This window comes from Convolutriloba macropyga, chromosome 9 (genome assembly GCF_964194025.1).
Source record: "Convolutriloba macropyga chromosome 9, txConMacr16.3, whole genome shotgun sequence".
NCBI classification, from domain to species: Eukaryota; Metazoa; Xenacoelomorpha; order Acoela; family Convolutidae; genus Convolutriloba; species Convolutriloba macropyga.
This window is the reverse complement of record NC_134476.1, coordinates 48,678,872-48,823,050: the sequence shown is the minus strand read 5'-3', so window position 1 is coordinate 48,823,050 and position 144,179 is coordinate 48,678,872. Positions and strand designations below refer to the sequence as shown.

The 144,179-nt window shown below is 36.4% G+C and overlaps 2 protein-coding genes across 5 annotated transcripts; both read left to right on the top strand.

The window, feature by feature from the left end:
* Positions 1 to 39,160: 39,160 nt before the first annotated feature.
* LOC142345816 (uncharacterized) lies at positions 39,161 to 123,210 on the top strand. 4 transcript variants are annotated; one of them, XM_075398192.1, is made up of 4 exons: positions 39,161 to 39,765; positions 40,154 to 40,903; positions 50,430 to 50,610; positions 121,856 to 123,210. In XM_075398192.1, the coding sequence occupies exons 2-3, from the start codon at positions 40,378 to 40,380 to the stop codon at positions 50,510 to 50,512; spliced, it is 609 nt and encodes a 202-aa protein (XP_075254307.1). In that variant the 5' UTR covers positions 39,161 to 39,765; positions 40,154 to 40,377; the 3' UTR covers positions 50,513 to 50,610; positions 121,856 to 123,210. The 4 variants fall into 4 exon arrangements, with proteins under 4 accessions (XP_075254307.1, XP_075254309.1, XP_075254308.1 ...); XM_075398194.1 differs by lacking the exon at positions 121,856 to 123,210 and adding an exon at positions 93,220 to 93,942; XM_075398193.1 differs by lacking the exon at positions 121,856 to 123,210 and adding an exon at positions 51,197 to 51,405.
* A 1,892-nt stretch (positions 123,211 to 125,102) lies between these two features.
* Positions 125,103 to 126,636, top strand: LOC142345432 (large ribosomal subunit protein uL30-like). Its single transcript, XM_075397479.1, has one exon. It carries the CDS (start codon positions 125,866 to 125,868, stop codon positions 126,601 to 126,603), a length of 738 nt encoding a protein of 245 aa, XP_075253594.1. The 5' UTR covers positions 125,103 to 125,865; the 3' UTR covers positions 126,604 to 126,636.
* The last annotated feature ends 17,543 nt before the right edge of the window (positions 126,637 to 144,179 follow it).

The following is a 144,179-nucleotide window of genomic DNA, read 5'->3' as shown; positions in this document are numbered from 1 at the left end:
GAGACTAGTTAGGCATAAGGCACAAAGAAAGCTGCTCAGCCACTTTATATCCTGTTTTTGAGGACGAAAAGGTAAAGGAGTCCGACGAATAATCTCTCGAGCAACAAAATGGCATCGAAAAAAACCGCAGGACTAATATTGTTGCTACAAACTGTATTTGAGAGCAATTGAACATAAATTATAGCAGCCTTCGCGCAAATACAGTTTGTGCCCGTACCTTACCTCCAGAGTAGATCAGACCTGGAACAGAGTAAATTCAGGGAAACTCTCAGAGCTGGATCAGAGTCTGATCCGGTCACTTTTTGCGCTTGACAGAGTAGCTCCAGAGTAGAAGTATGTGGTTACCCTTGACAGAAGAGCTCTCAGAGTAGCCCTATTCTGGGTTATTCTTGACAGAGCTTGGCCCAGAGCAGGCCTAATCTGGGACAACTCTTGACAGAGCTGGCTCAGGGCAGGCCTACTCTGGGACAACTCTTGGCAGAGCTGGGCCCAGAGCAGGCCTACTCTGGGACAACTCTTGACAGAGCTGGTTTGAGATGTTTGCTCTTATAAGAGGCAAAAAAAGCAACATTCTGATCAGAGTCACATCTAGAATCTGATGGATTTGGTCAGAACCAAAGGGGTCCAGCTGAAAGAAAATGCCGGTCCACTTTTTAGGAAAATTTGATTAACCTGACAATTATTATGGAAAGTTGTCTAAATTCATCCATTGAGTCAGAAACATGCACTAACGGTATACTGAATGTTTTTTTTTCACAGCGGTTGGTTTTTTTATTCGCAATATTTTTATAGCTGTCTTTTCTTTAGATAAGTTTAATACTTAAAACATCAGTTTTTATGAAAAGAATATATTATATTATAGCAATATATTTACTTTTATTCTGTGATCAAATCTGTCAAGACTGACACTAGAGTAGACTTACTCTGTGATAAACTCTGTCGAGACAGACTACAGATTAGACCTACTCTGGGTTTTACACTGTCAAGACAAAATCCAGAATAGACCTACTCTGTTTTCTACTCTGTTAAGACAAGACCCAGAGTTGAGAAGTCTCGTACTCTAGGGGAGCTCTGTTTCAGCTGTGATAGCGCATTTAACGCTGGAATTACCCTGCTCCAGCTCTGATCTACTCTGGAGGTTCGGTACGGGTGCCCAAGACTCGGGAGCAGGCGCCGTCGTGTCAGTCCCTCGAGTTGCTAAGATTATGTTCTAATATATACAAAGAAGTTGCTGATATCTCTTGGAATCACTTGTTTTCCAGCTGTTTTTTTTACGTTAAAAATGCGTCGCATAGGTTGCTGAGAGTCCACCTTGAAAGCGACAACCAATAAAAATAGACGTAACCAAACACGGGAAACCAATTCCAAATAAGCACACAGAAACTGAGAGAATATAAGTTGATCCATAAAGTAGAAAATTTTGCATATCATGCTGGGCATTGTCAACTGAAAGGCAGAATGCCAGTATTACAAGCACCACAAATTTATCACTTCTGAATGAGTGGGTGGTGTTGTCCGGAATAGTCTGGATAGCACACTCCACTGGTCGTCCACTGACTAGGAATTCCAACAGGTAGTAGTTGTAACTGCATAATCGTGATTTAATACTCCCTTTTTCGAAGTTCTCCGGGGCTTGCATTTAATAGTTTCTCTCCCCCTTTTTGACTGATTTCGAAAACTAAATTTTGAGTAAAAAAATTCTAAACTCAAACTCATATACAACTGATTTAAAAGAATCACGCCTACAATTGAGACAAATGACGTCACGCTTTCATATCTAATTGATGAGCAATTAACAAAAAATAATTTAATGTTGTGATGTTCTAAGCTTTTAATGTGAACAAATGGTCGCAACGCAAATGATGCTGAGGGCTGAGATCTTGTCAATATCATAACAAGCCCCAGCAATTGTGAAGCTTCTATCATGCAAGATCTGACATATTTTTACAAAACTGTCATGCTGATAGCCTTTAAGCCCGGGTCGAGACGTTTTCCCAAAAATTATGTAGCAAATGCGCTGAAATGCGCCGATTTTTCAAAAATTTCAGATCTATTACCTTACATAATAATGCGCTGAAGTGCGCTGAAATGTGCTGAAGCTTTGCAAGAAATGCGCTCAAAACCATTGCATTTCCAAAAACTTCGCGTTGACTGAGACTCGAACCCTGCTCTACGGTTCCGTACCCATGACTTTATCAACTACTCCACTGATTGCTTAAAGTTTTCCCAATTAACTTGGTTTCAACGTTAATTGTAAATGTAAGATCATATTAAATGGTTCAAAATTCATGAAGTTGAAATCCACTGTATTTATTCGAGAAGTGCGGTGAAATTTGAATGCATTTCATACAAAATTTCAGCGAATTTCAGCATATTATTATGTAAGATACTTGCGCTCAAAAATTTTTGAAAAATCACCGCATTTCAGCGCTTTTCAGCGCATTTCTTACTTAGTTTAAGCACATTCAGTGCATTTTTTCAAAATAATGCGCTGAAACGGTGCTGCTATCTCTACCGGGGAAAGGATGCAACTTCTTATGAGATCTTGTCGTGTTTCATTATATTGGAAGTAGAAATATTTCCATTATCCAAAAAAAATTTCTGAGATGATAGATTATTTCTAATTTGTGTCTGTTCTATGGGGGGAAGGAAGGGAATCATAGATTGTCTCCCCAATTGTTACCCTGTGACATCAGCTTGAGCAGAGACTCGTCTGCGATGTGTTGATCATGCTTATTCTCCTCTTCCATGAAATCTATGTGATCACTATTATCGCTACTGTCTTTTTTCTTCCCACCTTTTCCACCTTTTTCCGATGGTTGTTTTCTTTTCCGCCGCTTCATGTTCCCTAGAGGTTATCAATTCTCCATTTTTAATAAATCATCTGCTAAAAGTATCATTGTTTAAAAATAGAGATTTACGAGCCGAGAATTATCAATTTTTAAATTAGATTTCCTAAAAAAATTGATTTGACTAAGACTGCTAATTTTTAATGAACTAAATTTTTAAAGATGTCAACCCTAAATATCCATAACAATGAAAAAGATGCGGCAATCTGTCAGCTGAAAGTGTAAGAAATTTGGTGCGAAAACATAACCGACTACCCGGATCACTCATCATACAACTTTCTCTGATTTCGTACTAGGTCATATATGATTTCTTGATAGTCATACAAAATTAAAGTTTACTCTCAAAAGACTTCAGTCGTTGTGAGTTCAATACTGTGAGTTTCTGACGCTGAAAAAAAATCCATCAAAGATAAAACGTGTGGAATTTTTTTCTTTGTTATCATAATAGGTCATATATGATTTCTCCGATTTTTTAGTACTCATACAAGAATCATAGAAAAATTTTAAATAGTGCATCGAATTTTAAAAACGTGGTGAGTTTCAGAAGCAGCAAAGTTAAACATAGTTGGAAATTCAATTGGTAAAAAAGCAAAAACATTTTCTGCGAGTTCTTACGAGGTTCATATACGATTTTTTGATTTAATATTAGGATCATATATTTTTCTTTGATTTTTTGCTAGGAGCATGTACGTTTTAGCATGAATTCCTACATTTCATGAAAGGATCAAGTATCGATTCTTTGCAGGGGTCTTATATGGAGACTTCGATTTCCATCTAGGATCATATATGACATCTTTGGTTTCATAGTAGGATTGTACTAAGAAGTTGAGAGTATGGAAATCATGAAATCATAAATGATCTTTGTATGAAATCAAAGAAACTTCAACCCGGGAATCGTAGGACTAACTGCTCTGAAACGGCAGGCTACGAGACTGGCTATATTTGTATCTAACGTGAGCACAATGAAGCTAGCCTCAGAGTGGGAGGATAAGCAATTTTGAGGGGTAGTAGGCTAAGAACGGGGGGAAAGGTGGTTAACAAGTGCGTAGGTTATAAATCAACCTCAACAAACATTTCTCAGCAAAACCGTTGAACTGCTCTCTTAGGGCCTAAAAAGAGCTACTCAGAGCACTAATGACATCGGGTTTTACCAAAAGCTACGAAGAGTCAATTTTCTCATTCTAGCATATTTTGAGTTCGCAGAAAGAGACTCATAACGTTTTTGGGGACTCATTCAAACTGCTTCGAGAGCTTGGAAAGAACGTTGCTCTTACTTTACCTCTTTCAGCCAATTGAGGTTTCAACTATTTTTAAGAAGCAGTAACTCATTCAATTGTACATTTTCGAAAAAAAAATTCTATAATTCAAAAATTGCCCCAAAATTGCTAAAGAATAAAGTTTTAAACAGTTTTATTTACAACAGTTTTAGAGAATTCTTATCCCGTTGATCAAACTAATAGCATCTGCAGTAAGATCATTATTCTCAAATACGTGTTTTAATCAATCCAATTAAATAGACATTTTTCAAAATAAATTCTTGCCATATTGCGTAGTTAATGCACAAAAACAAAAAAGACTACGCACCACTTTAAGGTTTTGAGTCGAAGCAGATTGTGATCACATCAATTTAATCTCCTCACCATGCGTAATTTAATAACAAAGAAAAATTTCGAGTGTTCCTACTCAATTAAACCTCTTCTCAAAAAGATAATTTAAGCAAACTTTTAAGCAAAACAATAATCGCATCTTGCGGGCATTTTGCGTTCAGATTAATACCAAATCCTTTTTGACTTTTTGGAATTTAATTCGATGTTGTATTCATGGTCTTTATAACCATTGCAGTGGTAAATGGATTCTTTCCATAAAAATCTTTTAAAAAAATAACTGCAGTGCCACTAAGGTGTCTAAACTAGGGAAACTAATTTGCGGTTATCTAATTTAGGCGAAATGTATAGAAAACGATGACAATAACAACAAACTCAAGTTTGCCTAAACCGGATCTCTCTTTACTCTATATTGCTTATGTTGTAAAATTTGTTTTTCTTAATGTTTTCATTAATTAATTGTTGTGAAACAATTTTTGCTTTTACGTTTTGATCAAAATGTTGAAACGATGTAACAATCAGTGTCAGTAATTAGTGCGTCAATTAACGACAATATATATGAATTAAACAACATATTTAGTAGCTTTGAGGTAATAAGTTGAGATTGATGGATGTACTATCCCGATATAGGTAGAGGTAAAGATTTAATCGGAAAAACTCAAATTATCAAAAATGCAGCTTGGACAGATCTTGTGGATACATCAAGCCATCAAATTTTTATATGGAGACTCTTGTCTACTAGCTTTCTCTCTGTAATTTTTGCTACAAATCTTGGACGATGCTGACACCAATAGAGTAACTACAGATATATTCACCGTTATTTATATTAAAGATAAACAAATTATTCAAGCAGTCTAAGTAGTAGTTAGAGAACAACTTTGACGTGTACGATTTGATTAGTGTGTCGGGCAAAGTTTCAACGATGCAAAGTCAAGTTGAAACTGAGCCCTGCACTGATCGATGAGGCATTCAAAGTTGTTCTCTATCAGTTTTAGACCAGATATTCAAATGCACTAAATTGAAAATTCTCTCATAACCGTTTTTATAAATCTCGAAACTTCGAAACTCTTTGTCTAAAAGCCCTTAATTCTTAGAAAAACACATGAATTTTTGGATAACTGGTTTGAAAAACAGATTTAAACCCACAACGGCATTAAATGCATACTTCAAGACTCTAATTCTAGTTGGTTTATTGGTTTTGCTCTTTTGCACTTCAAAAAGACTACGTTAAATGGACTGAATAAATTGATTGGGGCAACACAAAAAAATAATCTTAGCTTTTTCAATTGAACTTTTCTGTCAACTTTGATTTGAAAGTTTTACTCCAAACAATGCTTATTGAAGCTTTCGTCCCTAATTTATACTCATCTAGTCCCCTATTGATTCTTCCAAGAGGGAACATTGGATGCACACCGCCCCAAAAAATCATTACCTCAAGTTGACTCTATGACTCCAACAAATTAAAAAACGACCTCTCATAAAGGACGAGTACTGATTGCCAACCGTACTTACAAAGAAAATGGAGAACAAATAGGACCATTTTGATGTAAACAATGGAAAATTCAGTCTCAATTATGATCTTCTTAATTTGATCATACATCAGAAAATTTTAAAAAAATTGCAATGGGAACTCAAAAGCTTTGTAATGTAGTTTAACAGCGTTGACAAGAAACACAAATTCTTAGACTGGTTATCAAAAACTTGACTGCATGTGCTCCTTAAATAATTTGTCATTATTTTGGATATAAAACGTATAAGTACTCCATTTTACAGCAGAGTTACACAAAAAATTACAGCGAACTGAACATGGTTTGTGTGCAAAAATGACCATGCATAACGAAAAAACATATTGACAAACAAAAATATGTCAACATCCTACTTTTCGGCGTACAATTTCGATTTTTGACTCAAAAAGAGTACAACTTGTGATCAAAATGTGAAAAAAAACTTCCGCGACAATGTTTCCCTACACTGGTTGTCCAACTTAGCTGATAAATTGAGAACAAACGCAAAGGTGACTTAACAGATAATACTTCTAAAGTTGACCTACACCATCTTTTTTTCACTTGAAAAAAAAAGTCGACTCAAAATTTTTCTCTCGTACGTTTAGCGCAATTGCAAACTTAATCATAATTGAACAAACGTAATAACACGTCAGATTTTGAGCAAAAATTCTTTTTCTCTTGAAAGATGGATGTAGTTTGTCAATTGTACATTGCATTACTTGGTAATAAGAGATCATTGCATATTATCTTATTTTCAGAAAGGCATGACCATTAGTGTACGGCATCAATGTTGTAAAGTTTCTTCTCGAATCAAAAAAAAACATTTAAACTTGAGCTCGTAAGTCTTAAAAGTAGGGAGTGCTAAAATAAATTTAAAGTTCATTAATGGGCTTTACGCAGTAGACTTACATTGTTTCTCTCAAATTTTTTTAATGCTTCATTTTTTCTACTACACTTTTAGTGGGGTAAACTATATGCTCAACTGTTTTCTTGTTCAGCCATATTTGGCGGCAGATCGATTTATTTATTGTTGAAAGATGTAAATGGCATCACTAGCAAGCTCGTCAAGCCTAAAGTATATATTTAAATCGTTTCTAAAGGAAGGAGTTATTGGGGTCTAAAATATGAGTTTCAATGCAACTTTATGTACACTTATGGTCATCTTTGTTCAACTTCCGTAGTTTTCTGCTCAATTACTTTACCAGTTAAAACAGTTCATAGTTTCATTTGAACTTAGAACTATCGTTAGATATTTAGATATTTAGATTTTTTTAGATGAGAACACCAGTAATTGATAATTTTTGTTTTTAGGGCAATTTTTTATGTATAGCATTTTTGAAGTCATGCAATGTTGGTACGTATTTAAGTTTTGACAATCTTCTGTTTTATCCAACTGTTTTTCGCTTGCGCTTTTTTTTGACAAGAAGAAAAATTCTGAATTAGTCCACTGTATGGCTAATGGTTTTTGCAGGCTTTCTCAAAAAATATTAGAATTCAAACAAAATTGCCCCCAAGTTTTTGTTTTTCTATGAAGTTGTAAGTTCTTCTCATTAAAAAGAAATCCGAGCTGGCTCCTGTGTGCATAAATTCAACTGTTTAGGTCTGTTGTTAGCAAATAATATGCACCCACTAAGCTGGGGGGTGCCGAGTTATGAAAAAGACTCCCACGTTTACAATAATTGCTTCTCTTCGAGAGCAATTAAAAACATTGATGCTCTGTCTTTTTTAAAACTCTGTTTCTGCTTAGATATGGCACACACTGTTTTTGCCTATGCATAGACTTGCAATACATTGAATATTTGGTTTACTACATGCCGTACGGAATGGTAGAGGTACTTTATGAAGTGGGGATTAATGTCAGACTTGACTATACAGTTGCTTTGTGACTAAAGTTTAACTTTTTTGTCTGTTTTGAGACTGCTTAAGAATAAAAGTTGCACTCATTTTAATAAAAGTCAGTTATTACAGGAATCACAAGGAAGTCCAGCAACAAATATCGGAACCTTCAATAAAAGCGCGCATTACAAGGAAAAGTCATACATAGGATCACGGGAACTGTAAATTTTCTTTTGGACTTTTTTCAACCTGGTGAACTATTACCAGTCTCACATAGTTACCACCTAAACAATATGCCAGAATTAAAATTAATATGGGGAGTTTTTCGATAAATCAAATTCGCAGGAATCCATGTTATTTTATCCAAGTTTTTATTCTCAAACTTTACTGTCGGGGAGGGAAATTTGAGCAAAAACGATGACAATCCTTTCAATATCGTTCCTTGTTACACAATGAAGTCTATATGATCAAATCATACCAATCATTGTTTTACGTACGCGCCAGGAAATTTTCGCCATGTTTACTTACTTTACTTTCTTGAAACTCTTCCTTCTTGAAGACAGTCAAGATAAATGAGAGAGATATTTTGGATTACGATTGAGGTCAATTAGTCGAGTACAATTTTGCTCTACTTGCGTCACGAATTGCAACACCCATTCAGAATGAAAAAAAGTCTGCGGTCAAATGTTTTCACGATCAGAGATGTGAAAAAATGAAAGAGCATGTGATTTTTGATTTTGGACATATATGTCTCCTTTGCTCTCGTTATCTCATTTCGTAATTTTAATGTATATAATACACAATTTTAATGATAAATTGGATATCATCAACAGTTTCATTATTAGAAATTTGATCGAGAACGAATTAACGCAATAAATTTTTCAAAACTACTACTCATGTATATAAAATTGATTGAGTTAAATTAAAACGTGAATATATTTATTGAACTTTTATTTTTGATCACTGGTGTAAACAGACGAAGGGCATTCATATGGACACTGAATGTACGTTACAGACTCACTTTTGAACCAGAAACAAATGATTCTCAAAACAAAATTATTACAATCAGAAACAATTTTTTAAAGATTGTGTCCAGTACCTAATGTACCCTAAAAAATATCTTGATAAATTGACTTACGTTTGTTTTTCAATGTGTTTCTATTAGAGAAAAAAGTCTCCTGATAATGATTTTTCTTGAAGCCGTCCTGAAAATGACAACATAAAATGTCTTGTTATTGTTTTTTATTGTTTTGGTCACCTTTTTCAGATTATTGGTTTCTGATGGAGCCTATACTTATGTTATAGGTGAAAAAACAATATGCTACAATTTGTGATCAACAACCCGCCTTTAGCTTAAAAAGTGAACAACAGTTTGTGACGGTCAACATTTTTACGAGATAGATATAAAGTTTTCTCAAAAACAAAGACTGAAAATTTAAATCGGTTGATCATAAAGTTGTCCACTTAAACGTTAAACAGAAATTTTCAAGCAACCAAAAGTTTTTTAAAGTGCCAGTTTTTTTTAGAAAAAATAAAGACAATAGAATTCGGAACTGCCTAATTTTTTGTCTCTGGAATTATTTTCGATTATCAAAGTTCGTAAGTTTTTGCATGATTTGGGACAGCTATATTTTTGTATGAATTTAACACACTTATAGCTTAATTTTATTGAGATATTAAGCAAAAAGAAAAATAGCTGTCTAAAAACCTTAGGTTTATTGCGAATCAACTTAAACTTATATAAATGAGCAAATTAAAAAAAACATCTAAGTCAAGGTGTAAATTTTAACATAACTTTTATCCGATTTTACGGAAAAAAATATTTTGGACTCGTAACATTTCATCCGAAACAAACGAAATTGATTAATTAATGTTGGTTTTTTGCCATCCAGCGCAATTATTACCATATAGTGAATGTGAGAACTATCCTCCGTATTAAGTTAGAAAATCAGAGTTCAACTTCATTTTTTACAGATACCAAACAAATTCCTTTGTTGTTGACAAATTGGAATTTCATCCAAAAAAGTTGGGATATGATCCGGGTGTACCCGGACCTTGCTCAAAGTGAGTTTAAGCGCTGCACCATTTCATTTCAATTGTAACCAGTACTGAACCAGACAAATAGCAGTATGAATACTTTTGCCAGTCTGCCCAGAGTCGATTAAGAAATATCCCAGTCTGCCTTTCTTCTTCACATTCTCATTTACATTCTTGGTCAACACGACACAGAATGTTTCACATTTCTCTCATCAATCAGACTGTACATACAAAGGACATAGCAAGTTTTGAAAATTTCCAATAATTGACATCATGCTTAAAACTTTTAATATGGCGATACCCTCAAAAGCTATTCTAGCTCAAACTATACCATATATTGGTGCATTTACATCTTTGCAGTGGAGTCTGAGGCGGAGGTCGGAGGTCGGACGTCGGAGGCGGAGGTCGGAGGTCGGAGGTCGGAGGCGGAGGTCGGAGGCGGAGGTCGATGTGGCGGCGGTCGGAGGTCGGAGGTCGGAGGCGGAAGCGGAGGTCGGAGGTCGGAGGCGGAGGTCGGAGGCGGAGGTCGGAGGCGGAGGTCGGAGGCGGAGGTTGGAGGTCGGAGGCGGAGGTCAGAGGCGGAGGTCGGAGGCGGAGGTCGGAGGCGGAGGTCGGAGGTCGATGTGCGAGTCAGAAAGTTGTGGTGTAGTAGTGCTTGTGGCGGCTGTCGGAGGCAGAGGTCGGAGTCGGAGGTTGGAGGCGGAGGCGGAGGCGGAGGCGGAAGCGGATGTCGATGTGCGAGTCAGAATTAATAATATCAAAATAAGTTGTGGTGTAGTAGTAGAAGTAGTAGGCAAGCATCGGGCTTCGCCCGTGGGGTGCCAATCCCAGTGTTTATCAGTCTGTTTCCGTTTACCTTTTTCTAGTGTCTGAATAGTAGTGTTCTAGTGTCTGAATAGTAGTCTGAATCTAGTGTTCTAATGGTCTTCATATGTTGTGTATTTCAGATCTGATTGTTGCTTTGTGTTTCTTCTCTTGTGTACCTTCTTTTGTTTACCTTTCTCTTGTTTACCTTTCTATTGTTTACCTTTCTGTTGTTTACCATGGCCACCGATGATGTTGTGTTTGAGTTTCAACTGGAGCAATCGATAATTATAGGACGATGGAAAAGTGTGATCCATCATACATGGAAGTTGTGCAAGACTCAACACAAGCTGCGGAAGGTTAGCCGGAGGTCGACAGTGAAGAGTAGCAAAACTGAGAATCAAAACTATTTAATTAACTCCTTATATCCTTTAACTCCTTATTTTCCAATATTTATTTATATATACTATCTCCTTATTTATTTATCCAATATATTCATGAATTAACTTTTCTCTTGAAGATATTTTGTACATCGTAAAAGCATGATTTGCAGAGAGGCATTATTTATGCAGAGAAGCATAACTAGCAGAGCGCATTTTGCAGAGAGGCATTATTTGCAGAGAGGCATTATTTGCAGAGAGGCATAACTAGCAGAGCGCATTTTGCAGAGAGGCATTTAATTGCAGCGCGCTAGAATGAGATCAAAGAGTGGAGGCGTCCTTCAAATAACGATTAGCGTGGGTGTTACGCATTCTGAGTAGCTTAAACGCAGACTTAATTACATGTATGCACATATTGAAAACAGGATGTTAATTAACATGCGCATGAATAAAAGTCATCATGTACATATCAACTGCATAAATGATTGCTGAAAGTTACCCTTTTCATGGCATAAATTGCCATGATCTTGATACTGTCATCATAAAAATAAAGCATGTTTTTTTCCTGATTCAACGCTGAATTTTAAATGATCCCGACTCCGGGTAACTTCTCAAAAGTCCTCCCATTCCAGGCCACTCTTGCGTCGCAGTTTTGGCCAGGGGGTTTATTCCTCAGAAGCCCTCCCATTGCAGCACACTCTTACATAATTTTGCCCCCATAAAGCTACCCCCCCCCCCAACTACTACACCACCCCCTCCTCCCCCCACTCTTACAACAAAAAAGAAGGACATTTGATCTGGGCACTAACTTGGGTTGGACACAGACATAAGTCGAAAATGCCAAACTACGCCGCTGAATTTGCTTTGAGGATTTCGACTTCAATCCTGCGCGATTGGTTTTGATAGCTGCGATGAAGCATGCAATTGCTATAGAGATTGTGACTTGAGAAAATACAAAGTATGTTGGATAGCAATAGTCGAGGTAGGTTAGACTGACAAAAACTTTACTTACAGTCACGGTGGAAAATTTGTTGAGCCGATCGGTTTCAAAGTCGAGAACCTCCATATTTCTTTCCGGAGTACTCACCAAATAAGCTTCTTATCGCATAATTTCATTAAACAGAAATTGATGAAGTACGTAACAACAACCCGAGTACCGGGCTGCTTCTCATCAGAGCAGAGTGAAGTAAAAGTACGAAAGATTAAAAGCCTGGAAGATTCAGATTTGTACCAGTCGACGCTGTTGGGATCAAATTTTGAGAGCCGACTAATTATAATTTTTTCTCGAAGTAAACAACTTGAGGCTAAAATTGGAACTATCAAAAGTGCATGGAATGCAACGGATGTAGAGATAATGTCTGACACTCGGTTTACTACCATGCGGCAAAATTATACTATCGAAGGCACATCAATGTTAAAATAAACACCACAAGTCGCGAAAATTGCTTCCGATTGGTATTTACATTTATTCGGTATGTTTTTTTGCCGGAATATTGAAATTAGGTTGGTCTCATGGCTGCTCATTGAGCTACTCCCTGTTATAGTACTAGTTCTCACTGAAAGAGCAAGACCATTCCTCGCTCTCTGATTCCCAATTAAAAACGCAGTAAAATTATTGGCCCTGTAATAGTTATTTATCGCCACCAGTTCATCATTTTATTGGACTTAACAGCAATATTTAATTTATTGATTTCAATGCTTATGGGTGTCCCCCCACGCCGTTAACTTATGCCCCCAGGTACACAATATGTGCCATTACATAAAAGTCAAGTCACTATTTTTCAACTGAAACGACTCGCGCATCAAAATTTTCACATTTTTAAGGTCATTTCTTTTTTTTTTGAATAGATCCATTAAATCATTATTTCATTTATATATTAACTCGGCAGGCATGCAAAGATCTCACCAGAAAACGTCTGCAAAGCCTTCACAAACGTGGTCCAACAAAAGCTGACTTTCATAACAAAAGATACGCCAAAATCGCAGAAATTGACTGCCATCCATGATCAATCATCCTAAAAACAGCAACAAGTACAGACCCTTTTTCGCTGCCGATTCGCGAAGGCGGTGTCAACATCCTTCTTCCGAATAATCGAGTTTATGTGTACCAAAGATGCATCAAGGTTTCTACGCCTTCTTTTCGGAGAAAGCCGAAAAAAAGGAAGCGAAGAACCGGATCATTTACTAAGTACCATAAGATGCAAAAAAATCAAATACAATATACCAAAAACTTACAGGTCAAACAAAATTTCACAGAATTAGCCACAGAAAAAGCTGGTTAAGTCCTCTCCCTCTAAAGAGGGACAACTCTGAACTAACCAAATCAGAATATGGTTATGAAATTTCCCTGAGATATGGTTTGGAACCCACCAAATTTCCATCAACCTGTGCATGTGAAGAACCATTCACATTTGCTCTCTCTTTATATTGCCCAAAGTATGGATACACTCACCTTTGGCACAGCGACATCCGCGTTTTCGCGACCAATCTGCTCGATGCGATATGTAGGGGTGCATCCATGTTTTCAGACTTTCTAAGGGGAATCCTTCGCAACTCAAAGACGATGCAAGACTAGCCATCAGAGGAAATGGCATTTGGGAAAACGTAATGCAAATCAAATAAATGAAATATGACAGGCAAATCAGAGATGGCCACCAGCCTATCTATAGGAGGCCACCGTAATCAATTAATTTCCCCTTCACTTTAAGAACAGCTCCCTATGTTCTTCAAGTGCATTGCAGGGAAGTTGAAAGAAAGAAAAGACTCCTCCATAAATCACATAAATAAGGACCATGATAAGCTTTGCTCTTTTGCGAAGCTCAATTGTATGCATCCGTGGATCTCGCACGCCTTCCTTCAATCAATCCCTCGATAAATATCGTGTGTATCTATCATTTTCATACATGCTGTTTTATATAATGTGCATTTGATGCTATTTAGATGTTGACTACTGTCGCAATTTAAAGGTGTTTATAGGAGTTGACTTCCCCACCCCCTGATTTGACCAATACCCCATAAGGGGAGAGGAAGTTTTTCAATTTAATTTTTTCACTAAGTCATTGTACAGCTACATGTTAAAGGACTTCTTCAGATTAAATGTTTAATTACCTTCTAGTACAAAAATTGATAGAGGAGTGAAGCAATATTGCAGATGTGTATCTTATTTATGAAATTCCAGTTTCCTACCTGTTCTTTTTCCACCGAATGTACTATTTGTTTTCTTGAGGCAAGGTGTTTGTATTTAAAAATTTTGCTTCTGAGTTTCAATTTACTTTTCCTGGTAAATGTAATTTTTGCTATAGATGAAATCGGTTACATCAAAGATTCCTCCAACATAGGAGAACTATAGTTAAAATTTCTAATTAAATTAATGCCAGAATTATTGTAACTTAATATCTTGAGACAAAGTTATGAGGTGGTTCAGTTTTTTCTGCTAGTCAGTTTTTGTCCATAACAGTTTCTTAAAAATTGTTTCCCCGTCATAATGATGAGAAGGCTAACTCCTTACGATAATAACATCTTTGGTCAAATCTTTGAGTTATCTAGTTCCAATTTGAGAAAGAATGTTTGCCTACAGATTTAGTAATGTTGATTTTCTTATCATATTTTATATTCCTTATCGTATTTTATTCATTATCAGGATAAAATTTTTTTGATTTTTTTTTATCGTTTACGTTCTCTTTTATATTTTACTTGATACTTACGAATCGTTAAGCTAATCTACGAAAAATGAAATCAGTGTTCAGTTTATGGGGGTTTGCGGCCAAATTTTTGGTGATTTAATGGATTTGATCAGGAGCTTTCTACGCTTTGAGTCTTCACGAGTTCTTTACAATATTTTTTGTTTATATAATTTCTTCTTTCCCGTTTGGTTTTTTTAGGGCGAGTCATTATTTGGGTGACCTAAATAAGTGTTTTCACAAATCAGATGTGGTGAGAATGCCACCCTTAATCAATTAGGTTTCTGCGTCATTGGAGCAACAAATCCCTCTGTTCTGTTTCCAAAGCGATCAAACGCATTGCAAGGAAGATGAAAGAGACGAGACTCCTACGCTGAAATGACATAAATAAGGACCAAGCTTTGCTCTTTTGCGAAGCTAATTGTATGCATCCGTGGATCAGGCACGCCTTCCTTCAATTAGTCCCTCGATAAATCTCGTGGGTACGAAACTGTGAGTTAGAGTACCCAAAATTTTGGTGCTAAACTAAAATGCTTTTCCACTATTTATAGAATACATAAATCTTTACTGATGTTAATGACTACCGCTATTCAAATCACTTTGTTGAATATGTAGACTACATAAAATTGATTAGCCACCAAACTAACGACCTTACTACATCAACAGTCAAAAGGGCTTTGTTTCTGACAAAATAAAACAAATCGCGCTCTTAACTCAAAATGCTGTTGACAAATGTGCCTTTCTATAATTTACCCACAAAAACTTGCGACTAAAGGCCCGTGAAATTTTAAAGTTAGACAACTCATGACCCATGCCTACGATATTGATTTAGATGGCTTTGAAACTCCACTTATCGCAATTTTAGAATAATTGCATTCCCAACCCGTTTAGATCATTACCTTTAAATTAATTCGGTGCAGTTTTTAAATTGTCAGAAACTAAGATGGCCCTCTAACGCCAAAATAACATTAGGACTCTATAGCGGAGCCAAAAATCAAATTTTCCGCGAGCTCGAGCATCTTTTCCGAGGTTTCACCGGTGTCGCAGCAATCACCGTTAACCAAAAATCGAACTTTCTACAACTTCAGCTCCGAGACGCCGCGTTACATTATTTTCAAACGATGCCCGAAGAAACCAGAAATGATCTTGAAGTAAACCTCACAGCACTCAGAGACCACTTGGCGAATCAAGACCTTCAACATCTCTATGTTCTTAATTAAGAACAGCTACAATTTGACCCAAAAAAGCCCCAAAAACTGCCTGGTGAATTCACAAAACAAGGCTCAGCGTGCTTACCAAAAGCCGAATCTACCAGCAGTTGCGGCGTTACCGCTTCCACGAGACGGAGGAGCAGGTGACAGAGCAGAGCAAGTTTTGACGGCGAAAGAGCCGAAAGAGCTGCTAGACTTTAAGCTGCGGAGGACAACAAAAATGAAGAGAATTTTTTTAAAGCCATGCTTGGCTGGCTTAGATCAAAACTAATGAAACAAACCCCAGCCAAGCCAGTGATCGATCTTTGTACCCCTTCTAGACAACAGATGACAATCAGAGAAAGGACGACAACCCTGAAGATTGATTCAACGAAATCAACAATGCAGTGTCTGAGAATCTACTAAATACACTCTCTAAATTGAACCAAACGCAAGATTCGCCTAACAAAAAACTTCAAACAATTGATGACCGCATTACGGCAGCACAAATAGAAGTTACAACACAAAGGGAAGCAACGTACTCCCCAACCAGTCATTTAAAAGAGATGGTCAACTCACTGCAGCCCCATACGTGCCTAAAAGTAGCTACACGAGTCAAAAATATTGCAACCTAAGCAAGGAAAACAAATTTAGAGGCCGACACTTTTTGACAAAAACCACTGACCGCAACTCCCGACCACCAACGCTCAATGATTTTGCCCTCGAAACTTTACACAGTCGCAAGTCCGCATGCCCACCAGCACATATATGCCTGTGACGAGATCTACCTGTACCTCCTGTTAAGCATGTGGTTACCCAAACCACCGATCAAGTCATTGTCCTCAGAAACGCAGAAAAAATAATAGAAGATCATCTTTTCCATTTAAACGCCAATCTAAAAACGAATATAGCAATTCTTAATGCCCAAAAGTCGCAAACAGTCTCCCAAATCTATAGAGCTGTTTAGTAAATTATTTAATCTTTTCAATGTAAACCTAAATATGAGATCATCCCTTCTCCCCTATGTCAAAATTAAATTAAATAATGGAAGAAGCCGTCAAGCACTAAATGACACAGGCGCTTTTGCCAACGTCATAAGAAACAGATCACTTCAAAATATCACTGAAACCTACAACACAGCAGTCACATTGAAGCAACCACATTGTATTTCAGTCAAAATGGTTAGGAGACAATTAGTCAGAATATAGAAACAGGCCCAAAGTAAATTTAAACTGGCCCACCGATAGTTTGTTGAAGACTTCCTGGTCATTTACTCAACACACTCGGTCATCCTCGGCAACCCCTTCTTTGTCATGCATAATGTTTTAATTAGCCCAAACCAAGTCTTACTCAATTTCCCGATCAAACAGTTCAGATTAATGAAATCAAGCCAAAAAACGAAAAACAACGAGCCGTCCGACAAAAAACGATTTTCATTTACACAAAAAAAGCACTCAATACAGCTCAATGGGCAACTTCTCTAGGAATACTTTCTACAAGAAAATACTGATCAGTTTGAGATCAAAAGTGCAGTAATCACTCCTAATGAAATTCTCAAAAAAGACACAGAAATTGCATTATTTTCTTCGCTAATTACTGTATGAAAGAATAATGCATTGTACGTCTCTGCAAAAAATGTGACTGAACATCCTATCACAATTCATAATCAAACAGAGGCAGATTTTCTTTTCTTTCATCCAAGCAAGCCGACCAATTAATACAAATTGGCCCAGAACTGATAGCGTTAGGAAACTCAAAAAACAAATACTATTATCTTGCGGAATTGAAACAGCTTATCAACGACTTCACCCAACAGAAACCAGGTCAAACTATCAGACCTTTACCAGATTACAGTAAAATTGGTTTCTCGACTCCAGAAACTTGTCAGGACCCAAGCAATTTGCCATTAATACATTTCAAGATAATTTTAGTTTTCCAGAAGCTCGATGAGGTTGATCCAAGATGTAATGCGGAAGATTGGCAATTCTTACTCAGCAAACTCAGCTAAAAAATTCTTTCTTGAAAACTGGGGCAAATAATTTAATGCAAGAATTTACTGGCTGAGTACTGTGACATTTTTGTCAAACACCGCTTTGACGTTGGATGTAAAACGGAACAGAAAATCAAGCTAAATCTAGATTATTAAATACCAGTATATGTACGAGGACCACCAACTTCAATCCATTTGCACGATGAGCTGCATATTGAGACAACGTTGATTTACTACTTTTGACTTATAACAACATTGCCCCAATCTAAATACAGTAGCCAATTATTCGCTCATATATATAAAAAGTCAGGCAAATTGAGAATCCTAACAGATTTGTAACCGCAGCACGAACTTTCCGAAGGGGTACCACTGCACGAACTTTCCGATTTCAAACATGGCAGATACAATTAGCCACTTTGCGGGGAAAACTTTGTCACAAAGATTGATTGTTCACAAGCCTATCATTGCGTACAGATGGCAGATGACACTACTAAACAACTTTTAACCTTCAAGTTTGCATGATGAACATATCCGTACAAATGTTTAGCTCAAGGACCTAGTAAAACTGTTACCACCTTTATGTCATTTATTCGCCACTATCTAGACCCTTACTTGGCAGCTGGTACGTGCACTCAATTCATAGACGATATTGAAAGCGAAGTTACAGAATTTAGTCAGCTACTTCCCAGTCTCAGGAAATTTTTCGAATGCATCCGAAAATGTGAACTGAAATTGTCTCCAAAAATGTTCAAAATCGCTTCACAGTCAATCAAATTCCTGGGCAGTATTATTACAGACCAGGTAATATCCACACAAACAAAGAAAATACAAAGATTTCTGAAGAAGATTACGTTGCCTAAATGGACAAAGCAAGTTAAAAGAATAATTCGCTTCACCCAATTTTTCAAAAAAATGTTTACCAAATCTTTTTTTCCTAAACTCATCTCATTTTACAAATTGTTTGTGAAGTATATATTGAATCTGAAGTAAAATCACCTGATGTTTCGATTACGAAAGTCAATCAATTGAACAATGTCTCCGAGTCAGAAATGAGCGAGGTTAGTATCCCTTCATATCTAAAGGAACTTGACTTTTACGACGCATATATTGAAAGAGGAGATGAAACGGAGATGAAATAAACAGCCTCTTCAAATTGAAACGTGCAGAAATCAATGGAAAACAATATGCGAACACAGCGGATGTTTCGAGCGATTTAACTGACACATAAAAAATACTGCATTTGGTGAATGAGCAAACTAAAGATGAGGACGTTATACAAGCAATCGAGTGGAAACGTACTGACTTAGGACGCAGCTTGAAGTAGGCATCTAGAAGATTGAAGAAATACGTGAAACAGTTCGACTCGTTTGGATGTTGAAAATAATACACTATACAGACCAGTTAAAAAGTTATTCTTAACCAGTACTTTCTGCCAAAGCTTTTTCTGAAAAAGGTAATCAATAGACTACAAATTTCATTAACAGGAAGACATTTAGGAATACTTCGAACAATTCAGGAATTCAGAAAACGGTTGTTTTATCCTGGTTTTACAGAACATTTCATCGAATTCATCAAAAACTCTATCAAATGTTTACAGCTCAAGCAAACAATGAACAAGCAATTGCAATCCCTATTCAGGCCTTTGTCTTCACGACAGTCATTCGCAGAAATGGTGCAATTTGACTTTGTTGTACAAAAAGGTCCTATTTACAATTTTGTTCTTAGTGGAATTGACAAGTTTACGATGTACTTGATCGCAGTGCCACTGACAGATGGTAATTTCGACACAGATGCCAGAGAGCTTGTGAAGATTTCCTTCCAGCGCAGTCTTTTTGCCTGGTACATTTTTGAGTGATTTAAGAACAAATTTCACCTCAAAACAAATATTTGAAATGACTAATTTACTCGAAGTTGAACTCAAACATGCCACGCTGAAACACCCACAGACAATTGGAGTAGTAGAACGCTCACATGCAGCATTTAAACGAATCTTAAACTTCAATTCCAATGAACAGTGGAACGATTGGCACAAGTATGTACCGCTTGCAACCTTTATACACAACACATCTTGTCACTCTTCAATCAACTGATGTCCAACAACGTTATTTTAGTGACGTGAACCAGTTAAACCTTTTAATTTCCACTTTTTCAAAAGAGCAATGCGAGCATTTAAAGTCAATTCAGATTTTTTTTCACAGCTACAAGATAAAATTCGTCAAAAGCTGGTAAAAACAAGAAAGACTTTTGGATTCCTAACAGCGGTATATAATTATAATGATCAAAAAGCTGAAGCACAGCCACTCAAACTGCATTTTCTTTTACTGCTACCAAACACTTGGTTAACACGGCAAAACGACTCTACCCAAAAAGCTGTACAAACACGGCTACCGCTCTTTAGATTGGAAAGGCTCGTGACAAATTCAAACTATATTATTCGAAAAACAGGTACAATTCATACTCAATGTGTACACCTAATTAGATTAATATCAATAAATTTAAACAGTTTAGAAATAATCAATTCAGATAATTTAGAAGCCGACCCATCACGGAGAACAATAAAGAAACGAATCCGACTTGTTTGATGAATTAATCCCATATTTACTCGAACAGGAACTAAATGCTGCATTTTCTCACAACAATTAGGAGCACCAGCTCAAATACAACTCTCAGCAGCCAATGCAGTACCGAGAGTTACGATTGCACTACCACCACCCCAGTCGAACCATCTGCACCAGCCTTACAACAAAGGCCAATAATTCACTCTCCAGTCAATTTTGCACCTTCCCGTCCATTTTCTTCAAACGTTTAGGCCGATCACGTGACTGAGAAACCTCAGACAACGCAGTACCTCATACCATCAATCCCACCATTTGAGCCTGAAACCGAGCAACCACCAGAAACTATCCCGAACCTTCTGATGAGCAACCAAGTACAAGTACTGTCTCTCATGATAGATCGGTCAACTTTGCTCAAAAAAGGACAGTTAGAACATACGAAACATGGCAACCAGCAGCTGGCTACGAATAATCCCTTAGGGTGCCAAATTTTTCTTCGCTTTTGAATACGGTGCCCATCGCCTTCGCTGCCCACAATCTTAACAAGGGAAGAAAAAGCGAAATATTATTTGAGAATCGTCACAAAGAGCACAAAATGATCCAACACCATCAACAGAAACAAAACTTGACCAAGTACAGGCTAGCATCCACAACACAGGCAGGTCGGGAGGCAGCCTCAGCATCCGTTACATCGGTCCACCTCGACATGTATGCATATGAGGAATTCGGTAATTTCGATGTCATCCGCTCCTTTTTCTACTCAAAATTCACAGAGCCACTAAAGTTTTTGGTTACGTTGTATACGGACCAACAGAACACTAGAATGTGTCTCTCAACATTGCATTCTCGAATCGTTGCCGGATAGCTGTCATCATTGGTTAACGACAACCTGTAGTCTTTAATTAGTAATAAGCGAAACAGATATCCCAAGGCATGAACGCGCAACTCTTTCGCAACATTTCCTGCACTCTTTCTGAATAATATCAAAATCAAATAGCTTTGTATCCTGACACAACCGCACAAAAGGTGTTGCCTCTTTGATCAGTTATTGCTTCGGTAAACTCTACAGCCAGCACAACTTGGTTGTACAATCAGATCTCCAGGTTGAGCAATATGATAAAAGTACTCCGAGCAGGCCTTCCGCTTACTCCCTGCAGACCCAGAAGCCACAGAACTGACACTCTGCTTTACAAAGCCTATTTACAAGGGATAAGTTGACTGACGACACAATTCCACACCCGAGTTAACATCATTTGTAATGATCCACATTTGACGACCACCAATGACTTTGGCAGTCGATTCGCCGCCAACCCACTCAATGTGGCCAAGACTACACCAATCTCCACATATAGCAATGCTTGCAGCAGCAATGATCTGCAAGTTTGTATGTTTAGTGAAGATGACACAAAAGCCAGCCGCAATCTCGAAGGATACTGTCTCTGAACCAGGATACCAGAAGTCACCCCCATTGTTGCGCAAGACTCAAGTTGCTTAAAATTTTGAAATCAGGTTCTTTTTCTCACAATTCCCTTATTTGTAAAAAGCTTGCAGCTTAGGACCCCATCGATAAGTACGATCAGCTGCTGTACCACGCAGGAACACAGTTTGGAATTGGAATCCGAAATTCAGAATTGGGAACCGAAAAGTACCAATCAGTTTTTTCAGGCAAATAAATGAAACCCAAACACTTAAGCTCTCTTTTCTTTTTCAAATGAATAACATCGACAATTCTGATTTTAACGATCCGATCTTAGAGTAACTTAGAATTTTTTACGTTCCGCAAATAAAAATAACAAATACAACACTCTAAATCTAGTAAACATACAGAACACAAGGTGAGAAGAAATTGTTAGAGTGAATAATGGGATAATACACCAACACTAAAATCAAACCCACATTTTTTACTTTCCGCAAATAAAAATAACAAATACAACACTATAAATTTAGTAAACATACAGAACACAAGGTGAGAAGAAATTGTTAGAGTGAATAATGGGATAATACACCAACACTAAAATCAAACCCACATTAACAGTTTGATTTAAACTAAAGCTCAAAACAGGCGACGCCGAGCATTTAACATGAATAACGAAAAAAGGCAAATTGAGAACATTACGGCCGCTTAAACAAGTGCTAAACAAACATGAAAAAAAAGAGGCATGCCCTAAAGTTCAGACATAAAAACTGAAAATAATAAAATACATCATCTTCAAACTTGTTTATATGAACTGCACACGAGCTGTTAAGCTGCACTTTAAACTGTCTGCATCGATGACCTCTAATAACTAAAGTCTTCTTATCTTCTGAAGACGAAGATATCAATCAGCAAGGTCCTAATAACGCGTCCATGAAGTGGACACTACCGCAACCAGGAGACAGCAAGCGAAAAGTGTAACTGCATTTAGGAACAACACTATGTAAGATTTATCATAACTTCCCTTTTGAGACTCTAACTATATCTGGTTCTTCTAAAGTGATCCTTGTTCCGCAAATTCTCGGCCACTCTTTTGACCAAACGTGGCATGATAAAATGTACGAGCCATTCCTGCAACAGAAAATCACTTGATTAGCAAAACTTACATGAAACACATTTTCTGACCATCTGAAATACTCGACAAACCTCAGTACATCACGTAATGACGAGCAAACTTGTTTGATGAATTAATCCCATATTTACTCGAACAGGAACTAAATGCTGCATTTTCTCACAACAATTAGGAGCACCAGCTCAAATACAACTCTCAGCAGCCAATGCAGTACCGAGAGTTACGATTGCACTACCACCACCCCAGTCGAACCATCTGCACCAGCCTTACAACAAAGGCCAATAATTCACTCTCCAGTCAATTTTGCACCTTCCCGTCCAATTTCTTCAAACATTTAGGCCGATCACGTGACTGAGAAACCTCAGACAAAGCAGTACCTCATACCATCAAGCCCACCATTTGAGCCTGAAACCGAGCAACCACCAGAAACTATCCCGAACCTTCTGACGAGCAACCAAGTACAAGTACTGTCTCTCACGATAGATCGGTCAACTTTGCTCAAAAAAGGACAGTTAGAACATACGAAACATGGCAACCAGCAGCTCGCTACGAGTAATCCCTTAGGGTGCCAATTTTTTCTTCGCTTTTGATTACGGTGCCCATCGCCTTCGCTGCCCACAATCTTAACAAGGGAAGAAAAAGCGAAATATTATTTGAGAATCGTCACAAAGAGCACAAAATGATCCAACACCATCAACAGAAACAAAACTTGACCAAGTACAGGCTAGCATCCACAACACAGGCAGGTCAGGAGGCAGCCTCAGCATCCGTTACATCGGTCCACCTCGGTGTGTATGCATATGAGGAATTCGGTAATTTCGATGTTATCCGCTCCTTTTTCTACTCAAAATTCACAGAGCCACTAAAGTTTTTGTTTACGTTGTATACGGACCAACAGAACACGAGAATGTGTCTCTTAACATTGCATTCTCGAATCATTGTCGGATAGCTGTCATCATTGGTTAACGAGAACCTGTAGTCTTTATTTAGTAATAAGCGAAACAGATATCCCAAGGCATGAACGCGCAACTCTTTCGCAACATTTCCTGCACTCTTTCTGAATAATATCAAAATCAAATAGCTTTGTATCCTGACACAACCGCACACAAGGTGTTGCCTCTTTGATCAGTTATTGCTTCGGTAAACTCTACAGCCAGCACAACTTGGCTGTACAATCAGATCTCCAGGTTGAGCAATATGATAAAAGTACTCCGAGCAGGCCTTCCGCTTACTCCCTGCAGACCCAGAAGCCACAGAACTGACACTCTGCTTTACAAAGCCCTTTTTTTAAGGGGTAAGTTGACTGACGACACAATTCCACACCCGAGTTAACATCATTTGTAATGATCAGCATTTGCTGACCACCAATGACTTTGGCAGTCGATTCGCCGCCAACCCACTCAATGTGGCCAAGACTACACCAATCTCCAGATATAGCAATGCTTGCAGCAGCAATGATCTGCAAGTTTGGTATGTTTAGTGAAGATGACACAAGGACCAGCCGCAATCTCGAAGGATACTGTCTCTGAACCAGGATACCAGAAGTCACCCCCATTGTTGCGCAAGACTCAAGTTGCTTAAAATTCTGAGATCAGGTTCTTTTTCTCACAATTCCCTTATTTGTAAAAAACTTGCAGCTTAGGACCCCATCGATAAGTACGATCAGCTGCTTTACCACGCAGGAACACAGTTCGGAATTGGGATCCGAAATTCAGAATTGGGAACCGAAAAGTACCAATCAGTTTTTTCAGGCAAGTAATCGAAACCCAAACACTTAAGCTCTCTTTTCTGTTTCGAATGAATAACATCGACAATTCTGATTTTAACGATCCGATCTTAGAGTAACTTAGAATTTTTTACTTTCCGCAAATAAAAATAACAAATACAACACTCTAAAATTAGTAAACATACAGAACACAAGGTGAGAAGAAATTGTTAGAGTGAATAATGGGATAATACACCAACACTAAAACCAAACCCACATTTTTTTGTTTCCGCAAATAAAAATAACGAATACAACACTCTAAAATTAGTAAACATACAGAACACAAGGTGAGAAGAAATTGTTAGAGTGAATAATGGGATAATACACCAACACTAAAATCAAACCCACATTAACAGTTTGATTTAAACTAAAGCTCCAAACAGGCGACGCCGAGCATCTAACATGAATAACGAAAAAAGGCAAAATGAGAACATTACGGCCGCTTAAACACGTGCTAAACAAACATGAAAAGAAAAAGGAGGCTTGCCATAAAGTTCAGACATAAAAACTGAAAATAATAAAATACATCATCTTCAAACTTGTTTATATGAACTGCACACGAGCTGTTAAGCTGCACTTTAAACTGTCTGCATCGATGACCTCTAATAACTAAAGTCTTCTTATCCTCTGAAGACGAAGATATCAATCAGCAAGGTCCTAATAACGCGTCCATGAAGTGGACACTACCGCAACCAGGAGACAGCAAGCGAAAAGTGTAACTGCATTTAGGAACAACACTATGTAAGATTTATCATAACTTCCCTTTTGAGACTCTAACTATATCTGGTTCTTCTAAAGTGATCCTTGTTCCGCAAATTCTCGGCCACTCTTTTGACCAAACGTGGCATGATAAAATGTACGAGCCATTCCTGCAACAGAAAATCACTTGATTAGCAAAACTTACATGAAACACATTTTCTGACCATCTGAAATACTCGAAAAACCTCAGTACATCTTTGTAATGACGAGCAAACTAAGATTTTTTCTTCACATTCCGTGAACAAAAACGTTTATGATCATAAACAGATTTTCACTCTATTCATCAATTCTTAGAATCACCAAAATCCTCTTAAATAAACAATTCCAAATACGTAAAGATGACATAATACCAACAGAAAAACATCCTGCGCCCATCAATCAAATTTATTTGAGCAAACCAAATAAATCAACTATTCACAATCTTACATTTTCATATAACCAGACAACGATTTTCAGCCTCAGAAATAAGGCCGAAAATTATTTTAATCTTTGCTTTCTTTTTAAAAATATTTGTAAACCATTTTCCTCAGAAAACCACGCTCTTAAAAGAGGAATTTTATTTCACAAAGGGTCCCAAATTTTAGTTGCGGAAAAACATATTAACGTTCAGTTTCTTGTGCCATTCCCGAAGAACAATTTTACTATGAAAAACAAGTAGAAGAAATGTTAGCAAAATTAGCCGAAATTAGCTAGTCTTTTTGCAACCCTTCAATATCTCGCAAAAGCCATTTAATTTCAACTGAATGCTGGCCAAAACACAAAACGAAACATTTGCAGCGCAGCAGGATGTCAAACACGTGCACAATGAAACAGCAAAACTTCTATGGTTCGATGAAGAAAATGAAAACAAACAATATTCAAAAGGAGTCCAAAATCGTAAAAATTGCGGTGCACCGATGGTAGCAGCCGCTACTGTTTCAGTAAAAGCGCTGTTCGGATCGCTTGGAATATCTATATGAGGATCAAGTGAGTGCGGATTTCTTGGAGTTTTCAGTAATTGCCAAATCACAGGATGGAACAACGCAGAAAACATTGAAAAAATTAGTAAGTATGCAAACTGATTATGTCTTTGAAATTAAACAAGCCAGCAACAATTTTTTTGAATTTCCAATGAAAAAGCCGAAGGGAAATGCAAGAATACCAAAATAAAAATTGGAAAATTATCCAGCAGCAATTTGAAATCATTCAAAACAATTTGCATGATTTAAGGGACTGTACCCAATTGCTCTTCTCGAACCAACAATTTGATTTTAATTTCAACCCAGCAGCCTCATTGCTGAACATTTTGTATGCACACGTCAAAAGCGATTGTGCAGTTCTATACGCCTATAGCAAAAGTTTGCTCGATTTAATTCAGATACTACTTGGCAAATGACCCCCAATGTCTTTGGTCCCACGCAAATCACAAATAGTGAACCTCAGTTCAGTACACGACGGTCAAAAAAACTCAAATGACACAAGGTTTTTAGCGACAACAATGAAAGACCTGATGTCCTATTTTAATGCCAAGAGAAAATTTAACTGTAAAACAAGGACTTCTAACTTAAGCTATTCCATTAGCGTCAAGAACAAGGGCGTATACAGTATACAGCGCTCATCTATTACCATTTGCACATCAGGATCCCTCTAAATCTTTAGAATAGGTCATCGAAAGCCCATACATAGCAATTTCAACAACAACAACTTTACAACAAAAATACTTGGATAACTGAATTGAATCATCAACATATAGAGTCTGCCAGGAGACAGTGAAATCACATTTAGCTCAATCTTCATGCCTTCTGACTCTCTACTATCAGTATATAATTGTAGCATTAGCAGTTCGCGAGACAAGAAAGATCCTTGTACCTATACCAGAAAAAGCGGCCAACCTTGGTTTTGGAATATGATTAATCATAAGCGCATGACAGTTCAAATTGAGACAACATATAGTCACTGGACGAGAACGCACGTCAAACATGAACGGGAATGGAGGTAAAATATGTCTTAGAACTCTCAACTGTGGAGAACAACTTAAGTATACACAATAAAATACGTTCAGATTTGTCAAGTTGTTCATTAATACCAGCAGTCCAAATTAATGTTAAACTGTCAATTTTCATGAAATCAACCAATACGAAAATACCGTTCAAACAGGTTGTGTCAGTAACAAAAGGGCATTGCCCAATGATCTGATCCAGTCAATGGATCATAATTTCAAACAAAAAAACATTTATGAATGAATCGACTACCGATTTAGAAACATCAGGGAGAATTATTACCATTTGCGAGAGACTTTTTACAAGTGAAAAGAGCAACTTATGATCTAGCTAAATGGGTACGAGAAAAAAAGAAGCAAGAAAGAGATCAACAACAATCAGTTGCAGCATCTCGAGAAACTATTCATTCCTACAGCAACATGAACAGCTTTGAGAAGTTCACTTAATTTGCATGACGGGGAGCATGATAAAAATTGAAAACGCACAAACAGGTATAAAGTCTTCTATGCTCTCACCAAAATATTTCAACATCAACCCAATCAACAGCAACAACCTTTTATCCCAGCAACAAACTCAACTTAAGAGTGGCTCGTATATCACATCTTAACCTGTGCAATCTTTCAAAATTTACAAGTAAATTTTTCTTAAAAGTGGGCAGTGTAACTTCCCAAAGTACGTTTCATATAGTAATGAATTTGTCCTTTGCCTTTTTTACTGACTCCTTTCATATATTTATAATTCTTTTATAATCTCAAGGATGGCTTAAATTTCTGTTATCACGACTTTAATCAAAAAAATGGGCCAGCAGTGTACTGCTAAAAAACTACAGAATTGCGCCACTCAGGTTGAAGTAATCTTTCACGAAAGTCACCTTTTTTATTCCTACAGTGACAGAAAACAAACAGCTTTAAAAAATTCACTTAACTTGCATGACGTGGAACATGATAAATATTGAAAATGGACAAACAAGTGTATAGACTACTACGATCTTACCAAATTTTTTCCACATCAACCCAATCAAAAGCAACAACCTTTTATACAAGCAACCAGCTCAACTTAAGAGTGGCTCCTTATTCACATCTTAATCTGTGTAATCTTTCAAAATGTTTGTGTAAATTTCTCTTAACCGTGGGCATTGTAACGTCCTAAAGTATGTTTCATATAGTAATGGATTTATCTTTTGCCTTTTTACTGACTTTTTCGTAAATTGCTAATTTTTTTATAATCTCAAAGCTATATATGGACTTCGTTCGTCTGCCATATTAAGATGAGAAAAAGCTTATTTAATTTGCTAATTTCCTGTAGATTATCTCAAGCATATTGCTATAAACCACTTAGTTATCTTTTGTTATTTGATTTAACCGTAACGCGGGAATTTGTGATAGTCTAACTGGTATTCACATTTACATTGTGCACTTTTATATGCTCACTTCAATTGTACGGCAGGTGAGAGCACGCGCTAGAAGTTCGTTTTATGTGTCCGTTTTATGATTACTCAAATGTAAACAAGGCCCCGGGTCTTAAAAAGTATTAATCAGAACAACAAAATCAGAATTATAAAGCTAAAGATCAGCAGTCAGAAAATTTAGTCTCAGATTGAAACCTTTTTTCAACTAGAACACCTTATAGCTGTCAGCCCTGTTCCGAAGCAAAAAATAAAAACGGCTCAGCTCCTATCAATAATAACTATGAAAAGAATAATTTACGTGACAAAAAACTATGACACTATGTAGTATTTTAATTCAGCGAAAAACCTTACTTCAGCTAATTCAGTACAATAAAACAGCTAGACAAAAGCCACATCACAGTTGGCGTTGCATTTGTTATTATCAAACACTAACTTGTCTCATCTCTATGAAGGTTAGTTGTTCCGATCTGACTTTTACTGAGAAGAACTAAATGCCCAACTTGTTTTTTTTGTCAATTCTGACCGATTGATACATTCATCGTAGATTTTTAATTGGGATTGGTAGAAAGCTCGTCAGACGTAGAGTGTAGAATTGAAACGATTTTTTTCAATTTATTTTTTCCAGGATTTATAGAGGTTTAATTTTTCTTGTTAACCTTTCATTAAAAATTCAGTGGTTTTGTTGGCATTTTTGGTCTTGTTCAGTTTTTGTTATTTTTTTCTAATTAAGTTAGAGTGTTTTAAAAGTGTCATCAGTTTTTCAAAGTTTTTTCTTTCAAGTCAAAAAATAGGGAATGTAATAGTGCTCTGTCTCTTTTTTTCTAAGCTACATTTGCACATTTTTCCGTGAATTTGAGTTCCCAGGCCTAAACCTCGACTTATGAAAAGACTATAAAAGACTATTAGGGGGGCCAATATTGACTATAATTACAGGGTCGAGCTTCCTATCTAATGTCGAGCTAATTTTTTTCATGGGCCTAGCTTAAGTCTTTTCATAACAAAGAAAGTCCAGCTATGGTCTTTTCATGGGTCCACCCTTAGTCTTTTTATAAGTCTATTTTTTAATCAAAATTCGATTTTTTTTCTGCTTATGTACGTACGGAAACAGAGCCAGAGCAAGACAAAATAGCTTTCCACAAGAGCAGTCCAACTTAAGAAACAGTTGGAAAACTGCCGAAAGCCTTAACATTTTCAGCAAATCCTAAGACAAAGAGATATGGCAGCTCCAGTATGTTACCACATTACTTAATTCAATTAAACCAGCTAGCTTAAAAGTATTGGTGCTAGTCCATTAGCCATAACCAAATTTCGGCGTTATTCAGTTTGTTTTCCCTTCCAAATTAATGAACTATTTTAAAAAAAAATAATGCAGGTTTTTGAGGGATTTGTGGTTCTTCTGAATATTAAAAAAAGAAGTGGTATACACGCTGACTACGTTATATTCAATTTTGCATGGAAAATTTTAATGGCAAAAAAGCAGACTTACGGAAAGACCAATGATGGACCCATGAAAAGACTTTAACTCGACTTTGTTGGCAAACATTGTGTCGAGCCTAAGTGCAGCCCAAATTTTAAGTCGAGGCATAGTTTTTTGTAAAAATTAGAGTCCGGCTAAAGTCTTATGCAAAAAATTCGAGTCGAGTTAAAATCCAGAATGTTTTAAAGCCCAGCTAAACTCTTTTCATAGCTCAAACGAATCGAGTATGGTCTTTTCATAGTGCATTTGGGTCGATCATTGTCCTTTCATAAGTCTGTGCCTATAACTGGGTTTTAATAACGACAAAAGCAGGTAAATGCACTTAATTTTCATTGGAGACCCTCAGTTGACCTTAGTACTCTCTGAAGTGATAATTTTTGCAGAAATTACCGGTTGTATCTGAAATTAATGTAGAAACGTCTTCTATTCAGCTCTTCGAGCCCAAGTTTAGGCAGTTTTCCCTTTTTTGTCATCTTGTTTGATTGTTTATGTATCCGTTTTATGATTACTCAAATGTAAACAGGGCCCCGGAGTCTTAAAAAGTATTAATCAGAACAACAAAATCAGAATTATAAAGCTAAAGATCAGCAGTCAGAAAATTTAGTCTCAGATTGAAACCTTTTTTCAACTAGAACACCTTATAGCTGTCAGCCCTGTTCCGAAGCAAAAATAAAAACGGCTCAGCTCCTATCAATAATAACTATGAAAAGAATAATTTACGTGACAAAAAACTATGACACTATGTAGTAATTTAATTCAGCGAGAAACCTTACTTCAGCTAATTCAGTACAATAAAACAGCTAGACAAAAGCCACATCACAGTTGGCGTTGCATTTGTTATTATCAAACACTAACTTGTCTCATCTCAATGAAAGTTGGTTGTTCCGATCTGACTTTTACTGGGAAGAACTAAATGCCGAACTTGTTTTTTTTTTGTCATTTCTGACCGATTGATATATTCATCGTAGATTTTTAATTGGGATTGGTAGCAAGCTCGTCAGACGTAGAGTATAGAATTGAAACGATTTTTTTTTTCAATTCGTTTTTTCGAGGATTTATCGAGGTTTAAATCTTTTAAGTTAACATTTCATTAAAATTTCAGTGGTTTTGTTGGCTTTTATGGTTGTGTTCAATTTTTGTTTTTTTTCCAATTATGTTAGAGTGTTTTAAGGCTGTCATCAGTTTTTCAAAGTTTTTGCTTTCAAGTCAAAGAATCAGGAATGTAATAGTGCTCTGTCTCTTTTTTTTCTAAGCTACGATTGCACATTTTTCCGTGAATTTGAGTTCCCAGGCCTAGACCTCGACTTATGAAAAGACTATAATAGACTAGTAGGGGGGCCAATATTGACTATAATTACATGGTCGAGCTTCCTAACTAATGTCGAGCTAATTTTTTTTTCATGGGCCGTGCTTAAGTCTTTTCATAACAAAGAAAGTCCAGCTATGGTCTTTTCATGGGTCCACCATTAGTCTTTTTATATGGCTATTTTTTATCAAAATCCAATATTTTTTTATTTTTTTTCTGCTTCTGTACGTACAGAAACAGAACCAGAACAAGACAAAGTAGCTTTCCACAAGAGCAGTCTAACTTAAGAAACAGTTGGAAAACTGCCAAAAGCCTTAATATTTTCAGCAAATCTTAAGATAAAGAGATATGGCAGCTCGAGTATATTACCACATTACTTAATTCAATTAAACCAGCTACCTTAAATGCATTGGTTCTAGTCCATTAGCCATAACCAAATTTTGGCGTTATTCAGATTGTTTTCCCTTCCAAATTAATGAACTAACACGATCTATCAAATGTTTTCAATGCTTTTGCGAACATCTAATTTTTCTTCCTGTACAATTATTTTTTCCCTGCCTCGCAAGCTTTCTGTTTTTATCACGAACTCTTGTAATTGGACTGTTTTCTGATTTTGCGTTCTGAATTTAGAATTGAAAAAAAAACTTGGAAATGAACACCTGTTCTCAAAATTACTCACGATCTTGCATTTCCTTTTTTCCGTTTTATCTGTGAACGTTTCTTTTGTTTAACTTCTCATGTTCACTTGGTATGCTAGCCAGGTCAAAGAGTAATTATTTTCCTACTGAACTTGTTCTATTGTGTTTTGGGTTCTGTCCAATTGTTTGCAATTCAAAGTACTGAAATGGTCCTTGTAAGCCAACTTTTTAGATCTTTTCACCTTTCGAATTTTTGTTGTCAGTTTGAATTAATAGTGGAGTAAATGATTTTAGGTTAGCTGTATTAGGAAAGAGCAATAAAGCAAAAGAATTAAGTCTTAATTTTTTTTGAACTGCTTTTGAAGTGCAATGAGAAAATAATGTTTGAACAGATTTTTGATTTTTGCAAAAAAAATTAATATAATTTTTGCTGTGCTTTCTCCTGATTTTCCCCATCATTTTTTTCAAATTGTCTAACTTGTGTTTTTGATGCATAGTTATTTTAAGTTTAACAAAATGCAGTTAAAGGTTGATGTTCGTTTTCTTAAAATACCAGTCATTTTAACACTTCTGTGTTTTCTGTATTGTCTATATGGCTCTCTTATGGCTTGCAATTGAAATAATTCAGTTGTTTTAATGAATTTGAAATGCTTACTAGTTTGTCAAAATGTTTTTTATAACATATCTGACTTTGTAGTTCTTCCCAAATTTTTTACGTTATTTTTGTTCTGTCCAATAGTCTCTTTATTGGCAGTTCATTTTGATTTAGAGTTTACTTCTTTCCAAAAAATACGTGTCTTTTTGAATTTCGCCCCATTTTGTTTTCTTTTTTTTCTGTTTACCTACTAATATTCAGTTGGTATGCTGGCCAGATCAAGGAGTAGTTATTTTTCCTGCTGATTTTGTATTGTGTTTTGGGTTCTGACCGGTTTACAATTCAAAGTAATCAAATGGTACTGGTAAGCCGTCTATTTAGATCCTTTCACTTCTCGACTTTTTATTGTCAGACTGAACTAAAATAGGAGTAAGAGGAGCAAAACTAAATAGCTTTGCACCAGAGCAGTTCAACTAGCAACTTAAGAAATAGTTTAAGATAAAGAGATATGGCAGCTCGAGTATAGCACCACATTACTTGATTCAATTAAACCAGCTAGCTTAAATGTATTGATCCTAGTCCATTAGCCATAACAAAATTTTGGCGTTATTCAGTTGGTTTTCCCTTCCAAATTATTGAACTATTTTTTTAAAAAATAATGCAGGTTTTTGAGGTATTTTTAGTTCTTCTGAATATTAAAAAAATAAAGTGGTACACACGCTGACTAGGTTATAATCAATTTTGCACGGAAAATTTTAATGGCAAAAAAGCAGACTTACGGAAAGACCAATGATGGACCCATGAAAAGACTTTAACTCGACTTTGTTGGCAAACATTGTGTCAGCTTAAGTCCAGCCCAAATTTTAAGTCGAGGCAATGTTTTTTTTCTGTAAAATTTTGGGTCCAGCCAATGTCTTTTGCAAAAACTTTGAGTCGAGCTAAAGTACAGAAAGTTTAGAAGTCCAGCTAAACTCTTTTCATAGCTCAAATGAGTCGAGTATGGTCTTTTCATAGCTCATTTGGGTCGATCATTGTCCTTTCATAAGTCTGTACCTGAACCTGGGTTTTAATAACGGAATAAGCAGGTAAATGCACTTAATTTTCATTGGAGACCCTCAGTTGACCTTAGTAGACTCTGAAGTGAAATTTTTGCTGAAAATACCGGTTGTGTCTGAAATTAAGGTAGAAACGTCTTCTATTCAGCTCTTCGAGCCCAAGATTAGGCAGTTTTTCCTTTTTTGTCATATTGTTTGATTGTTTAGATGGAATGGGCCTTGTTTTGACGCTGGGCAAAGTTCATAGAGGCACTGTCCGTAGGTTAATTTTTTGCCTTTTTTACGGTCTTTTTCGTATTGTCAATTTAAATAAAAAAATTGTAGAAAGATTTTATCCATTATAAAAATTTGCAGCACGATTTTTTTTATTTTCTGTTGTTTTGTCATGATTTGTATTCCAAAGCTTTTTTGTGCATTGTTTGCTTGAATTTAATAGCACGTTTGGAGTTTTCTGTCATCGGTTTCATGAACTTCATCAATATTTTGGTAACTGACTAATCTTTGGTTATTTCCTATAACGACAACATAGCTTCTTTTTGTCTCCTATGCACAAACACGTTTCTTTAGTTTTTCAAGTTAATTGATAAGTAGTTATTATCTAGACAGAGTATGTATTTGAGGACACAAGTAAAGGAATTTTGAAGAAATTGGAATGATTTTGTCCCCACCTTTTTTATTTATTGTCGTTTTTATACAATCTGCGCTCCCGTAGTCAATTGTTGTTTCAAGCCAGAGGTTGCCTTCATGTAAAGCTTCTAAAATTTACATTTTTGATTAATGCATTGAAACTAACACGATCTATCAAATGTTTTCAATGCTTTTGCGAACATCTAATTGTTCTTCCTGTACAATTATTTTTTCCCTGCCTCAGCAAGTTTTCTGTTTTTATCACGAACTCGTGTAATAGAAGTGTTTTCTGTTTTTGCGTTCTGACTTTAGAATTGAAAAAAAAACTTGGAAATGAACACCTGTTCTCAAAATTACTCACGATCTTGCATTTCCTATTTTCCGTTATATCTGTGAACGTTTTTGTCTGTTTACCATCTTATGTTCACTTGGTATGCGGGCCAAGTCAAAGAGTAATTATTTTTCCTACTGATTTCGTTCGATGGTGTCTTGGGTTCTGTCCCGTTGTTTACAATTCAATGTACTGAAATGGTACTGGTAAGCCCTCTGTTTAGATCCTTTCACTTCTCGAATTTTTGTTGTCAAGTTGAATTAAAATTGGAGTAAGTGATTTTAGTTTCGCTGTTTTAGTGAATGGAGCAAAAAAAGCAAGTGATTTAAGGCTTGCTTTTTTGAACTGCTTTTGAAGTTGATTGAGAAAATTGTTTTTGAACAGAATTTTGCTCTTGAACAAAAACTTAACTGAATTTTTGCTGTTCCTTCTGATTTTCCCCACCATTGTTTTCAAATTGTCTAACATGTGTTTCTATAATGCATAGTTTTTTTAAGTTTACCAAAGAGCAGTTAATTGTTGATGTTCGTTTTCTTAAAATACCAGTCAATTTAATAGTTTTGCATTTTCTGTATTATCTATTTGGCTCTCTTATGGCTTCTAATTGAAACAATTCAATGATTTCAATGAATTCGAAATGCTTACTAATTTGTCGAAATGTTTTACAAAAAATATCTGATTTTTTTTCTTCCTAGATTTTTTAGGTTGTTTTTGTTCTGTTCATTAGTCTCATTATTGGCAGTTCATGTCGATTTAGAAACTACTTTTTTCACAAAAGTTTACGTTTCTTTCTGAGTTCCGCCCAATTTTTGTTGCCTTTTTGTATTGTCAGTTTGTCTGGTTTATGACTAATTTTCTCTGCTCTATAAAGATTTTTAATGGACGCTTTCTAATAATTATGTTTGATGGTTTCTGTTTCTAATTTTTGGTTGGTACCAATTATTACTTGATTAAAATTACTGTTTTATTGAGTTCATTTATTGTTTTTCATTTTACGTACCAATGTTCACTCTAGTGAATTAAATAAGATAAATTTCTATTCTTTAATAACCCTTTTTTGTGTGAACGTGTTCTTTTTAAGATTCTGTAGAAATGTTGATTACAAAGTATTAACTATTTTGATATTTTTGAGGTAGTTTGTTTCATTACAAGTTATGTTGATCACTCAAATGAAATTTATGGTGAACCATTTGGTACATTTTGCCTGAAAACCATTTGGTACGTTTTACCAAATAGTTAGACCATTTGATGGACCATTGGGTACATTTAGACCATAAGATGGACCATTTGGTTCATTTTACCTGAAAACCACATAGCGTTTGTTGGTACATGTGAAAGGAACCTTGCAGTGTCGAATATGACAACTATCGATCGATCTGACGCTCAAGCCACATCTGTACTCAAACTGTACTCGAACGATGTATGTTTGATCCAATCGAAAAGCAGTTCTCGGATCATTTAACAACCAGTCAACATGGATTTGTGAAAAAACGATCCGTTGTGTCGAACAAGCTCTGTTTCTTGAACGACGTTCAAGTTGCGTTCGAAAGAAACCCACATTCGGTGTATTCCTTATACACCGACTTCTCAAATGCATTCGATAAGGTCCCGTATGCTGAATTGTTGATCAACGTAAGGAGAATTGGAGTGGGCGGGTGTGTATTTAGTCTTCTCAAGGACTATTTATGTAGCCGTAAACACTTCGTAAGATGTGATGGTGTCAGGTCGGATCCTCTACAAGTATCAAGTGGTGTTCCGCAGGGGTCCATTTTTGGGCCCCTTACTCTTCTGCATCTTCATAAATGATTTGCCAACTTCCTTGATATCCAGCACCCCATATCTGTATGCGGATGACGCAAAGTTCTTGTTTATTGACAAAAGTAACCGCGAAACTCAAAAAGAAGTTGACAGAATCTCACTTTGGGAATCCAGGAACAGAATGTCACTTGCTGAAAAATGTTGCTATATATTTTTAAGGGACAGTCCCTCAGCCTTACGATGAATAACACTGCATTAGAGCAATCCACAAAGGTGACTGAGTTGGGAGTGCATCTTACAGGTACCCTGAAAGCGGCAAAGCACCTCGAGTCTAGGCTTGCGAAAACTAATCGAAATTTTGGTTTTCTGAAGAGAAATTTATCGAAGAATATGGAAACGAGAGTGAAAATTTGTGCTTTCAAATCCCTAATTCTAACCTTGATTAATTTTGCTTCAAGCACGTGGCACCCATCGCGTGGAGGTATGAGACTAATGGAATGCTTTCAAAAACGTGCGTTGAATTGGATAACGGGTTATAGGAATGCGTCGTAATTTGAAAACATGGTATCCCTAAGATTACTTCAGCTTCCTATGTTCAAGCAACTCAATGATTTACTTCTATTGTCTAAACTGTACCATGATAAAGAAAACGCACTTCCATTGATAGAAACCTATGAACACCAATATGGTAGAGTTAAAAGCAGATTTTTCAAAATTCCAAAACTGAGAACCGAGAAATTCAGAGAGAACTTTTACTTTCGAACTGCCAAAATTGTCATCAATCTGCCTGAAGAGATAGACTTTTCCCAGCCTTTGGGACTCAAAAAACGTACTCTGTCATTCATGTGGGACCGTCTGATGTTGAACTTCAACGAAAGAATAGAGTGTACATGGACCATTTTCTGTGATTGCTCCGATTGCAGAAAACAGTTGAATCAAGACCAAAAACTTCTCTGGGAGCAATCCCCTCGGCTTGCTGCAGAAATTTCACAACAACAACAACCATTCTTTTATCGCCCGATTCCAGAAGATGGCAATTTAGGCCTTTGCTTCGTTTAGATTACATGGCGTAAATGCGTACTACTCCAAAATTGAAGGTCTCTAATCCTTATCATGATTTCCTTGCAATCCAGATTTAATTAAACCTTATCGAAGTTGGGCATGTAATTTGTGGTTACTAGACATTTTACCCGATGCCGTTTTGCTCGATGCCATTTCAACCAAAGCCTTTCTACCCAACCCTTCATAAAACTGGGATTATACAATTCGCTGGTGCTTCCAGTCTTGTTATACGTAATCAACTGTACCACCCCCTCAAAATCTGATTTAGTCAATCTTGAAAAACTCCAGCTGAAAGCAGTTAGTTGGATAACAGGACGAAACGAGCCCTATGAGAATCAACTGAGGCTTTTGAACATCTTGCCATTACCAATGTACATGCAGATGAACGATCTCCTCACTCAAAGCTTACTCAAGAAGGAAGAGACGATTTTGAAATACATGAAATAAACAAAGTTCGGGTGAGATCCACAGAGTTTTACACTCTCAGAAAAAGTAAGGCTCGAAAAGGCGCGAAACGAATTCGTTTTCAAAAATTGCAGACTAGCAAACCGAATCGACAATGAAATAAATTTTATGGAACCACGCGGACTGAAAAACCGAATACTAAACTTGATGTTGAATATTGTTATAAATCGTTCAACACTCAAAATATCTGCACGTGGCAACTGTGTTGCGATTGCCACCGATGTAGAAATTTACGGACAATTCTCTAAAAGCAAGACTCAAGGGTGAGAACGACCCCTTGACAAGCAGTCATAAATTCGCAACAGCAACAACAAATTTACCCAATGCCAACTTACCCAATGCTCTTTGATGTTTTCGTTCAATTTTCCGATATTCGGTTGTGAGTTTACTATCAAGTTACACGAGCCTTTTAATTATATTGCCATTTATAGCCGCATGTTCGGGTGTGATAGTTGTATATCAAGTCCAACGGGCTATTTAATTATATAGTCGGCTTAATAGTCGTTCTGGTAAATTTAACAAGAGAGTAAGTTAAAGTTGGCATTGGGTAAAATGGCAGGTTGGGTTTGATGGCATTGGGTAAAATGGAATTGATTTTGTAAATTGTCTTGACACCGTAAAACTCCTTTTGATCATTTACAGCTATATTTTGTTAAGGATAGACAACTAATGTGATTTCAAAGACTCTAATAAATAATCGACAGCGGGCGTTATATATAGTATTCTGTGTTCTATTGTAAAGAATTTAATCCTAATAGTTCTATGTAATACAATTAAGGAAAGGAGGCTTTTTTGAAAGAGAATTTTCAGAATGATGAGGACGAAACCATGAAGTGAACAAATATAATGAAACGATAATTGACATTTAGTGTGGCATGCGTGAAGTTTGCTTATATACTCATTTCTCTGTGTCAAAATATTTTGCTGTTTTTTACGGCATGGCCTAACCAACAAAATGTTTCATCTTTACAAAATCATTTCATAAGTTTTGGCGCCATTTGACAGCTCAAATTGATTTCAGATTTCTTCATCAGAATAGCATTTCATCAGGTAGCAATTGGAATGTCAGTTTATTTTATGGGTGGTTTTTAGTTAATTAGTCATGGTTTCTCTCAAGCGAATTGTTTTTCTCATAAAGTGAGAGTGGATGGTATTCATGGAAACATTCGTACTTAAGCCCAATCAGTTCTCATAATAATTGACTTGGAAGAATGGAAAGACTGCATGCTCTGTGCTGTCAATTTAGCCCTCACCCGGGCACAGTATGAAGTGGGGTTTCCAATGAACGAGAAAATCAGCAATCACCCGGACTGGATTCAATACTTCTCCGAGATACGTTCAAACCGTCGAAAGATTCCTTTCTAAAAAGGCACTTGAACGAGACTAATCCCGAATTGTCTTTCGGATGTCATTGATATAAACGAGGCCCTCAAATTTCAACCTTGGCCGGTTTGTCTGCAGTTTGCCGTGGCGTTTCCAATTGAAATATATCTTGAGTTGACAATGGACAATGATGAAATAGGAGCAAATTGCCGACTGCGAAGTGATGACGAGGAATCAAACGGTAAGTTTTAATTTGCAAAATTTTCTTTCGCAACATGACGGCCTTCTAGCACCAAGCTATTCGTTACATAACTGTTACATAACTTGCATGTTATTTGAGATGGAATTTTAGTTTCGTAGCTCCTTTGTACGAATGCTGGAATTGATTTTAAAGATAATAATAAAAACGAATAGGAAGTAGGGCCTTTTCAAAAATAAATGAGTTGCCTCTCCGTTTTTTGAACGTGCAATTATTTTGATCCTGTTGGTCTGTTGACGCCAAAATTGTTAAATTTGTCATTAAGTCGAAGTATCTATGTAAGGATATATTTCATTCATTTCATTTACATTTATAGGGTAACATTCTCCTGTAACTGTCCAAAAAAGTCTACGTATACAGTTTTTCTTAGGTTTGCAAATCAAAGAGGATAATGAAAACCTGGTGTTCGGAGTGGACGAAGGAGTGTTTGGAAGCCAGTGTGACGTAATTTCCAATCTCAACATCCTTAACCTCGCTTTGTGTTCGTAGATACACTAAATGTTGCAACGACTGCCAAAGTGCTCTCTTCCTGCAAATTTCTGGAAACTGAAGTCTGCAAATTTTATCCAAATGTAGGCTTGGCATCGCTACTCAATGCGCCTTGAGCAGGTTTCGCAATCAAAAACAATGCTACAAAATCAGCTCGAAATGCTGCGCGCAATTTTTGACATGGGATTTCCGAACGTATTACTGCTCACAAAATTAGATAATCAGAATTCATTTGATTCTTTGTTTGCGCTCGATTGGGCCGAAGATGTACTCGAAGTAGTCATGTTAGTATTCTCAAATGAAGATCGAAATCGTTTATTTATGTCTGATCATCTCGGTATTGATGTCAACAATGACAATGAAGATATTCAGAGACATAAATACAGTGCATGGCTTAATTCCGACCCCAACCAGCAAGGATTTCTGCATAACGTGATCGCATCATCCTATTATATTAATATCGAAATGGTTGAGTGGGTGGTACAGCTCCTAGGAGCGCTGGGCCAAATACTGCAAACTGATATGCGGTTACTATTGGAAGGGAGCACAGCGATGATTTGTGTTGTAGGCTGTGTTAACAAATTGTGTGCCTTCGAAACGATTTCGAAAAGTGGGAAGGAAGAGCAAAAAGGTTAGTATATTAATTGATACTTGATTATATTGGTTGTCAACAGGTGAATCGAAACTTAAAGCAATCTCGCATCTGAATGTGTTCATGAAGAAAAAAAGTGAAAAATTCTTTTTATTAGCCGCGAAGCGATAGCGGCTATTATTGGGGACATCGTGGTTTTTTACGACTCGAAGAGGAGTATTGGTTTTCTCTCGGTCTTTTTTTTTACAGGAAGTAGATTTGTTCACGCGGCATTTTGACCTAAAAGCGAAAGTGAGAAAAGCTGTCTTGGTGAACAGATTTTCGCTAAGCGAGAAAAATTTTTTGATCATGCGCTGCGTTTAGTGAATGACTTTTTGACTTTGAAAAGTAGTTTTTGACTGAATGGCACATATAGATAACCGTTTTTAGACGTTTTTCGTCTAAGTGGCCCAATGTTTTTGCTTTTAATTTGGTTTCTTGTAGAAATAAATTGTTTTCGATACTATATGGAAATGTAAACCTCGGAAATTGATGCCACAGTGTTTTGCAGAGCCTGAAAATGCGTTTCAAGTTGAAAATTGGCACATATTTCTTGATTTTTTTTGTTAATATTTTGCTTTTTTTCTATTAATTTCTTCATTTTTGGATCTTTTAACCGTCTTTTTGTCAAAAATCAGTTAATATGGCAACTTCTCTTTGATAATTCATATACTCAACACCTCTTTCTACCTCGATGTATTTTCGTTTTTATAAAAATGTACATATGCTAATCCGATTTTGGTAGTTTTTTTCCGATTTTCGTCAGTTTTTTGTTTGTATATTGGTTGTAAATGCTAGAAATAGTCTTTTTGTGCAAGATGAGGGACTTAAATTTCGTTTCAAAAAAATTCAATCATTTTTTGGCGTTAAGTTTTTGAAAAACAGGTGCAACTTTTTCATAATTGCAGTCTTAAAAACTTTTGACCATTTTTTTGCAAAATGTTTCAATGTTTCGTATTTATAGATTCTGCTTTTTCCTTTTTTTGTTCTCTTCAGGAGAATAGATCTTTGTATCGGATGACTAGTTATATTTTCTATTTCATGAAAGCTGAACAATGAAATGTATTCGTTTTTCTTGAATTTTTGAAATTGATATTTAACTTTCAAAAATCATTAATGTCATTTTGTTGAGGTGTTCCTTACGTTTTGCACTTATTCTTCACATTATAGTTAGTATCATTCTAGCTTTGTTCTGGTACTTACATTTATATTCGGTAAATTGATTTTTTCAGTTGTTAAAAATGAATGATTTCCGCGTTTTCTTAGATTTTCGTCATTTCTTGCAATTGATTTCATTCAACATAAGGCAGTACTGACAGTTTGATGTTCAGCCTTTTCCATAATTTCCACTTATGACTATTTACTCTAATTTCTTGTCTTGGTTTTAATTAAAACGATTTTTTGCCTTTGAATATTCTTCTGCTGCTTGATGTCTTTTCTATGATCAATTTAATTTCTGACTTAGTATGAAATCTTGTTGTCCAGCATATGTACAACAAGGAACAAGTTTCTGTTGGTTTTGTCGTAAATGCAGTGATTAGAAGTGTAATTATAGGTGTTTTCTGATTCTGAAATTGGAGCTTTCTTTTTTGAAAATATTTAACTCAGTTTCTTTGATATATCTGCTGTTTGCTTTCGCGGTTTTCAGATTGGAATCATGAGTTATTTGAGGGCAATTGATAACCTTGTCAGGTTTTTCAGACTATCAGTTTTTTGACCATTTTAATTATTTCGGATTTTTTAACGTTAACAAACGTTTTCAATAATATAAAATTTTGCTGCATTTTGTTTCTCTTGGTGACAGTTTTTAGACAAGTTAAACCAATTTTTAGAACAGACCTGGAGGTAGTGAGCTAATGGTTTAATACAAAAAGTAGTGGCTTCTGCTGCAATTACGGTTCTGTTAGTGAAGTTTTGACGCTTCGAGTCGCTTCCGGAATTCTTCCGGCTATGTTTTACAATTCAAAGAATCTGAATTGTATTGATGCGGTCTTTTTTTTAAGATCTGTTCACGCTTTTTTCGGCTTTTTCAGGTCAGTGAGAAGTCAAAATGGAGTGGTGATTTTGGTCACACTAATAGTAAAGGGAGCCAAAAATCAAGAGTAAAAATTAAAGTAAAGGGAGTAGGTTTCAGGTGTGACTGTTTTAAAAAAACTTGTGAGAAATTGGTATTTTGGCGGCTTTTGAGATGGATTTTTTTAGGTGCGTTAATGTTTTCAGTCTCCAGTGCTTTTAACACGGCACACATGTGTTCCAATTCTGCCTATTTGCCTTTGCTTGAATTCATTAAGGGGCAGCTAAAACTCTTTATGACTTTGCCACTATTTGTTGTCATAAATTATTAGTGAATTTTAGATTTGCCACTTGAAAATTATCTGTTGTCTTATCCTTAGTATCATTAATGACAGGTCTGATTGGTTGCTAACAAGGCATAAAAGAACCTAAATAATGGCTCGACTTAATAGCTAATTATTTTCATGACTTTGACACTGCTTTTTCTCAAAAATTTTGCGTGAATTTTTGAGTCCTGCAAATTTTTATTGTACTTTTCCTCTTATCTTTTAATCTCAATGGAGATAGGCATGTGATGTTGCTAATAGTGGTCTAGTTTATCGATTCAAGACTTTTTTGATGCTAGTGCTTTCTATGACTTTGACACTAATTAATTTTAATAATATTCATCGAGGTTTTTTGAATTTTGCCAGTTTTTCTTATCAACTTTGTCGTCCTAACTTAGTCTCATTATTGATAGGTCTCATTGGTTGCTAAAAAGATTCAACTGAAGCAAATTATTTCACTTCATAGCTTTTGCCATTTGTAACTTATACGCTTGTTCGTTTTGCTAGTTTTTGTTGTACTTATTGCTGTCTTATCACTTAATCTCATTGATGACAGGTCTCAACAGTGGTCATTGAGGACTCAATGAATTGATGTAATTGTATCCTTCAGTAGGTGTTGCGTTATTTCTCGCTTATAATAAGTGTTTTCAAAAAGTATCAGCCAGTTTTCGCAATTTTTGGTTAAATTGTCTCATCGTTTGATATCATTAGTGAGAGGACTCATCGACATTTAATGACAGGTTGCTAATGAGATATAGCAGAATAAAGTTGGCAGTCTGAGTCCATAGCGGTTGCTTTTCGCTGTTGATCCTGTCTCTTCAAATATTAGAAAAATGATTTTTTAGTCTTGCTTTTTTGTTGTTCTTGTGTTGTTTTATTGCTTAGTCTCATTAGCAACAGCTCACATTTGCCTTTTAAAGTGGATTAAATGATTGTCAGGTTATAAATTAATGCAAATCTTCGAATTGTATTTCAGGACTTGTCCTGCTATGCTTTTTTAATTTGTCATCTCCATCGATGATTCTTACGACCTGATTTCTTGGAATTGTCTTTTTCAATGACTTCAGTGACTTCTACTGCTTTGCAGTTGAAATTTTTGTACGTGACGTCATTTCTGTAGTGTGTTATCATTTGCGTGACTTAGCTCACTCAACAAAATGATTTCTGAACTCACTTATGGAATTTTAAACTGTATGAACATTTACCAGTTAATAGTGTGCATCTAAGTAGCGCCAAACTGATATGCCCTATTTCTTAATTATTAATATTGAGTTTTTGATTTCGAATATCATTTTTTTACAATGCAAAGAGATTGATGTTTTTGGTGCGCTGTCTTTTTAAAGATCTGTTCACGAGTTTTTCGGCTTTTTCATGTCAGTGAGAAGTCAAATTGGATTTGTGATTTTGGTCACACTGTAATATCAAAGGGAGCGAAAAATCGAGTAGGTTTCAGGTGTCTGTTATTGAAAAAATTTTTAAAGTGTAGTGAGATATTGGTGTTTTTGCGGCTTTTGAGATGGATTTTTTTTCAGGTGCGTCAATGTTTTCAGAGTTTCCAGTGCTATTAAGACGGCACAAACGTGTTCTAATTCTGTCTTTGCTTGAATTCATTAGGGAGCAGCTAAAACTTTTCAGCACATTGCCACTAGTTTTATTTCATAAAATTAACTAACTAAAACTAACTTTGGAAAAAGGTCTTTCAGCTATTCAATTCCGCAGGAGGAACAGACTGCCATTTGAATTGAAGCTAATACCAGATGAGCTAATTTATAGGAAGAGACTGAAAACTTTTTATTCTGATTGTTTTATTTTGAAGCATTTTTGAGTATTTATGTATGGTGCCTAAACCTATAATACTAATAATGTACTTATTGCTGTCTTATCACTTAATCTTATTGATGACAGGTCTCAACAGTGGTCATTGAGGACTCAATGAATTGATGTAATTGTATCCTTCAGTAGCTGTTGCGTTCTTTCTCGTTTATATTAAGTGTTTTCAAAAAGTATCAGCCAGTTTTCGCAATTTTGGGATAAATTGTATCATCGTTTGATATCATTAGTGAGAGGACTCATCGACATTTAATGACAGGTTGCTAATGAGATATAGCAGAATAAAGTTGGCAGTCTGAGTTCATAGCGGTTGTTTTTTGATGTTGATCCTGTCTTTTCAAATATTAAAAATTGATTAATTTTAAAGTGGATTAAGTGATTGTCAGGTTATAAATTAATGCAATTCTTCGAATTGTATTTCAGGACTTGTCCTTCTATGCTTTTTTAATTCGTCTTCTCCATCGATGATTCTTACGACCTGATTTCTTGGAATTGTCTTTTTCAATGACTTCAGTGACTTCTACTGCTTTGCAGTTGAAATTTTTGTATGTGACGTCATTTCCGTAGTGTGATATCTTTTGCGTGACTTAGCTCACTCAAAAAATGACTTCCTAACTCACTTATGGAATTTTAAATTTTATGAACATTTACTAGTTAATAGTGTGCATCTAAGCTCTTTTAGGTTTTTTCCCTAAAGACCGTATGTGTCAAAAATTGAGTTTGAATATAACCAAAAAGTCTAGTGGTCTATTAAAGGACTGGTGGTCGATCTGTTTATCTTATTCCTTTAGTTGTTTCAATTCATGGAAGGCCACAAGCGACTATCGCCGCTATTTGATGAATTGCAACGTTTCGAGCTGCTATTGTTTGTACAAAGGTGAGCCGAAATATTCTTTATCATATCAAAACGGAACTGTTATTATTACGACATGAAGATGAGTAATGGTTTTCCTACTTCGATTATGTGAAGTTTTTTTTTTTACCGGAAGTACTATTTTTTCAAACGGCCTTTTGACCTAATAGCGAAAGAGTTAAATGCCGTGTAATATAGTTTTTTCTGAACGAGAGGAATTTTTTATCATAAGCTGCGTTGAGTGAATGACTTTTTGACTTCGGGCGCATCTGATAACGGTTTGTAGCTTTTTTCGTTCGTTTGGCTCATTTTTTTCTGGTAATTTAGTTGATGCTGCTTTAATATTTAGCCCTCTGAAATTAATACTGCAGTGTTTCTGAGAGGCTAGTAATACGTTTCAAGTGCAAAATGGGCTTTTAATTTTTGGATTCTTTTTCATTATTGTTCTTTTAAGCGGACTTTTTCTAAAAATCAGGTACATGGCAGCTTCCTTTTGATAAATTGTTCCTTGATTGCCTTTTTTAAAGTGAGGTGTTTTTGTCTTCTAAAATTGTATATATACTATCCAATTTTGCGTTATTGTCCAAGTTTTTTGTCTGTAATATTTATAATTTTGTTTTAAACCACTACGTCTTTTTGTTTTTATTTAAATCTGGTGAGGTAGTTAATAACTGTTTTAGACAAAAGATAATGGTTTTCGGCTGCCGTTACGGTTTTGTTTGTGATATTCCGACGCTTCAAGTCGCTCCCGGAAATCATCGGGTTGTCTTTTATTTCATCGTCAAGATTTTTGTTTCGACCATATGACGTCAATCATATTTTTTGTTCATTCGCGATATTGTTTTTGGTCTCTTGTGACTAAGGTAATTCTCCAAAGTCACTCGCCAACTCTTAAGCTGGCTTTTCTTTACTCTAATTCAAGGGAATAAGGTCAAGTGAGCGTGTGTCATTCTAATTATTGAAGATTATCTGAGAGCGAATAATAGAACCAGTAATAAGTTATTTTGATTCTCATTCAAAATTCTACATCAAAATAACGTTTGTTACTTTGTTGGCATATTTCTTGGGTTTGTTCCTTGTGAGTCACTTAAATTTTCAGCTATCAAACACTGTGTTAATGTCTTAATCAAGCCAGTAGAATTGTTAGCACATTGTGTATTTTCTATGAGTCCCCATCTTCTTCCGTTGGTTTTTACTTGTTGGCAGCTAACTATAAATGTGTTTGATGCTGTTTCGTCATGGTTGTATATACTATACATGTTCTCTCATATTTGCATTCAAGCGCAAAAGTATATCTATCTATCCAAAGTTATTGATTCCCTCGCAATTAACGAAATGTTCTTTTAATTTTGTCGTTTATCTTTTTCATGCAAATTTTCTGCTTGACACTTTTGATTTATCAAGTAAATTATATGAAGCTTGAGTTTAACGCGATCTAAGCTGCTCTCTTTCATCCTTTTGGCGGCAGTTCACCACTAAAATTCAACTTAAAGAGATTAGTTAAACCACACTGATTTCATTTATACTTTTGTACTATATAATTTCTGATAACATAACTTGAAGCAGGCTTAGTATTGCCTCCTTCCACTGAAGCAGGCTAGAATAGTATCGACCCCTCATAGAGCAGTAGGTGGGCATTAGTCGGTTGTGTTTGCTTTTTGTTCAATTCGGCGCACAAAGTTGCACCTACCTAAGCTCACCAAACCTACCCACGTTCCTAACTAAAATTGGTTTTTTAAATTGGTCGTTTCTAACTATTGATTGTTTCTAAGTAATTGGTTGTTTCTAATTATTAAGGTCCGGTTAGTTTAGTGCAATGTGTACTCGAAGCTAACCTGACGTTAATCAGAAATACCAAAGTAAAGGAACCCGAAGTTGATTGCCTAATGAAAACTATAGTGTTTTCTTTTTTTTACAATCCAAGATTTGGATTGTATTGGTGCTCTGTCATTTTTTAAGATGTTTTCACGCATTTTTATTGACTTTGATCTTTCAAAACGGGATAAACAGGTAAAGCCCAGTGGGCCAGTCAATAGAGGCCCAAAATTCAGCTTTAGTAGTCCTTCAAGCGATTAGAGTTGCAGCTGCTGGGAAAACCTAATTCAAGGTTAAAAGTTCATTTATAGGAGTTTTTGAGCCCCAAATGGTTCAAATTTTTCACGTTTTGGTCATTTTTGAGTTTTTAATTGCTCTCAAACGAAGTTTGTAGCAATTATATTAGTCCTGTCGGTCTTTTTTTTTATGCGATTTTTCGCTTGACCAATTTTTCGTCTGACGCTTTTGACTTTTCGTCCTCAAAAACGGGATAAACAGGTAGCGCCCAGCGGGCATTAAGTGCTCTTAGAGCCTTTCAGGTCTGTTTCAGCTCAAACTATTTTGGAGACTTATATTTATACTTATGGTGTGAAGGGCGGTTCTTAAAGGTTGAGACACCCCCCCCCTGTTGACCCCCCCCACCCCCACTTTTTGCCTCCACCCCCCCCCCACCGCGCTGTTGCCCCCCAACCCAGTGCTGCCCCCCAGCAGCCCCCGGTGCACCCCCCCCCCCCCCCCCCCCCCCCCGTGGCTAGCTACTGACTAAGCCAACCGCTCGCCGGTCGTTTGAGAGCAATTCGCCCGACGTTAGTCGGTTATGTTTTTTAATATTAGCCCTGAATTGACGTTTGTCGAAAATGATTAAGATCTTTTGCAAAATATATTTACTTGGCAGTTTTGTGAGCTACATATTTCGGTAATGCAAACGTAATCACGAAAAATTATACTAATTTTTGCAATTTTTTTCAAGTTTTGGAAATTTTTCTTTTTTTTAAGTTTTTCAACTTCAAGGTCCATAAAACCTCCACGAATGTTTGACAGTAAATCGCTGCATAGTTTATAATGGCAATCGAACGGTGTTCAACTTTTTGATTTCACGGATTTTTTTTTGAAAACTTTTTTTTTGAAAAATTTCTATTTTTTTAGTTTTTTTTCTAAAACATGTCATTTTTTGAGTTTTACAATCTCAGGGACCAGACAATCTCCTCTAGAGTCTGATAATAGGTTTTGCATGATTTTTTGTGGCAATAAAGTTGTTTTCACTATTTTAATGTCACGAATTTCAGCAATTTTTTGATAAATTTTACAATTTTTCAAGTTTTTTTAAAAAATCTTTGTCATGTTCACTATTTTTTGTCTCAGTGGTCAAGTAACCTCCTGTACAGTTTGTTAGTATGTTACGTCATAGTTGCTCTGGGTATTGGAATGGTGTTCAACTTCTTAATTTCACGATTTTTTTGCAATTTTTTTTTGATAATTTAAAATTTTTTCAATGTTTCTGAAACTTTTTGTCAGGTTTATCCATCTTTTTGAGCCAATGCAACTTTTTAGAGCTTGAAATTAAGTTAATGGATAGCCCCTGGAGACACTGGATTGCTTCTGAAGAAACTTTTAAATAAGAAATTTTAGCATCATTTCATTAAAATTTGCATTTGCCTTCAAATGTTCTGTAATTTGTCATTTTCTAAGTTTATCTATCGTTACGGGCAAATGAAACTTTTTTAGGTCTTGCAAATAGGGTGTTGAATAAATTCCAGAGAAAAAGAATGATGTCGAAGTTTTCAATATTGCGAAATTAAAAACTTTCTTTAAAGTTTCCCATTTTAAAATTTTTTTAGGTACTTGTATTTCACGATTTTTGCTATTTTTATTGGACAATAGAACTCTTGCAAGGCTTGTGCTTGGGTTAGTAGGTATATTTGATTGAATCAAATTTGGCCTTCACGGTAAAAGCCTCAAGAGTTTTAGCAATGATTATTTTTTGTTTAATTTGTTTTATTTTTGTTTCTCAACTTTTGAGATTGTTTCTTTTTGGCTGGCGTTGTTTAACTGATCTGCTGGTCAGGTACAGTAGTTTTAAGTTTTTCAATCAATTCTGTGGATTTTATATCAGGACTTGTCCTGCTACATTTCGATATTGCAAAAACGGGATAAACAGGAAACGACCGGAGAGCATAAGTTCTTTTGGAGACATAAGTTCATTGTGTGAAAGGCGGTTCTCAGAGTTTGACCCCTCCCCCGATTACTGTACCCTACCCTGCACATCATTTAACCCCCCCCCCCCACCCCATCGCCGTCGCCACCCCTTGCGCTCCCCTTCCCAGCCGAGCTGGCCTTGAATTGAGCTAAAGCTAGCCTCTCTAAACCGGAGCTTGCAACTGACGAAGCCTACCGCCATTCGTTTGCAATCCATCCGACATTAGTCGGTTGTTTTTTTTTATAACTGATGTGGATATTTATGTTCGACATCCTTTTCTTGGTGTTTGCGTTTCTAATTTTGCTTTTCCGTTTCTAAAATTTTAAAATTAAAATTGGAAAATAGACGGCTTGGGATGCTCAACTTTGTTAGGGATAAATAATAGATCGTTACTGATACTTAGAGAATACAAAATTATGGACGAAAATTCCCAGTTGTTTGGTGTTTTCTACAGTGCCGAGACAGCGGATTGCAAATATATAACTATTTCAGCTGTCGTTTCGAGAGTTGTGAAGTTGCTTCTGGACAGTGGATTTGACAGAGTCAGATTATGTGATCCCGAAACAGTTCTGTAATGTACTGGACCTAACCATAAGTGCGAATTATGTCAAATGTGTGACGCTAATTTTGGAAACAGAAGAGCGAAGGAATATATTTTTCAACTCGATCAAAGGTAGTTTATCGCAAATTTTGTGAATAAACCAGACAGATTAAAAATGTAGTCTTACTGAGATTCAGGTACTCTCGTCAATCTGATACATAGTGACTATTACGGTACACAATTTTCTAATTGTCTGTATGCGGATAACCCGTACCTGAGTCTCATGGTGTTTCGGTACTGAATCATAAAAAATCATGATTTTTACTATGACCAGAGTTTTGATCATGGCACTTTTTAGACATTCCATATGAAAATTCATAGTAAAATTCTGATTTTTTCTGACCATCATGAACTCCAATTCTGTGAATACTATGAATATTATGTATTTTTCGGCTGTGTTTGGACTCAACAGTATGAAAAATCAGTATCTACCGGAACTTGGCAAAAACTCAACCAGGAATGCTAAAAATGAATTCATCAATATTAAAAGTGAATATTAATTGCAGTACAAATGGTATTCAGTAAAAGTTCACTGGGTTCAAGTCAAAGTTCAATGGTTGTTATGGGTGACACTGCTTGTTTCACGGTTACCCTTCCCATTGTCATTTTCGTTCTCATACTGGTTTCGGCTACCTTCTCGTTCTCTTCCTTATTCTAGTTAAATTCTCCCTTTTTCCCATCACTCCTTTCGCTGTGGAGCTCCAATGTCAGTCATTCGCACTGCCAAGACCCGAGACCACGTCACCTGCAGTCATCCACCGTCTGGTCAATCTCCATCATCAACACACATTGATCGAAGATGCAATTTTGAACGAGTTGCTAATTTGAGTTAATATATCCGAAAGTAAAACTTAAAAGCAAGATAAAATTCTTAAAAAACCAACAAATTAGAAAATTATTGAAGATCAAAAATATAAAATGAAGCCATAGACTGATTAAAACTTTTGCAATATATATATATATATATATATATATATATATATATATATATATATAAAATTATATAATTATATAAAATAAATTTAAAATTACCTGGACCACCATTTATATTCCTCATTATTTTCTAAAAGTCAACTCCAGCAACTTGGCTCTCAAGCAGGCAGGTTTGTTCCAAAAGCAATATTTCGACGAGTCTAGTCCAGCAACTTGACTCAAAAATTTGTTCAAGAAAATTCCCAAAAACTTGGAAAATATACAGTGGCAACTAATAAATTGAGTAGTTCAAATTCGGGATCAAGTCCAGCAACTTGACTACAGGTATAAAGTTAACCGGCCCCTCATTAATATTCTAATTTCTTTCCTGAAGTCAAGTCCAATAACTTGACTCACCACTTTATTCAAAATGTTATTTGCAAAAATTTGAAAAATCTCCCGTGGCAACTAATAAAATGAAAAGTTCAATTCGATGTCAAGTCCAGCAACTTGACTATCTTGACAATAAGTATAAACTGACCTGGCCCCTCATTCATATTCTGAATCATTTCTTGAAAGTCAAGACCAGCAACTTGACTCATCACTTTAATAATTTAGTAATTTGACTATAAAATCACCTAGCCCATCATCTATATTTTCAATTGTTTTCTGAAACTGAAGTCATCAACTTGGCTCTTAAACAGTTTTTTTCCCAAAATATTATTTCGAGGACTCAAGTCCAGCAACTTGACTGACAAATTTGTTCGAAAAAATTCCCAAAAGTTGAAGAAAAAAGTCTAGTGGCAGCTAATGACTCGAGTAGTTCAAATTCGGTGTCAAGTCAAGCAACTTGACTATCTTGAATCTAAGTATAAAGTTCCCTGGCCCGTTATTATATTTTATTGTTTTATAAGTCAAGTCCAGCAATTATAATCATCAATTTATTCAAAAATATTTTTAGGAAAAACTTGAAATCTCCAGTGGCAACTAATAAAGTGATTAGTTCAATTTTAGTGTCAAGTCCAGCAACTTGACTATCTTGACTACAGGTATAAAGTTACCCGGCCACTCATTATTATTCCAATTTTTTTCTTGAAGTCAAGTCCAGTAACTTGACTCACCACTTTATTCAAATTATTATTTGCAAAAATTTGAAAAATCTCCACTGGCAACTAATAAAACTGAATAGTTCCAATTCGATGTCAAGCCCAGCAACTTGACTATCATGACTTCAGGTATGAACTGACCTGGCCCCTCATTTATATTCTGAAATATTTCCTAAAAGTCAAGATAAGCAACCTGACTCATCACTTATTCAAAATTTTATTCGCAAAAACTTGAAAAATCTCTTGTGGCAAGAAATATTATTAGCTGTTCAAGTTAGTTATCTCGTTCAGCAGCTTGACTATAAGTATAAAGTTACCAGGCCCCTTATTTTTTTTTCTTATTAATTTTCAATGAGTCAAGTCCACCAACTTGACTCAACAATTTATCGCAAACCTTAATCGCGAAAACTTGAAAAGTCTCCGGTGGCAAATAATAAATTGATTAGTTCAAATTCAGTGTCAATTTCAGCAACTCGACTATAGTTATAAAGTTATTTTGCCCGTTATTTTTATTCTAAACATTTTGATTGTTTTTTCCGATCGATTGCGTTCGCTCAAGCGTATGACTTACCCGGATCATCATTTTCTTCATTGGTTGTGCCTGGAGGAGATCCTTCTCGATTCTTTCGTTCAGAAAATATAATTTCGTTGCCACGGCTATTGAGGCTCGCTTTAGCCAGCTCGTACATCCCACTTCGGCCTTTTCTTGTACATCCCATGCAACTTGACTATAATTATAAAATTACCTGCCTCCTCATTTATATTCTAATAATTTACAAATGGTCGAGTCTAGTAACTTGACTCATCAATTTATTCAAAACAGTAATCGCAAAAACTTGAGAAATATCTGATGGCAACAATTCATATGAGTAGTTCAAATTCGATGTCCCGTCCAGCAACTTCACTATAAGTATAAAATGACCTGGCCTCTCAACTGTTTTCTGAAAGTCAAGTTCAACTTGGCTCTAAAACAGGTTAATTCCCAAAAACATTATTGTGGGGACTCAAGTCCAGCAACTTAACTAAAAAATTCGTTCAAAAATATTCCCAAAACTTGAAAAATCCTGTGGTAACTAATAAATTGAGTATTTCAATTTTGTTGTCAAGTACAGTAACTTGACTATCTTGACTGTAAGTACAAAGTTTCCTGGCCCGTCATTTATTTTCTTTTTTTCTAAAAGTCAAGTCCAGCAACTGGACTCATCAATTTGTTCAAAATATTATTAGCAAAATCTTCAGTGGCAACTAATAAAGTCAGTAGTTCAAATTTTGTGTCTATTCCAGCAACATGACTATAAGTATAAAGTTACCTACCCCCCTTTGTATTCTAATTTATTTAATTAAAATTCATTTCCAGTGACTTGATCCGAGTGATTCAAAATGTGGCCACCCGTTGCACCGTTTTCCGAAAATATTGGCAAATTCCCATTGTGTTCCCGCTTTTCTAACATTTCCTACCGGGAAATTCAAGTGGGAATTTTTTGGGATATTCAAGTTCAAGTAAGTATAGACAAGTTCTCGATTTTTCCCGACGGAAAAAGTGGACACAATTTTACCATTGAGATATCTGGCTAAACTAAAATTCCCTACTGGGAAATTTGAGGAATTTGTAAGTATCTCACCGAGATCGCTGGGAGTTGGGCAATTTCCTAATAGGATCTCTGGGATTTAATATGTTTCCTACCGGGATGGACAGGGTTTAGGCATTTTCCCCGCGGAATTTACAGAATTTCTAAAAGTTTCTCAGTGGATTGACAGGATTTGGTCAGTTTTCTAAACTAGATCTTAGAAAATTTCCCAGTGGGATTGAGGGATTTAGGTATTTTTAAGTGGGATTGTCGCAATTTGATCTCATGTCTGAGACATGCTCAAAATGTTTTAAACAAGCCAAACGTCAAAAAAATAAAAGGGGCTTTAGGTTCTATGATACATTACTCACAGAACCAAGAGTAATCTGTTAGAAACTTTTGTTTCTTAAAGATCTTTTATTTTTTTTTCTAATATAAGTGCTAAATACTTTTGCACATGCCTGGTTATTACTGCATAATATGTCATGTAAACATGCATTGCTCAGGCACAACATAATCACACTTCTGCATTGAACACTTAGCAAAATAAACTAGAAAAACTGAAATTGTCCCCACAAACAAAATCCTCCCGAGGAAACTTCGAAAATTGAAAACCAAAAAAACTTTTCAATTGGAGACGGACCCAGATGCCGGGAAAAGAAATTACAACGCCACTATAACTAGCTAAAAAATTGCTAAAGAATTGCTGCGGTAGACATGTACAATTAGAATTTGCAAGCGTTAAGACAAAAACTGCCAGAAAAGATACTCGTTTGCTCAGATTTCACTTCGAAAATAATGTATAACCTGTTTTGTTTCTATTAGCTGCACTCAGAAAACTCTCAATTAGAGTTTGATGTCGCGTCAATACGCCTTAAAACTTTCAAAATTCGAGCAAGATACGCTATTGAGAATAGGGAAATGCATCTTTTACCAAAAAAATCGCTTAGCTATTGCAGCTTGACCAAAAAACCACATGACCAAAAAAACTCCACTCAGCTATTGCAGCATTTAAGCACTGGAAATAGAAACCTTTTGGACCCAAAATTGGATTAACGGCACTGGGCTTCAGCCGTAGAATGTTCCCGGTTTTCGGGAGTTCTTACAGGCCATCCTTGTCTATTGAAAGGATAATTCCAAACTGCTTTTGTTTTGGCCTGTTCACCAACAATTACACAATGAGTGCAGCCATAGCGACGATTAAATTGAGTTTGGTTCTTCAAGGGAGCTTGCATAACAGCATAAACAACAACGTACTTCAGCTTTAGCTGGATGCAATTTTCGATGCCATCCATGGACATTTTTCCGCCGAAGTTTTCAAAAAATGGTATCTGATATCAAATTGTGCATAATATCGCCACAATCTGGTGTTGTCTGTCCACCAAATAATGTTACCAGCAGATTTCGATAGCATACCCTGTGTCGAGCTGGTGGATTAAGAAGCATAAGCCAAACGGGATATAAAGAGAGTTGATGACGCCATCAACACTTAGCACGAAATAGAGAACTATCTGATCTTTTAATTGAGGCAAGGCAACATCGTCTTGCATTTTCCAATAGGGATGGTCACTCAAGTCTTTATTCATCAATAGCAAGCGATTATGCTGTGATTTTACACAAAGATTGTTTAAAGTTCCACTAACTGACGCTTCCGAATTGATCACACTGGAGCAGCGCTGTTCCATTATTTCATTGCATAAGAAGTGGGATGGTTATTATCTGGCGGCAACGTATTTCACAGCAATATCCAATAGTTGAATTGTTGAAAAATTTTCGATCAAGCAGGGGGACCCACAGCATATTCTATGGAAGAGTACTTGATTCTGAGTCAATGCGGGGCACGGTTTCTTCGAAATCTGAAGGGCAGTTTTTTGGAATTGGAGAGAAACAAAGAGATTCGCCTCAAGCTGGAACGGCGCCATCTCGATCGGATCAGCTTGAGAATTTTCCAAATTTTCTCTCTTGGAAAAAGTGTAAAGACACAAACAAATCTTGTGGTAGAGCTTCGTTGGAGGAAGAAATAAGGCTCGACGAGGCGCTTTCTTGATAGTTTACTCCATATCGTGCCTTCATCTTGATGCGTGAATGGTAAGTAGGTGCAATATCATGTCTACGCAATCTCTTTCAGAACTGCAACATCACTCGTAATAGAAATTGGAACTCGAGGTTGCAATTCAGGTACGACTCTCACTCTACCCGATCAATTCCAGGCTAGCCAATGTTGGCCCTCACTTTGCATTTCTTTGTGAAGACATTCACTGTTCATGCGATTCGGTCCAAAGAATTCACACCCATACAGAACGATTACTTTCTCTCCCGTTTTTAGACCTGAACTACTTGTGACAAGAATATGTACCCGGGTACGTTTTGAATTGCTCATTTACGCACAATTTTCTCTGCATGAAGAGTTTAAAAGCCACAGCTCCCAACATTATCTTAGGGCTAGTGTGGTGATCGAAAACCGATACATCGTTGTGTCCAGTAATAGTTTCACCTGGCTTGATTGATGCTAGAACAACCGTTAAGCCGGGTAGACTAATTTCTGGAGAAACTGAACTCGGAAAAAACACCAAAGCTGACATGATTCGCATCCTTAGAAAAATTTACCTAGAGCGTGCGTATATCGAAAAATTTTAATTTTTCCTCGTATGAACGCTTCATCTCTTGTCTTAGTGTTGAGGTAATTTCACTATCGAATCCCGAGCCGGACACTTGATATTTGTGAGATACAGCTGTAGATGTATCAACCAGTGAAGCTGGCAGCTCTGCGTCAATTCGTGCTAATTCTCTCCACGATAAAATTTTCATGTTGACCCTGAAGACAATAAGAAGACTATTTGGTGAAATGTTAGTATAATTCATTTGCTCTGTGGAGTCCATGAAACATTAGTCGGACAAATTGCTCTCGAAGTAGCACAAGCTACAATTGGTTGCGATGTTGTAGGCCATACTACCAGTGGTTCAGATGTTGAAGATGGAACAACTTGGGAATGTACTACTTCTATTTCAGGATCACACAACAACTCGTTCGCTTTACCAGCTCTCCCGTCGTTCGATCTTAGCCCTCTTGCGGGAACACGTTGATACCAGTTGCAAAATCCTTTGTATGTTCCTTTCTTGATTCGCTTGGCTATAGATCTCGGAGAAACTTATCTCACTCCTTTTGTCCGGAGCAGCTTGATTATTTCGGTCTTCCATCTCGGTTATAGACTTGTAAGCTTATAGACTTGTCTTGATCTCCAGTATCTGCAAAACATATAGCCGTAGCAGCTCTCCTTTGAAACTGAAGGGAATATTTTCTCCGAAGTTATCGGGATCCACGAATTTCAGTTTCTCTTCCATCTCGATCGGATGAGCTTGAGAATTTTCCAAATTTTCTCTTGGAAAAAGTGTAAAGACACACAAATCTTGTGGTAGAGCTTCGTTGGAGGAAGAAATAAGGCTCGACGAGGCGCTTTCTTGATAGTTTACTCCATATCGTGCCTTCATCTTGATGCGTGAATGGTAAGTAGGTGCAATATCATGTGTACGCAATCTCTTTCGGAACTGCAACATCACTCGTTTTAGAAATTGGAACTCGAGGTTGCAATTCAGACACGACTCTCACTCTACCTGATCAAGTCCAGGCTAGCCAATGTTGGCCCTCACTTTGCATTTCTTTGTGAAGACATTCACTGTTCATGCGATTCGGTGCAAAGAATTCACACCCATACAGAACGATTACTTTCTCTCCCGTTTTTAGACCTGAACTACTTGTGACAAGAATATGTACCCGGGTACGTTTTGAATTGCTCATTTACGCACAATTTTCTCTGCATGAAGAGTATAAAAGCCACAGCTCCCAACATTATCTTAGGGCCAGTGTGGTGATCGAAAACCGATACATCGTTGTGTCCAGTAATAGTTTCACCTGGCTTGATTGATGCTAGAACAACCGTTAAGCCGGGTAGACTAATTTCTGGAGAAACTGAACTCGGAAAAAACACCAAAGCTGACATGATTCGCATCCTTAGAAAAATTTACCTAGAGCGTGCGTATATCGAAAAATTTTAATTTTTCCTCGTATGAACGCTTCATCTCTTGTCTTAGTGTTGAGGTAATTTCACTATCGAATCCCGAGCCGGACACTTGATATTTGTGAGATACAGCTGTAGATGTATCAACCAGTGAAGCTGGCAGCTCTGCGTCAATTCGTGCTAATTCTCTCCACGATAAAATTTTCATGTTGACCCTGAAGACAATAAGAAGACTATTTGGTGAAATGTTAGTATAATTCATTTGCTCTGTGGAGCCCATGAAACATTAGTCGGACAAATTGCTCTCGAAGTAGCACAAGCTACAATTGGTTGCGATGTTGTAGGCCATACTACCAGTGGTTCAGATGTTGAAGATGGAACAACTTGGGAATGTACTACTTCTATTTCAGGATCACACAACAACTCGTTCGCTTTACCAGCTCTCCCGTCGTTCGATCTTAGCCCTCTTGCGGGAACACGTTGATACCAGTTGCAAAATCCTTTGTATGTTCCTTTCTTGATTCGCTTGGCTATAGATCTCGGAGAAACTTATCTCACTCCTTTTGTCCGGAGCAGCTTGATTATTTCGGTCTTCCATCTCGGTTTGTAAGCTTATAGACTTGTCTTGATCTCCAGTATCTGCAAAACATATAGCCGTAGCAGCTCTCCTTTGAAACTGAAGGGAATATTTTCTCCGAAGTTATCGGGATCCACGAATTTCAGTTTCTCTTCCATCTCGATCGGATGAGCTTGAGAATTTTCCAAATTTTCTCTTGGAAAAAGTGTAAAGACACACACAAATCTTGTGGTAGAGCTTCGTTGGAGGAAGAAATAAGGCTCGACGAGGCGCTTTCTTGATAGTTTACTCCATATCGTGCCTTCATCTTGATGCGTGAATGGTAAGTAGGTGCAATATCATGTGTACGCAATCTCTTTCGGAACTGCAACATCACTCGTTTTAGAAATTGGAACTCGAGGTTGCAATTCAGACACGACTCTCACTCTACCTGATCAAGTCCAGGCTAGCCAATGTTGGCCCTCACTTTGCATTTCTTTGTGAAGACATTCACTGTTCATGCGATTCGGTGCAAAGAATTCACACCCATACAGAACGATTACTTTGTCTCCCGTTTTTAGACCTGAACTACTTGTGACAGCAATATGTACCCGGGTACGTTTTGAATTGCTCATTTACGCACAATTTTCTCTGCATGAAGAGCATAAAAGCCACAGCTCCCAACATTATCTTAGGGCCAGTGTGGTGATCGAAAACCGATACATCGTTGTGTCCAGTAATAGTTTCACCTGGCTTGATTGATGCTAGAACAACCGTTAAGCCGGGTAGACTAATTTTTGGAGAAACTGAACTTGGAAAAAACACCAAAGCTGACATGATTCGCATCCTTAGAAAAATTTACCTAGAGCGTGCGTATATCGAAAAATTTTAATTTTTCCTCGTATGAACGCTTCATCTCTTGTCTTAGTGTTGAGGTAATTTCACTATCGAATCACGAGCAGGACACTTGATATTTGTGAGATACAGCTGTAGAGGTATCAACCAGTGAAGCTGGCAGCTCTGCGTCAATTCGTGCTAATTCTCTCCACGATAAAATTTTTCATGTTGACCCTGAAGACAATAAGAAGACTATTTGGTGAAATGTTAGTATAATTCATTTGCTCTGTGGAGTCCATGAAACATTAGTCGGACAAATTGCTCTCGAAGTAGCACAAGCTACAATTGGTGGCGATGTTGTAGGCCATACTACCAGTGGTTCAGATGTTGAAGATGGAACAACTTGGGAATGTACCACTTCTATTTCAGAATCACACAACAACTCGTTCTCTTTACCAGCTCTCCCGTCGGTCGATCTTAGCCCTCTTGCGGGAACACGTTGATACCAGTTGCAAAATCCTTTGTATGTCCTTTCTGTCCAAGATTCGCTTTAAAATAAGTCGAGAGGGGAATCGTATTTCTGTTCCTTTCTTGATTCGCTTGGCTATAGATCTCGGAGAAACTTATCTCACTCCTTTTGTCCGGAGCAGCTTGATTATTTCGGTGTTCCATCTGGGTTTGTAAGCTTATAGACTTGTCTTGATCTCCAGTATCTGCAAAACATATAGCCGTAGCAGCTTTCCTTTGAAACTAAAGGGAATATTTTCTCCGAAGTTATCGGGATCCACGAATTTCAGTTTCTCTTCCATCTCGATCGGATGAGCTTGAGAATTTTCCAAATTTTCTCTCTTGGAAAAAGTGTAAAGACACACACAAATCTTGTGGTAGAGCGTCGTTGGAGGAAGAAATAAGGCTCGACGAAGGCGCTTTCTTGATAGTTTACTCCATATCGTGCCTTCATCTTGATGCGTGAATGGTAAGTAGGTGCAATATCATGTCTACGCAATCTCTTTCGGAACTGCAACATCACTCGTTTTAGAAATTGGAACTCGAGGTTGCAATTCAGGCACGACTCTCACTCTACCCGGTCAAGTCCTGGCTACCAATGTTGGCCCTCACTTTATATTTCTTTGTGAAGACATTGCATTTACTGTTCATGCGATTCGGTCCAAAGAATTCACACCCATACAGAACGATTACTTTGTCTCCCGTTTTTAGACCTGAACTACTTGTGACAGCAATATGTACCCGGGTACGTTTTGAATTGCTCATTTACGCACAATTTTCTCTGCATGAAGAGTTTAAAAGCCACAGCTCCCAACATTATCTTAGGGCCAGTGTGGTGATCGAAAACCGATACATCGTTGTGTCCAGTAATAGTTTCACCTGGCTTGATTGATGCTAGAACAACCGTTAAGCCGGGTAGACTAATTTTTGGAGAAACTGAACTTGGAAAAAACACCAAAGCTGACATGATTCGCATCCTTAGAACAATTTACCTAAAGCGTGCGTATGTCGAAAAATTTTAATTTTTCCTCGTGTGAACGCTTCATCTCTTGTCTTAGTGTTGAGGTAATTTCACTATCGAATCACGAGCCGGACACTTGGTATTTGTGAGATACAGCTGTAGAGGTATCAACCAGTGAAGCTGGCAGCTCTGCGTCAATTCGTGCTAATTTCAGTTTCTCTTCCATCTCGATCGGATGAGCTTGAGAATTTTCCAAATTTTCTCTCTTGGAAAAAGTGTAAAGACACACAGAACTGTTGGTAGAGCTTCGTTGGAGGAAGAAATAAGGCTCGAAGAAGGAGCTTTCTTGATAGTTTACTCCATATCGTGCCTTCATCTTGATGCGTGAATGGTAAGTAGGTGCAATATCATGTCTACGCAATCTCTTTCGGAACTGCAACATCACTCGTTTTAGAAATTGGAACTCGAGGTTGCAATTCAGGCACGACTCTCACTCTACCCGATCAAGTCCAGGCTACCAATGTTGGCCCTCACTTTATATTTCGTTGTGAAGACATTCCATTTACTGTTCATGCGATTCGGTCCAAAGAATTCACACCCATACAGAACGATTACTTTGTCTCCCGTTTTTAGACCTGAACTACTTGTGACAGCAATATGTACCCGGGTACGTTTTGAATTGCTCATTTACGCACAATTTTCTCTGCATGAAGAGTTTAAAAGCCACAGCTCCCAACATTATCTTAGGGCCAGTGTGGTGATCGAAAACCGATACATCGTTGTGTCCAGTAATAGTTTCACCTGGCTTGATTGATGCTAGAACAACCGTTAAGCCGGGTAGACTAATTTTTGGAGAAACTGAACTTGGAAAAAACACCAAAGCTGACATGATTCGCATCCTTAGAAAAATTTACCTAGAGCGTGCGTATATCGAAAAATTTTAATTTTTCCTCGTGTGAACGCTTCATCTCTTGTCTTAGTATTGAGGTAATTTCACTATCGAATCACGAGCCGGACACTTGATATTTGTGAGATACATCTGTAGAGGTATCAACCAGTGAAGCTGGCAGCTCTGCGTCAATTCGTGCTAATTCTCTCCACGATAAAAATTTTCATGTTGACCCTGAAGACAATAAGAAGACTATTTGGTGAAATGTTAGTATAATTCATTTGCTCTGTGGAGTCCATGAAACATTAGTCGGACAAATTGCTCTCGAAGTAGCACAAGCTACAATTGGTTGCGATGTTGTAGGCCATACCACCAGTGGTTCAGATGTTGAAGATGGAACAACTTGGGAATGTACTACTTCTATTTCAGAATCACACAACAACTCGTTCTCTTTACCAGCTCTGCCGTCGGTCGATCTTAGCCCTCTTGCGGGAACACGTTGATACCAGTTGCAAAATCCTTTGTATGTCCTTTCTGTCCAAGATTTGCTTTAAAATAAGTCGAGAGGGGAATCGTATTTCTGTTCCTTTCTTGATTCGCTTGGCTATAGATCTCGGAGAAACTTATCTCACTCCTTTTGTCCGGAGCAGCTTGATTATTTCGGTGTTCCATCTGGGTTTGTAAGCTTATAGACTTGTCTTGATCTCCAGTATCTGCAAAACATATAGCCGTAGCAGCTTTCCTTTGAAACTGAAGGGAATATTTTCTCCGAAGTTATCGGGATCCACGAATTTCAGTTTCTCTTCCATCTCGATCGGATGAGCTTGAGAATTTTCCAAATTTTCTCGCTTGGAAAAAGTGTAAAGACACAAACAAATCTTGTGGTAGAGCTTCGTTGGAGGAAGAAATAAGGCTCGAAGAAGGCGCTTTCTTGATAGTTTACTCCATATCGTGCCTTCATCTTGATGCGTGAATGGTAAGTAGGTGCAATATCATGTCTACGCAATCTCTTTCGGAACTGCAACATCACTCGTTTTAGAAATTGGAACTCGAGGTTGCAATTCAGGCACGACTCTCACTCTACCCGATCAAGTCCAGGCTACCAATGTTGGCCCTCACTTTTTATTTCTTTGTGAAGACATTCCATTTACTGTTCATGCGATTCGGTCCAAAGAATTCACACCCATACAGAACGATTACTTTGTCTCCCGTTTTTAGACCTGAACTACTTGTGACAGCAATATGTACCCGGGTACGTTTTGAATTGCTCATTTACGCACAATTTTCTCTGCATGAAGAGTTTAAAAGCCACAGCTCCCAACATTATCTTAGGGCCAGTGTGGTGATCGAAAACCGATACATCGTTGTGTCCAGTAATAGTTTCACCTGGCTTGATTGATGCTAGAACAACCGTTAAGCCGGGTAGACTAATTTTTGGAGAAACTGAACTTGGAAAAAACACCAAAGCTGACATGATTCGCATCCTTAGAAAAATTTACCTAGAGCGTGCGTATATCGAAAAATTTTAATTTTTCCTCGTGTGAACGCTTCATCTCTTGTCTTAGTGTTGAGGTAATTTCACTATCGAATCACGAGCCGGACACTTGATATTTGTGAGATACAGCTGTAGAGGTTTCAACCAGTGAAGCTGGCAGCTCTGCGTCAATTCGTGCTAATTCTCTCCACGATAAAAATTTTCATGTTGACCCTGAAGACAATAAGAAGACTATTTGGTGAAATGTTAGTATAATTCATTTGCTCTGTGGAGTCCATGAAACATTAGTCGGACAAATTGCTCTCGAAGTAGCACAAGCTACAATTGGTTGCGATGTTGTAGGCCATACCACCAGTGGTTCAGATATTGAAGATGGAACAACTTGGGAATGTACTACTTCTATTTCAGAATCACACAACAACTCGTTCTCTTTACCAGCTCTCCCGTCGGTCGATCTTAGCCCTCTTGCGGGAACACGTTGATACCAGTTGCAAAACCCTTTGTATGTCCTTTTTGTCCAAGATTTGCTTTAAAATAAGTCGAGAGGGGAATCGTATTTCTGTTCCTTTCTTGATTCGCCTGGCTATAGATCTCGGAGAAACTTATCTCACTCCTTTTGTCCGGAGCAGCTTGATTATTTCGGTGTTCCATCTGGGTTTGTAAGCTTATAGACTTGTGTTGATCTCCAGTATCTGCAAAACATATAGCCGTAGCAGCTTTCCTTTGAAACTGAAGGGAATATTTTCTCCGAAGTTATCGGGATCCACGAATTTCAGTTTCTCTTCCATCTCGATCGGATGAGCTTGAGAATTTTCCAAAATTTCTCGCTTGGAAAAAGTGTAAAGACACACACAAATCTTGTGGTAGAGCTTCGTTGGAGGAAGAAATAAGGCTCGACGAAGGCGCTTTCTTGATAGTTTACTCCATATCGTGCCTTCATCTTGATGCGTGAATGGTAAGTAGGTGCAAAATCATGTCTACGCAATCTCTTTCGGAACTGCAACATCACTCGTTTTAGAAATTGGAACTCGAGGTTGCAATTCAGGCACGACTCTCACTCTACCCGATCAAGTCCAGGCTACCAATGTTGGCCCTCACTTTTTATTTCTTTGTGAAGACATTCCATTTACTGTTCATGCGATTCGGTCCAAAGAATTCACACCCATACAGAACGATTACTTTGTCTCCCGTTTTTAGACCTGAACTACTTGTGACAGCAATATGTACCCGGGTACGTTTTGAATTGCTCATTTACGCACAATTTTCTCTGCATGAAGAGTTTAAAAGCCACAGCTCCCAACATTATCCCAGGGCCAGTGTGGTGATCGAAAACCGATACATCGTTGTGTCCAGTAATAGTTTCACCTGGCTTGATTGATGCTAGAACAACCGTTAAGCCGGGTAGACTAATTTTTGGAGAAACTGAACTTGGAAAAAACACCAAAGCTGGCATGATTCGCATCCTTAGAAAAATTTACCTAGAGCGTGCGTATATCGAAAAATTTTAATTTTTCCTCGTATGAACGCTTCATCTCTTGTCTTAATGTTGAGGTAATTTCACTATCGAATCACGAGCCGGACACTTGATATTTGTGAGATACAGCTGTAGAGGTATCAACCAGTGAAGCTGGCAGCTCTGCGTCAATTCGTGCTAATTCTCTCCACGATAAAATTTTCATGTTGAACCTGAAGATAATAAGAAGATTATTTGGTGAAATGTTAGTATAATTCATTTGCTCTGTGGAGTCCATGAAACATTAGTCGGACAAATTGCTCTCGAAGTAGCACAAGCTACAATTGGTTGCGATGTTGTAGGCCCTACTACCAGTGGTTCAGATGTTGAAGGTGGAACAACTTGGGAATGTACTACTTTATTTCAGGATCACACAACAACTCGTTCTCTTTACCAGCTCTCCCGTCGGTCGATCTTAGCCCTCTAGCGGGAACACGTTGATACCATTTGCAAAATTCTTTGTATGTCCTTTCTGTCCAAGATTTGCTTTAAAATAAGTCGAGAGGGGAATTTCTGTTCCTTTCTTGATTCGCTTGGCTATAGATCTCGGGGAAACTTATCTCACTCCTTTTGTCCGGAGTAGCTTGATTATTTCGGTGTTCCATCTGGGTTTGTAAGTTTACAGACTTGTCTTGATCTCCAGTATCTGCAAAACATATAGCCGTAGCAGTTTTTCCTTTGAAACTGAAGGGAATATTTTCTCCGAAGTTATGGATCCACGAATTTCAGTTTCTCTTCCAACTCCATTTCAAGCCAACAGGGGTCATCCGGCTTGATAACATGAAACTCAGCATGTTCAGGAAAATAAGAAATGAAAATTGGTATTTTGGTTTCTAGATAGTATTCTTTGTTCAAGTAACCTTTTCGATTTGGTTGGTTGCGATTCAGGCTTTTTACTGACAACAGTGGTGAAAAATCTGCTACTGAAAACAGGCAGTGTGTCAACCTTAAAGTGGACATTGAAATTGACTCTGACAACTATAAAATCAATTATACATGCAGAACATGAAAAATGAGATAAGAGGTTTGTCAGATCTATGTTATTTCAGATAGCAGATTGCTTCAGGCATTTTCGAGTTTGTTTTTCAGGTCTCGTCCTTTCTGTTTAATGGCTCTTTTCCTCTTCCATCTTCCAGAAAAGTTTCAATCATCTTATTTCACACGCTTAACCTTGTACGCTGGTTAAATCCCTTGACTCGATGACCTCTTCGTACATATTATTCCGCTCTTCAATTCCTCCGGTGTAAATAATTCGGCTGCTACGTTTAAAGAAAACGCCCCTGATGTGCTACCCCCTTGGGCTTCAATAGGTCATCTACAGTTTCAGCTCGATTTTCATTATCTGGCATTTCGATTGATTGCTGAGCGTTTTCAGCAACCGTGATAATGCTACTGTATACTTGCTGTCTGCATTTTGCTCGACTTAGACACAAGTGCAGTCTTCTGCACTCCAACTCTGATTTCCTTTTCGACTTTTTCAGCTCTTGACAAACTTTTCCAATCTTGTCTAAGCAGATGTTTTACGGTCTTAGTCATTGCAAACTGAAAAAATTTATCCCGGTCATTATCTGAGAAGCATATAATATATCTTCGAGAACGGTGTAAAATAATTGTATGGAGAAAATTAAGACAGATAGCAACAACTTTTATTTGCTAACTCGGAAGTGTGCAAAAGAGAACAGATTGAAGAAACAAGAATTCACTGGTCTCCACTTAAGTCAGATAACCGGCAAATTCTTATTTCGTTATCTCCGATTGAAAAACACAAAGTTGAGTCCCTTCAGTTGCATCAGATAGTAACAACTTTTTTAGGTAAACTCGGAACTAAACTATAGAAAAGAGATTGAAGAGACAAGATTTCACTGAGCTCTGCTTTAGTCGGATAGCCTCCAAATTCTTATTTGGTTATCTCCGATTGACAAACAAAAATTGTTGAATCCCTCGACTTATGAACAACTTTTATACGTTAACTCGCAATTATGCAAAAGAAAAAATATTGAAACAAAAACTTACGGACCTCCGCTTTAGTCAGATAGCCGGCGAATTCTCATTTTCTGATCTTTGAGTGAAAAACAAAGGAAGAGTTGAATCCCTACGCTTAGATCAGATGGGAACAACCTTTGTATAATTGCGGTAATGTTTGAGTAAACAACAAAAACCTGCTGATTGCCTTTTTGATCAGATGGCCAGCTTGTTCCGGTCACTATATAAGTATGGCACAAAACAATGAAATAATTGCCTCCTCTTGAATCAGATAGAAACAACTATTATACCTTATTTCGGAACTATGTAAATGAAAAGAGATGAAAGAAACAAAAATTCACTGACCTGCGCTTTAGTCAGTTACCCGGCGAATTCTAATTTCGCTATCTCCGATTGATGATGAGACAAAAAGTTGAATCCCTCAGCTTGAATCAGATAGGAACGCCTTTTGCGTCAATTCGGAACAATGCGAAAGTAGAGACTGAAAAAAGAAGAATTCACTGACCGCCGCTTAGGTCAGATAGCCGATAAATTTTTATTTCGTTATCTCCGGTTGAAAAACACAAAGTTGAGTCCTTCGCTTGAATCAGATAGGAACAACTTTTTTAAGGTAAACTCGGAACTAAGCAAAGGAAAAGAGATTGAAGAGACAAGATTTCACTGACCTCCGCTTTAGTCAGATAGCCCGCAATTTCTTTTTTTGTTATCTCCGATTGAAGTTTGTCAGATCTATGTTATTTGGTTTTTTGGTTTCTAGATAGTATTATTTGTTCAAGTAACGGTTTCGATTTGGCTGGTTGCGACTCAGGCTTTTTACTGACAACAGTGGTGAAAAATCTGCTATTGAAAACAGGCAGTGTGTCAACCTTAAAGTGGACATTGAAATTGACTCTGACAACTATAAAATCAATTGTACATGCAGAACATGAAAAATGAGATAAGAGGTTTGTCAGATCTATGTTATTTCAGATAGCAGATTGCTTCAGGCATTTTCGAGTTTGTTTTTCAGGTCTCGTCCTTTCTGTTTAATGGCTCTTTTCCTCTTCCATCTTCCAGAAAAGTTTCAATCATCTTATTTCACACGCTTAACCTTGTACGCTGGTTAAATCCCTTGACTCGATGACCTCTTCGTACATATTATTCCGCTCTTCAATTCCTCCGGTGTAAATAATTCGGCTGCTACGTTTAAAGAAAACGCCCCTGATGTGCTACCCCCTTGGGCTTCAATAGGTCATCTACAGTTTCAGCTCGATTTTCATTATCTGGCATTTCGATTGATTGCTGAGCGTTTTCAGCAACCGTGATAATGCTACTGTATACTTGCTGTCTGCATTTTGCTCGACTTAGACACAAGTGCAGTCTTCTGCACTCCAACTCTGATTTCCTTTTCGACTTTTTCAGCTCTTGACAAATTTTTCCAATTTTGTCTAAGCAGATTTTTTACGGTCTTAGTCATTGCAAACTGAAAACATTTATCCCGGTCATTTTCTGAGAAGCATATGATATATCTTCGAGGACGGTGTAAAATAATTGTATGGAGAAAATTAAGACAGATAGCAACAACTTTTAATTGTTAACTCGGAAGTATGCAAAAGAGAACAGATTGAAGAAACAAGAATTCACTGACCTCCACTTAGGTCAGATAACCGGCAATTTCTTATTTCGTTATCTCCGATTGAAAAACACAAAGTTGAGTCCCTTCAGTTGCATCAGATAGGAACAACTTTTTCTTAAGGTAAACTCGGAACTAAACAATAGAAAGGAGATTGAAGAGACAAGATTTCACTGAGCTCTGCTTTAGTCAGATAGCCTCCAAATTTCTCGCTTGGAAAAAGTGTAAAGACACACACGAATCTTGTGGTAGAGCTTCGTTGGAGGAAGAAATAAGGCTCGACGAAGGCGCTTTCTTGATAGTTTACTCCATATCGTGCCTTCATCTTGATGCGTGAATGGTAAGTAGGTGCAATATCATGTCTACGCAATCTCTTTCGGAACTGCAACATCACTCGTTTTAGAAATTGGAACTCGAGGTTGCTATTCAGGCACGACTCTCACTCTACCCGATCAAGTCCAGGCTACCAATGTTGGCCCTCACTTTTTATTTCTTTGTGAAGACATTCCATTTACTGTTCATGCGATTCGGTCCAAAGAATTCACACCCATACAGAACGATTACTTTGTCTCCCGTTTTTAGACCTGAACTACTTGTGACAGCAATATGTACCCGGGTACGTTTTGAATTGCTCATTTACGCACAATTTTCTCTGCATGAAGAGTTTAAAAGCCACAGCTCCCAACATTATCTTAGGGCCAGTGTGGTGATCGAAAACCGATACATCGTTGTGTCCAGTAATAGTTTCACCTGGCTTGATTGATGCTAGAACAACCGTTAAGCCGGGTAGACTAATTTTTGGAGAAACTGAACTTGGAAAAAACACCAAAGCTGACATGATTCGCATCCTTAGAAAAATTTACCTAGAGCGTGCGTATATCGAAAAATTTTAATTTTTCCTCGTGTGAACGCTTCATCTCTTGTCTTAGTGTTGAGGTAATTTCACTATCGAATCACGAGCTGGACACTTGATATTTGTGAGATACAGCTGTAGAGGTATCAACCAGTGAAGCTGGCAGCTCTGCGTCAATTCGTGCTAATTCTCTCCACGATAAAATTTTCATGTTGAACCTGAAGATAATAAGAAGATTATTTGGTGAAATGTTAGTATAATTCATTTGCTCTGTGGAGTCCATGAAACATTAGTCGGACAAATTGCTCTCGAAGTAGCACAAGCTACAATTGGTTGCGATGTTGTAGGCCCTACTACCAGTGGTTCAGATGTTGAAGATGGAACAACTTGGGAATGTACTACTTCTATTTCAGGATCACACAACAACTCGTTCTCTTTACCAGCTCTCCCGTCGGTCGATCTTAGCCCTCTAGCGGGAACACGTTGATACCAGTTGCAAAATTCTTTGTATGTCCTTTCTGTCCAAGATTTGCTTTGAAATAAGTCGAGAGGGGAGAGGGGAATTTCTGTTCCTTTCTTGATTCGCTTGGCTATAGATCTCGGAGAAACTTATCTCACTCCTTTTGTCCGGAGCAGCTTGATTATTTCGGTGTTCCATCTGGGTTTGTAAGTTTACAGACTTGTCTTGATCTCCAGTATCTGCAAAACATATAGCCGTAGCAGTTTTTCCTTTGAAACTGAAGGGAATATTTTCTCCGAAGTTATGGATCCACGAATTTCAGTTTCTCTTCCAACTCCATTTCAAGCCAACAGGGGTCATCCGGCTTGATAACATGAAACTCAGCATGTTCAGGAAAATAAGAAATGAAAATTGGTATTTTGGTCTCTAGATAGTATTCTTTGTTCAAGTAACCGTTTCGATTTGGTTGGTTGCGATTCAGGCTTTTTACTGACAACACTGGTGAAAAATCTGCAACTGAAAACAGGCAGTGTGTCAACCTTAAAGTGGACATTCAAACTGACTCTGACAACTATAAAATCAATTTTACATGCAGAACTTGAAAAATGAGATAAGAAGTTTGTCAGATCTATGTTATTTCAGATAGCAGATCGCTTCAGGCATTTTCAAGTTTATTTTTCAGGTCTCGTCCTTTCTGTTTAATGGCTCTTTTCCTCTTCCATCTTCCAGAAAAGTTTCAATCATCTTCACTTCACACGCTTAACCTTGTACGCCGGTTAAATCTCTTGACTCGATGACCTCTTCGTACATATTATTCCGCTCTTCAATTCCTCCGGTGTAAATAATTCGGCTGCTACGTTTAAAGAAAACGCCCCTGATGTGCTACCCCCTTGGGCTTCAATAGGTCATCTACAGTTTCAGCTCGATTTTCATTATCTGGCATTTCGATTGATTGCTGAGCGTTTTCAGCAACCGCGATAATGTTACTGTATACTTGCTGTCTGCATTTTGCTCGACTTAGACACAAGTGCAGTCTTCTGCACTCCAACTCTGATTTTCTTTTCGACTTTTTCAGCTCTTGACAAACTTTTCCAATCTTGTCTAAGCAGATGTTTTACGGTCTTAGTCATTGCAAACTGAAAAAATTTATCCCGGTTATTATCTGAGAAGCATATAATATATCTTCGAGAACGGTGTAAAATAATTGTATGGAGAAAATTAAGACAGATAGCAACAACTTTTATTTGCTAACTCGGAAGTGTGCAAAAGAGAACAGATTGAAGAAACAAGAATTCACTGGTCTCCACTTAAGTCAGATAACCGGCAAATTCTTATTTCGTTATCTCCGATTGAAAAACACAAAGTTGAGTCCCTTCAGTTGCATCAGATAGTAACAACTTTTTAGGGTAAACTCGGAACTAAACTATAGAAAAGAGATTGAAGAGACAAGATTTCACTGAGCTCTGCTTTAGTCGGATAGCCTCCAAATTCTTATTTGGTTATCTCCGATTGACAAACAAAAATTGTTGAATCCCTCGACTTATGAACAACTTTTATACGTTAACTCGCAATTATGCAAAAGAAAAAATATTGAAACAAAAACTTACGGACCTCCGCTTTAGTCAGATAGCCGGCGAATTCTCATTTTCTGATCTTTGATTGAAAAACAAAGGAAGAGTTGAATCCCTACGCTTAAATCAGATGCGATCAACCTTTGTATAATTGCGGTAATGTTTGAGTAAACAACAAAAACCTGCTGATTGCCTTTTTGATCAGATGGCCAGCTTGTTCCGGTCACTATATAAGTATGGCACAAAACAATGAATTAATTGCCTCCTCTTGAATCAGATAGAAACAACTATTATACCTTATTTCGGAACTATGTAAATGAAAAGAGATGAAAGAAACAAAAATTCACTGACCTGCGCTTTAGTCAGTTACCCGGCAAATTCTAATTTCGCTATCTCCGATTGATGATGAGACAAAAAGTTGAATCCCTCAGCTTGAATCAGATAGGAACGACTTTTGCGTCAATTCGGAACAATGCGAAAGTAGAGACTGAAAAAAGAAGAATTCACTGAGCGCCGCTTAGGTCAGATAGCCGATAAATTTTTATTTCGTTATCTCCGGTTGAAAAACACAAAGTTGAGTCCTTCGCTTGAATCAGATAGGAACAACTTTTTTAAGGTAAACTCGGAACTAAGCAAAGGAAAAGAGATTGAAGAGACAAGATTTCACTGATCTCCGCTTTAGTCAGATAGCCCGCAATTTCTTTTTTTTGTTATCTCCGATTGAAGTTTGTCAGATCTATGTTATTTGGTATTTTGGTTTCTAGATAGTATTATTTCTTCAGGTAACCGTTTCGATTTGGCTGGTTGCGACTCAGGCTTTTTACTGACAACAGTGGTGAAAAATCTGCTACTGAAAACAGGCAGTGTGTCAACCTTAAAGTGGACATTGAAATTGACTCTGACAACTATAAAATGAATTATACATGCAGAACATGAAAAATGAGATAAGAGGTTTGTCAGATCTGTTATTTCAGATAGCAGATTGCTTCAGGCATTTTCGAGTTTGTTTTTCAGGTCTCGTCCTTTCTGTTTAATGGCTCTTTTCCTCTTCCATCTTCCAGAAAAGTTTCAATCATCTTATTTCACACGCTTAACCTTGTACGCTGGTTAAATCCCTTGACTCGATGACCTCTTCGTACATATTATTCCGCTCTTCAATTCCTCCGGTGTAAATAATTTGGCTGCTACGTTTAAAGAAAACGCCCCTGATGTGCTACCCCCTTGGGCTTCAATAGGTCATCTACAGTTTCAGCTCGATTTTCATTATCTGGCATTTCGATTGATTGCTGAGCGTTTTCAGCAACCGTGATAATGCTACTGTATACTTGCTGTCTGCATTTTGCTCGACTTAGACACAAGTGCAGTCTTCTGCACTCCAACTCTGATTTCCTTTTCGACTTTTTCAGCTCTTGACAAACTTTTCCAATTTTTTCTAAGCAGATTTTTTACGGTCTTAGTCATTGCAAACTGAAAACATTTATCCCGGTCATTTTCTGAGAAGCATATGATATATCTTCGAGGACGGTGTAAAATAATTGTATGGAGAAAATTAAGACAGATAGCAACAACTTTTAATTGTTAACTCGGAAGTATGCAAAAGAGAACAGATTGAAGAAACAAGAATTCACTGACCTCCACTTAGGTCAGATAACCGGCAAATTCTTATTTCGTTATCTCCGATTGAAAAACACAAAGTTGAGTTCCTTCAGTTGAATCAGATAGGAACAACTTTTTTTTAAGGTAAACTCGGAACTAAACAATAGAAAGGAGATTGAAGAGACAAGATTTCACTGAGCTCTGCTTTAGTCAGATAGCCTCCAAATACTTATTTGGTTATCTCCGATTGACAAACGAAATATGTTGAATCCCTCGACTTATGAACAACTTTTATACGTTAACTTGCAATTATGCAAAAGAAAAAATATTGATGAAACAAAAATTTACGGACCTCCGCTTTAGTCAGATAGGCGGCAAATTCTCATTTTCTGATCTTTGATTGAAAAACAAAGGAAGAGTTGAATCTCTACGCTTAGCTCAGACGGGAACAACCTTTGTATAATTGCGTCAATGTTAGTAAACAACAAACCTGCTGATTGCCTTTTTGATCAGATGGCCAGCTTGTTCCGGTCACTATATAAGGATGGTCCAAAACAATGAATCAATTGCGTCCTCATGAATCAGATAGGAACAACTATAATACCTTAATTCGGAACTATGTAAATGAAAAGACATGAAAGAAACAAAAATTCACTGACCTGCGCTTTAGTCAGATACCCGGCGAATTCTAATTTCGCTATCTTCGATTGATGATGAGACAAAAAGTTGAATCTCTCAGCTTGAATCAGATAGGGACGACTTTTTCGTCAATTCGGAACAATGCGAAAGTAGAGACTGAAAAAAGAAGAGTTCACTGACCGCCGCTTAGGTCTGATAGCCGATAAATTCTTATTTCGTTATCTCCGATTGAAAAGCACAAAGTCGAGTCCCTTCACTGAATCAGATAGGAACAACTTTTTTAAGGTAAACTAGGAACTAAGCAAAGGAAAAGAGATTGAAAAGACAAGATTTCACTGACCTCCGCTTTAGTCAGATAGACGGCAATTTTTTATTTTCTTATCTCCGATTGACAAACAGAAAAATGTTGAATTTCTCAACTTATCAACAACTTTTATATAACTCGCGGCACAAAACAATGAATTAATTGCCTCCTCGTGAATCAGATAGGAACAACTATAATACCTTCATTCGGAACTATGTAAATGAAAAGAGGTGAAAGAAACAAAAATTCACTGACCTGCGCTTTAGTCAGATACCCGGCAAATTCTAATTTCGCTATCTCCGATTGATGATAAGACAAAAAGATGAATCCCTCAGCTTGAATCAGATAGGAACCACTTTTTCGTCAATTCGGAACAATGCGAATGTAGAGACTGAAAAAAGAAGAATTCACTGACCGCCGCTTAGGTCAGATAGCCGATAAATTCTTATTTCGTTATCTCCAATTGAAAAGCACAAAGTCGAGTCCCTTCACTGAATCAGATAGGAACAACTTTTTTAAGGTAAACTAGGAACTAAGCAAAGGAAAAGAGATTGAAAAGACAAGATTTCACTGACCTCCGCTTTAGTCAGAAAGCCGGCATTTTCTTATATTGTTATCTCCGATTGACAAACAAAAAAATGTTGATTTTCTCAACTTATGAACAACTTTTGTATAACTCGCGGCACAAAAAAATGAATTAATTGCCTCCTCGTGAATCAGATAGGAACCACTATAATACCTTAATTCGGAACTATGTAAAAAAGTTGTTCCTATCTGATTCATGTGAAGGGACTCGCCCTTCACTTGAATCAGATAGGAACAACTTTTTTAAGGTAAACTAGGAACTAAGCAAAGGAAAAGAGATTGAAGAGACAAGATTTCACTGACATCCGCTTTAGTCAGATAGACGGCAATTTTTTATTTTCTTATCTCCGATTGACAAACAGAAAAATGTTGAATTTCTCAACTTATCAACAACTTTTATATAACTCGCAATTATGCAAAAGAAGAAAAATATTGAAGGAACAAAATATTACGGACCGCCGCTTGAGTCAGATAGCCGGCAAATTCTCATTTTCTGATCTTTGATTGAGAAACAAGGAAAGAGTTAAATCCCTACGCTTAGATCAGATGGAACAACCCTTGTATAATTGCGGTAATGTTTGAGTAAACAACAAAAACCTGCTGATTGCCACTTTGATCAAATGGTCAGCATGTTCCGGTCACTATATAAGGATGGCACAAAAGAATGAATTAATTGCCTCCTCATGAATCAGATAGGAACAACTATAATACCTTAATTCGGAACTATGTAAATGAAAAGAGATGAAAGAAACAAAAATTCACTGACCTGCGCTTTAGTCAGATACCCGGCGAATTCTAATTTCGCTATCTCCGATTGATGATAAGACAAAAAGATGAATCCCTCAGCTTGAATCAGATAGGAACCACTTTTTCGTCAATTCGGAACAATGCGAATGTAGAGACTGAAAAAAGAAGAATTCACTGACCGCCGCTTAGGTCAGATAGCCGATAAATTCTTATTTCGTTATCTCCGATTGAAAAGCACAAAGTCGAGTCCCTTCACTTGAATCAGATAGGAACAACTTTTTTTAAGGTAAACTAGGAACTAAGCAAAGGAAAAGAGATTGAAAAGACAAGATTTCACTGACCTCCGCTTTAGTCAGAAAGCCGGCAATTTCTTATATTGTTATCGCCGATTGACAAACAAAAAAATGTTGATTTTCTCAACTTATGAACAACTTTTATATAACTCGCGGCACAAAACATTGAATTAATTGCCTCCTCGTGAATCAGATAGGAACCACTATAATACCTTAATTCGGAACTATGTAAAAAAGTTGTTCCTATCTGATTCAAGTGAAGGGACTCGCCCTTCACTTGAATCAGATAGGAACAACTTTTTTAAGGTAAACTAGGAACTAAGCAAAGGAAAAGAGATTGAAGAGACAAGATTTCACTGACCTCCGCTTTAGTCAGATAGATGGCAATTTTTTATTTTGTTATCTCCGATTGACAAACAGAAAAATGTTGAATTTCTCAACTTATGAACAACTTTTATATAACTCGCAGTTATGCAAAAGAAGAAAAAATATTGAAGGAACAAAATATTACGGACCGCCGCTTGAGTCAGATAGCCGGCAAATTCTCATTTTCTGATCTTTGATTGAGAAACAAGGAAAGAGTTGAATCCCTACGCTTAGATCAGATGGAACAACCCTTGTATAATTGCGGTAATGTTTGGGTAAACAACAAAAACCTGCTGATTGCCACTTTGATCAGATGGTCAGCATGTTCCGGTCACTATATAAGGATGGCACAAAAGAATGAATTAATTGCCTCCTCATGAATCAGATAGGAACAACTATAATACCTTAATTCGGAACTATGTAAATGAAAAGAGATGAAAGAAACAAAAATTCACTGACCTGCGCTTTAGTCAGATACCCGGCGAATTCTAATTTCGCTATCTCCGATTGATGATAAGACAAAAAGATGAATCCCTCAGCTTGAATCAGATAGGAACCACTTTTTCGTCAATTCGGAACAATGCGAATGTAGAGACTGAAAAAAGAAGAATTCACTGACCGCCGCTTAGGTCAGATAGCCGATAAATTCTTATTTCGTTATCTCCGATTGAAAAGCACAAAGTCGAGTCCCTTCACTTGAATCAGATAGGAACAACTTTTTTTAAGGTAAACTAGGAACTCAGCAAAGGAAAAGAGATTGAAAAGACAAGATTTCACTGACCTCCGCTTTAGTCAGAAAGCCGGCAATTTCTTATATTGTTATCGCCGATTGACAAACAAAAAAATGTTGATTTTCTCAACTTATGAACAACTTTTATATAACTCGCGGCACAAAACATTGAATTAATTGCCTCCTCGTGAATCAGATAGGAACCACTATAATACCTTAATTCGGAACTATGTAAAAAAGTTGTTCCTATCTGATTCAAGTGAAGGGACTCGCCCTTCACTTGAATCAGATAGGAACAACTTTTTTAAGGTAAACTAGGAACTAAGCAAAGGAAAAGAGATTGAAGAGACAAGATTTCACTGACCTCCGCTTTAGTCAGATAGATGGCAATTTTTTATTTTGTTATCTCCGATTGACAAACAGAAAAATGTTGAATTTCTCAACTTATGAACAACTTTTATATAACTCGCAGTTATGCAAAAGAAGAAAAAATATTGAAGGAACAAAATATTACGGACCGCCGCTTGAGTCAGATAGCCGGCAAATTCTCATTTTCTGATCTTTGATTGAGAAACAAGGAAAGAGTTGAATCCCTACGCTTAGATCAGATGGAACAACCCTTGTATAATTGCGGTAATGTTTGAGTAAACAACAAAAACCTGCTGATTGCCACTTTGATCAGATGGTCAGCATGTTCCGGTCACTATATAAGGATGGCACAAAAGAATGAATTAATTGCCTCCTCATGAATCAGATAGGAACAACTATAATACCTTAATTCGGAACTATGTAAATGAAAAGAGATGAAAGAAACAAAAATTCACTGACCTGCGCTTTAGTCAGATACCCGGCGAATTCTAATTTCGCTATCTCCGATTGATGATGAGACAAAAAGTTGAATCCCTCAGCTTGAATCAGATAATAACGAGTTTTTCGTCAATTCGGAATAATGTGACAGTAGAGACTGAAAAAAGAATTCACTGACCGCCGCTTAGGTCAGATAGCCGATAAATTCTTATTTCGTTATCTCCGATTGAAAAACACAAAGTTGAGTCCCTTCACTTGAATCAGATAGGATCAACTTTTTTAAGGTAAACTAGGAACGAAGCAAAGGAAAAGAGATTGAAGAGACACGATTTCACTGACCTCCGCTTTAGTCAGATAGCCGGCAATTTCTTATTTTGTTATCTCCGATTGACAAACAAAAAATTGTTGAATTTCTCAACTTATGAACAACTTCTATATAACTCGCGGCACAAAACAATGAATTAATTGCCGCCTCGTGAATCAGATAGGAACCACTATAATACCTTAATTCGGAACTATGTAAATGAAAAGAGATGAAAGAAACAAAAATTCACTGACCTGCGCTTTAGTCAGATGCCCGGCGAATTCTAATTTCGCTATCTCCGATTGATGATGGGACAAAAAGTTGAATCCCTCAGCTTGAATCAGATAGAAACGACTTTTTCGTCAATTTGGAACAATGCAAAAGTAGAGACTGAAAAAGGAAGAATTCACTGATCGCCGCTTAGGTCAGATAGCCGATAAATTTTTATTTCATTATCTCCGATTGAAAAGCACAAAGTCGAGCCCCTTCACCTGAATCAGATAGGAAGAACTTATTTAAGGTAAACTAGGAACTAAGCAAAGGAAAAGAGATTGAAGAGACAAGATTTCACTGACCTCCGCTTCAGTCAGATAGCCTGCAGTTTCTTATTTTGTTATCTCCGATTGACAAACAGAAAAATGTTGAATTTCTCAACTTATGAACAACTTTTATATAACTCGCAGTTATGCAAAAGAAGAAAAAATATTGAAGGAACAAAATATTACGGACCGCCGCTTGAGTCAGATAGCCGGCAAATTCTCATTTTCTGATCTTTGATTGAGAAACAAGGAAAGAGTTGAATCCCTACGCTTAGATCAGATGGAACAACCCTTGTATAATTGCGCTCATGTTTGAGTAAACAAAAACCTGCTGATTGCCACTTTGATCAGGTGGCCAGCATGTTCCGGTCACTATAGAAGAATGGCACAAAACAATGAATTAATTGCCTCCTATTGAATCAGATAGGAACAACTATTATACCCTAGTTCGGCACTATGAAAATGAAAAAAGATTGAAGAAACAATAATTCACCGTCCTCAGCTTTGGTCAGATAGCTGGCGAATTCCTATTTCGCTATCTCCGATTAACAAACAGACAAAAAGTTGAATCTCTCCGCTTGAATCAGATAGGAACAATTTTTTATGTTTACTCGGAACTAAGCAAAATTAGAGACTGAAGAAACAAGAATTCACTGTCCTCAGCGTTGTTCAGATAACCGGCAAATTCTTATTTCGCTATCTCCGATTGACAATTAAAGTTCAATCCTTCCACTTGAATCAGATAGGAACAACTTTTTACGTCAACTGGGAACTTTGGAAAAGTAGAGATTGAAGAACCGACAATTCACTGACCTCCGCTTAGGTCAGATAGCCGGCAAATTCTTTTTTTCGTTTTCTTCCGATTGACAAACAAGAAAAAGTTGAATCCCCTTACTTGAATCATATAGGAAGAACTTTTATACGTTAAGGCGGAGCTATACAAATAAAATAAGATTGAAGAAGCAAGAATTCACTGACCTCCGATTTAGTGAGATAGCCGGCAAATTCTTATTTTTTTTATCTCGGATTAAAGAAAGAATTCACTAACTTCCGCTTTTGTCAGATAGCCCGCAAACTCTTATTTGGGTATCTCCGAATGACAAACAAAAAAATGTTAAATCCCTTGACTCATGAACAACTTTTATACGTCAACTTGCAATTATGCGAAAGAAAATATTGAAGAAACAAAAAATCACGTACCACCGCTTTAGTCAGATACTCGGAAAATTCTCATTTTCTTATCTCTGATTGAGAAACAAAGGAAGAGTTGAATCCCTACGCTTAAATCAGATGGGAACAACCTTTGCTTAATTCGGAACTATGTAAGTGAAAAGAGATGAAAGAAACAAAAATTCACTGACCTGCGCTTTAGTCAGATACCCGGCGAATTCTAATTTCGCTATCTCCGATTGATGATGAGACAAAAAGTTGAATCCCTCAGCTTGAATCAGATAATAACGAGTTTTTCGTCAATTCGGAATAATGTGACAGTAGAGACTGAAAAAAGAATTCACTGACCGCCGCTTAGGTCAGATAGCCGATAAATTCTTATTTCGTTATCTCCGATTGAAAAACACAAAGTTGAGTCCCTTCACTTGAATCAGATAGGATCAACTTTTTTAAGGTAAACTAGGAACGAAGCAAAGGAAAAGAGATTGAAGAGACAAGAGTTCACTGACCTCGCTTTAGTCAGATAGCCGGCAATTTCTTATTTGGTTATCTCCGATTGACAAACAAAAAAATGTTAAATCCCTTGACTCATGAACAACTTTTATACGTCAACTCGCAATTATGCGAAAGAAAATATTGAAGAAACAAAAAATCACGTACCACCGCTTTAGTCAGATACTCGGAAAATTCTCATTTTCTTATCTCTGATTGAGAAACAAAGGAAGAGTTGATTCCCTACGCTTAAATCAGATGGGAACAACCTTTGCTTAATTCGGAACTATGTAAGTGAAAAGAGATGAAAGAAACAAAAATTCACTGACCTGCGCTTTAGTCAGATACCCGGCGAATTCTAATTTCGCTATCTCCGATTGATGATGAGACAAAAAGTTGAATCCCTCAGCTTGAATCAGATAATAACGAGTTTTTCGTCAATTCGGAATAATGTGACAGTAGAGACTGAAAAAAGAATTCACTGACCGCCGCTTAGGTCAGATAGCCGATAAATTCTTATTTCGTTATCTCCGATTGAAAAACACAAAGTTGAGTCCCTTCACTTGAATCAGATAGGATCAACTTTTTTAAGGTAAACTAGGAACGAAGCAAAGGAAAAGAGATTGAAGAGACAAGATTTCACTGACCTTGCTTTAGTCAGATAGCCGGCAATTTCTTATTTGGTTATCTCCGATTGACAAACAAAAAATCGTTGAATTTCTCAACTTATGAACAACTTTTATATAACTTGCGGCACAAAACAATGAATTAATTGCCTCCTCGTGAATCAGATAGGAACCACTATAATACCTTAATTCGGAACTATGTAAATGAAAAGAGATGAAAGAAACAAAAATTCACTGACCTGCGCTTTAGCCAGATACCCGGCGAATTCTAATTTTGCGATCTCCGATTGATGATGAGACAAAAAGTTGAATCCCTCAGCTTGAATCAGATAGAAACAACTTTTTCGTCAATTTGGAACAATGCAAAAGTAGAGACTGAAAAAAGAAGAATTCACTGATCGCCGCTTAGGTCAGATAGCCGATAAATTTTTATTTCATTATCTCCGATTGAAAAACACAAAGTTGAGTCCCTTCACTTGAATCAGATAGGATCAACTTTTTTAAGGTAAACTAGGAACGAAGCAAAGGAAAAGAGATTGAAGAGACAAGATTTCACTGACCTTGCTTTAGTCAGATAGCCGGCAATTTCTTATTTGGTTATCTCCGATTGACAAACAAAAAACCGTTGAATTTCTCAACTTATGAACAACTTTTATATAACTTGCGGCACAAAACAATGAATTAATTGCCTCCTCGTGAATCAGATAGGAACCACTATAATACCTTAATTCGGAACTATGTAAATGAAAAGAGATGAAAGAAACAAAAATTCACTGACCTGCGCTTTAGCCAGATACCCGGCGAATTCTAATTTTGCTATCTCCGATTGATGATGAGACAAAAAGTTGAATCCCTCAGCTTGAATCAGATAGAAACAACTTTTTCGTCAATTCGGAATAATGTGACAGTAGAGACTGAAAAAAGAATTCACTGACCGCCGCTTAGGTCAGATAGCCGATAAATTCTTATTTCGTTATCTCCGATTGAAAAACACAAAGTTGAGTCCCTTCACTTGAATCAGATAGGATCAACTTTTTTAAGGTAAACTAGGAACGAAGCAAAGGAAAAGAGATTGAAGAGACAAGATTTCACTGACCTTGCTTTAGTCAGATAGCCGGCAATTTCTTATTTGGTTATCTCCGATTGACAAACAAAAAATCGTTGAATTTCTCAACTTATGAACAACTTTTATATAACTTGCGGCACAAAACAATGAATTAATTGCCTCCTCGTGAATCAGATAGGAACCACTATAATACCTTAATTCGGAACTATGTAAATGAAAAGAGATGAAAGAAACAAAAATTCACTGACCTGCGCTTTAGCCAGATACCCGGCGAATTCTAATTTTGCTATCTCCGATTGATGATGAGACAAAAAGTTGAATCCCTCAGCTTGAATCAGATAGAAACAACTTTTTCGTCAATTTGGAACAATGCAAAAGTAGAGACTGAAAAAAGAAGAATTCACTGATCGCCGCTTAGGTCAGATAGCCAATAAATTCTTATTTCATTATCTCCGATTGAAAAGCACAAAGTCGAGCCCCTTCACTTGAATCAGATAGGAAGAACTTTTTTAAGGTAAACTAGGAACTAAGCAAAGGAAAAGAGATTGAAGAGACAAGATTTCACTGACCTCCGCTTCAGTCAGATAGCCTGCAGTTTCTTATTTTGTTATCTCCGATTGACAAACAGAAAAATGTTGAATTTCTCAACTTATGAACAAGTTTTATATAACTCGCAATTATGCAAAAGAAGAAAAATATTGAAGGAACATAAATTTTACGGACCTCCGCTTGAGTCAGATAGCCGGCAAATTCTCATTTTCTGATCTTTGATTGAGAAACAAGGAAAGAGTTGAATCCCTACGCTTAGATCAGATGGAACAACCCTTGTATAATTGCGCTCATGTTTGAGTAAACAAAAACCTGCTGATTGCCACTTTGATCAGATGGCCAGCATGATCCGGTCACTATAGAAGAATGGCACAAAACAATGAATTAATTGCCTCCTATTGAATCAGATAGGAACAACTATTATACCCTAGTTCGGCACTATGCAAATAAAAAAAGATTGAAGAAACAATAATTCACCGTCCTCAGCTTTGGTCAGATAGCCGGCGAATTCCTATTTCGCTATCTCCGATTAACAAACAGACAAAAAGTTGAATCTCTCCGCTTGAATCAGATAGGAACAATTTTTTAGGTTTACTCGGAACTATGCAAAATTAGAGACTGAAGAAACAAGAATTCACTGTCCTCAGATGGGAACAACCTTTGCTTAATTCGGAACTATGTAAGTGAAAAGAGATGAAAGAAACAAAAATTCACTGACCTGCGCTTTAGTCAGATACCCGGCGAATTCTAATTTCGCTATCTCCGATTGATGATGAGACAAAAAGTTGAATCCCTCAGCTTGAATCAGATAATAACGAGTTTTTCGTCAATTCGGAATAATGTGACAGTAGAGACTGAAAAAAGAATTCACTGACCGCCGCTTAGGTCAGATAGCCGATAAATTCTTATTTCGTTATCTCCGATTGAAAAACACAAAGTTGAGTCCCTTCACTTGAATCAGATAGGATCAACTTTTTTAAGGTAAACTAGGAACGAAGCAAAGGAAAAGAGATTGAAGAGACAAGAGTTCACTGACCTCGCTTTAGTCAGATAGCCGGCAATTTCTTATTTGGTTATCTCCGATTGACAAACAAAAAAATGTTAAATCCCTTGACTCATGAACAACTTTTATACGTCAACTCGCAATTATGCGAAAGAAAATATTGAAGAAACAAAAAATCACGTACCACCGCTTTAGTCAGATACTCGGAAAATTCTCATTTTCTTATCTCTGATTGAGAAACAAAGGAAGAGTTGATTCCCTACGCTTAAATCAGATGGGAACAACCTTTGCTTAATTCGGAACTATGTAAGTGAAAAGAGATGAAAGAAACAAAAATTCACTGACCTGCGCTTTAGTCAGATAGCCGGCGAATTCTTATATCGCTATCTCCGATTGACGAACAGACAAAAAGTTGAATTCCTCCGCTTGAATCATAACTCTTATTTGGTTATCTCCGATTGACAGACAAAAAAATGTTGACTCCCTCGACTTATGAACAACTTTTTTCGCCTCACGATTGTTAATCTCATGAACATTTTCAGCAATCGTTCTACGATTGCAGTCACATGAACATATTCAACAATCGTCGCACGATAGTTTGTTAGATGAACAAATTCCTCAATCGTCGCACGGTTCTTAGTCAGCTGAACAATCGTCAAACAATTGTGAGTCAGATGAACAATCGTCACACGATTGTGAGTCACATGAACATATTTAACATACTTAGTTTGAACATATTCAAAATACATAAACATGTAATGACAATTGAGTCTACCTCTAATCCGATTAGAGTTCAATTCTTTTTGGCCAACACTCTTGTACACTTTATGTATGCAGCAGTTCTTGTTTTGAACAAACATTTAAATATTTATACGAAATCTATACGTGAAATAAAAATATTCAAAAATCAAATAAAAATTGGAAAAGACCCTAAAATTCAAATAAAAAACGTCAACAATTATCGATTGCAGATTTTAAAAAATATTCAAAAACCGTCACAGGATTGCAAGTCGAAAAGTTTAACCATCATGGCAGGATCTTAAGTCAAATAAGAAATCTTTACAGTTTGTGACCCCCATCCCAGTACGTTATGCACCCCCAGATTAAGATCCAAACGGAAAAGATTTAAAGAAATTAAACAATGGTTGCACAATTTCAAATACAATGCATCTTTTTAGCAATCGTCTTACGATTTTTTTAAAATCGAATTCAACAATTGGCCCACGATGTGAGTCAGTAATCCTTTGAACATATTCAAAAATTGTCGCACGGTTGAAGATCACATGAATTTATTCAACAATTGTCGAACGATTGTTAATCAGATGAACACATTCAACAATTGTCGCACGGTTCTTAATCAACAATCGTCGCACGATTTTCAGTCACATGAACATAAGTGTTACTCTATTGAAGGTAGAATATGAGGTCTTTAATTGGCGAACAAAAATGATTGCAAAAGGATCACCCGATCACTTGTGATGACACCCCAACAGGGTAAGTATATTAAAGGGATTTGAATCTGATGGTCTATTGGAAAATTGTGGTCGTACCATACAGAACCGCAGACAACGGTCGCGGTTTGCAGCCGGGTGATCCTACGTATAGATATCTTTTGAACACCTAGTTGCCATCCAAGAAAAATTAAGTATTCTGGTTCATTGTTTTCAGACAAATGTCGGATACCTATCATAATTGTTTAGTTCTGAAAAACTTTTAGCTGGTAATAAGTGTACCAAGTCCGAGTTTTAAACAGTTTCGTTTTTTGTTATTCGATGTACCACTGTTGGCGCTCTTTCCTTTTCATTCGAGAATGAAATTACCTTATGCACTGCTTTGGATCATCATCTTTTAATACAACACGTACAAAATTTCAGTTTCATTTTCTCGGGGCTTAGTTGCCTTCCTGTAATATCAACATGTATCTGGCTCTCACCAACAGGTTTTCAGCAATACAGGTTTTAGCAATCGTGGCACGATTGCAAATAAAATGAGAGCATCAATTTTCATGTATTTTGCAACAAGGTAATTTTGTTCAATTTTGTAACAATTTATACTTTTCTTGTCTTTCTGATATAGAAATTTGTTAAGCGTCTGATATTGTTGATCTGATATTGTTTTTAATATTCTATTGTGATACAAATATAAACTAGAATGCATTCGTCTCACTGAAATGGACTGCTTCCCTAAAACTCTCATTCTCCGTAAAATCGCTTCAGTACTGAAATAGTACTGTTCTAGTGATTTTACTTGAAAAAACTTTGAAAAAAAAAATGAAAAATGCCAAATTTTTGATTTTTCTTACTACCTTGAAGAAATGAGGACAAAATGAAATTTTCGTGTTTCATTTTGGATTTTCAACAAAGATTTTTGTTCAATTTGGACTCTACCAGGTCCCAAAAATTTCTACCTACTTCCAAAAACAATTTCGAGAACAAACAATATTTTTTGGGCTCCAATTTGACTGCTTTCCGCTTTTCTGTAAGAAAAAATTTTCATTTTGTTCCTGGAAAATTATAGGTGGGTCCAAAATGAATCATAGTAATTTTCAAAGTGTCACCAGGTCAACTTTTCCTACTGCATTTTGGATGTCAGATCAAAATTAAGGCCAAAGTCTTGATCTCAAGACAAAATGAAAAAAAAAATTGTTGAAACTCTAAATTGAAGCCGTGGAATATTGGTAGTAAGAGCTTCATTTTGTAATTTCAGATCAACTTTTTTCAAATTGTACCAAGATGTAAAAAGTTACTACCGAAAAAATTTTTCGAAAGTTTTTGAAAAAGAATGAAAATTTTCTGAATGCTCATTAGCTTACTGTGTAATTGTTGAGTAAGCGGAAGTCAGCCTCTAACTTCACGGAACCTGTATACCTTCAGAAATTAAATAATTTACGTTCGTCAGATGATTAAATTTAGAATCCATTCGTCCGACGAATAACAATTACGTTTATGAAGAATACCAATTAGGAAGAATACCAATTGTTTAGGGTTAGAACGAGTAAACTGAAAGAAACGAATAAGTATTCAAATAAACACAAATTCAGAGTTTATTTAATTTTCAATAATTGGACTGCGGCTTTTCACTTTTGTTCAAATACGGAAGCTTGCGTCATTAGATAAAACAATTCCCGCCTCTTGGTTTCTCGCTTTTACGTCCTTCAAAGAAACTGTGGATGAAGAGCTATAAAACAGGAGACATGCCGCTTTTTCAGAGTCCGTCCAAGCTGGGGCGCCTTGCTTCAGTCGAAAAGTTTTCTGAGATTTGATGAGTTTCCGCCTGAGAACGTCGTCATTGTCATTGCTACCCAGTGTTGAACTCATCGAATACCTTTTTGATTCTTTATTTGGAATGCGTTCAATCGCCCTGTGTTGTTGATGACCCTGCTTTGGGGTTTCTGCGTCGCAAATTCCCCTGCGTTGATGGTCCCGGATCTGCCAATGAATTTCTGACGAAGTTGAAGCAGAGCACAATGGGCGAAGCGACGTTAGGGGGGTCGGACGGCTGGACATTTGACGCATCAGTTACCTCGGCGGCTCCAGACGGCTCAATTTCAGGGTCAGTATCATCATCATCTAACGTCTCCTGAGAGCCGTCTACGGCATCACATTCAATTGTGTCGGTCGATAACAAATCATTATAAATTTGGAGAAGCGCATTCGTCAGTTGTTCCCTCCTTTCCAATCATCTTCTGTCGTCAACTTGTTGTCGGCCGTCTGAGACCAATGTGCGACGTTTACACTGGCACCTTTTTCTGGAACATCTTCTATCGACGCTGCCAGTTTTTCCTAATTGAATTTGCGTTAAATCGCGCTTTTTGGGGTTGTCGCCAATTTAACCCTGGAAGGTCTCCTGAATGTGGCTCGAAATTGATCTTTCTATTTTGTTTTTCTAGAGCTGAATGCATATGCTGACTCAAGACCTGTTTCCTTTGCAAATGTTTCTCGTAACTTTTGTAGGAGTGTGAACTGATCTGCCTGTATTTTGATACGAAGGGTTGTGTCCGTCTTGTTGCGGTCAGTATCCAGAACTCCGGTCCTCTGTATGTGGCTCACGTGCTTCCAATTGAGGGCAAGGAGTAGTCCTGACCGCACGTTCAGTGGGCTCTGTAGAACAAAAAAGTTGAGTGCTTGTTGCCTGTTCGCAAGGAGGGACGGACGATTGGACATTGTTCTTCAAATGCTTAAGGGCTTCTTGATGACGCAGTCACATTATTTGCATGGACGGTACGCTTGCTCCGAGCTCCTTGGCTTTTGCTTGGTAATTTTTGATAGCTTCAGTGGAAAACGCCTTTCGTACTGTTTTAATTGCAGCTATAATTGTAGTGTGGTCATTCTCGTTTTTAGATGAGACCCGCATCCGAATACAGAAAACAATAATCAACAAAATTACTGAATGTGGCAAGATAATTCAGCATGACTTGTGGTTTCAAGTCCGTCCTTTCTTGAATTTGCTTGCCGGCCTGAAGGAGAATTTGCGGTTTTTTGAGACCTTGAGTCTCGCCTTAGAGCAATCCCATCAGCTGCACTATGCCCGCCCTGTCTTCGCTGCATGTCTCGTTACCCGCGAATTTGGCCTGCTGTTTCTGGTGTTCCACAAACCTCTTTGCGATGTCAATGTCTGCTGTTTTTGGAAATTGCAGATGACTTTAATTTGGCCCTCAGATCGTCTCGTAATGAGCTGAAATAGAAATTTGGCTAGAAAATTTGTAAAACGCAACAAAATAAAATGCATTTGTCGAATAAATGTAATTATGTTTATGCTTAGTTTACATTCGTCTAGGTCCACAAGGTCCAAAATTTTTTTCTACAGTTAGGTAGTTTTCTGACTATGGATGAAGTTTAAATACATAATTTTCGAAAATAGTGCGTTTCTGTGCTTTTTTGGCAGCTCTGATGAGGGCGGACTGTTCGAACGCTAACATGGGCAGAAATGCTTATGTTCCAAATTGTTGCCAAGTTAACTACAATCATGAAATATTTTGATATTGGAACATCGTTCCAGTATCAGAGGATAATTGGCCACGAAAAAAACGATTGAAAGGGTTAATTCATGAAAAATCCAAAGGAAGCATTTTGTCAAAGAAAGAAAAGGGGTCTTTTTGCAATAATTGTTTGGCTCCTATAGCAAAATTTTGATATTTTAATGGTTTTAGTCTATTTTCAGAAATCATGCAGGAATGACATCTTAACTTTAACATAAAAAGCGAAAAAACACTTAGTTTCGCAAACAGTTGTTTTCAGCCAAAAATATGACGCCATTTTCTCGTTAAAAATAAAACTTGAAGTCTTGAAATGAGCAGAGCTCCCATTTGCACCACAAAAAAAACTCTGCGAAAGAAGAGTTTTGCTGGGAAACAAAAATTATAGGTGTTCAGTGCAAAGTTTCCGGATGACAAAGAAACTTGAATATGGATAAAAAATTTCTCGAACTCATATGAAAACTATACTACGTATCATCAGAATTCTGATCAATTATGATGAGTATGAACACATCCAATTGATTAAAAAATAACAGAAATTGGACAGAGAGTTGTGAGCAGGTAAAAAATTGCTCATTTTTATGTTTCAGATAATAAGTTTTAGATAATACTAAGAATACGTTGAAAAAGTAGATCGAAATCGTTTAAAAGTCGCCTTCATTTTTGATCGTGAAGCCTAACTTTCCTCAAGGTCCAAAATTTTTTTCTAAAGTTAGGTAGTTTTTTGACTATGGACGAAGTTTAGATTACAAAATTTTCGAAAATTGTGCGTTTCTGTGCTTTTTTGCAACTCTTATGAGGGCGGACTGTTCCAACGCTTACATGGCCACAAATGCCTATGCTCCTAAATGTTGCCAAATAAACTACAATCATAAAATCTTTTATTATTGGAACATCGTTCGAGCATCAGAGGATAATTGGCCACGAAAAAAACGATTGACAACAATGAAACGGTTAATTTATGAAAAATCCAAAGCAAGTATTTTGTCAAAGAAACGAAAAGGGTCTTTTTACAAAAATTGTTTGGCTCCTATTACAAAATTTTGATATTTTAATGATTTTAGTCTATTTTCAGAAATCATGCAGGAATGACATCTTAATTTTAACATAAAAAGCGAAAACACACTTAGTTTCGCAAACAGTTGTTTTCAGCCAAAAATATGACGCCATTTTCTCGTTAAAAATTCAACTTGAAGTCTTGAAATGAGCAGAGCTCCCATTTGCACCACAAAAAAAACTCTGCGAAAGAAGAGATTTGCTGGGAAACCAAAATTGTAGGTGTTCAGTGCAAAGTTTCCTGAGGACAAGGAAACTTGAATTAGGGTAAAATTTTTCTCGGACTCCAAGGAAAGCTATACTACGTATCATCAGACTTCTGATCAAGTATGATGACTATGAACAAATCCAATTGATTAAAAAAATAACAAATTGGACAGAGAGTTGTGAGCAGGTAAAAAGTTGCTCATTTTCATGTTTCAGAGATAAAAAATTAGATATTACTAAGAATACGTTGAAAAAGTAGATCGGAACCGTTCAAATGTCGCCTTCATTGACCGTGAAACATTTTTTCCACAAGATCCAAAATTTTCTACAGTTAGGTAGTTTTCTGACTATGGATGAAGTTTAAATACAGAATTTTCGAAAATGGCGAGTTTCTGTGCTTTTTTGGCAACTCTAATGAGGGCGGACTGTTCGAGCGCTAACATGGCCAGAAGTGCTTATGTTCCAAATTGTTGCCAAGTTAACTCCAACCATGAAATTTTTTAATTTTGAAACATTGTTGGAGTATCAGAGGATAGTCGGCCACGAAAAAAAAACGATCGGCAACAATGAGACGGTTAACTTATGAAAAACTCAAAGGGTGCTTCGTTTCAAAGAAACAAAAATTCCGTTTTTCCAATGAGATTTTGCCTCCTTTTACAACTTTTCTAATGTATTGATTTTTTTGTATTTAGACCTTTTTTGAATCATGCAGCGGTGACATCTTCATTTTAACACAAAGAGAAAAAATAACTTAACATTCAGCAAACTGTTAATTTTCAGCCAAAAAATTTGCTCCGTTTTTTGGATACAACAAAATTTGAAGTCTTAAAACGAGCATAGGTCCCATTGGCATACCCGAAGAACCTTTGCAGAAGAATGGTTTCGCTGCGAAACAAACATTATAGGTATTCAGTGCAAATTTTTCAAATGACAAGAAAACTTTAATAAGGGTAATGAAAATTTTCTTCAACTCATTGGATATCTTTACTACGTGTCAACAGAATTCTGATCAACTATGGTGCCTGTGGACAAGTGCAATTGATAGAAAATCAACAGAAATTGGAAAGAGTTGCGCGCACGTAAAAAGTTGCTAATTTTCATGTTTCATAGGTTAATATTTGGGTAAAATTAAGAATGCGTTGAAAAAGTAGATCGGAACCGTTCAAAAGTCGCCCTCATTTTTGATCGTGAAACCCTTTTTTTCCACAAGGTCCAAAATTTTTTATTGTTAGGTAGTTTTTTTAATATGAATGAAGTTTAAATTACAAAATTTCGAAAATGGTGCGTTTCTGCTGTTTTTGCAACTGTAATGAGAGTGGACTGTTCGAACGCTAACATGGCCAGAATTGCTTATCTTCAAAATGTTTTCAAATAAACTACAATCATAAAATATTTTAATTATGGAACATCGAGGATCAGAGAATAATTGGCCACGAAAAGAAAACAACGATTGACAACAATGAAATGGTTAACTTTTGAAAAACTCAAAGGACGCATTTTGTCAAGGAACAAAATTTGTCTTTTTTCCAATAAGTTTTTGCCTCCTATAACAACTTTTCTAAGTGTATTGATTATTTTATTTGACTTTTTCTGGAATCATGCAGCGGTGACATCTTCATTTCATTCAGCAAACTGTTAATTTTTAGCCAAAAAATTACCCCCGTTTTCTGGATAAAAACAAAATTTGAAGTCTCAAAACAATCATAAAATATTTTAATTGTGGAACATCGAGGATCAGAGAATAATTGGCCACGAAAAGAAAACAACGATTGACAACAACGAAATGGTTAACTTTTGAAAAACTCAAAGGACGCATTTTGTCAAGGAACAAAATTTGTCTTTTTTCCAATAAGTTTTTGCCTCCTATAACAACTTTTCTAAGTGTATTGATTATTTTATTTGACTTTTTTTGGAATCATGCAGCGGTGACATCTTCATTTCATTCAGCAAACTGTTAATTTTTAGCCAAAAAATTACCCCCGTTTTCTGGATAAAAACAAAATTTGAAGTCTCAAAACAAGCATAGGTCCCATTGGCATCCCAGAAGAACCTCTTCGAAAGAATGGTTTGGCTGCGAAACAACAATTATAGGTTTTCAGTGCAAACTTTTAAATGACAAAGAAACTTGAATAATGGTGAACAAAATTTTCTTAACTCATTGGATATCTATACTACGTGTCATCAGAGTTCCGATCAAGTATGACCCCCATGAAAAAACCTATTGAAATTAAAAAGATGTACTTGCACGTTAAAAATCGCTCATTTTGACGTTTAATAGATAACGTTTCATCTAAAACTTAGAATGCGTTGAAAAAGAAGACTGGGGCCGTCCAAATATTGCGCGCAAATTTTGTCGTGGAAAACGACTTGTTCCCGTTTTTGTATACAATTGCACCCTTTGATACAGTATTGTATGCAGAACAAGATTTATCAATTGGACTTCATTTGCAGTGAGGATTACAGTGTCTATGTAAAAAATTATTAAACTTTTTTGCTCAATTTTGTCTGTTCTCAAACATAAGTTTGATAGATGTCTTTTTTGCTTGGGGTGTTTACAAAAAAAGGATTTCTCTAGTCACACAGAGGCTCTAATCGTTAACAATTTGGACCACTGAAAATAAAAAAAAAACAATTTCTCAGTGTCAAGAAACCAAATTTTACTTAAGGAACTCCAACAATTTTCCAGTTTTTGACGCGACACTAAGTACAAGACTGACAGAAGGTCGGGTCAAAAATGACAATCATAAACGCCCATGGTCTTTGGGGCTAAAAAAATAGGGGGGCACTTCGAGACTGAAGCTTAGGCTCAGGCTTGAAGTGCCCCCCCCCCCCTCACCCCCCACCACCAACGCACGAAAAATAATCTTATTAAGACGTAGACCTGACTTAAGATTTTTGAACCTGCATAACTTATTTTGCCTATTAGACTGTATTTTAATACAATATTGTCTGCGGAACAGGGTTTCTGAATTGGAGTTCATTTTGAATGAGGGTTACAGTTTCTATGTAAAAAAAAGTTAAAAACAATTTTCCAACTTTTCCATTCTCAAACTTAAATTTGATAGATATGTCTGCATTTCCTAAGGTGTGTGTAAAAAAGGATTTCGTTGGTCACACAGAAGCTCACGGTTCACAGATTGGTCGATTGAAAGTAAAAAGAAGGTAATCACAAATCAATTTTGAATTCACAAAGGCAAAGAGATACTCAAATCCTTTCTCATTTTCCAAATACGCAAAAACGTGGAGCGCAATTACATACTCCACGCACACACAAACACAGCACACACACACACACTTCATAAAAGAGATATAGACATAGTAATATATTCATAAGGCAATATCAAAATGACAAATGAGAAACATCAACATCAATCACAATTCAAAACTTGGCAAACACAACTTATGCTGATGGTCCCAAAAAAACAACGGGTCCATTCACTAAAATATCATCAAAGGAACTTTTTTTGGGCGGAATTTTTGATTGTCTTTTGAACGGGTCAACACGTTTAGAGGCATAGCACGCCTGCTGGTGTTGGTGCCCGTTTTGATACATACCATTCCATCATACAGGTTTGCATCTTCTCTTAATTCCCGGAGTGCCCGCCTGCAACTCCCAACCCCTTCAAAATTGATCCAGCCGTTGTAAAACCAGTCATCCTCTTTTTTCTGATTTGGTCTCAACTTTCCCAATTCAAAGCTATTTAAACCAGCAAATAATTTCATAACTTTGTACTGAACAAGCTCCTGTTTGCAGTTAGGCCGGTAGCCACTAAATTTGAATGTTATAGGGTACGTTTCTCGATGTTCAGTAATAAGGTTCTCGCCAAAGCGATTCTTGTAGGCGGTCCTTGATCCCAATCGACAAAGCAGCTTGAACTCCGCTTTCGACTTGCTGTCAAAAGCCAATTCCTTTACTAGTCGGCCCTCCTTTGGCCCCGCGGAGTAAACAAATTCTTAGTCAAATTCACCTTCGACGACCTGAACCTCATCCTCAAAAACAAGGTTCAACTGCTTTGAGATATCTGATACAATGCTTGCTGTAACGCACCCGATGTTTGCTTCTTCTGCAGTACTCAATCTGCACTTCGTACACTCGCGCACTACAGCTACTGCGCACGTTAGTGCTACTCAGGTGGGGGGCTCTGGTGGTGCTGCACGTCTTCTGATAATTTATCTCATCAAATCCGCCTTCTCGGATACTTTCTATACTTTTCATTTGAAACTCCTCCTCCTTTGATGTGCATGCATCCCTTTGTCTATGTGCTTGTGAATAGCCCTTCTCCACTTCCTCCTGCCAGTGTGTCATTCTCACACAGTATATCATCACTTTCGAAGGTTGCAAGCTATTCGAATTTTTCTCATTGGTAAGACTTGAGACTTTGGACAAATGAGGTCCAATTTTACCATAGTTAAATATTATATCAATGGAAACCACTATTTCTTGACGCGTTCAAAAATACTATGTTTCAATGAAATTTATTCGAAATAATTGAAACTTTACGTATGAAAAACTTTTTTCTAGCAATGCTATAGCAGTTATTGTTTGTTCGACACTCTACGTACACGTCAGATACTCCATGCCAACTTTAATACAATTTGAGCAACTTCTTGGATCAATGAAGGATCTGTTTTTGAAGTTTGTTATTTGCAAAATTCTTAAATTTCCGTACGCATTACCGACTTCATTTCTTGCCAAGCTATACTGAAAATTTTGTTGTAAAAAAAGTTTGTTTTAGACTCTACTTACGCTGAAAATACTCCATGCTAAGCTCGATCTAAGTTGACCGACTACTCAGCCCAAAGAAGAAGGACACTTTTTAAAATTCGTCAGTTGCTTATTATATTCAATTAGAGAAACAGCGAAAGTACCAACTCTTTTGCTCGCCAAATTCCATCAAAAAGGTGCTGGTTTAGCCAGTGTGACATGCTCAACTGGTATCGCTTTCTGTTTCACAGGTTGTACGCTCTTCAAAATTTTGACCTTGGCTAGACTTGAGTGACTTTGGACAATTGAGGTCCATTTTTACTATAGTTAAAAATTATATTAATGAAAAGCTCTTCATCAAACCAATTCAGTTAACTGCAAGACAAATCCCAGTTTTAATTAAAACAGTGTAAAAAACGAGGAACATACAGTTGGGGGAGGGTGCCCGAGAGGGTTGATTCTGGATCAAGCCGGGGCTGATGGCATTTTCAAAGTGCAATATCTCCAAGACTACTGCACCGATTGTTAGAAATAAAAGTGTTTTGGAATTATGAAGGAAAAAGCTTATCATTTGAACTATAAAAAGTTCGGAAAAGCAGCTTTAAAAAATCATGATTTAAACCGATTGGTGCAAAACAGGTGATTTTCAGCATTTTTCAGGTGAAGCAAAAAAATCACCTTAGGTCCCAGAACGTATTCAAAAAATATATAAGTGTAAAGCAGTCAAAGTAAGCTTTATTTTGGACTATAGAACTTATCTTAACTCTTTCTAAGCTTCTAGTTATTTACTAAAAACAACTTTTAATATTCGTTTTTTTTCGCATACTTTTACCGAGTAGGTGACCTGCCTTGGCCTGTTTCTCACGAAAATTAATATATTTTAGTTTAAAAAATCAAAATTTTGTGAATATATGGTTTTTATAGTTAAAAATTTTAGTTTTATAGCTGAAACATAAGTTGAAAACAGAAAAGGACCTCAAAATGAGCGGTTTTTAACTTCTGTGAGGGATATTGAATTTGGTTACCCTGTAATGAAAAGCATATTTGGGTATGATCATTTGAAAAGTAGGGTTTATGAACAGGAAAATGATTATACCTTTGCTTGGTTTCTGTTGCAAAACGATTAGTTTCCTTGATAAGATCAAAAAATTCCTACAAAAACTAACGAGACTTTTTTGAATTGTGAGGTAATGATTTATTGTCTGGGCGAACTATACCAGAAAGTTCTTATTTCTGACTTTACATACATTAAGGAAGCTCCACCCCAAACATGTATAAATAGAAATAACTCCTTGACGCATTGAAATTGCCTGACTTTTATAATTTGCTATTAACAAAATTAATTCTGAAGCAAAGATTAATTTTACTGAAAATATATACCGACAAGTTATAAAGGAAACTCATTTTATGCTACACTCTTACGAGCGAAAGTATTTGGCAAGTTGAGTTTGCTTGGTTTGGGACAACTCCTTGACCCTATCAAAATTACCATTTTCAAAATTAAATTTATCGAAATAGTAGTAATTTTACGTATGAAGAACTATCTTTTTTTCCGAGCAACGCAAGAGCAACAGTTCTCTTTGTTAAAAACTTTGAGTAGACATGGAAAACTACATACCAGGTTTGGCAAGATTTGGACAACTCTTTAAACCTATCAAAATTACTTTGAAATACTTTGAAAAAGTATTTGAAATAATCGCAACATTACATATGAAATAACATTTTTTTCTAGAAAAGTTTTTGGAAGAATTGTTTTTGATTTAGACTCTACATACTCTGTGAGTATTCCATGCTTAGTTTGCTTTGATCTGGACTATTTCTTGACGCGTTCGAAAATACTATGTTTCAATGAAATTTATTCGAAATAATTGAAACTTTACGTATGAAAAACTAACTTTTATCTAGCAATGCTATAGCAGATATTTTTTTTGTTCGACACTCTACGTACACGTCAGATTCGTTTTTTTTCGCATACTTTTACCGAGTAGGTGACCTGCCTTCTTGGCCTGTTTCTCACGAAAATTAATATATTTTAGTTTAAAAAATCGAAATTTTGTGAATTTATAGTTTTTATAGTTAAAAATTTTAGTTTTATAGCTAAAACATAAGTTGAAAACAGAAAAGGACCTCAAAATGAGCGGTTTTTTCTAACTTCTGTGAGGGATATTGAATTTGGTTACCCTGTAATGAAAAGCATATTTGGGTATGATCATTTGAAAAGTAGGGTTTATGAACAGGAAAATGATTATACCTTTGCTTGGTTTCTGTTGCAAAACGATTAGTTTCCTTGATAAGATCAAAAAATTCCTACAAAAACTAACGAGACTTTTTCGAATTGTGAGGTAATGATTTATTGTCTGGGCGAACTATACCAGAAAGTACTTATTTCTGACTTTACATACATTAAGGAAGCTCCACCCCAAACATGTATAAATAGAAATAACTCCTTGACGCATTGAAATTGCCTGACTTTTACAATTTGCTATTAACAAAATTAATTCTGAAGCAAAGATTAATTTTACTGAAAATATTTACCGACAAGTTATAAAGGAAACTCATTTTATGCTACACTCTTACGAGCGAAAGTATTTGGCAAGTTGAGTTTGCTTGGTTTGGGACAACTCCTTGACCCTATCAAAATTACCATTTTCAAAATTAAATTTATCGAAATAGTCGTAGTTTTACGTATGAAGAACTATCTTTTTTTCCGAGCAACGCAAGAGCAACAGTTCTCTTTGTTAAAAACTTTGAGTAGACATGGAAAACTACATACCAGGTTTGGCAAGATTTGGACAACTCTTTAAACCTATCAAAATTACTTTGAAATACTTTGAAAAAGTATTTGAAATAATCGCAACATTACATATGAAATAACATTTTTTTCTAGAAAAGTTTTTGGAAGAATTGTTTTTGATTTAGACTCTACATACTCTGTGAGTATTCCATGCTTAGTTTGCTTTGATCTGGACTATTTCTTGACGCGTTCGAAAATACTATGTTTCAATGAAATTTATTCGAAATAATTGAAACTTTACGTATGAAAAACTAACTTTTATCTAGCAATGCTATAGCAGATATTTTTTTTGTTCGACACTCTACGTACACGTCAGATTCGTTTTTTTTCGCATACTTTTACCGAGTAGGTGACCTGCCTTCTTGGCCTGTTTCTCACGAAAATTAATATATTTTAGTTTAAAAAATCGAAATTTTGTGAATTTATAGTTTTTATAGTTAAAAATTTTAGTTTTATAGCTAAAACATAAGTTGAAAACAGAAAAGGACCTCAAAATGAGCGGTTTTTTCTAACTTCTGTGAGGGATATTGAATTTGGTTACCCTGTAATGAAAAGCATATTTGGGTATGATCATTTGAAAAGTAGGGTTTATGAACAGGAAAATGATTGTACCTTTGCTTGGTTTCTGTTGCAAAACGATTAGTTTCCTTGATAAGATCAAAAAATTCCTACAAAAACTAACGAGACTTTTTCGAATTGTGAGGTAATGATTTATTGTCTGGGCGAACTATACCAGAAAGTACTTATTTCTGACTTTACATACATTAAGGAAGCTCCACCCCAAACATGTATAAATAGAAATAACTCCTTGACGCATTGAAATTGCCTGACTTTTACAATTTGCTATTAACAAAATTAATTCTGAAGCAAAGATTAATTTTACTGAAAATATTTACCGACAAGTTATAAAGGAAACTCATTTTATGCTACACTCTTACGAGCGAAAGTATTTGGCAAGTTGAGTTTGCTTGGTTTGGGACAACTCCTTGACCTTATCAAAATTACCATTTTCTAAATTAAATTTTTCGAAATAGTCGTAATTTTACGTATGAAGAACTATCTTTTTTTCTGAGCAACGCAAGAGCAACAGTTCTCTTTGTTAAACACTTTGAGTAGACATGGAAAACTACATACCAGGTTTGGCAAGATTTGGACAACTCTTTAAACCTATCAAAATTACTTTGAAATACTTTGAAAAAGTATTTGAAATAATCGCAACATTACATATGAAATAACATTTTTTTCTAGAAAAGTTTTTGGAAGAATTGTTTTTGATTTAGACTCTACATACTCTGTGAGTATTCCATGCTTAGTTTGCTTTGATCTGGACTATTTCTTGACGCGTTCGAAAATACTATGTTTCAATGAAATTTATTCGAAATAATTGAAACTTTACGTATGAAAAACTAACTTTTATCTAGCAATGCTATAGCAGATATTTTTTTTGTTCGACACTCTACGTATACGTCAGATACTCCATGCCATCTTTAATACAATTTGAGCAGCTTCTTGGATCAATGAAGGATCTGTTTTTGAAGTTTGTTGTTTGCAAAATTCCCAAATTTCCGTACGCATTACCGACTTCATTTCTTGCCAAGCTATACTAAAATTTTTGTAAAAAAAAAGATTGTTTTAGACTCTACTTACGTTGAAAGTACTCCATGCTAAGCTCGATCTAAGTTGAACGACTACTCAACCCAATGAAAAAGGACACTTTTAAAATTCGTCAGTTGCTTATTATATTCAATTAGAGAAACAGCGAAAATAGCAACTTTTTTGCTCGCCAAACTCCATCAAAAAGGTGCTGGTTTAGCCAGTGTGGCATGCTCAACTGGTATCGCTTTCAGTTTCACAGGTTGTACGCTCTTCAAAATTTTGACATTGGCTAGACTTGAGTGACTTTGAACAATTGAGGTCCATTTTTACTATAGTTAAATATTATATCAATGGAAACCCCTTTTTCATCCCAATTCAGTAAACTGCACGCCAAATCCCATTTTTTATTAAAACAGTGTAAAAAACGAGGAACAAACAGTTCGAGGGTTGGCAATGGGAGGGTTGATTCAGAGGCGAATGCAGACGATTTGACGATTCAGATCTGGATTCAGAGCTCAGTTTCTCAAAAAAGAAAATGAACGTGTTGAAACCGCAATAAAAAACGATATGATCCGAAATAAAATTTCAATCCGATAACTCCCAAAAAAATTGATGATTTTTGACTTCTACGGCAAAAAAAAGCAGAATTTCATTACTTGTCAGCTTTTGCAAAAATTCGATATCAAAACGCAAGAATACTTGCATAAGAGTATTTATAGCCGTAAACGACCATTAAAATGAGCTACAGAACGTTAAATAAATTTGTTTTTCCAAATGGATTATACATACTTAAAGAATGGAAAATCGGATTTTTTGCAAAAAAAGCTCTGGAATTCAGCACTCCTTGGCTAAATTCCTAGATTACGTTAAGCAAGTTTCTCGCTCGGAATTGTGGGATTAGTAAGAATAAGAATGATTTCGGGAATCACACTGGGAAACGATGCACCGGGCACTTATTAATTGAGCAGTTCAAATTAAGTGTCAAGTCCAGTAAAAACAAATTATTATTCACTGTCCACTGATATATTCAAAACATCGAAATCGTCTAGCTTTAGCGAGCTCGTATCTCCCAAGCTACTTAAATTCCAACAAATTCTGTAGAAAAAAACCAAGATCCTTTAATTAGATTACTTACGCTTGACCGCAAAATCATTCCTAACTGTTGAAAAATGCAGAAAATTTATATTCTTCATTTCACAATGCTGAACTACAGTTTCATTGACTACCTTTGGACTTCTCAAAAATTGGAAAGTTTTATACCCTTGAACAAGTTTTTTCGAACAAAATATTCAACTCGAGGTTTTTTCCAGTGTTGTTCTTGAGTTTGGGAGGCATTTGAGTCTTGAGGTCGTCGTTTGTTCACAATTTTTAGGAGGCATTTCTACCAATGAGCTGAAATGTCAAACCACCAACTAGTGCAAGATCCTCTCTGTATGAACTTTTCGGAATGAGCCGTTTCGGCTGATCACCTTGCGGAACGACTTTGGATCCGGTAGTTTTACCTACCTCTGAATTCTAAAACAGTATCCTCAAAAACAATTTATGGAAAATTTGTTTTTCATGTTTTTCAATAACAAAAGTTTTTCTACTACAAAAAAATTATATTACAAGAGCTGCAACTAATTAAACTCATGATTTTTGAATGTTTAAAATTCAAAGCAAACAAACCAGCTGCCTCATTGCATTCGCTGACATCTGAATTTCCCTATAGTTTCTGTTGGCGACCGGTTTAATCTCTGGTTGTAGCTGGTTCATACCAAATAACTGCCTAAGTTTTTTTGAATTACCTGTTTTCCTGAAGAAGAGCTGCAGTCCGATTGGTTAACCGCATCATTATTTTCAATCGGAGTTTCGTTCAAACACCGCGACACATCATGGGTCTAATAGAGGGCACTCATTTCCCTCAGTAAAAGCAATTGCGTTTGCATAATTTGCCGTCTCCGGTTGCTGCAATTGAGTTGGAAAGGCACGTTTGGATCCACCAATAGCACCCGTGGGAGAAAATTAACGTCCCCATCGGCACTGGTAATTTGAATCCAAAGGTCTTGGTTCCACTTTTCAATAATCTTTTTTACCAACGAGAAATACGTTTGCTTTCCAGTGGTAGTTATTGGTTCTCGGGTTCTTAAATTTCAAGCGAACCACGACAACGTTGTTTTTCCATAAACAGGCAAACACAAAATTTTGTCAGAAAATTTGGCGTTATTAGTCATTTCGGTATATTTTGAAACCCAATTGATCTTTTATATTTAAAAATACCAAGAGTTATCGCTAACCTCGACTTTGGTTGTTGACACCATAGCTAATGCTGACGTGTCTGCTCTAGAGGGCATCACAGGTATTATCTTTATAATGCACTAGCCAAAACCGGTTCAAGTGCTGTTCGCGAGCAATTTCCTCTGCGCGATTTGCTACTTGTGTTGTTTAATCCCCTGTTTAATCTTTCTGGCAGACTTTTTTCTGTCAACTGAAAAGTGTTATCAGAGCTTTTTAAAGATTATACATAAAAGTTTTTAAAGATTATACATAAAACTGCACTGAGAAGACAGATGGGGCAATTTGATTAAAAGGGGCTTCAAAATTTAGCAACCCATAGATGGTAGAATTAAATCCACATCCTAGCCACTAAGTTAAAAGCACAATGAACCTTAGTATAAATCATTTCCTCGTGTACTCAATTACAATCTACTTTTCCGCATAGTTCAAATTAGCTTTCGCACGCAAAAACGAAGACAATATTCAGAAAGTGGCAATAAAGACTAAAGAAAAACGAAAAAACATTCGAGCAAAAATGTTTTCTACACAAAACATATGACGTAGCTCAAACCCAAGTTTAAACTTTGACCTTTTAGTGTTTTTTAACTAACTCTTATTATGCCATCATTTTGTTCACACTATTACATAATTGAACTTTACTACTGAATTCCAATCAATTTTGGAAAAATCTGTCTAATATTTGCTTATATTTGAATGTTAATAAGAAGATAATAAAATTGTGACAGACAAAATAGTTGCTCGCTAATAAACAGTTGTATTACTGAAATAAAGTTTTTACCTGAGAAGATCTTCAGCTGTCGAAGTGATTGTCGACTCACCCATTCGAAGATCCAAACCGCTAAAGCTATCCAATAGTGAATAATAACAGAAAAATCGTTAAATTGTAATAGGTGCTCAGCACAATTTTCGTTCGCTAAATTGTTGAAGCTGTAATGCTGTGAACAACCATCGTTAATTCAGCAAAGTATTCGTTCTTGCCAGAAAAGTTGTTATTTGAAAGAGTTTACTCGAGTAAACAAATCAATTTGATCAACTAGAATTGCTTTCAACCAAAATGAACAACCACTAGCGAATACAAATTATTTGAGCACATGATATGGTGACAGAACGGACGACAATCGACAAGATAGTGAGCCAATACCTTCAAGAAGATCCTCACCACTGTCAACTTCGGAATTGAAGGGCTAAAACAGAACCACGAGCAGTATCCATTCAAATCAGTACAGTAAGAAAGGCAGCTTGGTGGAATTGTGATTTCACGTGACCAATATCCCTGTGGCCAGAGCTGACGCTGATAGGCAGACGCAACAACATAGTGACTACAAGGGTTCGTTAGATTTCACCTTTTGTGCAGTGAATTAATACAGTGCTTTTATGATAACGCCACACTTATCTGTTCCTGATTTCATTCTGTTGATTTGAATCATCAAAACTGATTTGAAACATTGATCACAGTAAGGAAATATGATTATCAGAAATAGTCAAGCTTGAAACCTTTACATTTACTCAATTCTTGAATCTAAATAAGTCTAAGGCCATCAAAACAAGAGACTACACTAAAAGTTCTTAATTCCTCGGCAAGTTGAACCACTGTCCAACCAACTCAACTACACTACAAAGCTAAAACACTTAAATTTAGAGCACATAAAATGGCACAACCTAACATTGCCTTAAAACCGTTCAGCGGTACAGATAAAGAAAGTTTTCGAGTGTTCGAGCATCTTTTAAGAAGCATTATAGGAGTTGCAGCAGGAGCCCAACAGGCTAACTTTTTGCAATTGCATCTGAGAGATGCAGCTCTAAGATATTTCCAGACTTTACCAGAAGCGACACGCAATGATTTAGCTCTAAGTTTAACGGCGTTAAGAAATCATTTCTGCAACCCACAGTTGCAAGTGCAAGAGTTACATGTAATCAAGTTAGAAAACGTTCGTTTCGACCCAAAAACTGATTCACCAGAAAATTTTCTTGTGTCCCTGCAAAATATGACTTTGAAAGCTTATCCTGATCCCATACCCGAGGCGTATCCACCCGGAGCGGATCAGGCGGCTCAAGATGCCGTAGATGCTAGCAATGATGAGAATTTACGTTTTGCGCATCAAGAGAGACAAAATCAGACGAAGCGCTTTTTCAAAAAATGTATGCCTAGCTGGCTTAGAGCAAAGTTGTTGGAACAACCAGACAACACAACAGTTGAGGATTTATGCCTCTTGGCTAGGAAGCAACTGACCATCCACGATCTTTGCAAAAAAGAGGACTATATTGACGGAGCTTTTAACGAAGTGAGTCCAACAATTTCAGATAATTTGATAAATGCTTTATCAAAACTTAGCCAAACGCAGGAATCTATGGAAAATAGAATGAGCGCTTTAAGTAAGCAAGTCGAGGAGCAAAATAAACGTTTCGATGAGCAAAAATTTTCACAAAGTCAGAATTTTGGAAATCAGTTGCGGGGAAATGGTTTTAGAGGCTCAAACCGTGGACAAAGAGGTTCATATAACAACTCAAACTACCGAAGTCGAGGAAATTTTCGAGGCTATGGTAGATCGAGAGGATACAGAGATTTCAATAACTTCAACAATCAGTTCCCATTCCCTGCTCAAAATAATTTCCAATATACTCCAAATGCTCCACAGTTTGCGCCGACAACGCCGCAAAACTTTCAACCGATCCAAGAACAACAAACAGCAAGTAATGGGCAACCAGTTGTTCAAGTTTTTCAACCAATTGAGGAAACACATGTTCCTGTTACTCAATATGCCCAAATCATTTGCCATATCTGCGGTTATCCAAATCATTTGGCTACTAATTGCTCAATGCGATCACGTGGACGCAGAGGTGGAACAAATTTTCCGTTTCAACGGTCTTCAAAAAACTAGATAAGCGACAAGTTCCATTAGATACCAGCTCATCAAATCAATTTTTACATGTAGATACTTCATGAGACACAGACATGCAGATTGAGGATAAAATTTACGCAGTAATCCCTCTAGAAGGAGAAACTCTCTCCTATGTTAGAATAAAATTTGATAATATTCTTCGCCGAAGAGCTTTAATTGACTCAGGATCTTGCTCAAACGCTATCCCATTATCCTTATTGAATGAGTTCGAGGAAAAACAAATTTGTATTGAGGTAGAAACTCCCACTTATAACACTGTTAAGTTAGCTTCAAGTGCCCCAGTTGTAGTAAAACAGCAAATCAAAGTAAAATTCACAATTGGCTATTATCATTTCAGTGATAGTTTTTTAGTTCTTCCAACAATGAATACCGTCATTTTAGGAAACCCTTTCTTCAAGAAAAATTTTATCGACATTAGTCCCGCTTATAAATTATTGAAATTACCTGAAATGACAATACAACTTAATGAATTAAAGCCTTGCATTGATGCACTACTATAATTTGATCACGACTTTATCACATTCAAAGTACAGTAGTCCAATTTTTGCGCAACGCAAAGACTCTGGCAAACTGAGAATTCTTATTGACTTAAGACGTATCAATCATCTCTTAAGAAATGACTATATCAATAGTAATTTTCAAATCTCAAACATGAGCGATGCTTCAAATCACTTTGCAGGGAAATCCTTATTTACAAAACTTGATTGTTCGCAGGCATACCACTGTGTTCAAATGGCGGATGATCTTTCAGTTCAACTTTTACCCTTCAATTTTTCCTCTCGCACCTATGCATACAAGTGTTTAGCACAAGGTCTAAGCAAGTCCGTGACAGGATTCAGTTCATTTATCAGGCACTATTTAGATTCTTGTCTTGCAGCAAACATCTGCACTCAGTATATGGATGACATAGGAAGCGAAGTGAAAAATTTTGATGAGTTGATTCCAAGTCTTAGAAAAATATTTGAATGCATAAGAACATCAGGTCTTAAACTCTCACCAAATAAATGTACATTTGCCACACAAAAAGTCAAGTTTCTTGGAAAAATTATAACACCAGAAGGTATACAACCAGAATCCAAAAGAATCGAAAAGTTTCTCAAAACAATCAAGTTACCCCGAACACCAAAACAGGTAAAGCGTTTAGTTGGTTTTGTCCAGTTTTGGCGTGATTTTATACCCAATTTGGGAGATAAACTCATGCCCTTCTACAAGCTACTGAGAAAGGATATCGAACCTGTCTTAACAGAGGAACACGAAAAACATCTTGAAATAGTCAAAACCGATCTTGTAAAAGCAACCGATTTAACGTTAAGATTAGCTAAACCAGGAATGCAGTATGTTCTACTCTGCGATGCCAGTTATTTTGGCACCGGTTTTGTACTGATGATTGAGGATTATGTTAAAAACAACAAAAATGAGAACAGAAAAACTTATGCGCCAGTGGCGTTTGGTTCAAAACTTTAATAACGCTCAGCTCAAATTCTCAGTCTACTATAACGAAGTTCTTGCACTTTATTTTGCCCTTGAGCTTTTTTCTCATTATCTTTGGGGTACGGAAAAAGCTGTAATAGTCCTTACTGACAACAAAAGTTTAACCCAATTTTTCCAAGCAAAAAGTATTCCACCGTCGCTATGGAATTTTCTTGACCGTGTTTTGTCATACAATCTTGTTATCGCTCACATTCCTGGCAGAGCAATTTACACGCTGCCGATTTCCTTTCGAGGTCGCAAACTGACTCATCGCAAGCAATGAAACTAAAGTTGACGGATAGAATACCAATTAGAGAGATAGAAATTGAGTCAACAGCCAAAACGCCTGACGTATCACTCAGTTCATTGGCAAATATCGAGTGTTTACTTGAACAAAAAGCGAATGTCAGCATTGAAATGCTTGATAAGTTGAAGCAATCTGGAATACCAGATGGAATTTTAAAACAAAATGAGGAGCAAAGTTCAAAAACCGACGACGATGAATTACAAACTTTCATTCGATTGTAACCAAAGATTCCAGAATTCAATGCAGTTTTGATACATGATCCTGCCGATTTTTTGCAGGACTTGACTGAACGCTTGAATCCTATCGACCTTAAACATGAGCAGTCATTAGATGAAGTTATAAAGCGTGTTATCTCTTGGAAACAAAATAACACTGTTGAGGATATCAAGTACGCATCATTTGCACTCAAAAAATACGCTAAGCAATTCAATAGACTAACAACTGAAAATGATGTTCTGTATCGACAGTTTTTTATGACACTGGCAAAGTTCTCTACAACCAGTACTGCCTGCCTAAACACCTTTGGAAAGAGGTAATCTATAGATTGCATAATTCAAAAATTGCTGGACACATAGGAATAGTTAGAACTGACTTTGAGTTCAGAAAAAGATTTTATTTTCCTGGGTTTACAGAATATCTTATAAATGCTGTCAAAAATTGCCTAACATGTATACAGACAAAACTCATTTCCAATAAAGCGCTAAAAACATTTTTGCAACCCTTATCATCACTACAGTCGTTTCCCGTGGACATGCTTCAAATCGACCTAGTTGGTTCACTTCGTGGAACTATTTATAAGTATGCTTTGACTGGTATTGATGTTTTTTCCAAATACCTTTTTGCTGTACCACTCACTAATGTAAGCGCACAGAGAGTAGCACAAGGGCTCACATCAATATTTTTTCAACACAGTTATATACCGCATACGATTTTGTCAGACTTAGGCAGTATATTCCTATCCGTTCTAATGCACGAGTTAGCACAATTGCTTGAAGTAAAGCTTAAACACGCCACACTTAAGCACGCGCAATCTGTAGGTGTTGTTGAGAGAGCACACGGAGCGCTGAAAAGAATTCTTAAACTCAATACTAATGAACAATGGTCCAACTGGCACAAATATGTGCCTCTAGCAACCTACATTCATAATACCTCATATTATTCGTCAATAGGTTGCACACCCACATCAATTTTTCACGGTCGTGAACCGATTAAACCCTTGGATGTGAGGTTCAACAATAAAAATCTGAAAAATCTTGATCCGAAATCTGACTTTGTTATCCAATTGCAAGATGCTATGAAGCAAAAATTCTCCGAGAATAAGTCAAAATTAATACACGTTTATCATAAGTATCAAACATACTATGACGAAAAGGCACCTTCAAGCCCTCTAGCACTTAATTCGTTTTGCCTGCTACTTAACCCAAAGCTCATGAATCAATCTGACTTTGGATATAAATCAATGACTGTTTGGCTGCCGTTGTATCGAATTGAGAGAGTACTAACAAATTCAAACTACCTGATTCGAAAGGTTGGCACTTTGTTCACACAATCCGTACACCGTATAAGACTTCGACCCTATACAACAAACGTGAAGCCATCAGATCTTGATGACATTGATCCGAACAAATTCGTTCCTGATCCTCTTTTGGGAAAAAACAGACAAGAACCAGAATTGTTCGATGAACAAATTCCAAAACTGATTGAACACCACTTTATTGACGACGTGCCACAAGAAAATCAAGAAGATCAAACAGAGCAACAACCTGCAAAAGTCACACTCTCTTTCCCAATAGCCGCAGCAGGAGCACTGCCTGCACCTGCTGTAGCTCCAATAGTTCCCCATGTCCCTGCTCAGCCTTTTCAACCGGCAGAAGACGCTGGCGACCTACAAGGAGAGCAGATGGCTAACATTCCAATAGAAGAAAATGACGAAGTCGTAGACAACTTTGCCGAACTTCCATTTTTCCCAGAAGTCAATAATGAAAGTGAAACTGAACAATTTGAACAATTCAACGGCCAAAACGCAGACAGAGAGCCACAGCAAACCACGACAGAGCCCGCCAATACGCAAGAGGAAGCACAATCCGATGAGTACGAGCAAATAGAAACACCAATATCAATTAAGCGTGAAACAGGACGCAATTTATTTGAAGACAATGAGAGACAATCAAAGACCCAACCTCGAAAAGTACAATTCAAAAAAGGAACACGTTCTCCACCACCTGCTAACAAGGATCACCCGCATATGGTTCGTACAATAGATGGAAAGATGTTGATTCCACATCCGCACTTGAAGAAATCGGAAAAACAAAGTAATATTAAACAGTCATACAGAAAAAACATGGAACGTCTAATCAAAAATCCTAATGCAGCTGAAACTAGAGCAACAAAACTGGACGTCAAAAGAAGCACAGAAGTGAAAAATCAACAATTAGGTGAAACTGATACACCTGGAACAAGTACTTCTTATAAATGCTGTCAAAAATTGCCTAACATGTATACAGACAAAACTCATTTCCAATAAAGCGCTAAAAACATTTTTGCAACCCTTATCATCACTACAGTCGTTTCCCGTGGACATGCTTCAAATCGACCTAGTTGGTTCACTTCGTGGAACTATTTATAAGTATGCTTTAACTGGTATTGATGTTTTTTCCAAATACCTTTTTGCTGTACCACTCACTAATGTAAGCGCACAGAGAGTAGCACAAGGGCTCACATCAATATTTTTTCAACACAGTTATATACCGCATACGATTTTGTCAGACTTAGGCAGTATATTCCTATCCGTTCTAATGCACGAGTTAGCACAATTGCTTGAAGTAAAGCTTAAACACGCCACACTTAAGCACGCGCAATCTGTAGGTGTTGTTGAGAGAGCACACGGAGCGCTGAAAAGAATTCTTAAACTCAATACTAATGAACAATGGTCCAACTGGCACAAATATGTGCCTCTAGCAACCTACATTCATAATACCTCATATTATTCGTCAATAGGTTGCACACCCACATCAATTTTTCACGGTCGTGAACCGATTAAACCCTTGGATGTGAGGTTCAACAATAAAAATCTGAAAAATCTTGATCCGAAATCTGACTTTGTTATCCAATTGCAAGATGCTATGAAGCAAAAATTCTCCGAGAATAAGTCAAAATTAATACACGCTTATCATAAGTATAGAACATACTATGACGAAAAGGCACTTTCAAGCCCTCTAGCACTTAATTCGTTTTGCCTGCTACTTAACCCAAAGCTCATGAATCAATCTGACTTTGGATATAAATCAATGACTGTTTGGCTGCCGTTGTATCGAATTGAGAGAGTACTAACAAATTCAAACTACCTGATTCGAAAGGTTGGCACTTTGTTCACACAATGCGTACACCGTATAAGACTTCGACCCTATGCAACAAACGTGAAGCCATCAGATCTTGATGACATTGATCCGAACAAATTCGTTCCTGATCCTCTTTTGGGAAAAAACAGACAAGAACCAGAATTGTTCGATGAACAAATTCCAAAACTGATTGAACACCACTTTATTGACGACGTGCCACAAGAAAATCAAGAAGATCAAACAGAGCAACAACCTGCAAAAGTCACACTCTCTTTCCCAATAGCCGCAGCAGGAGCACTGCCTGCACCTGCTGTAGCTCCAATAGTTCCCTATGTCCCTGCTCAGCCTTTTCAACCGGCAGAAGACGCTGGCGACCTACAAGGAGAGCAGATGGCTAACATTCCAATAGAAGAAAATGACGAAGTCGTAGACAACTTTGCCGAACTTCCATTTTTCCCAGAAGTCAATAATGAAAGTGAAACTGAACAATTTGAACAATTCAACGGCCAAAACGCAGACAGAGAGCCACAGCAAACCACGACAGAGCCCGCCAATACGCATGAGGAAGCACAATCCGATGAGTACGAGCAAATAGAAACACCAATATCAATTAAGCGTGAAACAGGACGCAATTTATTTGAAAACAATGAGAGACAATCAAAGACCCAACCTCGAAAAGTACAATTCAAAAAAGGAACACGTTCTCCACCACCTGCTAACAAGGATCACCCGCATATGGTTCGTACAATAGATGGAAAGATGTTGATTCCACATCCGCACTTGAAGAAATCGGAAAAACAAAGTAATATTAAACAGTCATATAGAAAAAACATGGAACGTCTAATCAAAAATCCTAATGCAGCTGAATCTAGAGCAACAAAACTGGACGTCAAAAGAAGCACAGAAGTGAAAAATCAACAATTAGGTGAAACTGATACACCTGGAACAAGTACTTCAACTCCGAGAACAGCCGCAACCGCAAAGGAACTGTCGCCGATCACAAAATTAGCAGTTGGTTTTAGAACCAGAATAAGAAAAGCAAAGGAGCAGAGTAGTTCTAACAACATGAACACACTTGAGGCAAATAAATTGCAGGTTTATTACCATACATCAGATATTCGACACTTTACAGACACAACAGTTCAAACAACTTCTAAAGAAAACAAATTTCACAACCTAGAATTTTTCAATATCAATTCTTTTGATAACGTAAAAGACACAAGAAGTTTCGCCAAAGGAGCAGTGATATCTGTTTTTGATAACCTTCAGAAGCGGTTTGTCTTTAACCTCATTGTTAGAGACACAGAGTTCGAACCAGGAAGTTATTCAAACCTGATAGCAGGCTTAAACACATTAAAGTTTCACATTCAGGACAAAAATGTGGAAAGAATTGCCGTGAAGCAGTTTGAATCCTACTCGAGTCTAGATTGGGCTCACGTCTGCAAGATTTTTCTAGGTATTTTCAGCTCGTTATCACTTGAAATTCATTTCTTTGTTTGAAAAAAAAAGAAAAAAAGTTCTCAAAAAAAAAATTCTCCAATTTAGTCTGCGACCTTATTTTTGCATGTAGATTCGATTCCGATAAGTTTGAACTGATTTGGAAGAACTTTTTTTCTGACCTTTATCTCATTGCGCTTTTTATATTCACCTATTTCTTCGAGAAAAATTGCACTTGTTGCCACTAAAAGCCGTCAAAATGATCTCCTGCAAAGCTGTAGAGAGAAAAACCGATAAGGATTGAGTATTCTGAGATGTCTTCAGTGTTTCTTCGCAAATGTGATGAGATCAAAACTGTTGAGTTCAATGAAAAATTTGAATTCATTCAATATGAGTTTCTCATAACTCAACTTTCAGTCCGAGTCACTCCTCAAACGCTTCGCAGCGCGAGGACCAATTTCTCCGTTGACTCCGGAGGAATCAAATTCACCTTCAGTACTTCAATTCAAAAAAAATGATTAATTTTTCAAAAAAAAAGAGTAAAAAAAAATAGAGAACGACATACTCTCTTTATGGGAACTCTAGTAGGGGTTCACAATGGTAAGCATTAACGCTCATTGTGTTTAACATGCAGGAGAAGTGCTGGACCCCCACTTTGACTTGTTGGAGAGTGCATGTACCTCTCCCAACACGAAACAGAAGAATTTTCCCAAAAGACGTAAATGTCTAGCCCCAATAGCCAAGCCAGACCAAGAATCTAAATTAATCACCAAGTTCAGTGAGCTAGAATGATCAAATGAAAGCAAAAGAAAATTTAAACTCGAACCCAATGTTCTCCTACAGGGCCTACATTATCCCGATTGTGGGTGATCTCGAAGTCATTGCATAACACATGGTATTTGAGAGCACAAGAAGATGAAAAAGCCTTGCTCTCCAGCATAAAAGTCCCTGTAGCAATCCTCAATTTATTGCAGGGAGAGGATTTCATCTTCTTAGATTTTCCTGCACTCTTTGACTTCGCACCTATATAAAATTTAGAATTTTCGAAACAATGATGAATTTTAAAAAAAAACAGCAAGCTGATTAACCTGAACGTTTCCCCACAATCAGATAATAAATGCTAGAGAAAATACACTGTCCATGAACCTCAGCATATTTTGGTTTCCCGGCTGGTTTTGGGAGTCCCGAGCTCACGGACAGAGTTGGTGTATTTAACCGCATCTTTCACAAAAGTGAAACCAAACTGTTCACACCAAGGTCTCTTGCGATTTTCCGAAACAGCCGTACAAAGAAACCGCCTTTTTTGGTTCTCCTCAGTGTAACAATGAGGACAGGTCCTGACAAACCTGAATAATCAAAGCTCCAGTTTACGCAGATAGTCAACGCTTTCTCTACTTTTAGAACAATTTCCTTAACTCTTTTAATGCAGTTACTTTTGGTTATTAAATATCAACTTGAAAGAGAACTGACTCTTCTACAAGCCGAGTGAATCCCCCAAGTTTCGGTGGGTAGGACCAAGATTTTCCCGTCAACACCTCCCGGAGAGACGAACGAGTCCTCAGATGGCTAAACCCCTTGTAATGCTCGTCTCGGAGAGCTGCTTCAACTTCTGCAAGGGTGGGAACCACCGAATGATCGCGTTTTGCGACCAATTTGCCGTCTTTCTCTTAAAAAAAACGACGCAAGTCGCGGAACTCCTTTCGTTTTTCATTCGTCGTAAGAATGGCGCTGTTAGTTTGGCGCGTACGCAAAAACGATATTATTGCCATAGTTAAGAACTCATCCATTCTTACTCTGAAGAATATACTCCGTTGAGTTCACGTAGCCTTCTTGATTAAAAATTATAAAAACTGCACAAATTAATGCACAACTGCATATTTTGAAACTTGTTTTTCACCTTACGCCACAGTCGGCGGTACTGCTTTGAACTGAATCAATTACCTTACAAACCTACATAACTTGTGAACCTGGTAGTTCCCACACCTAACGCCACAGTGGGCGGTACTGTTAACTGACAATAATATGATAAAAAACAAGTTTAAACTTTGACCTTTTAGTGTTATTTAACTAACTCTTATTATGCCATCATTTTGTTCACACTATTACATAATTGAACTTTTGCTACTGAATTCCAATCAATTTTGGAAAAATCTGTCTAATATTTGCTTATATTTGAATGTAAATAAGAAGATATTAAAATTGTGACAGACAAAATAGTTGCTCGCTAATAAACAGTTGTATTACTGAAATAAAGTTTTTACCAGAGAAGATCTTCAGCTGTCGAAGTGATTGTCGACTCACCCATTCGAAGATCCAAACCGCTAAAGCTATCCAATAGTGAATAATAATAGAAAAATCGTTAAATTGTAATAGGTGCTCAGCACAATTTTCGTTCGCTAAATTGTTGAAGCTGTAATGCTGTGAACAACCATCGTTAATTCAGCAACGTATTCGTTCTTGCCAGAAAAGTTGTTATTTGAAAGAGTTTACTCGAGTAAACAAATCAATTTGATCAACTAGAATTGCTTTCAACCAAAATGAACAACCACTAGCGAATACAAAATATTTGAGCACATGACAAAACACTCTAACAAAGGTTGCTTCATTTCAATCGCACCAAGGTACAAGTGTGAATAAGAATTAGATTTCGACAAGCAACACTCATCTATCGAATGCAACAGCCTTACAAAAACGTGACCCAATGCCAATACACCAAATGCCGTAGTACCAAATCATTTTCTCCGACGTTTTTGTTCAATTGAAAACGTGACATAAATTAAAGTGAAAAAATTCTTAAGCAACCCAAATATTTATTAAACAAACAAATTTATCACAAACAAAGTATTATTTATCACAAACAAAGCATGCACACACCACACAAACACAACGCAAACGTCACACAAACACACATTCCACACATACGTCACATGCTTTCCGCTCAAACTTCACACACACTCCACACATACATTCCACACACACACATATGTCACAAAGACACCCCATAGATCACAAAAATCACACAGGTCACATAAACACAACACACACGCCATACAATCAGGTCACACCACTTTCATACATACATACATACATTCATACATATATAAATCCATACACACACGGACACACATACATTCCTACACAATCATACATACATACACACCTACATACACACTTACATACGTACATAAATACACATGTATACATACATACATTCAAACACACGTTTATAAAGAAATACATAAATTTCATACATACACACATACTATACATTCAATTTAAAATTTGATTGCATCAGAAAAATTGAATTCTTGTTTTGAGGCTCTTACCACAGTTATTAAGATATTGCCCCGAAACTAGCGCAGTTGTAGCTTTTTTTGAATTAGATCATCTATGGTTCGCGGTATGGAACTTTTCCTGAGAATAATTTATGAACAAAGAATTCTTTAATGACAGCGTTCAGGGCTTCAGAGAATTCTAATATCAACCGGGTTTTCTCCATGTAACCAAGTGTGACTTTGTTTTCGCGAGATAGAGCCTTTGTAAAATTTTTTTCCCTACTTTTTCCTTTTTCAAGGATTCAGATATTTCTTGAGTTGAAATGCCTGTGTTTAATAGCACACAATCGCACACATACACAAAAGTTACCACAAATCCACATACATACATACAATTACACACGCACAACCACACGCGCCTACGTGCTCACATATACACCCACAAACTCAAAAATACACAAATATAAAACACACAAAAATATACAAACACTCAATTAAAAGCATACACACACACGCGCACACATAAAACACACGCAAACACTACACACTATTTCTCTCACACATGTACTTACACCAACACACAATCACACACACTCACATACACGCACACATACATTCAACCGTACTTTCATACACGCACACATATTTTTTAATTATATATATATATATATATATATATATATATATACATATATATATATATATATATATATATATATATATATATATAAATATATAGTATTTATATATACTTTCTTAAATACATGCATGCATTCATACATAGACACAAAGATACACTCATACTTACATACATACGTAAATACTTACGCACACACACACACACACCCATACATTCATACACAATCTTACATCAATACACACATAGATGCACACATACGTACACTTACATACATACATACAAATATTTTTACATACATTCAAACACACTTTCATAAACACATACATACATATACATACGCATATATACACAAACAGACACACAATTGTATTCTTTTACATACATACACACATGCATATAATTTAATTTTTAAAGACATCAGAAAAATTGAATGCTTGTTTTGAGGGTCTTACCCCAGTTATTAAGATATTGCCTCGAACCTAGCGCAGTTATGGCTTTTTTTTCAATTAGATCATCTATGGTTCAAGGTGTTTAAAATTTCATGAGAATAACTTTTTTGTGAGTTAAGAGTTCTTTAGTGACAGCGGTCAAGTCTTCGAAGAATTAGCTGGGTATTCTCTATATAACGAAGTGTGAATTTGTTTTCGTGAGACGGAGCTCTGGTAACAATTTGTTTTCCCTACTTTTTCCTCCTTCAAGGATTAATAGATATTTCAAGTTAAAAGGCGTATTTGTTTAATAGCACATAATTACACACACGTACACAAACACTATCACACACTTAGAAGACACGTACAGTTTTTAGAAGCAAAAAAACACATACGTACATACATACAATTAAACACACACAACCACACGCGCCAACGTACTCACATATACGCCCACACATAGAAATAGGCAGACAAAAAAACACACAAATATACAAACACACAAATAAAAGCATACACACACACGCGCACACAAAACACACGTGCAGACACACTTTCTCTCACACACGTACGCACACCCACTCACAATCACACACACACACTCTCTCAGACGCACGCACACACATATACATACATTCAAACATACATACATACACGCACTTGTATTTTATATATATATATATATATATATTATGTTATATTTTATATAATATTATATATTTGTAATATATACATACATATTATATATGTATAGATATAAATATATATATATATATATATATATATATATATGTATGTATATATATATATATATATATATATATAAATATATATATATATATATTATATATATATATATATATATATATATATATATATTAGATTCTTATATACATACATGCTTTCATTCATACATGCATTCATATACACACATACATACGTCAACACTTACATACACTCATACATACACAAGTTCATACTTACTTACATTTACGCACACATATTTTTATTTTGTAAATATACATACATACAAACATTCCTTCATACATACACACATGCATACATACATACATACATACATAAATACATACATACTTGTGTAAACACTTACATGTATATGTACTTACATACGTTCGTACTTTGATTTGTACATACTTACATACACACATACATGCATACTTAACTTACATTCACACATACATGCACACATACATACATACACACATGGAACCGATGATGAAAAGAACAGAATTAGGTAATTTAATCTATTTAGTAATAGTTCGGACGCCGAAGGATTTTTAAGAATTTGAAACTCCAGCAGTTCCTAGATAAGGAGCCACAGGTAGACTTCTTTGAACTCTCGGAATTTTCAAACAGAAAAGTTTGGCTCAGCTCTGTTATCCACGTTAGCTGGAGCCCCCCTTTCATGTTGTTAACATTTCAGTCATTCACATATGCACAAACTATATAAGGATGCAGTAATGTTTTGAAATTAACACATACAGAAATAATTGTTTGCAGATATTGTAAGCATGCCACTTAGTGTGCACATGCACAAATCATATCCTCATGTCCTCGCTTACAATCTAGTTTTCTGCATAAGGTCAAATTAGCTAACGCACGCAAAAACAAAGATAATTGTCAAAAAGAGGCAAAGAAAACTCAAGCAGGTTGAAAAACAGTGAGCAAAAACTGTTTCTACACAAAACAAACTGCAAAAAGTTGCTTCATTACAATCACACCTTAGGTACAAGAGTAAGAAATAGGTTTCGCAAACCAAAATTCATCTATTGAATGCAACAAACTTACAAAAACATGACGCAATGCCAATACAACGAATGCCGTAGGACGAAATCATTTTCCCTTCGACGTTTTTTTCAATTGACAACGAGACATAAATTGAAGCAATAAATTATTCTTAAGCACCCCAAATTTTTTTTAAATTGAGCACGCAAACGGATACACATTCTCACTAAAGCACATTCACCGCACACACACACACACACAAACACTCCACACACATACATCACAAACAAACCAGTCACGCACAACCTAGACGTAACACAAACACACACACACACCACATTTACGTCACAAACCACACATTTCACACACACCGCACATGGTCACAAAAATCACACATACCTCACACATCAGGCATACGTCACAAAAACACAACACACACGCCACACAAACACAGGTCACACCACATACATGCATACATACACACACATATACATACATACACTCATGGAACAGAAGATGAAAAGAACAATATTAGGTAATTTAATCTATAAAATAATAGTTCGAACAACGAAAGTTTTTTGTTTCGGAAGTTAAAACTCCAGCAGTTCCTAAATAAGTAGCCACAGGTAGACTTCTTTGAACTCTCGGCATTTTCAAACAAAAAATTTTGGCTCAGTTCTGTTATCCACTTTGGCTGGAACCCCCCTTTCATGTTGTTAACATTTCAGTCATTCACATATGCACAAACTATATAAGGATGCAGTAATGTTTTGAAATTAACACATACAGTAATAATTGTTTGCAGATATTGTAAGCATACCACTTAGTGTGCACACGCACAAATCATATCCTCATGTCCTTGCTTACAATCTAGTTTTCTGCATAAGGTCAAATTAGCTAACGCACGCAAAAACGAAGACAATTGTCAAAAAGTGGCAAAGAAAACTCGAAGATTGAAAAACAGTTGAGCAAAAACTGTTTCTGCACAAAAAAACTGCAAAAAGTTGTTTCATTGCAATCACACTTTAGGTACAAGATTAAGAAATAGGTTTCGCAAACCAAAATTCATCTACTGAATGCAACGAACTTACAAAAACATCACCCAATGCCAATACAACGAATGCCGTAGGACGAAGTCATTTTCCCTTCGACGTTTTTTTCAATTGACAACGTGACATAAATTGAAGCAATAAATTATTCTTAAGCACCCCAAATTTTTTTTAAATTGAGCACGCAAACGGATACACATTCTCAATAAAGCACACTCACCACACACAAACACACACACACTCCACACACATACATCACAAACAAACCAGTCACGCACAACCTAGACGTAACACAAACACACGCACCACATTTACGTCACAAACCACACATTTCACACACACCGCACATGGTCACAAAAATCACACATACCTCACACATCAGGCAGACGTCACAAAAACACAACACACACGCCACACAAACACAGGTCACACCACATACATGCATACATACACACACATATACATACATGCACACATGGAAAAGAAGATGAAAAGAACAAGATTAAATAATTTAATCTATAAAATAATAGTTCGAACAACGAAAGTTTTTTGTTTCGGAAGTTAAAACTCCAGCAGTTCCTAAATAAGTAGCCACAGGAAGACTTCTTTGAACTCTCGGCATTTTCAAACAAAAAATTCTGGCTCAGTTCTGTTATCCACTTTGGCTGGAACCCCCCTTTCATGTTGTTAACATTTCAGTCATTCACATATGCACAAACTATATAAGGATGCAGTAATGTTTTGAAATTAACACATACAGTAATAATTGTTTGCAGATATTGTAAGCATACCACTTAGTGTGCACACGCACAAATCATATCCTCATGTCCTTGCTTACAATCTAGTTTTCTGCATAAGGTCAAATTAGCTAACGCACGCAAAAACGAAGACAATTGTCAAAAAGTGGCAAAGAAAACTCGAAGATTGAAAAACAGTTGAGCAAAAACTGTTTCTGCACAAAAAAACTGCAAAAAGTTGTTTCATTGCAATCACACTTTAGGTACAAGATTAAGAAATAGGTTTCGCAAACCAAAATTCATCTACTGAATGCAACGAACTTACAAAAACATCACCCAATGCCAATACAACGAATGCCGTAGGACGAAGTCATTTTCCCTTCGACGTTTTTTTCAATTGACAACGTGACATAAATTGAAGCAATAAATTATTCTTAAGCACCCCAAATTTTTTTTAAATTGAGCACGCAAACGGATACACATTCTCACTAAAGCACACTCACCACACACAAACACACACACACTCCACACACATACATCACAAACAAACCAGTCACGCACAACCTAGACGTAACACAAACACACGCACCACATTTACGTCACAAACCACACATTTCACACACACCGCACATGGTCACAAAAATCACACATACCTCACACATCAGGCAGACGTCACAAAAACACAACACACACGCCACACAAACACAGGTCACACCACATACATGCATACATACACACACATATACATACATGCACACATGGAAAAGAAGATGAAAAGAACAAGATTAAATAATTTAATCTATAAAATAATAGTTCGAACAACGAAAGTTTTTTGTTTCGGAAGTTAAAACTCCAGCAGTTCCTAAATAAGTAGCCACAGGAAGACTTCTTTGAACTCTCGGCATTTTCAAACAAAAAATTCTGGCTCAGTTCTGTTATCCACTTTGGCTGGAACCCCCCTTTCATGTTGTTAACATTTCAGTCATTCACATATGCACAAACTATATAAGGATGCAGTAATGTTTTGAAATTAACACATACAGTAATAATTGTTTGCAGATATTGTAAGCATACCACTTAGTGTGCACACGCACAAATCATATCCTCATGTCCTTGCTTACAATCTAGTTTTCTGCATAAGGTCAAATTAGCTAACGCACGCAAAAACGAAGACAATTGTCAAAAAGTGGCAAAGAAAACTCGAAGATTAAAAAACAGTTGAGCAAAAATTGTTTCTACACAAAAAAAACTGCAAAAAGTTGTTTCATTGCAATCACACTTTAGGTACAAGATTAAGAAATAGGTTTCGCAAACTAAAATTCATCTATTGAATGCAACAACCTTACAAAATCATGACCCAATGCCAATACAAATGCCGTAGTACGAAATAATTTTCGCTTCGACGTTTTTTTCAGTTGACAACGTGACATAAATTGAAGCAATAAATTATTCTTAAGCACCCCAAATTTTTATTAAAATGAGCACGCAAACGGATAGACAAATTCTCACTAAAGCACACACCACACACACACACACGCACACACACTCCACACATATACACCACAAACAAACCAGTCACACACCACCAGTCACACTCACAATCTAGAGTTCACACAAACACACACACACCACATTTACGTCACAAACCACACATTTCACACACACCGCACTTGGTCACAAAAATCACACATACCTCAAACATCAGACATACGTCACAAAAACACAACACACACGCCACACAAACACAGGTCACACCACATACATGCATACATACATACGTACATGAATACATACACGCACACCCGTACATACATACATTCATACATACACACACACTCCTACGTACATATGCACATACATGCACACATACATACACACTTACATATATACATACATACAAAACATTCAAACACACATCCATACGCACATACATACACGCATACATACACATATACACACAAACAGACACATAATTATACACACATACATAAATACTCATACATTTAATTCGAATTTTGAATTCATCAGAAAAATTGAATGCTTTTTTGAGGGTCTTACCACAGTTATAAAGATATTGGCACCAAACTAGCGCAGTTGTAGCTTTTTTTCAATTAGATCGTCTATGGTTCAAGGGCAACTTTTCATGCGAATAACTTTTTTAAAAAAAACTAAGAGTTCTTTAATGACATTGTTCAAGGCTACCGAGAAGTCTAATGTCAGCCGGGTTTTCTTTATATAACGAAGTGTGACTTTCTTTTTGTGAGATTGAGCTCTCGTAAAATATTGTTTCCCCTAGCTTTTCTTCTTTCAAGGATTCATAGATATTTCTAAATTAAAAAGCAGTTATGCTTAATAGCTCACAAGCACACGTACACAAACACTATCACACACTCAGACACACAAACAGCTACAATTTTAAAAGCACAAAAAACACACACATACACACACGCACACACACACACACTATTTCTCGTACACACGTACATAGACCCACACAGACTTACCTACGCACACAAACACACGCACACACACATACATACATTCAAATATACATACATACACGCACACATATTTTTATTATATTATATATATATATATATATATATATATATATATATATTACATACATACATTCCTTCATACATACATACATACATACATACATACATACATACATACATACATACATGCGTAAACACTTACATGCATATGTACATACATACGTTCATACTTTGATTTGTACTTACTTACATACACATATACATGCATACATACTTACATTCATACATACATACACATATACATACATACACACATGGAACAGATGAAAAGAACAAGATTAGGTAATTTAATCAGATAGACTTCTATGAATTTTCGGCATTTTCAAACAAAAAAGTTTAGCTCAGTTCTGTTATGCCCCGGTTGGTTGGCACCCCCCCCCCCCCTTTCATGTTGTTAACATTTCATGCATTCACATATGTATGAACTATATACTGATGCAGTAATTTTTGGAAATTAACACATACAGTAAGTATTGTTTGCAGATAATGTAAGCATGAAGAATAATAAGTGGTATTTTTTGCATTTTTCTTCACATTAAATGTCTGTATCGAGCTAATTTTTTTTACTATCGACCGCAACATCCATCGTATTTACCACTAAAGCCGACTATTAGACATATTAAAAGAAAATATCTCTAAATACCAAAAAGGAGATGTTTGGAGGGTGCAAACAGATTATCCACATAAGGCGGGGGGCAAAATCAATGAGTTCTTAACTTGTGATCACTGCTTTAGTTATGTAACTTTCATCTAGTATTGAAACAGATCCTAAATTACTGAATCGACCATATATAGACGAAACTATAGCCCTTGATTTTATCATAATTACCATGATTGGAGGTCGTAGGTTATCTGACCACTAAGGTGGGGGGGGGGGGGGGGTTCTTGTGTGAAAGACTGCTGAAATTAAACGGAACATTAACTCACAACTTCTTCCGATTGCTGAAGCTCCGTGCGCAGCTGATCAGAGCACACGATTTACCGTTGTCGAGAGCTCATTATTGGTGCTGGCCGTTGAATATGCTGCTCGTTCATTATGCTGAGAAGTTGAGTGTAGTCGCAAAACTATTTGTGATATTTGAGACAATTTGATCTGAAATTGTTCAACACTTAACTAATACCAAATAGTTAATGGTCCAAAAATATGTGCGAGAAATATTTTAGTTGAATTTGAGCTTCGACGAACAAACTGTTCTAACGATGGAGAAACGCCAGATTAAAGATGGCGCCAGGCGAAAAAGTCTTTGGGTCTCGGCTGAGTACTTGGCTATTGATGCCGGGTGTTACAATCTACTACAGAGAAAGCGTTCCACAAATGGTAATTTTGGAAAAGGAAAATAAATACAGAAACTTACAGTGAATTTACAGTTTTTGAAAGGGGCAGGGTGGTGCAGCTCCACCAACCAGTTCAACCCCACTCACCCCACCAGCAGTACGATTTCGCGAACTACCTGAAGGGGACCTACCACCTAACTTCGGCTGTGATGACGCAACTGAAAGTCTATTGAATAAGTTTATCGGACAATACCATTCCGGGTAGAAATGGAATCTTAATGCCCAACCAAAATTTTAGAAAATTCATTTTTAAAGAAAATTCATTATGAAAAACTCAAAACATACAGCCTGTTTTCAGAAAGAAATCTTTCTGGGTTATACTGCACATACTTGGCTAACAAAAGACACCCTTAAGTCACTCTGATTCTTTACTGAATCGTCGACTGAAATGTACTGATTCAGTACTGTAATTCTGTGAAACTCGGCTCCGGGAATTTAAATTATTTCGTCTATTGCATATATAAACTCATTAATTGTAAAATTCTTCAATTCTCAGTTTTCAATTCTACCTAAAAACATCACCGGAATCGCAGAAACGATTCGAAGAGTCGTGCAATGTGTGCTCTAAACTAATCAGAAATACCAAAGTAAAAGAACCAAAAGTTGATTGCCTAATAAAAAAAACTATTGGTTTTTAAATATTCAGACAAAATTATAGGGGCGTGGCTAGGCTAGTGTAAAGGATATGGACGGTTATGGGATCAAAACGTCTCAAAATGACCTCCAAAAAGGAATATTACTCGAGGTTACTAACTACTGAACATAAAGACATAATCAGTACTCTAAATGTAAATGCCAAACTTTCGATAAGTCAATGTCCGGAAAGAATGAAGTCAAAGTTGAAGCCACGAGTATGCTTCCGCTAAAGAATCATAACCTGTAGAGTACCAAATACGACTCCAAGAGTCGTGCAGCTTACACCTGAGAATAAACCATACCAGAGGTTAGTATCCACTGAACTTAAGAAACATACTGAGTACTTTTGATTTTAATGCACGTCTTTTTTTTCCAAAGAAGGAAGACAACATTTAAGTCCGAAACAGGCGTGCTTTAGCTGAACAACAAGTTGATACCAATACTCCTCTTTGAGTCACAAAAAGTCTTTAATCTTTACAGTAGCCGCAAAACTGCCTGGGACAAGAGGATCACTATTCTCGTTCAGATAGTTTTGCTTGTGAAGCGCACCCCCCGCCCTTTGGCCGGAGCCGTAGGCATTTAGTCATCAGACCTTCAGAGGAATGAATTGCAAGCCTGAAGACCATCTGGGGTCCAGCTCTTTGAGGAGTTGAGTCCCGGGAGCCTCACGTCTCCTTAAAACCATCTTTCTTAGCTTGTGAAGTAAATGTTTTGATCCTTTTTCGGCCTGAGTACAATAAAGACGGAGGTCACTAAAATGCGCTGAAGTTTTTGGATTTACCAATCTGAAAGAATTAGGATGAGCTAAAACCGCATGCGAACCAGAAAGACGTGGTTTAAATGTCAAAAAAATTTTCGTCAATTTATGCTTTCTCAATTTTTTTTGGTATTACGTTAACTTTCAAAGGATTATTATAGAGGATCTTTAAATTTATTAGGCATTCTAATCATGCCTGCGTTTTTCCGTGCATGAGTTTTTAGGCATTCTATCCATGAGTTCTTGCGGATATTTTTTTGTATGCTTTTTCAGATAATTTTTTGCAAGCGGTTATCGCAAACTGCTTTATTTTTATTCAGTGTTAATCAAATCTACCCAACGGCTATTTAGGCACTTAGTTTTTAAAGTTATAAAAGTTCAAATTGGAATGGTGCGCTGTCTTTGATTTAGATTTGTTAATACAGTTTTCATTTTTTGAAGTCTATGAGAAATTTACTGAAGTACTGATTTTATTCCCGCTTAATTAGCAAATACCAGCTGGCAAATAGTCTGGTATCGGTGTTTGAACAACACTTTGGTTTTTGAAGGAATTTTTCAAGTGAGGCAATCTGACTTGTTAATTGCTCTTGAACGAAGTTCATAGCAATTATTGTAAACGTGTGCGTCTTTTTTATGTAAAATTTTCGCTTAACGGTTTTGACTTTTCGAGTGACTTTTACGCCCTTGAATTGTTGCGTTTTGCGTGATCTAAAATTCTCTCTCAATCACAATTTCAAGCAGCTGAACTCAATTGGCGGCAATTTAATACTAAAAGTCAAGCGAAAAGTGCGCGGAAACTGCTGCGATTTTACACTTTAAATCTTAATAGTGGTATATCTTAACCTCTAATGTTATTTGAAGCCCACTATTGAACTTCATAGTCCCATTTAGGCTCCCCCCGATTGAAGCAAGTTGCAATTGATTAGAGCTCCCACTAGTCGTTCGAGAGCAATTCTTCCGACGTTTAGTCGGTTATGTTTTTTTATTGTTTTCTTGCTTTTTCACGAATGCAGTAGTGATGTTGCATGTGATTTTTAGCGGTGCTTAGTTGCAATTTGTTGAGTCCTCAAATGGGAAGCTATGGAATTCTAACATTTGAACATTTGTGAATTTTTGAATTAAGAAGTGATTTTTTTATGTTTTGTCTTTTTGAGCAGAAATCTTATCGGCTTTCTACTGATTCACAAAAAATCTATTGAATTTTTTCAATTTTTTGCTCTTGGTTTTTTTGACTTCAACTCTATTTGTTTTCAAAAAAAAGTTGCGATGTTTTCAATTTCAACAGGATTTGTTCATCTTTTGTTTTTACTTATTTCAATAATAACAGGTTCAATCGGTTTTTCGGAGACAGAATTGAAAAAAATGAAGGTTAATGCTAATAGCTAATGGCTTTGACGTTATATTATGCCGGAAAATATCAGTTAAGTTTTCAAGTTTCCGCACGTTTGTTGTTTTGTCGTGTAAACATTGAAACTGAATAAGCCCTGGCATTAAGACAGTGCATAAAGTTATCATTTTGTACTTGAAATTTTTACCTGCTGAAATTTCTTAGTTTTGTACTTTTCTGTCATTAAATTGCATGTTCGTCAAAAGCGTACTGTGAATAAGTTTTTTTGCATAATTTTTTTACTAGAGGATGTTTTATTGACAATTCGGACAATCCGTTGTTCTTAATGAAAAAAAAATCGGAATGTTCTGTTCTGTGCATTTATAAAATCTAAGTGAAAAGTTTCTTTGTAGTCGTCTTCCGAATTTGGATCCTTTTCTGATCGTGTTTTGATGCTTTTTTATTTAAGTTTGTATGAGTGGGTTATATACGTTCTTGTGGACTGTTTCGAAGGCATCAGAGGTTGTCCAGAATTTGGAATAGTGGCATATTCTAGCATACAGCTATTCATTCTCAGATCACAGTGCAATGATTTAACGTGCTGTATTTTCTGATCACTGTTTTGGCTTAGTTTGACTTTTAAATAATACCGTTTTATTTTGTTGTTATGATTTTCATATTGCCATTTCATGTGCAGGATAAAGAATAATCTCGCTTATTTGGTGCTCTTTGCCTGAATGATGGCATGGGTAAGTCATTCACTTCGCTCATTTTTTTAAGTCCTTGCACTTTGAAAAAATCCTTACATGGAGCAGCCTCGATGCATCAATCTTTCTCTACAGTTCGTTGATAGCATTTCAGAGTCTTTCAAAGAAGCGTTTAATGCGGTCGATTTTTTCAAAATCAGCCTTATATTTTTTGAAATGTCTGACTACAATGGTGCCAAGTAAAATCCCGCCCAGAGTTACCTCTCATAGCATTTCATTAATGAATCATTATATTCCAATTTATGGTTAAATAATATTCCAATTTTCGGGTTATTTTAGTGTCTGAATTGTTATGTTCGAAGTTTGTATTTTCATGTTTGTTTGAACTTGCTCCTGTCAATCCGTTGTCAGAATGGTCAAAAATTTACCCCCTCTTCCTCGAGTGCCCGAGTACCTGCTGAAGAAGCGACGACTCACCGAAAAGAAGTTGAAACTTGTGAAAGAAACCCAGGAAAAGAGAAAACAGGCGTTCGAGGCCAGAAAAACAAACTATTTTAAACGAGCTGAGAAGTACGCGGCCGAGTACAAGAAGCAATATATTGACAAATTCCGATTAGCGAGAGAGGCAAGGGCCAACAGCAAGTTTTACGTCCCGCCAGAAGCAAAACTGGCGTTTGTCATAAGGATTAGAGGCATCAATGGTGTGCACCCGAAGACAAGAAAGATCCTGCAATTGCTGAGACTGCGACAGATCAACAACGGAGTCTTTGTTAAACTCAACAAGGCATCGCTCAACATGCTAAGGTTAGTGGAGCCTTACATTGCGTGGGGCTACCCAACACTTAAGACTGTCCGTGATCTCATCTACAAACGAGGCTATGCTAAAATCTACAATCAGAGGAAGGCATTGGTCTCCAATGAGATGATCGAAAGCGCCCTTGGGAAGCGGAATATAATCTGCATGGAGGATATAGTGCATGAGGTGTACACAGTTGGCAAGAACTTCAAAGCAGTCACTAGTTTCCTCTGGCCATTCAAGCTCAGCTGTCCGAAGGGAGGATTCGTCAAGAAAGGCAACCACTTTGTAGAGGGCGGAGACTTTGGTAACCGGGAGATCTTCATCAACAAACTTGTCAGCAAAATGAATTAGTTGATGCATTTTAATTAATTGTTTAACGGTTGATTTTTTGTGCTAGTTTTTAATCATAGCTAAGAGAAGATTTATAGATTTCGAGGGAGAACAAAGGATATAGAAGTGTTTAGTATGTTTGATCGGTTTATATAGCGTATAACCGTCAAAATAAACATTCATAATGCGGGCACGAGCAAAAAAACTCAATAAATTACTGTAGTAGCGTTAATTTAACATTGGTGCTTAATATTAAAACAATGGGTAAAAAACAATCTATTACCTTGTTGAATTTTTCTTAATACTTACAAAAAGAATGTCTTAAATAACTGAATAGCGACAGATGGGTCGCAACGGCAAGAAAAATTGAAGGACATTTCGTCTGTTGTTGCTCATTTGTGGACAATATCTGGCGTTTCAGAAAGTCGAAACATTCAAAAATTTTCACATTTAAAAACAGATGATCAGTGGCTATTGGACTCAATTTTTGTTCCGACCCCACTTGTGAGGGTAGGAACTATATACTCAATTGGTTTTTTTTGGTCAGATAATTTTGGCCGATCGATATATTCATCGTAGAGAAATGTGAGTGGTATCATTAAAAAGCTGGTCCAGCGTAGAATTCAAAATTAAGAAGATGTTTTCTATTTAATAGCCGCCCTCATCTTCTCAGCCGGCTATTATAGCGCTCCTATTTTTTTTTTTTTACTTCGTCGAATAAAAAAATGTTTCGCTTTACCTCATTTTGCCGCCTTTTCAACATTATGCGTGAAATCTTTTTGACTTCTCTAGGCTAGTTTCTCTCTTCTTTCATTCTGCTAAAAGTGATTTTGAACATCAGTTGCTCAGCAAAGCAATTCAAAATGAACAGAGTTGGTACAAAAATGGATGTCAGAAATAGAAACGGGATAAACCCATAAAGCCCAATTTTAGATGCCCGCTATTTGAACGTCGTTCCTATAAGTCTTATTTACCATCTCTAATGCTTATTGTTATTGATAGTAGCCCCTGTAGCCTCTCTCTAAGAAACAGAAGTATGTTCAACTACGAAATACCATCAAAATAAATCGGACTTAAAAAATGTTTTTGTACAAAAATCTTTTTTTTTTCAATATCTTCTGTTATTTCAATCCCAATCATGCTTATTGGAATCAACGGCGGCTATTTTCCGGCAATCTGCCGGGTATGTTTTTGTTTTTTCGAGGAGCTATCGTTTCGTGAACGCAAGGAATTAAGAAAGTATATCAAAATTGAACAAAGATTTAAAAAGTGATATGAAGTGCGTTCAATATCATTTATCCCAAAAAAAATCAGAAGCTTTATTGAAAATTGCTTTTTTTAAAACCCCTTTTTAGGCGGAACATTTTTCGTTGAAACGTCTGTGGCCGATCAATTTCTTTTACTTAAAGAAATAAAAATCGTATCAACAAAAGTTTTTCATAAACTGAAACAAATGATTTCTTGAAATTTCTCAATATTTTAGAAGAAAAGAGGGTATTACATTATTATTAATATTATAATTTACATTACTTATTACTGTGAATGCGTTTTTGTTACTAGTTGCTTGTGGCGTTTAAAAGTTGCGATAACGATAGCTAAGTGAGGCTATAATTGGCCTTTTTTTGTTTTTGATTTACGACTGACAGAATATGAATTGTACTGAGCAATTGTAATGTCAACTGTTTTTAGTCAAAAAGAAGTATTAAAAAGAGCAACAGAAAAAAATTGTAATTGTAATTATTCAATAAGCTCTTCATGATGGAAAGAGATAACAGTTACCGCTAAAATTGGAGATTTTTTGCTATCAATTTGACCTCTACTTTCACAAAATTTCACCTTAAAAGCTCCGAAAAGTTTCTAAGAGTTGATATCTATGCGCCAGTGTTTCACGGTTGCTCTTGCATAAACACTTATTTGGCACCTTAATTTTATAGACCATGATATTGTTTTTTTTCAAAAAAAAATTAATGATTTACGATTTTCAAAGTATTTTCATCCATTTGAGCAGGTTTTTTGTTGTCCTATCGCTTCCCTTTTTGGTGCCAGGTTTCATCGTCTCTTCAATGGAGTATAATTGAAGCTACTCATTGGTTTCAATTCATATTTAAATTTTTCAATTAAATATTAGAGAATTGTGGTTTAAATTGCAGTTCCTTCTGTTGTCATATTGCTGATGTTCATGAATGGAGTTGATGACTGCTGCCATTGGTTTTTTGACAAATTTAACTTGAAGCATTTTTAAGCTTTTATTCATAACTAACATTTTTAACGACATTTCGTGGTTTTTGCCTTCAACAAAATCTTTTTGATTTTGAGACCTTTATGACCGTATATTATAGATTTTTGGTTCTGCAGTGACCTACATTTATTATTTTCAAGTTTTCTTGGCTCTCAATTAAAACATATGCCATTCAGTTTGAAACTTTATTTCATATCACATAAGTTTTTAGACTTTGACATAATTTGTTGTCAATTATTATAAATAGTCTTTTTAAAATTCGTTCCCATTGACCTTTTTGCTTTTTGTTACTATACCTCAGCGAATCAGTACTTATCATTTTTTATTTAAAATGATGTTTTTGTATTTTCTCTTTGTAGCCCCATTGGGTTCAATTACTTTGACACCATTTGTCTTCAAATAATCAACAGATTATCATTTTACAACAATAAACATTAGATATTTTACTTAAATTTCCCAGATTTAAGAAAAAATTAAATGCAGTGATATGTTAAATTATGAAAGCTGTCAATCAAAAATAAAAACAAATGATGGCGGTTAAATCATTAGGAAGGATGCGACTTATAAACAGACCCTTTATATACTTTATTTTCAACTTTTATGGGGTCGTCCTCCTTCAGTACAAGCGCCGTTGTTCTACTCAAAGTGATCCCCGACCGCTTCTTTAATGTACATAAGTTTCTAACGTAATAAATGCATGTTCTCGGTAGAGAAACCCTACGATTAGGTATTTCATCCCAATTACAGTTTCTTTTAGTTCACAATCCGCACTGACTATATAAGCGAAGCCAAATGTTTACAAAATAAGAATTGTCCTCAAAGTGCTCTGTTTATGCTTTATACCGTAAAAAGTAACTAAAAGTGCTTTCCCGTGTCATTCGGGTTCATGAACTTTGAAATTTTGCTCGGTGTGTAGTTTAAAGTTAAAATTTAAAGTTAATCTTGATCAAAAAAAAATTTTTTTTTTGAGTTAAGCGTCCGGATTTTGCATGTTTCAAGATAATCGTCCTTTTCAGAATTTTGCATGATAAACTCCTGCAAGTACGAAGGGGGTGTTCACCAAAATGTGCCGGTTGTTATAGGTTTCTGTGCATAAAGAGCTAAATATTTTGACGTCCATCTTGAATTTCAAAAAAAATTATAACATGATAAGCTTCAACTTCTTGCATCTCAAGCTAAGACTCAATTTTAAAAAATTTGCGAGATAATTGTTCCGACCCCACTTGTGGGGGGAACTATATACTCAAATGGGTTTTTTGTTCAGACAATTTTGGCCGATCGATATATTCATCGTAGAGAAATGTGAGTTGTATCATTAAAAGGCTGGTCCAGCATAGAATTCAAAATTTTAAAAAAGGTTTTTTTGGTTTTTTCGAGGAGCTATCGAGGATTGAAGTTCACGGGATATTTGTTCACTTTTAGTTTAATTTTTCTTCAAGTTAAAATTTTTTCTAAAAATAGTATTTCAAATTTAAATTTCACGCAAAAATGCACCAATTTTGTGTTGTTCCTAATAGGCTAAAGGCGATAAAAAGACTAGTTCTGGTATCATGGGAAAGTTCACTATCAAAAAAAAATTCGAATTCTATTTGAGAGCTCTTTCTTTAAAAACTTTTCTTCTTTTGCTATTTTAAGTCACCTGGGGACCAGCCACTTTTCATATCGAGGATACGTTAATGACAAACCTTTTTTACAGTCAAATAAAGCCCGATGGAAAAAGAATAAAACGTCGTTTTCAAGGAATGGCTCATGTCTTTTTTTGCTTCGACTCTTTGAGTTTTGTAATTTTAAATGAAAATTTGATTTTCTTTTTGAGGTTTTCCTAATTTTTTGGAGTCCTATGGCATGGCCTCCTTAACTACCAGTGCAATTTGTTCCGTAATGAGCGTTGGGTGAACCTATCTAAGGTCTTTGAGTGGACAGCTAATGGCTGTTAAGACTTTAAAAATAATTTTTAGTAAATTTTTTTGAACATTAACCACCATTCATAAAATTTTTTCGTCAACTGTTAGTCAGTCTCAGTGTTGACAGGACCCTATTGCTTGCTTCTGCAACTAAAATTAACCTGGTTAGCGGATTTATCTTCTAACTGTTGGTTATATGACTTCAATGACACAAGATTTCAAAAAAAACTTTGGAAGTTTTTGTATTATTGGTTACTTTTGAAATCTTGTCATATTATCCAAATATTTATAGCTCCCATTCGCTTAGAGAAGACGTTCGAAGATCACAGATAAAGTTTTCTGAGTAAAGTTTACTGTTCAAATGGCTTCCACATTTTCTCGCACTTTTATTCTGAATTTTTGGTTTTTGCCTGCTTTTGCTGTTGTTTTCGTGGTCATTGTTGTTTTCGTAGTCAGACTTTTTGTGATGTCTTATTGATTACCTATGCATAACAAACGGCCCTGTAGTACAATCGGGGCATATTTGAGCGTATTTAAAAACTTCCCCTGAAAGTTATCGAATTTAATGGCTGTTAAGACTTTAAAAGATGTTTTCGAAAATTTTTTTGAACATCAACGAATCTTACTCTTCTGAACTGTTAATCAGTCTCAGTCTGGACAGGACCCACATGCTTTCTTCTGCAACTATATTAATCTGGTTAGCGATTTTATCTTCCAACTATTGATTATATGACTTCAATGACACAAGATTCCAATTTCTTTTTCTAAATTTTTTGGATATTTTCGTATTATTGGTAACTTTTGAACGCTATCACAATATCCAATTGTATTCAAAAGGAAGACGTCCAGTGTATCACAGGTAAAGTTTTCAGAGAAAATTTAATGATTTAATTGGCTTCGACACTTTCTTCTCGCACTTTTCTACTGAATTTTGTTGTTTTCATAGTCATAAGACCTATTGTGATGTCTTATTGATTATATGTGCATGACAAACAACTTTTTCCTCCCATCGGGTTATATATGAGAGTATTTATTGACCTCCGTTGAAAGCTTTTGAGTTTAATGGCTGTTAAGACTTAAAAAACAATTTTTCGAAATTTTTTTTTTGAACATTAACCGATCCTAAACTTTTTTTCGTGAACTGTTTGTCAGACTCAGTACTCACAGAATACATTTACTATAATGATATAGTAATAATTACAGCACATTGCTGGTAAAGATATCCACTGATAATATGCAAGTAACTAAGCATTTTGAAGGTGAAAGGTTTTCTTTTAGAAAAGTCCAAATGTTCTAGACTTGTCAAAGTACTGGGACTAGGCTATGGAGATTAATTAGTAAATATTATTTTTTGGTTTATTAGAGAGGCTGTCGTTGATCTCGGTAGTTTTTTTGGTAAATCATGGATTTTGGAGCGTCTTTTTGATCAGTAATTTTTTTGGTATGCATTTAAAGCAGGACGTGAAACGCATGAAAGCAAATTGTTTTGGGTCAAAGTGTTGAAGAACAGAGAAAAAAGTTCTTCTGTTCATGTCGAAGATTTGAGGTAGGTGCAACAAAGTAGGAGTAAAAAGGTTGCACTAAGCAAGAAATATTTTTGATCATAGCTGCAAAGCTGAACGGAGCCATATTGCGGTGCTCTTGGTTTTTTACAATTTGAATTGTATTGGGGCTCTGTCTTTTTATAAAGATCTCTTCACTCACTTTCATGATTTTTGAAGTCACATTGGAGTAGTGATTTCGGTCACACCGAAACAGCAAATGGAGCGAAAGAGCAAGTGGTTTGCGGCGTAAAATTTTTTCGCTCTAAATTTAAAGTAGAGTGAGAAAACGGTGTTTGAACAAAACTTCGCTTTCTCACTGGTGGTTTTTTGTTCACATGTGGCAATTTAACTTTGATTTTTAATTGCTCTCATACGAAGTTTAAGACTAGCAATTATTTTAGTCCTGCCGGTAATTTTTATGCGATTTTTCGCTTGACCAATTTTTCGTCTGACGCTTTTGACTCTTCGTCCTCAAAAAAGGGACAAACAGGTAGCGCCCAGCGGGAATTAAGTGCTCTTAGAGCCTTTCAGCGGTTCTTAGAGGTTGAAGACCCCTCCACTGTTGACACCCCCAACCTCCCCGCCACTATTGCCCCCATCCACCTCCGCGCTGATACCTCCAACCCCACCCAACAGTTGCCCCCCACCCCTATCAGCCCTCGGTGCACCCGCACTCCCTCCCCCGTTTCTAGCTACTGAAGAATACCCTTCGCTAAAAACACGGTGCACCCGAACCCCCCTTCTACTGAAGAACACCGCTCGCTAAAAACACGCAAATTTATACTATTTTGCATTTTTTTTAAATTTTGAATATTGTTTGACGTTTTGATTTTTATCAGCCCAAGATGCCAAAGAACGTCCTCTAGATTTTAATAAATGGTTACTGCATAGTTGTTAGTGGTAATGGAATGGTTTCAACATTTTAACATCACACATATGGCACAAGTTAAATTATTTAATCTCTCAGTATAAATCCTTCAACTGAATTAGTAAAAACGGCAATTGAATTAAAAATACATAATATTCAGATAATAGCTAATGATTTTAATGATAGCAAGAGTTTGTGTTTGCGCAAATCGTTTGTAATGTTTTGAGTTTTTGTTTAATTCGTTTCTATGGCTTAGTTTAACCGAAGACAGGTCCTTTTGGTTTTGTAATGACTTTTAGTAATTTAACAAGAATTGATTAGCTAAAAGCTAATGATTTTTAAGACTTTTGAAATTTTATGGTTTAAAAAACATTGATTAATTTTCGAATTTCCCCTCATTGTTCGTTCTCTTTGTCGACTTGTTACCTAGTTTTATCAAGAAAACTTTCCATCTGCTGTTTATTTAGGAAAAGGTAACTTTGTGTAGTGAAGGTTTTTATCTGATCGCATTTTGACGTTGTTTACTAGGTGCTTTTACATTTAGATATTGAGTTTTTGACGTTAGTTTTTTAGTTTTGCTTGTTTTGTTTCTTTTCATTGTTAGATCTTGTGAGCGCTGTAATGAAACATGACATTATGTAATTCAATTAGCAATTTGAGTGTGAAACTCAAACATCTATTTTTGTTATCTCTCTTCATTTGGCTGACAATTAAGTCAAAAATGTGGATGAGCTCGGGTCGGAACATCATGTGCGAACAAACATTAACGAGCCTCCTTGTTATTCTGAAAGTCCAATATATAGTTGCAAGCTTTTTAGGCACAAGCCGTTGTACAAATTAAAGTACTAGGTAGCCGTTGTACAAATTAAAGTACTAGGTTTTTTGCAAGTGTTTGTTTATACTACTTCTGTGGTGGTAATAATTACAGCACATTGCTGGTAAAGATATCCACTGATAATATACAAGAAACTAAGCATTTTGAAGGTGAAAGGTTTTCTTTTAGATAAGTCCAAATGTTCTAGACTTGTCAAAGTACTGGGACTAGGCTATGGAAATTAATTATTAAATATTATTTTTTGGTTCATTAGAGAGGCTGTCGTTGATCTCGGTAGTTTTTTTTGGTAAATCATGGATTTTCGAGCGTCTTTTTGATCAGTAATTTATTTAGTGTGTATTTAAAGCAGGACGTGAAACGCATGAAAGCAAATTGTTTTGGGTCAAAGTGTTGAAGAACAGAGAAAAAAATTCTTCTGTTCATGTCGAAGATTTGAGGTAGGTGCAACAAAGTAGGAGTAAAAAGGTTGCACTAAGCAAGAAATATTTTTGATCATAGCTGCAAAGCTGAACGGAGCCATATTGCGGTGCTCTTGGTTTTTTACAATTTGAATTGTATTGGGGCTCTGTATTTTTTTTAAGATCTCTTCACTCATTTTCATGATTTTTGAAGTCACATTGGAGTAGTGATTGCGGTCACACCGAAAAAGGAAGTGGAGCGAAAGAGCAAGTGGTTTGCGGCGTAAAATTTTTTCGCTCTAAATTTAAAGTAGAGTGATAAAACGGTGTTTGAACAAAACTTCGCTTTCTCACTGGTGGTTTTTTGTTCACATGTGGCAATTTCACTTTGATTTTTAATTGCTCTCATACGAAGTTTAAGACTAGCAATTATTTTAGTCCTGCCGGTAATTTTTATGCGATTTTTCGCTTGACAAATTTTTCGTCTGACGCTTTTGACTCTTCGTCCTCAAAAAGGGATAAACAGGTAGCGCCCAGCGGGAATTAAGTGCTCTTAGAGCCTTTCAGCAGTTCTTAGAGGTTGAAGAGCCCTCCACTGATGACACCCCCAACCTCCCCGCCACTATTGCCCCCATCCACCTCCGCGCTGATACCTCCAACCCCAACCAACAGTTGCCCCCCACCCCTATCAGCCCTCGGTGCACCCGCACTCCCTCCCCCGTTTCTAGCTACTGAAGAATACCCTTCGCTAAAAACACGGTGCACCCGAACCCCCCTTCTACTGAAGAACACCGCTCGCTAAAAACACGCAAATTTATACTATTTTGCATTTTTTTAAAATTTTGAATATTGTTTGACGTTTTGATTTTTATCCGCCCAAGGTGCCAAAGAACGTCCTCTAGATTTTAATAAAAGGTTACTGCATAGTTGTTAGTGGTAATTGAATGGTTTCAACATTTTAACATCACAAATTTTTGCTTTTTTTGACAAAACGTGCAATTTTTTTTGAAATTTTGACATTTATTTTTCCTTATTCAGGTCGTTCAACACCCAGGGGCATGAACACATCCTAAGGGGTTTGATAATAAGTTAGTGACAATTTTTTATTGGCCATGGAGTAATTTTTAAACTTATTGTCACAATTTTTGGCAATTTTTTGATAAAACTTGCTTTTTTCAAGTTTTTTAAGTTTTAGTCGTTTTTTTATGATTTTTTTAGCCTCCAGAGTCAAGGGAGCTCCTCTAGCGTTTGAAAACAGGTTGATATTTTTTCTAGATGTAATGGAATGTCTTGCGAGATTTTAAGATCAAGAATTTTAGCAATTTTTTGACAATTTTTTTTTCATTCTTCTTGACATTTATTGTTATTATTCAGGTTTTTTGAGCCTCAAGGGTCGGAAGACCTCTGTTAGGGTTTGTTGATAAGTTACTGGAAAACTTTTGTTAATCATGGATTTTTCTAAAATTTTTAATATCGCAAGTTTTAGCAATTTTGTTTATAAATTTTGCAATTTTTTCATGTTTTTAAAGATTTTTTTGTCATTTGTTAGGTTTCTCTAGCCTCACGGAGCGGAACTTCCTCTAGCGTTTCATAATATGTTACGGCCTAGTTTACAGACGTAGTGGAGTGTTTTTCAAGATTTAAATATTACGAATTTAAGCAATTTAGTTAAAACAATTGCAATTTTTTCATATTTCTGAATTTTTCTTGCACCAGGGGCCCTGGGACCTCCTCGTAGGTTTTGTAACAAACTGCTGCATAGTTTATAGAGTTAATGGGATGGTTGTAAATTTTTTAATGAATCTAGTGTTACTAATTTTTGGATAAAATTTAAAATTTTTGTTCCTAGTATATGGATCTTAATGAGCCGGTGAAAATATTTCACGCTTGAAACAGAGATACTGGATAGTCTCTTGATATAATTAAATGGTTTTTAAGATTTTAATATCCTGATTTTCAGCAAGATTTTGTAAAAATTTGTAATTGTTTCAAAATCTTTCAATGTTTTTTTGTCGTTCTCTGAGTTTAACGACCATTACTGGCCAACTAACCTTTTTAAAACTCGGAGATGGATTACATGGCAGAACTTAAGAGACAAAAAATGGTTTTAAACTTTTTTACTGCAAAGTAGAAAACTTTTAATTTTGCCTTAATCAGTTTTTTCTATATGATTTATTTACTAACAAGGCTAGCAAACTAGAAGATGCAATGTCGAAGCCCAACATGGAAAATATTTCTATCTCCGTTTCTCTCTGTCGGTTAGGGTTTCTTTCCTTCGCTTTTTTTTACGTTTTATCTCTCTCTCTCTCTCTCTCTCTCTCTCTCTCTCTTTGCTGATGCCGCACTTCAGCTGCTGTTATGTGGCGTAATGTCATCATCTCTGGTCCTCATTAACAATGAGTTATAGTAGAAATTTTTAAAATCTTAAATGACTTAACAGGCATTTTTTGAAAAATCATTGTTAATTGCTCTAAAAGCAATATGTAGAAAATATATTAATCCTGTTTGTCTCTTTTTTGCAATTTTTCGCTAGGGCTATTTTTTGTCTGATCCATTTGACTTTTGTCTTCAGAAACGAGATAAAGAGGTAGCGCCCTGTTTGCATCAAGTGCTCTTAGAGCCTTTCAGCTCACTGGTCTTCAAATATGTGGTTCACAGAATCTGTTTTAGAGACTTATACTTATGGCGCGAAGGGAATATCTTAGAGATTGAACCCCCCCCCACTGTTGGGTGCTGTTGCCCACACAACTGTTGCCACCCCATCGGCCCTCGGGTGTACCGACCGCTGCGCTCAGTCAGCGCCCCCCGCTGCGCCCCTTGAATTAAATTAAAGCTAGCCTCATTAAACTCTGCTTAGCTGCTGACGAAGACAACTGTTCGCCAGTCGGTTGATAGCAATTCGCACGACGAAAGTCGGTTTTATTACTGTTTTGTTACTGCTCTTGGTTTTTTACAATTTGAATTGTATTGGGTCTCTGTCTTTTTTTAAAGATCTCTTCACTGATTTTCATGATTTTTGAAGTCACATTGGAGTAGTGATTGCGGTCACGCCGAAAAAGGAAGTGGAGCGAAAGAGCAAGTGGTTTGCGGCGTAAAATTTTTTCGCTCTAAATTTAAAGTAGTGAGAAAACGGTGTTTGAAAAAAACTTCGCTTTCTCACTGGTGGTTTTTTGTTCACATGTGGCAATTTCACTTTGATTTTTAATTGCTCTGATACGAAGTTTAAGACTAGCAATTATTTTAGTCCTGCCGGTCATTTTAATGCAATTTTCCGCTTGACCAATTTTTCGTCTGACGCTTTTGACTCTTCGTCCTCAAAAAAGGGACAAACAGGTAGCGCCCAGCGGGAATTAAGTGCTCTTAGAGCCTTTCAGCGGTTCTTAGAGGTTGAAGACCTCTCCACTGTTGACACCCTCAACCTCCCCGCCACTATTGCCCCCATCCACCTCCGCGCTGATACCTCCAACCCCACCCAACAGTTGCCCCCCACCCCTATCAGCCCTCGGTGCACCCGCACTCCCTCCCCCGTTTCTAGCTACTGAAGAATACCCTTCGCTAAAATCACGGTGCACCCGCACCCCCCCTTCTGCTGAAGAACACCGCTCGCTAAAAACACGCAAATTTATACTATTTTGCATTTTTTTTTTAAATTTTGAATATTGTTGGACGTTTTGATTTTTAACAGCCCAAGGTGCCAAAGAACGTCCTCTAGATTTTAATAAAAGGTTACTGCATAGTTGTTAGTGGTAATGGAATGGTTTCAACATTTTAACATCACAAATTTTTGCTTTTCTTGACAAAACGTGCAATTTTTTTGAAATTTTGACATTTATTTTTCCTTATTCAGGTTGTTCAACACCCAGGGGAATGAACACATCCTAAGGGGTGTGATAATAATTTAGTGACAATTTTTTTTGGCCATGGAGTAATTTTTAAACTTATTGTCACAATTTTTGGCAATTTTTTGATAAAACTTGCTTTTTTCAAGTTTTTTAAGTTTAAGTCGTTTTGTTGAATTTTTTTAGCCTCAAGAGCCAAGGGAGCTCCTCCAGCGTTTGAAAATAGGTTACTATATAATTTCTAGAGGTAATGGAATGTCTTGCGAGATTTTAACATCACAAACTTCAGCAATTTTTTGACAGCTTTTTTTCATTTTTTTCACATTTATTGTTATTATTCAGGTTTTTTGAGACTCAAGAATCGGAACACCTCTGTTAGGGTTTGATGATAAGTTACTGGAAAATTCTTGTTGGTCATAGATTTTTCCAAACTTTTTAATATCGCAAGTTTTAGCAATTTTTTTTATAAAACTTGCAATTTTTCAAGTTTTTTAAAGATTTTTTTGTCATTTGTTAGGTTTCTCTAGCCTCACGGAGCGGAACTTCCTCTAGCGTTTCATAATATGTTACGGCCTAGTTTACAGACGTAGTGGAGTGTTTTTCAACATTTAAATATTACGAATTATAGCAATTTAGTTAAAACATTTGCAATATTTTCATGTTTTTGAATTTTTTCTGGCACCAGGGGCCCTGGGACCTCCTCGAAGGTTTTATAATAAAATGCTGCATAATTTCTAGAGCTAATCGGATGGTTTTCAATTTTTTAATGACTCTAGTGTTACTAATTTGTCTTTCAAAATTTTTTGTCCTTCTTTGAGTTTAACGACCATTACTGGCCAACGAACCTTTTTAAAACTCGGGGGTGGATTACATGGCAGAACTTAAGAGACAAAAAATGGTTTTGAACTTCTTTACTGCAAAGTAGTAAACTTTTAATTTTGCCTTAACCAGTTTTTTTCTATATGATTTATTTACTAACAAGGTTAGAAAACTAGAAGATGCAAAGTCGAAGCCCAACATGGAATATATTCCTATCTCCCTTTCTCTGTCGGTTAGGGTTTCTTTCCTTCTCTTTTGTTTACGTTTTATCTCTCTCTCTCTCTCTCTCTCGCTGTTTTTGCTGATGCCGCATTTCAGCTGCTGTTATATGGCGTAATGTCATCATCTCTGCTCCTCATTAACAATGAGTTATAGTAGAAATTTTTAAATCTTAAATGACTTAACGGGCATTTTTTGAAAAATCATTGATAATTGCTCTAAAAGCAGTTTGTAGAAAATATATTAATCCTGTTTGTCTCTTTTTTGCAATTTTTCGCTAGGCCGATTTTTCGTCTGATCCATTTGAGGATTGCATGAATGATTTTACCGGAAACGCTCAGTTTATAGCTAATAGTCTTAAAATATGATATGACCTTTCAAATATTTTTCACTTTTCAATTTTTTTTCCTCAAATTATAACTTATTTTCATCAATGTTCATCATCTACTGTTACTATTTGTCACTGATGTTTTGTTTATTGGATAATATGCGTTTTTTGATGGGTCAATTTTTGTGTTTCTTTTTCTCTTCTTTCAGAACAATCCTGTAATAACGGATCCCAATGGTTTTCAAATATGGCACAAGTAAAATTATTTAATCTCTCAGTATAAATCCCTCAATTGAATTAGTAAAAACAGCAATTGAAATAAAAATACATAATATTCAGATGATAGCTAATTATTTTAATGATAGCAATAGTTTGTGTTTGCGCAAATCGTTTGTAACGTTTTGAGTTTTTGTTTAATTCGTTTCTATGGCTTAGTTTAACCAAAGACAGGTCATTTTGGTTTTGTAATGACTTTTAATAATTTAACAAGAATTATTTAGCTAAAAGCTAATGATTTTTAAGACTCTTGAAATTTTATGGTTTAAAAAACATTGATTATTTTTCGAATTTCGCCTCATTGTTCCTTCTCTTTGTCGACTTGTTACCTAGTTTTATCAAGAAAACTTTCCATCTGCTGTTTAGTTAGGAAAAGGTAACTTTGTGTAGTGAAGGTTTCTATCTGATTGCATTTTGACGTTGTTTTCTAGGTGCTTTTACATTTAGATATTGAGTTTTTGACGTTAGTTTTTTAGTTTTGCTTATTTTGTTTTTATTGGCAGATCTTGTGAGCGCTGTAATGAAGCATGACATTATGTAATTCAATTAGGAATTTGAATGTGAAACTCAAACATCTATTTTTGTTATCTCTCTTCATTTGGCTGACAATTAAGTCAAAAATGTGGATGAGCTCGGGTCGGAACATCATGTGCGAACGCACATTAACGAGCCTCCTTGTTATTCTGAAAATCCAATATATATTTGCAAGCTTTTTAGGCACAAGTCGTTGTACAAAATAAAGTACTAGGCTTTTTGCAAGTGTTTGTTTATACTACTTCTGTGGTGGTAATAATTACAGCACAGTGCTGATAAAGTTATCCACTGATAATATACAAGAAACTAAGCATTTTGAAGGTGAAAGGTTTGCTTTTAGAAAAGTCCAAATGTTCTAGTCTTGTCAAAGTATTGGGACTAGGCTTTGGAGATTAATTATTAAATATTATTTTTTGGTTTATTAGAGAGGCTGTCGTTGATCTCGGTAGTTTTTTTGGTAAATCATGGATTTTGGAGCGTCTTTTTGATCAGAAATTTTTTAGTGTGTATTTAAAGCAGGACGTGAAACACATGATAGCAAATTGTTTTGGGTCAAAGTGTTGAAGAACAGAGAAAAAAGTTCTTCTGTTCATGTCGAAGATTTGAGGTAGGTGCAACAAAGTAGGAGTAAAAAGGTTGCACTAAGCAAGAAATATTTTTTGATCATAGCTGCAAAGCTGAACGGAGCCATATTGCGGTGCTCTTGGTTTTTCACAATTTGAATTGTATTGGGGCTCTGTCTTTTTTTAATGATCTCTTCACTCATTTTCATGATTTTTGAAGTCACATTGGAGTAGTGATTTCGGTCACACCGAAAAAGAAAGTGGAGCGAAAGAGCGAGTGGTTTGCGGCGTAAAATTTTTTCGCTCTAAATTTAAAGTAGAGTGAGAAAACGGTGTTTGAACAAAACTTCGCTTTCTCACTGGTGGTTTTTTGTTCACATGTGGCAATTTCACTTTGATTTTTAATTGCTCTCATACGAAGTTTAAGACTAGCAATTATTTTAGTCCTGCCGGTCATTTTTATGCGATTTTCCGCTTGACCAGTTTTTCGTCTGACGCTTTTGACTCTTCGTCCTCAAAAAAGGGACAAACAGGTAGCGCCCAGAGGGAATTAAGTGCTCTTAGAGCCTTTCAGCGGTTCTTAGAGGTTGAAGACCCCTCCACTGTTGACACCCCCAACCTCCACGCCACTATTGCCCCCATCCACCTCCGCGCTGATACCTCCAACCCCACCCAACAATTGCCCCCCACCCCTATCAGCCCTCGGTGCACCCGCACTCCCTCCCCCGTTTCTAGCTACTGAAGAATACCCTTCGCTAAAAACACGGTGCACCCGAACGCCCCTTCTACTGAAGAACACCGCTCGCTAAAAACACGCAAATTTATACTATTTTGCATTTTTTTTTTAATTTTGAATATTGTTTGACGTTTTGATTTTTATCAGCCCAAGGTGCCAAAGAACGTCCTCTAGATTTTAATAAAAGGTTACTGCATAGTTGTTAGTGGTAATGGAATGGTTTCAACATTTTAACATCACAAATTTTTGCTTTTTTTGACAAAACGTGCAATTTTTTTGAAATTTTGACATTTATTTTTCCTTATTCAGGTCGTTCAACACCCAGGGGCCTGAACACATCCTAAGGGGTGCGATAATAAGTTACTGACAATTTTTTATTGGCCATGGAGTAATTTTTAAACTTATTGTCACAATTTTTGGCAATTTTTTGATAAAACTTGCTATTTTCAAGTTTTTAAAGTTTTAGTCGTTTTTTTAAGATTTTTTAGCCCCCAGAGTCAAGGGAGCTCCTCTAGCGTTTGAAAATAGGTTACTATATTTTTTCTAGATGTAATGGAATGTCTTGCGAGATTTTAACATCACGAATTTTAGCAATTTTTTGACAAATTTTTTTTTCATTTTTCTTGACATTTATTGTTATTATTCAGGTTTTTTGAGCCTCAAGGGTCGGAACACCTCTGTTAGGGTTTGATGATAAGTTACTGGAAAATTCTTGTTGGTCATAGATTTTTCAAAACTTTTTAATATCGCAAGTTTTTACAATTTTTTTTATAAAACTTGCGATTTTTTCAAGTTTTTGAGGATTTTTTTTGTCATTTGTTAGGTTTCTCTAGCCTCAAATTTCACGGAACTTCCTCTAGCGTTTCATAACATGTTACGGCTTAGTTTATAGACGTAATGGAGTGTTTTTCAAGATATAAATATCACGAATATAAGCAATTTATTTAAAACATTTGCAATTTTTTCATGTTTTTGAATTTTTTCTGGCACCAGGGGCCCTGGGACCTCATCGAAGGTTTTATAAAAAATTGCTGCATAATTTCTAGAGTTAATGGGATGGTTGTCAATTTTTAATGACTCTAGGGTTACTAATTTGTGGATAAGATTTAAAATTTTTCAGATTTTGAAAATTTTTGTTCCTAGTATTTGGATAGTCCCTTGATACAATTAAATGGTTCTTAAGATTTTAATATCTTTTGAATTTCAGCAAGATTTTGTACAAATTTGTAATTGTTTCCAAAATCTCTCAAAGTTTTTTTGTCCTTCTTTGAGTTTAACGACCATTACTGGCCAACGAACCTTTTGAAAACTCGGGGGTGGATTACATGGCAGAACTTAAGAGACAAAAAATGGTTTTGAACTTTTTTACTGCAAAGTAGAAAACTTTTTATTTTGCCTTAACCAGTTTTTTTCTATATGATTTATTTACTAACAAGGTTAGAAAACTAGAAGATGCAAAGTCGAAGCCCAACATGGAATATATTCCTATCTCCCTTTCTCTGTCGGTTAGGGTTTCTTTCCTTCTCTTTTGTTTACGTTTTATCTCTCTCTCTATCTCTCTCTCTGTTTTGGCTGATGCCGCATTTCAGCTGCTGTTATGTGGCGTAATGTCATCATCTCTGGTCCTCATTATCAATGAGTTATAGTAGAAATTTTTAAAATCTTAAATGACTTAACAGGTATTTTTTTTAAAAAATCATTGTTAGTTGCTCTAAGAGCAATTTGTAGAAAATATATTGATCCTGTTTGTCTCTTTTCTGCAATTTTTCGCTGGGCCGATTTTTCGTCTGATCCATTTGACTTTTGTCTTCAGAAACGGGATAAAGAGTTAGCGCCCTGTTTGCATCAAGTGCTCTTAGAGCTTTTCAGCTCACTAGTCTTCAAGTATGTGATTCACAGAATCTGTTTTGGAGACTTATAGTTATGTTGCGAAGGGAATTTCTTAGAGAATGACCCCCCACTGTTGCCCCCACAACTGCAATTCGCACGACAATATTCCGTTTTGTTACTGTTTTTTCAATATTTTAATCGGATTTTAGCATTTTTTGACAAAACGAGCAATTTGTTTTCAAGTTTTGACATTTATTTTTTCCTTATTCAGGTCCCTCATGACCCAGGGGCCAGAACACATCCTAAGGGGCTCGATAATAATTTACTGACATTTTTTAATTGGCCATGGAATAGTTTTTGAACTTATTGTGACAAGTTTTGTTAATTATTTGATAAAATTTGCTTTTCAAGTTTTTAAATTTTAGTCGTTTTTTTAAGACTTTTTTAACCATCAAGAGCCAAGGGAGCTCCTCTAGCGTTTAAAAATAGGTTACTATATAATTTATAGAGGTAATGGAATTTCTTGCGAGATTTTAACATCACAAATTACAGCAATTTTTTGACAGCTTTTTTCATTTTTTTCACATTTATTGTTATTATTCACGTTTTTTGAGACTCAAGGGTCGAACACCTCTGTTAGGGTTTGATGATAAGTTACTGGAAAA

Excerpts from the sequence above, each read along its gene's own strand:
- LOC142345432 (XM_075397479.1), top strand. The coding sequence starts at position 125,866 with ATGGTCAAAAATTTACCCCCTCTTCCTCGAGTGCCCGAGTACCTGCTG.
- LOC142345816 (XM_075398192.1), top strand. The coding sequence starts at position 40,378 with ATGCGCCTTGAGCAGGTTTCGCAATCAAAAACAATGCTACAAAATCAG. Across the intron at positions 40,904-50,429 it reads TGGGAAGGAAGAGCAAAAAG|CTGTCGTTTCGAGAGTTGTG; the intron begins GTTAGTATATTA and ends TAACTATTTCAG.